Genomic DNA, 142,776 nt, shown 5'->3' with positions numbered 1-142,776 from the left:
TACTTAGATGAAGGAATTGAGGGGGTGATCATCAGGTTTGCAGACGACACCAAATTGGGAGGGATAGCTAATGCCAAAGAGGACAGAATTGGGATTCAAAATGACCTTAACAGATTGGAAAACTGGGCCCAAGCTAAGAAAATGAAATTCAATAGGGACAATTGCAAGATTCTAAACTTGGGCATGAATAACCAGCAGCACAAATGTAAGACCCCTGGCTTACCAGCAGTACATGTGAAAAAGATCTAGGGGTCTTAGTAGACCACAAGCTTAACATGAGTCAACAGTGTGATGTAGCAGCAAAAAAAGCTAATGCTATTCTAGGCTGCATCAACAGAAATAATAGTACCACTCTATTGTGCCTGGAATACTGTGTCCAATTCTAGGCGCCACGACAAGAAGGATATTGACAAGCAGGAATGTGTGCAGAGGAGAGCGACCAAGATGATTAAGGATCTAGAAACCAAACCTTATGAGGAACGGTTGAAGGAGCTAGGTATGTTTAGCCTGGGGAAAAGGAGGCCGAGACATGGAAGATGAAGCAAGCTTGTTTTCTTCTGCTCTGGAGGGTAGGACTTGAACCAATGGCTTCATGTTACAAGAAAGGAGATTTGACAGTAAGAGCAGTTCAATAGTGGAACAGAATCCCTCAGGCAGTTGTGGACTCTCTCCTTCCTTGGAAGTTTTTAAGCAGAGTTTGGATGGCCATCTGTCATGGATGCCTTAGCTGAGTTTCCTGCATTGCAGGGGGTTGGATTAGATCAGTGTTTCCCAACCTTGGGCCTCCAGCTGTTTTTGAACTACAACTCCCATCATCCCTGACTAGCAAGACCAGTGGCAAGGGATGATGGGAATTGTAGTCCAAAACAGCTGGAGGCCCAAGGTTGGTAAACACTGGATTAGATGACCCTTGGGAACCCCTTCCATCTCTACGATTCTGTGATCACCAGACGTCCCCAACTCCTGATATCCACCATGCAACAAGGCAGGAATTTATGCAGCTCTCCAGATTAAAATGCAAGTGCTGAGATTGCTTATCCACACAGAGAGAGCAAGATGCAAAAGCAGTAAGTAAAAATTCAGGCATGCTCACAGACCATACATGACTAACACAGAGAATTGTACTTTTGGGTGGAACTAACCGAGGAAATCTGGAAGAAGAAACAAGGAGAAAAGCATGGAACATATTTACTCAAATTGAATAGCCTTTTTCATAGTTTCACAATTCCTCCCCTGATAAGAATTTTACAAGAAATCTGGCACCTTTCATGAAGAAATTATTTGTTAACTCATGTTACTATGTGGATACATATTTTCCCTTGTTTTTTTGAACCCTTGCACTTGTGATGGTGATTAGATGTGACTAGATGCAAATAAACAAAATTTGAAACTGGGACAGAGGTTTGGCAAACTGTCCTGAAACCCTAAACATCTTAAATTCAATATTTACAACATGGTTCTAGACCTCTGGAGGAAGACACAGTGAGACATGCAATTACTGATTTCAGATCACACTTGTTAATGCTGATCATTTACATCAGGGATTGAGAAACCTGTGGCCCTCTGGACATTGTTGGACTACAGCTCCCATTATCCTGGCTGAGGAGAGCTGTAGTCCAACAGCATATGGAGGCCTGCATGTTCCTTGATTTACATAGTAGTTGCTTTTGGCTTTCTTGTTTCTCAGTTGCTTAAAACCTGCAGCTCATGGGTTGGCAAACTAAGGCCTGAGGGCCGGATCTGGCCCAATCACCTTCTCAATCCGGCCCACGGATGGTCCAGGAATCAGCGTGTTTTTACATGAATAGAATGTGTCCTTTTATTTAAAATGCATCTCTGGTTATTTGTGGGGCATAGGAATTCTTTTTTTTAAAGAATATTTTTTGGGGGGCATAGGAATTCGTTCTCCCCCTCCCCAAAAAATATAGTCCGGCCCCCCACAAGGTCTGAGGGACAGTGGACTGGCCCCCTGCTGAAAAAGTTTGCTGACCCCTGCTGTAGCTCCTCCCCCTGCCTCACGCTCACATAGTTGCAACTGGTTAAATGTCAGAAAATGGTATAGAGATTATCTGATCTAAAGAAATAACCCAAATAGAAGAGTTATAGAGCTTCCTACAGGTGTGTGAAGCGGATGGTTTTGTTTTGGAAAATCCTGAGAGTGGGTAGATTATCCCATACTGTACATAATAAAAAGCAGCATGTTTTTCTCCTGTAGTTTCTATACTAATGGATCTACTGAGCTTGTGAACAGAGTACCTAGGGTAAGAATATAAAGATGTTGGAGAGGAAACCAGCAGCTTATTCTCTCTCAAGCTAAACCATTAGTGGGAAGGACTTTTATGCAGACAGCTTGGCTGCTAATGAGGTTACATGGATGGCCTGCCAAGCCTTGTAATGGAAAAGAGGGTAAAATAAACAACAATTACAGAGCACCTGGCTGTATTCAATTCAGATTTTCTACTGGGTCTAGTTTTCTTCAAGGCTGGGCTCTGGAAATGAGGCTTGTTGGGGAAGAGAAAGGGCAATTGCTAGTAGCAAAGGTCACCATCTTATGATGAGTGAGACTGTTCATCTCTCTAGCGCAGTACAGTGGTGCCTCGCAAGACGAAATTAATTCGTTTCCGCAAGTCTTTACGTCTTGCGAGTTTTTCGTCTTGCGAAGCACGGGTTCCCATAGGAATGCATTGAAAATCAATCAATGCGTTCCTAGGGAAACCGCCTTCAGACCAGGTCCGGGGACAGTCTGTCCCCCGACCTCTTCTGAAGGCCGGCGGGGGGCAAAAGTCTTTGCTCCCCCCGGCTGCCTTCAAAAGCCGTCCGGGATAGCAGGAAGCGCTTCCCTGCTATCCCGGACTGCTTTTAAAATGCTGGCGGTGGGGAGCAAAGCCTTTCGGCCCCCGCCGGCCTTCCTGGACCTCTTCTGAAGGCCGGAGGGGAGCGAAAGGCTTTGCTCCCCACCACCAGCATTTAAAAGAGGTCCCCGGAGATTTCCCTATGGGCTTTCTTCTTGCGAAGCAAGCCCATAGAGAAATTCGTCTTGCGGAACGACTCAAAAACGAAAAACTCTTTCGTCTTGCGAGTTTTTCGTTTTACGAGGCGTTCGTCTTGCGGGGCACCACTGTACTGTCTATACTGACTGGCAGCAGCTCTCCAGGGTTTTAGGTAGGGGTCTCTCCTAACCCTATATGGAAATGCCAGGGGTTGAACTTGGAACCTTCTGCATCAAAAGCAGGTGCTGTATTACTGAGCTACAGCTATCTATCTAGCTAGTGATCATCTCGCTATCTACATTGCCTCAAGGCAATGTACACAGTGCAATAAACACAGCGAAAAACAGTTTTAAGGACCACATAAAATAACAACAGATAAATTTAAAAATAATATGAAGTAGACACCCGGTGGCGCTGTGGTCTAAACCACAGAGTCTAGGCCTTGCCGATCAGAAGGTTGGCGGTTCGAATCCCCGCGACAGGGTGAGCTCCCGTTGCGCAGTCCCTGCTCCTGCCAACCTAGCAGTTTGAAAGCACATCAAGTGCAAGTAGATAAATAGCAATCCCTCCAGCGGGAAGGTAAACGGCATTTCCGTGCCCTTTCTGGTTTGCCAGAAGCGACTTAGTCATGCTGGCCACATGACCCGGAAGCTGTACACCAGCTCCCTCGGCCTATAAAGCGAGATGAGCGCCGCAAGCCCAGAGTCGTCCGTGACTGGACCTAACGGTCAGGGGTGCCTTTACCTTTAGACACACATTACAGAACCTATCCATTAAGCTGGAAAAGCCTATCAGAACAACAAGAAGTTTCCATTGTTTCCAGAAAAGTGCAGATAGTGGGCACCTGTTGTTGTCTTGATGGGAATGCTGTTCCACACATCCATACTGAAAGATCTGCTGCGAATTACTATGAAGTAGGCTTCTGAGGTCTTTGGAACTTGACTTTGCTCTCCTGTACACTGCAGGGACCTACTGTGTATATATGGGATAATGTGGTCTCTCAAGTTTTGGTGGCAACCACAAAAGGCTAGCAACCACAGCCAGCATAAATTAGAGAATCCCATATCACAATCCTACCGGTGCAATTGTAGCAACATGTTTCCCCTTCAGGGTGTTTTAGTTTATCACAACCATGCTGGCATCACACAAATTAGAGCAGAACTGCCAGCCAATCCAAAAATGATAGCTTGTAGAGTTGAATTTTCCATTCCTCCCCTTCCTTATCTAAAGAATCTTCAATTAAATCCCAGATTAGATGTTTTCAGGAGTTGCTTGTTACACAAACGCCAACTGTGCAAATATCTCTCCCCACATACAGACATATAACCTGCGGTACATTGCTGCACTCCCCCAAAGTTGAATGGTTTTGCTTTGTAGTTGCATAGGTGGTAATTGGCCCGTCTGCTGGGGTAAGGGACATGAAGAGGAAATTATCTGGAGAAGTTGGCAGAGAAATCAATTTAGCTGCAAAAACCTCAACAGCTGCTTTGCAATTAAATTGCAAAGTACTGTACTTGCAAAACACTTGAGGCTGCCTTTTGCAACTATGGCAGAAGTCCATCAGTTGCTCCTAGAGGTTATGGTTTGCGTATATTTAAAAAATGAATATCCACCTTGCAATTTCAAGAGGATCCAAACACGCCCTCACACACACCAGATAATTTTGCCAGTTTTGCACTCATTGGCTAGATCAACTGAAGGCAGGAACAGATTTGCATTTTACTAAACAATTCAAAAAATACTGCCTCCGTGCTTTAAAAAAAATCCTCAAAATGAAGAACATTAAAAGCATCTTTTTCTTTTGAAATGAAAGCCAACAATTTAGGAAAGGAGTCTGGAGTTAGGAAAAAGAGACCCATGGGGGGGGCGAACCCCTTGTGGTTATGGGCCCATGTGGCAATGAGAATTCCACTGGCAGAAATGCGAACTCTGTTCCCTGTGTCAGTCCTAGGTGTGGGGAACTTTTGGTCCTCCCAATATGGCTGAACTACAACTCCCATCATTCCCGCCCAGGCTAGTTGGGGCTCATGGGAGTGGTAGTCCAGCAACATCTGGAGAGCTAAGGTTTCCACCTACCTGGTCTGTCTTCTCACCCAAAAGCAGCCCTGCCATACCTCAATTTGTCCCCACAAGATGGGAAGAGCAGACTGTTGAAGACCAAGTAAGAAGCCTCATTCGTATTTGAACTAAGACAGACACATCCTTATTTCAGAGCTCTGCCAACTCACCATTTGAAAATTAGACCAACAGAGTACGTGGCTAAGAAGATGTGCGAGTATTTAAAAAACAAAAAAATCAGTGCGAATAAAAGTTATTTTTAGTGGAAGTCATTTTGGGAAGGGCAAGAAAGATCTTCTCCTGGACAACTGGGCTTTCAGAATGTGTGTTTAAGAAACCTCATTTCGCAACTAGTGTAAACAAACTCATAGAAATAAACATGCAAATATACATATAAATGCACAGCTTCCTCTTTTTAATGGAGAGAAGCATCTGAGAATGCAGTCCTGTAAAACTGGGCAGAAGATGCAGATCCAAAACATCTGTTGTCGCCCTGCATATTTTTGGATAACAAAAATCTTGACTTTTTCTATCAGCTGATGGGCCTGCCAGTAGCATAAAAGAGACACAACTCAGGTAGAGCATCTGCTTTCCAAGCAGAAGGTCCAAGGTTCAGTCCCAGGCACCCCCAGGTAAGGCTGGGAGAGTTGGCTACTTGCAGATTAGTCACACTGCAGAAAGCATGCTGGGAAGACCACACATTCAAGAAATGCAAAATAACTTTTGCTAGGTTTTAATAACAAAAACTCCTTTTACACTAAATTACAATATATCAATACACCCCATCCACCAGGGTACTGAGAGAGCTACGTGCTGCTCTTTACCCAACAACTTAATTACCACAACTTAACAGCACCTGCTATACTGTTCACAGCTGTAAAACAAGGTCATGTTATTTGCTCTGGCTTTTAAAGAAATACACATCTTGTGGAACAATAATGAACCTTCAAATTTAAAGAGACCATTCAACAGGGAGAGCTCTGTCTGAAACCCTGAAAATCCTTTGCTAGTCAGTGTAGATAATACTAAGCTAGGTGGACCAAAGATCTGCCCTGCCATAAAGGCAGCTTCCTATGGTCCTAGATAATGCTTTAAAAAATATTGTTTCACCTAGGCACCTCTGTTCAAAGGACAAAAGTTGGGGTTTTTATTGGCAAGGGGCATGGCTAGAAGGTAAAGCATCTGCTTTGCAAGCACAATGCAAGCACAATGGTTCACTTCCCTGCATCCCCAGACAGGGCTAGGAATGTCTCCTGCCTGAAACCCTGGAGAGCTGCTGCCAGCCAGTGAAGGAAATTCTGAGCTAGATAGAACAATGGTTTCTAGGCAAGAATGCTGACTGTTTTTTAAAATATGTATCATTACTAACGTGAACAGCACTTTGCAGAGTAGCAGTATACAAAAAGATTATTGGCACCTGGAGCATAAACAAGGTGAAGAGGCAAGGAGTTGAGATAAAGAATAAATGTGAGCAGATGGGGAGCTGTCAGGGGTGAGGACGGGTGCAGAATTGTTGAGCAAAGCTAGGAGGATGCAACTCATGTGCAGGGAATTTATCATGAATCAAAGCTTAGGGATAGAACAAAACTGGGCTGTTGAAGGTTTAAAAAGGGATGTAGCCATTGTGGTGCCCCCTAGAGTCCAGATGTTGTTGGATTCCAAATCCCAACAGCCCCAGCCAGTTCAGTCAGAAGTCAGAGATGATGGGAGTTGTAGTCTAGCAGCATCTGAAAGACCCTGCAATTGTCTGGGCTAGCTAAAGGAGAATGAAGCTGTGTGGGAATTGGGGGGGCTGAGAAAAATGGGATCATTATTACTGCTAACTCAGCATTTTTATATGCTTGCCTAAAGACATAAAATCATGGGTAGGCAAACTAAGGCCCAGGGGCCGGATCCGGCCCAATCACCTTCTAAATCTGGCCCACGGACGGTCCGGGAATCAGCGTGTTTTTACACGAGTAGAATGTGTCCTTTCATTTAAAATGCATCTCTGGGTCATTTGTGGGGCATAGGAATTTGTTCATATATTTTTTCCAAATATAGTCCGGCCTCCCACATGGTCTGAGGGACAGTAGACCGGCCCCCTGCTGAAAAAGTTTGCTGAACCCTGCATAAGATCATAAGAAAAGCTTGCTGAATCAGGTCAATGGCCTACCTCACCCAGCATCGTGTTCTCACAGCAGCTAACTATGGCCTGATGGAAATCGGAAAGGAGGCTTCGAGCACAAGAGCACTCTTCCTTCCAGAGGTTTACAGCAACTTGTATTTAGAAGCATTACCGCCTCAAACCACAGAGGCAGGGCACAGCCATCCTGGCCAGTAGCCATTGATAGTGTTCATTTACGTCCAATCCTCTTTTAAAACCATCCAAGTTTGTGGCCCTCACTGCCTCCTATGGGAACGAGTTCTATAGTTCAACTACGCGCTGCATGAAGTAGTACTTTCTATTATCTGACACTTCGTAACTTCAAGGTGAGCCAGGGCCTTCCTGAATCAAGGTTCATAGATCAGTGGCAGAACATACCTGCAGTGCACGGGGTTGGACTAGAAGACCCTCAGGGTCCCTCCCAACTCCATAATTCTATTATTCTGACATCTGCTTTGCACCCAGAAGGTCACAGACACAATCCCAGGTATCTCCAGGTAGGGTTGGGAGATTCCCTGCCTGAAACCCTGGAGAGCTGCTGCCAGTCAGTATAGACCAGCCTTTCTCAACCTGTAGGTCCCCAGATGTTACTGAACTACAACTCCCATCACCCCTAGCTAGCAAGGCCAGAGCTTAGGGATGATGGGAGTTGTACTCCAACATCATCTGGGGACCCACAGGTTGAGAACCGCTGGTATAGACTATTCTGAGCTAGATGAGGGTCTGACTCAGTATAAAGCAGCTTTCTGCGTTCCTATGCTCCATCTCAGCCACTATGCTACGTCTAGTTATTTGTCCCACTTTTTCTCCCAAGGCGCTCACGGTTGTGTACACTGTTCTCCCCCTCTCCATTTTATCCTCACAACAACCCTGTGAGGTAGGTTAGCTTGAGAGTAAGTGACTGGCCCAAGGTCACCCAGTGCACTTTGTAGCTGAGTGAGGATCGGACCCCTTGACTCCTGGATCCTAGTATGGCAGTCTAACTGTTGCACCACAACAGAATCCCATACTTTGTCTGCTGGGGTAGTGTAGAAGTTCAGTCAAGCTGCTAAGCTCCAGGGCCCTCGATCATCAAATTATAAAAACTCTTACTGCAGAAGTGACAGAAGTCACTGTTACCATGCGCGCCGTCTCAGATGGCTTTTTCTTTTTTTTACCCAGGGTAAATTAAGGTCATGCAGTTAAATGTATTTGTTACCAAGGGATATTTTTACTAAGGGATATTATCCTTTCTCCAAACCAAAGAAAGCAGATAATAACGTAGGATGTAAACTGCTTTGAGATTTATTTATTTTCTTAAATATAAAGCAGTATAGAAATGAAAAGAATAATTGTTATTATTTGTTTCATTTCTATAGTGCTTTATATTTAAGAAGAGGGAAATACCCTGGAGTACCACAGGATGTATGTACCTTTTTTGTAAAGGCAACACACCCACCCCAACATCACTTGCTGGTTCACTTAAGAGGCACCAGACACATCAAACAGCTTAAGCTTTTGCCTGTCTCACACATGTTTTCCATCACAGTGCCAGACTGTGGTTAGATAAACCTGTACCAGGACAGGAACAGTTGACACTGGCTTATGAGATAATACCGGATTGTCTTTTCCTTTGTCCAAAAGGTAGGAAGCAGAGAAGTGTCTTTTACCTTCCACACACCTGAACAACAGAATGTGTCACCATCTGCCTTTGGTAATTGTTCTTCTCCTAACACCAAAAGAATTAAAACAACTTTCAACACCTCCTGGTCATTTTCTTCTTAAAAAGGAAACCAGGGGAATAGTTTGGGGCAGTTTTCTACCTTCTCATAAGCTAAATATAAATATACACAAGGGCAGTAAGGAACCAGATGTCACATGATCTGAGGAAAGGAAAGGAAGCTTGAATTCCATTCATTCATGAACACAGGGGATAGGGAGGAAAGTTTTTAGCCTCTCTGCTTTTGATCCAGAGAAAGGTGAAGATTTCGCTCTTCTGACTAATAAACAACACCAGGATAAGATTGGTTTCTGTTAGCACTCTATTTAATCTGGAGTACCAAACAGAGGTACTGATGCCTCCAGTACAGAAATCAGTAAAAATAAATAAATAAAAGTAAGAAAAGACTTGGGGTTTTTGTAAACTTGAATACTACTCAAATATAATAGGTAAATGTAAATATAAAACACAAATGATCAGCATATTACCAATACACCGACCAATTTCCTCATGCTTTGTCCAGCATTTTGATAGGATCATGGTCTCTGAGAAAACCCCCTTTTCTGACTTTACATTACTTTGGAAATCTCCATATCTCCAAATGTGGAAAGTGTTTTAAATTAAATTAAATTAAAGTAAATTAAAATAAAGTATGAGGGGTAGTTTTTTGTGCCCCCACTCCAAAGGTATGGTACATTAAATGACTCACACATTCGACAGAGGGAAAGAGAGATTATACTGGTGGTGGTTAGACACCATAGCACTCCCAGATTCCAGAAGCTCATGGGTAGAGAAACTTCCATTATTTTCACATTTTCTTTCCCTTTCTCTCCCCCCCCCCATTTATAGACCACGTTAAATAAACACTCTATTCCAGTGTTTCCCAACCGGTGTTCCGCGGCACACTACTGTGCCGTCAGACATTGGCTGGTGTGCCGTGGGAGGGAGGCGGGCGAGTCGGGCGGTGAGAGGCGGCGGCGGCGAGGATCCGCGTCGAGCCGGGGGCGGCTCCGCGGTGGTGGTGCCGAGCGGCGGGGCAGCGCGTGCAAAAGGGAGGAGCGCGAGACAGCGGAGGAGGAGGAGGCCGGCATGTCCGGGCAGCAGCAGCAACAACAGCAGCAGCAACTCCCGGCGACGGCTCCTCAAGCCCCGCCGCCGCCCCCTCCTCCGCCCGCTATCGCCGCCACCACCACAACAGCCGCCGCCGCCTCAGTTGCCGCCGTCCCTCAGTCCCTCGCTCTGCTGCCTCCTCCCACCCCCAAAGCTTGGAGGTTCCCCGGCAAGGGGGAGGGAAAAAACTTTCACTTTCGTGCGTCCCTCCCGGCGTGACGCTGCGCGCTGACGTCACGGGGCGGGGCTTTAATGGTGGTGTGCCGTGAGATTTTTTTTCAGTAAACAGGTGTGCCGTTGCCCAAAAAAGTTTGGGAAACACTGCTCTATTCCAACATCTACTTCACCATTTTCTGGAAATTGCCAAATCTCTTACCTCCCTCAAGGATAGGATAGATATAGCAAAGAAACGCACAAGACACGCCTTCATTTCGCTAACGTGCAACCCCATAACGTTAAAGCGAATCCCTCTAATCTCAGAGGCAAATTATTGCCAGTGGGGAGGAAAATCTATGATGTCTGAAAGTGGTCTTCTGTCCCATAATAATCCAGAGTTCTCTTTAAGGGGAATGGTGAATTTCACACTAGTCATCTGCTTGATTAGCTACTCGATAGGGCTGGCTATTCACAGGTGACCTGAGCCCCAATTATCGCAAGACGCAAACGTTTAGGAGGTTGAGGAGGCGAGTGATAAAACCCTGGCCCTATTGACATTGCTTTGGTTTCTCATTCTGTCTGTGATGGGGAAGTAAGACTTATCCCAACCAATCAAGCGAACACTCTATTAAGCAATCTTCCCCCGTCATTTTAGATTAGATCACTGAAAGATGGGGCCGCGCCCCTCAAATTTGTGCGGGTTCAAAGCACTCGGGAGAGGGGAAGGCTGATATCCCGATTCCCTCTGAGGTGGATCCTATGATGTTAGGAACGAGATTGCATCCTCAACGACCAATTCTCCCCACCCCCAGCGCGCGCACACACAGCAGGCACAAAATACCAACACCCCCACTCCGCAAATCCTCTTCTCTCCTATATAATACAAAGAAGACGCGTGAAGGAAAGGGACTGGACGCTAAGAAATATCTGCAAAACCCCATGTGTGCAGTAAGGCCTCCTCTGCTTCAAGAGAAAGTGGGGCGAGGAAAGAGGAATGAATCCACACCCACCTGGTCTGCAAAATCCTCTGCGGTGCTCATCAGATCGTTCTGCCCCATGGCTAAATGAGTGCTGCGGGAGTGGCGAAGGGAGCAGTGGGTTTCGCTCCAGGATGTGTTGGGTGCTGCGCCTGGGAGACCGGACTAGCCGCTCACTCAAACACACCCCCGACAACCCCTCCTGTGGTGGCTGCTGGCAGCTTGCTGCTGCTGCTCTTATTGCAACGAGGCTGCACAGGAAGTGGCTGCACTCGCTGCGAGAAGCACTGCCACGTAGGCCAACTCTTAAAGGAACCGCACGGGGCGGCGAAGCCTCTGAGGAATCTCCCTTTGGCTTGGGGAGGAGAAGCACCACAGGCTGACCCGGGAGGCCTCGCTCGTGGAAGTGGAGCCGGTGCACGTGGAGTCGTCCCACAGAAGGCCTCGCCACCCTTCCCGAGGCCAAGGGCGCAATCCCGTACGCAATGCAGAGGACTGGAAATAAAACCCCAGTGAACCCTTAGCCTCTGAGCAAAACCTGCATTTGGTGTATTAGGGTTGCAGTTCGTTTCTAAGGCATCTCGCAAGTAGGGGGGTCTCCAGACCAATGTGTTCTGCAACTTTATTATTATTAATTTATTTGTTCACTTGTTATTGCCAAGGTCTCTAAGCACTCTCCATTTAAAAACATAAACATAAGAAGCTAACTTATACTGAGTCTAACTAGCTCAGTATTTGTCTTTATTATCTTGCAGCAGCAAATCGGGGTTTCCAGGCAAGAATTCTTTCCCAGCCATACCTGTAGATGCCACTGGGGGCTGAACCTGGGACCTCCTGCATGCAAAGCAGATGCTGTACCACTGAACTACACCCCTTCCTCTAAAGATAAAGTAAGATTCTAGTCCTTACAGTTCTGAATTAAAGGCTGAATTAAATAAGAAGCTGTCGTCTGCTGAGTCTTGTTCAGTATTGTCTACACTGACTAGCAGCAACTTCTTGGGGTTTGGTACAGAGAATCTTTCCCAGACCTATCTGGAGATTCTCAGGATTGAACTGTGGACCTATGATCTACCATTAAGCTATGGCCCTTTCCCAGTACAGTATATAAACATTATACCATTACAAATTCAAATGAAGCATTATCATTTACATTATCATACAATCACAATTCATGGACATATATACACACTATAACAATAACAGGAAGCACTGGCAGAATGCTAACAGCAGAATAAAATCAGTTTGGTCCATCAAAAGCCTGAAGGGAAAGATCAGTCCAGCACCAAAAAAGATGGCAGTGAAGGCAGAAGGTGAACTTCACCTGGGAGAGCAATCCACAGGTGAGAAGTCACCACTGAAAAGGCCATTTCCCTTGTCACCATCTTTTGAGCCTCCCTTGCAGGGAACCTGGAGAAGGGTCAGTCACTCTTAACCTAACATTCTTCACAGGGTTGTGAGGATAAAATGGGAAAAAGCAAAACTGTGTACATCACTTTGAGTTCCTTCGAGGAAATATGGGATATAAATGTAAAACTAAAAGCAACAATGGCAGTATTAACTATGCTGATTGCCGATTTGCCACTGGGCCAAATTCAAAGCACTTATGTAGAGACCCAAATAACTACAAGAGGCACCTCCTGTATCAATTATGCCTAACACTAGATCACTTCCCAACTTTTTTGGCAAAGCTGACCCATGTATTGCCCCAAGGCAGCCTATACACATAGAAATCTTACAGGGAAACCCATAACAGTATATACGTATTTGTATGGTAGCGGTACTGCTATTGCATCCCACCTGAGGTCAGGTGCTGCAGCCAGGTAGTGGGACTCCCAGCCTATCTGTTGAAGTCCAGTGCAGCTCAGAGACTAAAAATCACGAACTCTGGTTTGAATCTCACCTCTCCTGTGATTAACTCACCTGGTGGCATTTAACAAAGCCATTCTTACTTAACCTCCCTGCCTCCCATCTGCAATGTGAGAATGGCAAACAACAGTGTCTACATTACAGGGCTGCTGTAGGGAACATAGTATATGTCAGTCATGCTGGCATCCTCTTGGACTTGATAGTACTTTACCTGGTTACACAAATTCTTCAAAGAGATTTGACTCTCTTATCTTTCAATTCCAATTTCCTTTTTTACCAATACTCTTTTTTTAGTAATTTCCTCTTTTGAAGTGATTGTGCTGTACTTTCCTTCACACCAGTTCCCTTTGCTTACAACACTGAATCTGACAGCAATATGGCACTGCTTCCAAAAGATTCAGCAATGCTTCCATCACATACCAGGTCCTCAGTGTCACTGCTGAATAAGCCACTTTGAGGTCCTGGGAGGGAAAGGTAGGATATTAAATGGAAAAATACATAATAACGTCCCAGGTTTTGCTTCCCATATGGTCAGCATCATAATCAACTGTTCTAGGACACAGTCTTACTATACTATACATTTAAAGCATAATTAAAGCATGACTTCCTCCAAAGGATAATGGGAATTATAGTTTTTTTAAAAGGGTGCTGAGAATTGTAGCTCTGTGAATGAGTAAACTAAACTTCTTATGATTCTTTGGGCAAAGCCATGTACTTTAAATGTATGGTGTGCATGTGATCTTAGTGTATCTAAAAATTTGACCCGGCTTAAGACTTTATTCACATTGGATTTTTAGGATGCTTCATTCAGCTGCTAGGTTTATGTTGCTTTTTAAACATGCTTTTCAGTTATGATCTTAATGAATATGACTAAGGTCCATAACTTTCATTGTATTTACTCTGAGTAAACTTAGTTGAAAAGCACCTTTTTTAAAAGATCTCTGCCTTGACTATTTATCTGTACAGTGGTACCTCGGGTTAAGAACTTAATTCGTTCCGTAGGTCTGTTCTTATCCTGAAACTGTTCTTAACCTGAAGCATCACTTTAGCTAATGGGGCCTCCTGCTGCTGCTGCGTGGTCGCTGCACGATTTCTATTCTTATCCTGAAGCAGTTCTTAACCCGAGGTACTATTTCTGGGTTAGTGGAGTCAGTAACCTGAAGCGTATGTAACCTGAAGCATATGTAACCCGAGGTACCACTGTTTTGCTTTTAAATCTAACTTCATTTGCTGTTTTTGGTATTATTTTAAAATCTGCTTTAGTTCCTTATATGATTGTGAATTGCCTTGAGACTTAAAATCAACAATGATCCATAAATTAATAACAACATCATCATAATTATCGTCGTTGTCATCCAGTTTTCATAACAATGAAATGTGGCCACCTGTCCTTTCCCCTGTAAATAAGGTCATGATAATTGTTTAATAATAGACATTCACTGATTTTCAGTTAGCACAAAAGTGCTACCCAGCAACCTAAACTTAGACCTATGATTAGCAAGTATTTGCTAAAGCCTAAAAGTAACTTTGCAGACTTTTGGTTGTTGGGTTTATTTTTAAAACCAGCTGTATTGGCAAAGGAAAGGCACCCTTCACTGTTCTCAAATCATTTTTACCTTTAAAAAAAAAACACTTTGCACATGCTTTGGAGCCTTTTTCTCTAAAACACATCACGCCCTCTAGAGGAATTGGTGTGTAGCAACCCTAATAAAATATTTGTGTGTGAGAGAAAGACAGTGGGAAGAAGTAGATTCCGTTTTGGGGTAAGGTAATAAGCTAAATTCTAAAAAGTTGGCGGGGGCGGCGGAACTGAAAAGGTAATACAGGTCTGAGGACGAGGCAGACTTTTTTTCCCGCCACAGAACTGGCAGGTGAAGAACGAGTGGGGGGAGGGGAAAGGAGGAGGAAGGCGGGAGCCGTTTGTGTCTGTTGCCCCTCCCACTTCCCCGCCAGCCATGGAGAACTACGAGGTGGGGCGGGGGGGGCAGAGGGTTGGCCTGAGGAGAGGCGGGGGGGGGAACGATTTTAGGCGAGGAGGATTGAAAGCAACGGAAGTTTGACTCCTCCCCTTCCCCACACATGCATTTGAAGTGACGGAGGGGGCAGGATTGGAAAAAAATCTATACTGTATCTCCCCCCAGACTACAATTCCCGTCATTCCCTGAGGGTTTGTCCATTCTGGCTCACGAGGCTGCTGGGAGTTGTGGTTCAACAACATCTGGAGGGTGAAAGGAGCATTTCTGTAGATAGACTCTCCTCATGCTGTTAAGGCTACAATTCTCTTTATCCCCCAATTACTGGACTATGCTGACATCTGGGAGTTGTAGTACAATCACATCTGGAAGACCAAAATGACTGCCCATTCTCTATGTATATTTATTTCTTTGCAGGGGAGTGGTAGGAATTGGGGGTGGGGGGTTAACATATGGGCAATTTGTGTGAGAAGGCATCTCAAACCTAGGGGGGGTGTCTGGGGGCAAGCTAGGTTTTCAAGGAGGGGATGGATGAAACAATGCTGCTATCATCATTGTCATTCGTAGACTTTTTATTTTACTATTCCCACTAGAATGGTTGTAAAGTTGTGGGGGAGTGTTGCCTCCATGTGGGTCTTGAGTCATGGAGGAAAGAGAATCAGCGAGAGATGCAAACAGGGAATGTTTCAACTGTTTTTAATTCTGAATTTTAAATGTTCTCCAAAGGATAATTGGAACTGTAGTTTGTTAAAGGTGCTGGGAATTGTAGTTCTGTGAAGGAGTAAACTGCATATATTTAAAGCACATTTAATGCACATCTGAAGTTCATAACTTCCCCCCAAAGAATCCCAGGAGCTGTTGTTTCCCCCTCATAGAGCTATAAGTTCTTTAACTAAGTTCCCATGTATTTTTTAAAGGAGACTGTCAGCTTTAAATATGTGCTCAATGGGCTCTAGATGTACAGTGTGGATCTGCTTGAAAATTCCTTCTCTTTGTTCCCACTATATTGTGATGGATCAATTTGGAACTCCCTGCCAGTGCCTATTCACATCAGATAGGTACTTTTACTGTCCCCTTTGTGACAACTGCTAAAAACATTTTGTGTGTGCAGTGTGGATCTGATTAAAATACTATTTCTTCACAGTATATTGTGATCTGAATAACAAGCATTCTGTGCATAGCTGAAATGTATCTGGCTTGTCTTGAGGAAGTATAGTGCCTTTAAGGTGGTCCCACTGTCCTTCAACCACTTGCCTTATATACATCTACTATTCCTTACAGATTCTGGATATTCTGCCTCATGGGGCCCTTGGGACAATGCTGATAGTGGAATCAAAAGTGGAGAAAGAAAAAGATGGCGGCAGAAAGAAGTATATTATGAAAAAGGTAAGGGGGGGGGCAAGGGCCTTTATGACAAGATGTTTCTCCAGTGATTTTATTTTATTTTATCGGATTTGATAGATTGCAAGGATGGGGGACACATGGCTTGATAGGAGTACATGTGGATCTGAAGGTCTTAGTTGACCACAAACTCAACGTGAGTCAATTGTGTGACACAGCAGCAAAAATTGCTAATGCAATCCTCGGTTGTATCAACTGAAGTACAGTAGAGAGTCCAGATCAAGGGACATTATAGCATCACTCTATTATGCCTTGGTCAGCCCCCACCTGGAGTACAGTGTCCAGTTCTGGGCAACACAGTTTAAGGAAGATATTGACAACTTGGAAGGTGTGGAGAGAAGGGCCACCAAGATGATTGAGTGTCTGGAAACCAGGCCATGGGAGGAAAAGTGAAGGGAGTCGGGCATGTTTAGCCTGGATAAAAGAAGACTGGAAGTGGGAAGGATAGCCATCATCAAATATCTAAGGGGCTGTCACACAGAGGTTGGACCAAACTTGTTTTCTGCTGCTCTGGAGGATAGAACCCAAATCAGTGTCTTCACAGACAAGAAAGAAGCTCGCAACTAAATCCTAGGAAGAATTTTCTGACAGTAAGAGCTGTTTGACAGTGGAATGGGCTACCTTGGAAGGTGGTGGGCTGTCCTTCATTGGAGGTTTTTAAAGAGATGGTAATCTGTCAGGGATTCTTTAGCTGTGAACCCTACATTGCAGAGAGTTGGACTAGATGAGCCTAGAGGGGTCTCTTCCAACTCTATGATTCTATTACAGTGGTATCTCAGGTTAAGTACTTAATTCGTTCCGGAGGTCCATTCTTAACCTGAATGTTCTTAACCTGAAGCACCACTTTAGCTAATGGGACCTCCTGCTGCCGCCGTGCCACCGGAGCATGATTTCTGTTCTCATCCTGAAGCAAAGTTCTTAACCTGAAGGACTATTTCTGGGTTAGCGGAGTCTGTAACCTGAAGCATATGTAACCTGAAGTGTATGTAACCCAAGGTACCACTGTATTTATATCCCACCTATTTCTCCCAGGACTTCATGGTGGCATATATGGTTCTATCTCCCTCCTTATTTAACACAACAACCCTGTGAGGTAGGTTAGGCTGAGAGGCAGGGCTGGCTCAAAGTCATACCCAGTGAGCTTCATGGTCAAGTAGGAGAACTCTGGTTTCCTAAGTCCGAGTCTGACACTCTAACCGTTACACCATATTGGCTGTATGAAAAATCGCATATTCATCAACAGCCACTTGGCTTCTGTTACAAAATGTATTATTTTATTAACAATCAGAACATTACTAGAATAAAAGGACTTACATATTCTCACCAGCCCATTTTATCTGTTGTGCAATCGCCAGGACATAATACAAACAAGCATTCAGCAGGGTTTAGCCTGGGAACCTGCTTATATGTGGGTGTGTACTGTATAATATTTATTTTTGATATTTATTCAGAAATGTATGACCTGTTTACTTCTCAGTCTATATGGTTTGCAGTAAAAAAAAAAAATACTTCATATAACCACACAGAGAGGTATTTACCACACTCAATAATGTCAAAATGAAATGCCAGGGCTCAATGCTGCTGGGACATGTAAAGAGTCTCTTTTCTTCACTGAATAGCCATAATCAGGGCTGGATTTAGGGGACGTGGGTGGCACTGTGGTCTAAACCACAGAGCCTAGGGCTTGCCGATCAGAAAGTCGGCGATTCCAGCTGTCCTTTGTCAACAACAAATTGTCGCTGATTTTTGTATTGAATATATGCTATATGGTAATTTATGGACCTAATAGGTATCCAAAGCCATTTGCACATAACAAAATATGTATTTTATCAAAGTAATTGATATAGAAATGAGCAAATCAGTGATATTTTAGGCAGCAGGCTAGCAGGCGGGGCACATTACTTACATCATAGGAGCCTATGCAACACAAAACACTGTTGCTGTATGTAGGCTTTATTTATTTTTTTATCTTATATTTTGGAAATGTACATCCAGTTTTTTCCCCTTTAAATTTTGGGGGGGCCCCCAAGAGAGTGGGGCCCTAAGCTATAGCTAGTTTAGCTTATACGTAAATCTGGCACTGACCACAATCATTCTCTAGAGACATTCAGAGTTACAGAGAAGGACTTCTGAGTTGTAATTCCAAAGACAAGGTAAAGGTAAAGGACCCCTGGGCGGTTAAGTCCAGTCAAAGGCGACTATAGGTGCTCAGCTTACTTCAGGCAGAGGGAGCCTGCATTTGCTCACAGACAGCTTTCTGGGTCATGTGGCCAGCATGACTAAACTGCTTCTGGCACAACAGAACACCGTGAAGGAAGCCAGAGCGCACAGAAACACTGTTTACCTTCCCGCCTCAGTGATACCTATTTATCTATTTGCACTGCTATGCTTTCAAATTGCTAGGTTGGCAGAAGCTGGGACAGAGCAATGGGAGCCACTGGCAGAGGAAGAGGAGTGCAGGAGGAGCGCACCGCCCCCGGCAGCGTGATCCCAGTGGGGTACCATCGTGGCTGCTCCCCCGCCCGCGCTGGGCACCATGCCCCCAGGATGCATGCCAGGCCCCTGCCTGCTCTCTGCCCCCTGGTGCTGGAGCATGAAGCTCTGCCACTGACGGGAGCTCACCCCTTTGCGTGGATTTGAACTGCCAACCTTCCAATCAGCAAGCCCATGAGGCTCAGTGGTTTAGACCCTAGCACCACCCACGTCCAAAGATAGGAATGCAAGATAGAAAACTGCTTTATATTGTAGTTTGTTAAGACTGCTGGGTATAACGGCTCTGTGAGAGTGAAACTACATTCCACAGAATTCCTTAGGGGAAACCATGTGCTTTAAATGTGTGTTAAAAGTGTATTGAATGTGCCTTAAGTGTTTGGAGTGGATAATAAGTTGTTCTACTTTTAACAACTTCTTTGTTGTTTGTTGTTTTGTGCAGGTTGAATGCATTGATGAAAAGCAAGCAAATGATGCTCTCCAAGAGGTAGCTTTCTCTTAATCATCCTTTTTTATTTCACACATTGGGTGAAGTAGACAGCGGAGTAGCTAGCCGCTTGGGTGCCCTGGGTGGCGCGCGTGCCCTGCAACCAGGGGTGGAGCGAGCTGCCCGTGGGGACGGGGCAAGCTGCCCATGGGGGGCGGGGTGAGCCAAGACAGGGCGCACTGCATGAAGCCTCTCCACAGCCTCCTCCTCAGCCGTAGGGCGGCTGAGGTGGTGGGCAGATGCAAGCCCCGCGCTGCTCGAAAAAGCACGGAGCTTGCAGGCAGTTCACCCACCACCTCCCCCTCAGGAGAGACGCTTGGCTCAGGCACACTGCAGGCCCCACAGTGTGATGCCCAGTGCCCCCCCGCATTACCTAGCTACTCCTCCAGATTAGACAGATTCATGGAGGAGAGGGCTGTTGAAGGCTACTAGCCATAAATGCTGTGCTCTGCCTGCAAAGTTGGAGGCAGCAATGCTTCTGGTTTCTGGAAATCACTCAAGGGGAGAGTGTTTATGCAGTGGCGTAGGAAGGGGCATGCGGTGGGAGTTGTTTTTTCAAAAACATATATTTTTGCCATTTTGTCACCCCCCCTCAATGATGACACCCAGGGTGACCTGCACCCACCGCACTCCTGTTCCTACGCCCCTGGAAATAGGATCTTGCCTATCTGTGGTATAGTGTCAGACCAACCAACCATCTAGCTCAACATTGTCTATGCTGAATGGCAGTGATTCTCCAAGGTTTCAGGCAGCGTACATTGCCAGCTTGACCTGGGGATTGAACCTGGGAATCTTCTGCATGCAAAACTGATGCTCTACCACTGATCTATGGCCCATTCCTAAACTATGAAAGCATATGGCACAATACATTTATTTGTCTTTAGAACAGCATATTACTATTGGTTCCACTACAACACACTAAGCCAATGTTTTTCAACCTTTTTTGGGCAAAGGCACACTTGTTTCATGAAAAAAATCATGAGGCACACCACCATTAGAAAATGTTAAAAAATTTAACTCTGTGCCTATATTGACTATATATAAAGTAATTCTCTTGAATAGGAATCAAATAAGCACAAAGAAAGTATTTTATAATTACTTTATTATGAAATAGTAAGTAAACAGAAATATGAAAAATTATAAAATACTTTATTTTAAAATCTTTCAAATTTTTCATTTTTTCCCACGGCACAGCAGGCAACATCTCACGGCACACTAGTGTGCCGCGGAACAGTGGTTGAAAATCACTGCACTAAGCTACCCTTCTGGACTTCATGCAGGAAACCACAAGGGATTTATCAATGGTTAGTCCTACTCAGAGCAGACCCATTGAAAGTGATAGACATGACTAAATTGCTGCAGTTTGTGTGTTGTCTGTGGTCAAGAATGGAAACCAGTTATGCAAATTAATGACTGGTACTTGCACACATCATAGTGGTTGGGTTTTTTTAAAGTTTACTAACAATATACAATTAATAAAGGTTGTCTTACCATTCTTCTGATATGTCCTTTACATTGGAATGAATGTAAATTATGTAAGTTGCATTAAGTAGGGGACAGTGTGATGAATAATGTCATATTTTGTGGAAGTGAAATGGAAGCAGTGCTGATTGTGAGAAATATAGGTTGGAATGGAAACAGCTTTTCTTTTTACACCTCTACTTTCAAAGAAGCTGGGCTATTACCTGTGAATCAGGAACAGGGGTTGATTTCAAAACAAGCCAACTTCAGACCATAGAGCTATGGAACTGGCTTTTTTAACACTCATGGACTCAGGCTTCTCAAAGCTGCTTCTGATATTATTAGTTTTTATTATTAAGTGCCTAAAGCATCTAGCCACTTGACAAAAATTAGAAACACCAAGCCCCTGCACCAGCCCCATCTGCAGGCTTAAACTTATAATTACATCCCTGATTAGTCAGTGGCGACACACACAAACAAAATTTTGGGGATGGCACAGAATAGACTAAGGATATTTCTAGGCTGGCAAGAAAGAAAAATTGCAGCATATGTTAACAATAGATTAGAAATGGGGGGCAAGTTGAGGAGCAAGTTCCTTGTTAGAGGGTGCTTTCCTCCCCGCCCGGTGCTGCCTATATGATTAGTTACTCTTCTGTAATTTTAGGATTGCATTTTGCAGATATGGAAAGGGTGGAGTCCCATGGCAAAGTAACTGGAAATCTGTTGCAGAGCTAGGATCCCTCTCTAAATCTAGGTGAGGATTGTTACAAACCTTAGATCTATCTTAACTTGGAAGATGGTTGGACTCCTAATCCCTTCCTCCCCTAAAAAAGAAGTTAAGGTGTGATACTAAGCACAGTTTCATGGGAGCATGGTCTGCTGAAATCAGTTGTATAGCATCCAGCAGAATGACTGAATCAAGAGGAGAAATTTGGCAAACTAGGGACCGCACCAGTTTATCTTAAATTGTAAGAGTTTACTATAGAACCTTTCTCATCATTTTTCTGGAAGGCCATGGAACTGCTGAAGCTGAATCATCAGAACATCTGCAGCTACAAAGAATTTTTCATCATCTGGGACAACCAGGTGACAATTTCCTAAGGCTACTATGGTATATATGCTTACTGGAAAGTTTCCTGAATTCAATGAGACTTGCTCCCAGGTAAATTGCAGCAGCTCTAAACTAGTGATCCAGGGATGTGTTGCTTCTGAATCTCTTATCAGTGTAGTCCAGTGGATGACTTTAAATAACAATGATCCATACCATAGAGACCCAGGTTCATATTCCCCATAGTGGGTAGATCTGTGATTTCCCTGTTACTGGATTGTACCACCTTAGGTTGGGAAGGGGAGGATGGGGGGGGAATATTTGAATGCATCCCCATTTATTTATTTTGTCAAATTACTTGAACTTACAAAAAAAGTGTCACATTAGGGAGAAGCTCTGCCAAATTATCACATGAAGAGGCCAGACCACACACACCTAGGTAGAGTGCAAATCCTGGGATTTCTTGCCTGACCCTATATGCAAGATTGGGTTATTAGTTTCACATGGTAAAGCCTGTACAGTGGTACCTCGGGTTAAGTACTTAATTCGTTCCAGAGGTCTGTTCTTAAGCTGAAACTATTCTTAACCTGAAGCACCACTTTAGCTAATGGGGCCTCCTGCTTCTGCCACGCTGCCAGAGCCCGATTTCTGTTCTCATCCTGAAGCAAAGTTCTTAACCCGAGGTACTATTTCTGGGTTAGCGGAGTCTGTTACATGAAGCGTATGTACTCTGAAGCGTATGTAACCTGAAGCGTATGTAACCCGAGACACCACTAGAATGTGTTGTTAGCATCCCCCTTCCCCACACTGGGCTGAAAGTGGTGTAGGAAGCCTTACTGTGATAAACTTTGAAACCCCTTGACTAAAGGGGCACAGTGATTTTCATCTTCATCCTGTTGCATACAGATTTCCTCCCTCTTTCTTTGTCTGGTGATGCGTTATTCAGATCAAGGGGATCTTTCATCTCTGATCAAGGCCAAGAGGCAAAAACCTGAGAAAATTAAAAAGAAGGTAGAAAATAATGTTTTTATTTAATAAATATGTATAATACAAATAGAAATAATTGGGGGAGGTTATCAGCCAAACCTAACAAGTCATATTCTTGCTGGTTAGCATTAGAAGGGGCTAGGTCCACAGAGCTTTGTAGCTAGTAGGCAGATACTCAGGCCATAGAAAAGCAATTGGTAGAGAAGGCTCCGTGTGGTGTCATTTTCTCCTCCTGAAGAGGAAGGAGCATATAGTACTTCTGTTCCTATCTCTCTTCCATGGACCAGCCATGAGGGCAGGCATTTCCTTTGTTTGCTCCAGTCCTAGGCACATGCCTAAGACTGGTTATACTGAATATATAGTTTGCCTGCATAGTTTTTACAGCTACTGATTATTTCTGCCTGGGTAGTTAAGTACACAAACTCCTTGTGGGCATTAACCACAGGAACTGTTGAGAGAATGTCCACTTCTGGGACCTGGTTCTGAGTGTTGTCACTCGCAGGCTCAGCCTACTCTTGGCATGTCTCATGGCAAAAATTTATGTTGAAGTAAGGCATGATAGCGGGACGCAGGTGGTACTGTGGGTTAAATCACAGAGCCTAGGGCTTGCTGATCAGAAGGTCGGTGGTTTGAATCCCTGTGACGGAATGAACTCCCGTTGCTTGGTCCCTGCTCCTGCCAACCTAGCAGTTCGAAAGCACATCAAAGTGCAAGTAGATAAGTAGGTACCGCTCCGGCGGGAAGGTAAACGGCATTTCTGTGCACTGCTCTGGTTCGCCAGAAGCGGCTTAGTCATGCTGGCCACATGACCCAGAAGCTGTACGCTGGCTCCCTCAGCCAATAAATGAGTGCCACAACCCCAGAGTCGGCCGCGACTGGACCTAATGGTCAGGGGTCCCTTTACCTAAGGCATGATAGCACAATCAGAAAACAGGAAGTGGGCAAATGTTGCTACGGTAGGAACAGCATTATTCCCATTGTCCACCCTTTCTTTGTCAAGGGCCAACAAGAGGGAGAGAATTTCTCAAGACTTTAACATGGCATAACAGCAAACTTTTCTTCTGTATATTATGTCCTCATCATTTCATATATTTCTTTCCATAGGTGATTAAAATGTTTCTGGGACAGATGGTGGATGCTTTAGTTTACATCCACAAACAAACGATTTTTCACAGGTGAGGTGTCAGTTTTTCAAAATATTGTTTTGTTATTTATCTGCAGTAGTTTGTAGTGCAAAACCTAAGGTCTTTTAACAAACAAACTCTTAACATTGCTGCAACTCTGTTTCAACATGCTGTAAAAACAACTCTGATGTGTTTCAGAAACCTCAAACCATCCAACATCCTTTTAGATGACAAGTCATCTTTCGTGCTTGGTGATTTCAGCACGGAAACCCTCATGAATGATGAGATGAAATGGAAGATTAGGGTGGAAGAAGGTAGCATTGTGTTGTTATCTTTTCAGCAGCCTTGTTCTTCAGAAAAATTGTGGGGTTTTTGAAAATACAGTGGTGCCTCGCAAGACGAAAAGAATCCGTTCCGCGATTCTCTTCGTCTAACGGTTTTTTCGTCTTGCGAAGCAAGCCCATTGACAGCTTAGCGGATTAGCGCTTCAGCAGTCTAGCGGCTTCTAGCGATCAGCTGTTAAGCGGCTTATCAGCGGATCAGCTGTTAAGCAGCTTAGCGGCTTAGGAAAAGGGGGGGGAGCGAAAAAACCCCGCGGGGACTCGCAAGATTTTTTCGTCTTGCGAAGCAACCCCATAGGGAAATTCGTTTTGCGAAGCGCCTCCAAAACGGAAAACCCTTTCATCTAGCGGGTTTTCCGTCTTGCGAGGCGTTCGTCTTGCGAGGCACCACTGTATAAGGTCAAGGGGAAAATATTTCCTTATGACATGACATGGTTAGCATCTAGAAGAACGTTAAAGTATATGTAGTTTAGTAATGGTAGTTTGACATGTACGTGGAGTGGGCCACACCATACATTTAAAGTGCAATACTTCCCCCAATGAACCTTGGGAATTCCAGTTCACAGAACTGCAATTCCCAGCACCTAAATTAGAATTTCCCCAAATTCTTTGGGGGAAGCCATATGCTTTAAATGTACATTAAATGTATGATGTAGATGGTTAGTGAGTCTCAGTGCAATAGACATGTGCTCATATTGGCAGAACATATTCACATCCAGTACATTACAATAGGTTGTATCCAGTTTTAATCCTGTTCAGAGGAGTCATTGAAATTAACTGAAATGACCAACTTATTAATTTAAATGGGTCTACTCTGAGACTTGATGGAAGTTTCAACAACATATACAGAGGGCCACACTCCCTATCCCTGTTGTAAGCTGTTCTGTCACCTCATGTGAAGCAGCACACATTGGGTTGCCATATGTCCTCTTTTTCCAGGACACGTTCTCCTTATATGGGTATGTAAAATGAGAGTTGTCATAGGGATCCATAGTTAAAAATCAGCAGATATGTCCTCTTTTTTGCCCTTCAAAATATGGCAACCCTAAGTTATAGCAACATTATTATTATTACCTGTCCCTTCACAAGCAAGGTTTTAACGATTTAAAGTTCAGCATTAAAGACCATTAAAACATATTGCAGCCACAGGAATAGGGTGGGCCCTGAAAATACACATGTTAGGTGTCAAAAGGTTAGAGTACAGAGGCTCGTGTTCACCATTCCCTGAAAGCTTTATAATGAGCATGGCAAATAAATCTCTGTGGGGAAGGAGTTATACAACCTAGGGGACTGCTCTCCTAGGCCAACGCCTCCCCACATTTATGAGGACTACCAAGAGGGCCCCCACTTATCTTAGTACCCAGGAGCAGTACTTTTTTCTGGGGGGATGCAGGGGGACGCATACCCCAAAACATTTTGTGAATCTACGTTTGGGCTCATTGAGGGGCAGTATTTCAATATGAGTAGGAAAATGAGAGTACCCCTAAACATTTTTTTAGGGAGGAAAGCACTGCCCAGGAGGGACTATAGGGAAGGAGGTAGTCTTCCAAATATTTGGGGCCTAAGTCATTCAGGGCTTTAACCACTACCACGGGCACCTTAAATAAGGCCCGGAAACAAACTGACAGACCTTCGCAGTGCCCCCTGCAAACTGAACGGTATCCTTAGAATGTTTTGCGGGTTCTTTTACAGTTAAGGTGTAGAAATGGTTCTCTGAATGTGGAAAGCTTGAAAACCACTATCTTTATTTATTTCATTGCATTTATAGGCCATCTTTTTGTCTAAGGAACTCAGCATGGGGTACATGGTTCTCCCCCTCCTCATTTAATCCCCACAACAACCCTGGAAGGTAGATTAGGCTGAGAGGCAGTGACTGGCCCAGGGTCAGCTGGGAAGCTTTATGCCCGAGTGGGGATTTATCTATCAGCTTCTAGTCTGGCACTCTAACCACCATGCCACACTGGCTCTTCAGTTTATTAAATGTATGAATTGCCTTTTATAAACGTCTCAAGGTGATTTACAAACATATCACAAAAGTGGTACAAAGCAGCGATTGACGATAGGTTTAAAAATTGAACAAAATTAACATTAGCACATAAAGCACAGACCTCGCCGCCCCCCCATCTAGCTAGAAAACATTTACAAAACAAAAATATGTATTCAGTTGTTGCCTTCTGATGGAATATTGTTCCACCTCCAAAGAGATGTTACTCTTGGTTACAAAGGAAAAGTTACAAGGGATAAAAATAAACAAATAAATCACACCCCTGGCTTTTCTTCCCACAGATCCTCCTTTCAAATCCTGGATGGCTCCAGAGGCACTCAAATTTTCTTTCAGTGACAAATCTGACATCTGGTCTCTTGGCTGTATTCTTCTCGACATGATCTCCTGTGTGAAAGTACGGTACATTTCCCCTTTAACAGTACTGTGACGGTGTTCAGAGTTGGCTCTTGAGAGAGATGGTTACATTAAATACACACAGCATGCGGTTTTCAGTGACTGATATTCAGAAACCTACCAACAGTATATATATAAAGGTATCTCCAATTAGTATCCAGAAGCATGCTGCCTCCAACATTGGAGATGCCTACGATAGATATAGATATCGGTTGTACCCCCCTCTGTTATGTATATGATAATAGATCTATTCTGCTAAATAATTAGATTTTGTAAATATTAGGATTTAATTATAATTTGTATGTTATAACTGGGATGTGTTATAAGACGATCTCAGTGTTTATTAGAAGTGGTTAATGTAACAGGTTTGAGGTGCTTAATTAGCATTTATGTATAAACACATAAATATAAGGCCTTGAGAATGCAATCAAGATCCATGTGTATTGGAATATGTGTGTGTACCTACATATGAGCATAATCAATTATCATGTGAAAATTCAATTAACCTAGGTAAGCATTGTAAGTGTTTACTAGCCATTAATCCTAGTATAGGGACTCAGGTGGTGCTGTAGTCTAAACCACTGAGCCTCTTGGGCTTGCTGATCCAGAAGGTCAGCAGTTTGAATCCCTATGACTGGGTGAGCTCCCGTTGCTCTGTCCCAGATCCTGCCAACCTAGCAGTTCAAAAGCACACCAGTGCAAGTAGATAAATAGGTATCGGTGCAGAGGGAAGATAAATGGCAATTCCGTGTGCTCTGGTTTCCATCAAGGTGTCTCGTTGTGCCAGAAGCAATTTAGTCATGTTAGCCACATGACCCGGAAAGCTGTCTGTGGACAAACGCCTCGGCCTGAAAGCAAGATAAGCGTCACAACCCCATAGTTGCCTTTGACTGAACTTAAACCATCCAGGGGTCCTTTACCTTTACCTTTTACCTTAATACTAGTCAATCAACAAGTGTTGATGAGGTCAAAGCATCAAAAGAACTGAATATTAGAATACAAATGAATAAAGGGGGATTACTTTTGGAAACAGCAGAATTAGGGGAGATAGTACCAGGAGGCAGAGAAGAAAGTATGCTTGTACGTGCCCTGGAGACCAAGATAAGCTGCAGAACAAAAAATATGTTGATGCTGCTGCCATAAGGATAAGCCGGCACTGCATCTTGGGGTGCTGTTGCTGTGCACCCCTCCACTGAAAGCTAAAGGTTACATATATGCATAAAACACTCATATATCATAAAACTCTACTGCCTCTGCCATGTCTGAACTTCCAACAGACACATGGCCCTGGATGAGTTTCTGGAACCCTTGGAATTTTGCTATCGCTCAGCAGATATTGGGGGGGGGGTGTAACAATATGCATGTATGTATGGCATACATGTCAGGCAGTATGCTTCTGAATGGGGGAGTGGCACTTACTGCAGGGCCTGCATCGCTCCTGAGCCACACGTCTCTCCTGGGAGTGACACAGTGACTTGGGTGCCTTGCAGGCTCTGCTCTGCCTTAAAATGGCAGTGTGGGGCTTGCATCTGCCCACCATCTCCCCCCCCCCCAGGCTGCCGCCCTACAGCTGAGGGGGAGGCAGTGGCGAGGCTCCGCGCAGTGCGCCCTGCCCTGGCTCACCTTGCCGTCATCGGTGGCTTGCCTCACCCCCGGATGCAAGACGCATGTGCTGCCCTGGGCACCTGAATGGCTAGCTATTCCGCTGCTTCTGAATACCAGTTGCTGGAAACCACAGGAAGGAAGAGTGTTGCATTCATGCCTGGCTTGTAGGCCTCCCATGGGAGCATCTGGTTGGCCACTGAGAGAAGAGGATGTTGGGCTAGATGGGCCACTAGCCTGACAGAGCCGATTCCTCTTATCACTCAAGCCTTCACAACATTGTATTGAGCACCTCAGCATGGTGGTTACTCATCTTGGGTGTGGGAAAGGGGAAGCCATCGGACATTTTACTACAAACTTCAGTTCTGATAAGCAAAAGTTAACTACTTTTGATTATCATGGGAGAAACTAAGGCCTTTGTTTCCTTCTCACCTTGAAGCAAATTTTACTTAAAAGTGCTTAGCATGGGTTGGATCATGCCTTTCTGGTGCCAGTGGCATAGCTTCCTGCTAAGTAGCTCTGGCAGCTGTAGTCCTGCAAGCAAATTAAGGTGCTTTTAGGGCAGGCATGTCCAAAGTCCGTTTTGGGGGCCTAATCTGGCCCGCCATTCAGTTTAATCAGGCCCCTGTGGCAGTTTATTTTCTGGGGTAAAATCCTAAAGAAAGCTCAACAACTTTGGGATAAAATCATAAAAAAGCTCAACAGATCTGGTCCTCTTTGAAAAAAGTTTGGACACCTCTTAGGGTATGTCTTTACAGGAAATGTAACCCTCCTGTGGACCTACCGGTATTTCCTTCTGTACTTTAGTGATAAACCAGAAGTGAAAGAAAGCAGAACCTTTAGAAACAATAAAACTGTTCAAAGGCTTTGCCAGTTGGCAAGGTCACTTCCATCATTTGAATTATGAATAACCCATGCTTACTTTATATATTCCTCCTCTGGTGTATGAAGAGTTAGGGGGTCTGCGGATGAAGGCTGGTCTATTAAGGCAAGTGGAGCACTGCCCTGCCTCCTCACTGCCTTCAGCCAACCCCCTTCTACCTGCCTTCCTACTTACAACCAATCCAAAGGACAGCTCTGGCTGCCAGCAGCCTCCTCAAGTCTCAGTTCTGCCATTCTAGAACTCGTGGATCCACTAATAATATAAGTGTGAGTGCCTTCTGCCCCACCAGTCCCAATGGGCACCAACCAGCACTCACACTTATATTATTATTGGTTACATTTTTGTCCCACTGTTCCTCCCAAAGATGCTCAGAACAGCAGCTATACTGTAAGCAGCTCTGCTACAATGAGTCTGTAAAGAGAAAACATACGCAGATTTTATTAGGTGCTCCTTTTGTGTATTTGCATGAGTTTCTTTTTAGGTGAAAGATCCAGTTTCATTGCTGCGTAACATTAAGGAGAATAGCAGTCACCTGGAAGAAGCCCTGATAACTATGAAGCAGATGGATACACCTTTGTCTTCTCTTTTGCTAACGATGCTGACGATTGAGCCAACAATGAGGCCCACATCAGGGTCAGTCCTGGGTTTGTTTTCTCCCTTGCTCCACCCAATAACCCACACAATGCATTTAAAGGACATTTATGCCATTTTAGTAGTCACAGCTCCCCCCCCCCCCGAAGAATCCTTGGAATTGTAGTTTACCCCTCCCACTGCAATGCCCTTTACTATTAACAAACTACGGTTCTCAGAATTCTTTGGGAAAACCATGGGCTTTAAATGGACTTTAAATGTGTGGTGTGGATGTAACTATGGAAGTTACTGTCATTGTTCACTGAAAGAGAGGGTAGTTGGCTAAACTTAATGGTTTATGCCCCCAATCTCAAACAGAAATCAGGATCCCTCAAAATGAATGCCCAGCTTTAACAATTAAATAACCCCTCCCCTTTATTTTGCTTATTTTACATTTCTAACTCACCTTTCCGCCCAAATTGGACCCTCAACACAATGTACATATTTTAAACTAATTTATTCCCCACTCCACTCCACTTCTCTTGCTACTTTAGGGAGCTGACTGACAATGCATTTATCAGAGAATGCCTGATTCTTGCTGGGTCACCCTTAGTAAAGGTGAAGAAGACTCTGCCTCCAGGATTACTGGACTTAATACTCAACAGTGGGATCCCAACTGTTCTAGGTAATGCTGGAAAAGCAGCTCTGAAACAGATGCTTGTAGCTAGCTTGGGAATATGAAAGAATGCAGTGGCGTAGCGTGGGGGGTGCAGGGGGGGCCGGCCGCACCGGGCGCAACATCTGGGGTTAGGGTTAGGGGGCGCAAATCCACGGGTTAGGGGGTGCAAATTACTTGCCTTGCCCCGGGTGCTGACAACCCACGCTACGCCACTGAAAGAATGTAATATATGAGGGGTTGTTTGTGGGCTGCATTTGACTCTCAGATATATCCCCACTTCCAAACACAGTCCCTGTCTTATTGATGCCTTGAACCCGTTCCCCTTTACACCCAATGACAGAAACATGCAGATAATCTGATCTGAAACCATTAAAACCCCATATAATCCTTTTGTTTTAGGCAGATGGTTTAGTGACAGAAAATGTTCTGCATTCGAGTTACTCACAAGCTGTCACATAAGGGTGTGGCTAAACTAAGGCTTAATCCAGGGATTTGCAGTTGATGTTTCATGCCCTTAAATGCAGTGGGTTTGTATCCAGTGTTAGTCATACTCAGAGAGTAGACACACTGAAACTGGGGGCATGTATTCCCAGTAAAGTGTGTGGGAAGGCTGTGGACATATAGTTGCATCCAACTCAGAGTTGGACCCATGAAATGAATAACCCTAAATTCATTGCAGCATTAATTTTAATGGATCTACTTTGAGTAGGATTAATATTGGACAAGCCATGGGTATTATATGCTGCTATTATCAGAAAACATTAACCTATGCACATTTATAGGCATTTACTAGGGCATTTGAAGAACTTTGAGCTGTATCCAATTCTAGTGCTACCAGTCATACAGCTAACTTAGGTCCATTAATTTCAGTGATTCTCCTCTGAGTAGGATTAGCACAGAATACAATTTTTCTCCCCCGTGTGTGTGTGTGTGTGTGTGAAGGATTTCACAGAAAGGTGCTACTATTTTGTCTCCTGCAGAATTCATGCTGTCTTACCAGGATATAGAGGAAGCTCAAGAAAAGTGCATTGAGCGTCTAACTGTCCTCTTGAAAGAAGGAAAGGGTATGCTTTGACTGTGCTGCTGTCTCTCATTGGATACTTATAAACTGATGCATGGGGTTCCATGAGGATAGGGAGCATGAGTCAGAGTGAGAAATTCCCCCCCCCCAAGAGAGTGCAAATGTGGAGGTTTCTCCTGCCTGCCCCTGCTATACTTGTAATATAGGCATAAACAGTGCTATTTTTGTAGAAAAAGGTGCTGGAACTCACCATGAACACCTCCCTCATTCTCGTTCCGGTGAGTTCCAGCTGAAAAAAAGCCCTGGGCATGTTACTTCTGTTTGGAGGGAGGTGTTCAGAGCCAAACTGGATGGGAAAGGCTTATCTTGGTCATAAGAGTGGGGCATCGTGCTAGTTGCATGTTCCATAGCTCCTACCAGTGGGGTTGAGATTTACTGCATTTCCAGCAACATTTCAAGGATTGGGAGAAACCATGAGTGATTAAGGAGATCAGCTATATTAGAGGTGGGGAACTTTTGACTTTTGGCCACTTCCCTCCCAAACCACACCCACTTGCCCCATACCTGATGCCATATGTGACATGGGGGGCAGGAAAAGATGTGGCTGGATTGGCTGTGTGATCAAGAACTTCCTTGTACAGCCAATCTATGCAGAAAACAGATTTGAAGTCACCATTCTGGTTATACTTGGCTGGATTGGCTGTGCATCTATGTTTCCCACGGGGTAACTCAATCGTACGGTCAGTTCCTGCAGAAAGCAGCTTTGCCAGCCTTATGCAGCTGCTATGCTATACCTTGTAAGTTCTGCAGCCACGCTGATAGTCACTGCTCCCAGATCACACGGCAAAGTGGCAACCCCTAAAGAAGAAGTGCTGTAGGCCACCATCCTCTGTCCACATCCATATATCTGCATTTCCCAGCATCCATGCAAAGAAAATTTAAAAAATTCAAACTATAAGGGAAGAGCAGTAACAGATTAAAATAATAATAATGATAGCTTCTGTTTCTTCCCCACAGCCAGTCTAAAAGTCTTCTTTGGATTAACAGAGCTTGTTACCTCTGCAATGAAGAATCACATTGATTCTCCTGAGGTACAGTTAGCTGGATATTCTTTGCTGATTGAAATCACTAGCAGAGGTAAGGGTGATGAGCAATGTTTGAGTTCCATACCAATTTTATGAAATTTATTTATTTATTGAATTTATATACCACCCTATACTCAGAGGTCTCAAATTATTTGCAGAGTGTCTTGCTGTTCTTATCGTCTTCTTTTACCTACGTTGAACTTGCTTTAATCTACTTCTTACCATGTTCTTTGACCTCTTTTTTTAGCTGTTAGATGTTGACTTGCCCCAAAGCTACAAAGTGGCTCTTCTGATTTGTGTCTCTTTAAAAGTGGGAGGGGCACAGACAATGTAATAAACCAAGTTTAAGTGCTCATCTGCCAGACACCTCAGCTTTCACTATGGTTAACATTGGCTATGGTTTAGTATTATGTGTGAACCAGGCCAGAGACTGTTCCTGAATCCAGTCTTGTATCTATGTAGCAATGTTCTCTTTGCAGTGGAGGCTGGCCCACTGTGACAAATGGAGCACTGCATCACCAACTTCAATCTGCCTTCAGCTAGCCCCCACCTGCCTTTCTTCCTTCTTCTGATATGTCCCAGGGGGTGGCCCTGTCTGCCAGCAACTTCCTTCAAAGTCTGAGTGTTGCCCTTTTCTTTATTTAACAAAACATATAGACTGCTTGATTATAGTAAAACCTCTAAGTGGTTTATAAGAAATTACCAAATTCAGCATGGAGGCAGATGGAATGAGTTGACTCTGCTTATCATTGGCCGTGGCTCCCCCTATTGTTGGCCTCCCTGCCTTACACTCTGTCCTAATAGGCACCAGTCACCATCACTTTTTTATTGGCACCTTTGTGATGAGATGTTGGAATGAGCATCTAAAGCATCTGATGCCTCCTTGTTTATGTTCTGCTTTTGGCAGCCATGAGGCAGAACCTGAATATTGAATTCCTAGCCTCCGAAAACATACTCGATTGCCTGTTAGCCTCCATGAGAATTCATTTCAACAACAAAGAGTTGATCTGGATGATTTGCACATTGTTCATGATGATGTCGACTAATGGTGGGTACAATAGACCAGATGCTGCCCTAGTTCAAAGCGGTATCCTGTTTAGCACTGTAACTCTGCCTTTACTCCAGAAAGCAGTGGTGAGCTTGGTCCTGGAGCCTGGTAAGTAATGGAATAAAGGTTGCACTCACACTATATATTTAAAGCACATTTACAGGACTTTAACAGTCATGGCTCCCCCCCCCCCCCCCGAATCCTGGGAATTTTAGTTTGCCCCTCGCGGAGCTATAATTTCTAGTACCCATGTTGGGCAAAATATTCCTGCAATGCAGGGGTTTGAACTAAATGATCCTTGTGGTCCCTTCCAACTCTACAATTCTGTGATTTTGTAAAGAGTTATACTTCCCAGGATCCTTTTTGGGAAGTCCTGTGCTTTAAATATATGGTGTGTACATGATCAGTGTTTGCTGACAAACCCCAGGATAGTAATGTGTTATTTCACTCATTACAAAATGTAGACACAGCCAGATGGATGAGAGGTTGCCTGCTCTTGATCAGGTTACATTGGCTCTGAATGAACTGGTACACAGCTTGGGAGTACTTCTGAATCTGTTGGTTGAGGCTCAGGTGGTCTCGATGGTGCAGAATTCCCTCCATTAGCAATGGCAGGTGACCCAGCTGTGCCCCAGTCTAGACAGGGATAGCTTAACTTCTGTCGCCTATGTCTGGTAACCTTTAGGTTAGATTACTGCAATGTGTTGTATGTAGGGCTGCCTCTGAAGACAGTTCAGAAAGTTTAGCTGGTGCAGAATTCAGCAGCCAGCTTGCTCACCAGGGCAAGACAGTTTGAGCCAATCCTGACCTACCTGCACTGTCTGCTATTCAGTTTCCAGATCCAATTTAAAGCATTGGCTTCACCTATAAAGCCTCAAATGACTTAGAATTGCAATTATCTCAAGGACCACCTCTCCCCAGAACCTTTTGATTATCATCTATGGTGCTTCTTCATGTGCCCCTTTGTGTGCCCCTATAAGAGGTATGGAGGGAGGCAACATGAAAACAGGCTTTTTCTGTGATAGCTCATCATTTGTGGAATGCTCTCCACTGGGAGGCTCATCTGGTGCCTTTGTTATATAACTTTAGATGCCAGGCAAAAGCATTCCTGCCCCCCCCCCAGGCCTTTTAAAATGTGCCCATCTAAGCCGGGGAAGGTTATTGGTTTTGTCTGTTAATATATTATGTATTTTTATGTTTTATATTGTAAACTGCCCTATGATCCTCAGATGAACGGCGGTATAGAAATTTAAATTAAAAGAAATAAATATAAATTAACTGGCATTTTCGCTTCCATGGAACTGAGTCAATGGATAGAGATATTACTTGGCCTTGAACCTTCCTCTATTCAAATTCCAGTCTCAGAAAAAAGGTGTGTGTATAAAGTTATTGGGTGTTAGCAATTTAAAAATATAACTAGGTCAGGCACTCTGAAGCTGTGGCCAATGTTCAGATAGTCCTCCATATGCTTGTGGATTTGTGGTTGAAGGCAGAAGAGGGCACATCCATCACATTCACTACTCATGTTGATTTTTAATTGCATTTTAATTGCTGTTTTTATTTCTTAGCACTGTGTTTTATTGTATTGCAATTTGAATTTTATGGTATACAATTAAAGGCAATAGATAATAAATTAAAGGAAGTAATAAACACCATACAGCATCTAGCATGTACAGCAGCATTATAGTGGCCACTATAGACAGAAATTCATTAAGTAATCCACTAAGCCTCTGCACAATTTTCAAGTGTTCTATGGGGATAAAGAAAGGTTTGGGAACTGCTGAAGTACCAGTAGATAGAACAGGAAAAGGCGGAAAGCCTTATGTTATTGTCAAATAACATTGGGATCCCTATCTTTCGTTATGTTTTTAAAACTCTTACATTTCATGCTGTCATCAATTTGCTGAGTGCAAAAAAGAACTAGTGCAGTTATCCAAGTGCCTCCGTGCAGTTACAGCCACTGTCCATTAAAATGCTTTCCCCTTTGCTTCTCAGAAGTTGCGGCTCAGACCCTGAGGAAAGTTGGTGTCTTCACAGACATCCTGACCATTCTGGGTAACTTTGCCCAGGACAAAGAGATCTGCCTTGCTTGCTGTGGGGTTATTTGGAGTCTGGTAGTACATGGTAGGTATGTGTATGTGCAACACATGTTGGCTTCTGCAGTTGGGAAAAATGCTTCCTAAATTTGTTGACTTGCTCAGATCTCTCTGGCAGAAAATGTTGGTGGTCATAACTTGTGTGCCCTGAGTAAAAGCAGAAGCAAGGGAGCAGATCTGCTTAAAGGGCTTTTCTTGGGCCTTTGTTACACCTGACTCTTTCATTTTCAAGGCTCCCCCCCCCCCTTGTAATAAAAAAAAAAACCTGCTCTGTTTTTCATCTGCTCATTGTAATCCATTGGGCTAAATTGCATTGGGTTTTCAAGTCAATATGGAAAGATAGCGTGCAAGTGTTTAAACATATTTTGCTTATTATTTATTTATTGGGTTTATATATTTTTATTTATACAAATATTTGTATGCCACCGTGTCATAAAAAAGTGCATTACAGCAATAAAATTATAAAAGTATACAATAAGAAACATAAAAAGAACAGACATCAGTTAACCATTGTAGAAGGATATATTCTTAATTGCCTGCCTAGGCCTGGTGTACTACAAACATTGTCAGCGGGTATTTAAGAATTGAAACAGAAGGCGCCTGCTGAATCTTTATCGTCAGAGACTATTCTACAGGATACTTTGGCCACCTCATGAGAAGAGAAGACTCCCTGAAAAGACCCTGATGTTGGGAAAGATGGAGGGCACAAGGAGAAGGGGACAACAGAGGATGAGATGGTTGGACAGTGTTCTCGAAGCTACAAACATGAGCCTGACCAAACTGCGGGAGGCGATGGAAGACAGGAGTGCCTGGCGTGCTCTGGTCCATGGGGTCACGAAGAGTCGGACACGACTAAACGACTAAACAGCATTCTACAGGATTGGCCCAATGACACTATAGGCTTGGTTTCTTGTTGTCCCCCTAGTTGTTGAGGCTCATTTGGCAATCATTGATGCCCCTGCAGATCATTTCATTGATCAAGCTGAGATGGAAGGGTTCAGGTGACCCCTGAGGTACCATAGGCCTAATTTGTTCAGGTCTTTGTAAATTAATACAAGAACATTGAACCTGGCTCAGTATTAAGTGGTGAGTTTAAACACTAAACATTATAGATAACGAAGACCGATAGTATCCATTCACGCCAGCTGAGAGCTGATGGCATGTGTGCTCCCTTGGCCTGGGTTCCCTTGGTTCTGCCTTCCCTCAGTGCACACAGATCTTTAGCAGCCCCAAGCTTACGTATTCGCTTCATTTTACCGTTGCCCACCCAAGAGCTTTAGGGAAGGAGCAGGCTGTAAAAGCCAGTCATCTATTTGCTACCTCATACAGTATTGCCTTCTTCTGTTGATGCAGCAACCAATGTGGCTGAAAGCCCCCTGAAGTATGCTATTGAGGTTGTCTCTATAATCCTTCACATGCACCTTGAGGATGTGGAAGTGGCTGAGGCGGCATGCTGCGCTTTCTGGGCTCTTTCTCTCCACGGTGAGCTTTCAAGATCTGCTTCATCCATAGTAGTGGGACAGAGGAGCTTAACTTCCCCCATCTGGGGACGGTGGGTATTATTTCAAAGTACAGTACAGCTTACAAGCACGCTTCTCAACCAAGATTGGCAATGGTGGGCAACTTGCTCCGCATGATTGATCTTCCCCCAGTGCCCATCTCCAAGGCAGTGCTAATTAGCTAGACCCAAAAAAGGCCTCCCTAGACACACACACACCCATGCAAAACTGAGCTGTGCGTTCTAAAGCACACTCCAGAAGAGTCTCCAATGTGGAGTAATTCCACAATGATTGCTTAAATATTCATCAGCACATGATCAGTCGAGAAAGAATTGTCTCCTGCTGCTAGAAGCTTTAAAATTTAAAGAGAAAAGCCATATTGCACATTCCCATTCTCTGATTATTTCATGTAAACCAGGAACAACAAACCCTAACAGTTCTTCACCCATCTTTGGAGCAAAGTTAGGGGTGGGAAGTCATCAAAATGGCATTTGCTTAACCGGATTCCGCCCCCCTTTCCTCGCCAGGTTGCATAGATGAAGTTAATTACGAACCCTATTCCTTGCTTATCCTGGAGGCTCTCCGGAAACATCCTGAAAGGCCAGTGCTGGCAAAGAACGCCTGTCTGGCATTGGCAAGCCTCTTGAGGACATCTGGTAATAGCCTATATAATGGGTTGGGCAACATTTGTGGCCAGCACTACTTGGCACATTAACTGTGGAATCCTACGAGCTGCTGTGCAAGTCGCTGCACCAGTGCCATGATTCAGAATAATGCAATTGAACCATACAGGACTTTCTGAGTGAGATGTGGATAGGGCTGACAGACTAGTTGTTCTTGCCAGTAGATGTTTTGGAAAGATTTGGAGATGGCTTAAAGGGGGTTGGCATTCTGTCCTGAGATGTTGACAAAGAACATACAACTATGTAAAAGACAGAGGTGCAAAGGCTCATTTACAGATGACTGGTTAGTTTTATTGATTACATGAAGATAAACAATCCCAAACTTTTGAAGGCATCCAAACTTTTTGGGTTGGTCTAGGTTAAATTATATTTTACACATCAGATTGCTGGCTGTGTTTATGCTGTATTTTTAATATATACCTAGATATTTATTTATTGCTATGGAGGGGTGTAATTTTAAAACAACCAATTAATGAAAATAATGTGGTCCCACACAATCATTGCCAAGCCATGAGATGCTACCAGTAACTATTTCTTAAGGCACCCAGAGGAACACAAGCCAGTGCTAATAGACGCAGAGCATGGCAAGGTTGTGCCTGAGCACTCACAAGTCAGAGTGGTTCAGCTTTCACCACATTGCAGGTGGGCAACAGATTGTTTGCAGAGGAAGACTGGTGGTCAGGAACCTTCTGATTAACAAACTGTCTCCCTTTTTCCAGAGTTGTGTGGTTTCCGGTTCATAGTAACCGATGAGAAGGGCAACGGGATTGTCCTGCTCAAAGACTGCTTTGAGCTCCACCGTGAGGATCCTGAAGTTGTGGAAAACATTTGCATCTTGATTAATGAGATGTTTAAATATGGCAAGTCTGTCTTCTTTGGAATCCCAGCCTGTGTGCTCTGCAAACCAATAGGGGGTGGGGAGAAGGATCTGGGCCTTGGGTTCCAATCCATGTTTAAACAAGGACTTTCAAGGTAGCCTTGACCAAGTGAAAATGGTTAATGAATTACCAACCTCCCTCACAAGTAAACCCAATCAGAAGGAATTTTCCTCCAAGCCTTGAGGGATGGAGTGCACTAGAAATCTAAAACACTAAGGGTTGTATCAAATGTAGCAACCAGTTAAAAGTCTCTCGGTTCTATTCAACTAAGTTTTACTTAGTGAGTAGACCCTCTGAAATCAATGGACCCAAGTCATTCATGTTTATTACTTTCCATGGGCCTACTCTGAGCAGGACTAGCATTGACTACAACCCAGTTAGTGGTATATGTGTTCCACAGGCAAAATGTTTTGTGCCAGTGGAAGATTGTTGGGCAATAGATTGCACAAGGCTACAGCAACCTGCTTACACAATTTGCTGCATAACAAGATTCTGCTAGCGCAATTGTTGCAGCTTCCAGTCAGGCTACTGGGGTCTATATAGTTCTGTATTGTCCACACTGACTGTCAGAAGCACTCTACGACCTCAGACAGCAGTTTCTCCCAGTCCTACCGGGAGATGCCAGTAAGGACTCAACTTGGGATGTTCTGCATGCAAAGCAGATTCTCTATCACTTAGCTATGGCCCTTTACCCACTACACATCTGATATCATAGGATGCCACCATTGTTGAGGAAGGTCAGACAGAAGGCAGGGAAATGAATTAGTAATGCTCACTCCATAACAAGGGTTGATTCTTCCCTTTCTTTGAAATGCAGAGGAAATAGTTTTGGAGATGGTTTCCCAGCACATTACTGAGATGCTGACTGAAATGAAGAACCGGTTTACATCTAGTCTGGTAAGCAAGGATGCTAGAGATTAGTGGACAACCTTGACACTTCAGTAAGAAGTCCTGTCTTTTCTATAACTACCTAGAAGGGATAATACAAATGATAGCATCTGGCCTACAATAAAGCCACTGGGCTAAAAATAGTAAACTAAAAAGATTGGAAGTTGCCTTCTGTTCCTCAGCTGTTTAAAGTCAGCATCTTATAGGACTGGCTCCAGGGCTTGGTCTTGTTGTGCACCTAAGGCTCACATCCCTTCAGGAGGGCCTACCTTTTTAGCTGCAAAGCCTACTGAATGGTGTATTTTGCTTATTTTTGAAAACTGCCCCGGGGGACTTAGGAAACACAGGAAGCTACAGTTAATACCATTGATATTCATCTAAACTCTGTATTGTCCACACTGATTTGGCAGTGGCTCTTCAGGTTTCAGGCAGGGGGGTATCTCTCAGTCCCACCTGGAAATGCCAGGATTGAACCTGGGGCCCTCTGCATTCAAAGCAAGGTGGTCTACTTATATGGCTTTGGCCCAGTACCTGACAGATATTAACTCCCCTTATGAACCTGCCTAGGTGCTAAGATCCTCAGGTTAGCACCTTCTCTTGGTCTCATCAACATCAAGAGCATGACTAGTGGTGACATGAGATTTACACATTGTGGAATTCCCTCCCAAGAGGTTAGAGTGGCTCCCTTTTTTTATCCCTCTACTAGCAAGTTAAAGAATTTCTATTCAAACAGACCTTTGGAAACACAGGCACAGACGATGCTGATTGCTGGGCTGCTGTCTGGGCAAAACTAATTTAATTGCTGCTTCTACACATGTTTTGATGTATTTTACCTACGGTTTTTAAGTAGCTTGTTTTTATTAACTTTGCATTTTATAATGGTGATTTAAAGGTTGGAAGCTACCTTAAATCCCAACTTGGGAGAAAGTCAGGAGATAAAAACATTAAATCAATAAACACCACTGAACCATGGCCCCATCCCTAAATGGTCAAAGAGCTGTGTAGAAATGTAACAAAACAGTGGTAAGCCCAGGGAGTTCTTCACTTGCCCTCTCTAAGCCATGTCAAGCAACAAGAGAAGAGAAAGGAGACACAATAGCATCTTGCCTTATGCTACATCACTGAATGGCTGCATGGATTGGGTCCAGGAGAAAACAAGTGAAGGAATTAGTGTGTCAGGAAGAAACAAACAGGGTACCACTGAGAGCATCTTGCAGGGCTGTCTTAAGCATATCTGGCACCATGGTGCAAAGCTCCCTCTGCCCCCCCCCTGGAGGTTTTTAGGGAGGACGGTGCTGCTGGCGGGCTGGAGGAGGCAGGCAGTGGCTGGAGGACGGCTCCTCCAGTGGGGAAGAGGTGGAGGCTGGACACAGCACCTCCCAGCTCAGCTGGCCGCTTTGTGCCACGGTGGCCACAGCAGACGGAGGCTCCGGGCACAGCGCTGCTTCGGCGCAGCATGGCAGAGTCAGGTGAGGGCAGCGAGCTGATGCCAGGAGGTGCCGCGTCCAGCCTCCACCTCTTCCCTGGCGCCCTCCAGAACTTGGCTCCCTGCACCACTCGCCTCTATGGGTAAGACGCCCCTGGCATCTTGTTTAAAAAACAAGATGCATTTAAAGACACCCTGTATTTAAAGCATTACAATGCCACTTCAAACAGCCATGGTTTCTCCCAAAGAATCCTGGCGACTGTAGCTGGTTAAGGGTGCTGAGAATTGTTAGGATATTCCTATTGTTCTTTCAGAGGGACTGACTGTTGAACCACACTGAGAGAGGAAAAGGGGACTCCTAACAACTTGCAGCACCCCTAACTAACTGCATTTGCCAGGATGCTTTGGGGAAGCCATGACTATTTAAAGTGGCACCGTTGTGCTTTAAATGCAGGGTACAAATGTGGCCTTTGACTCAGTACTTTAATCTTGCATTCATTAGTTTTAATTGTCAAGCTTTAAAGGGACACATCATACATCTGAAAAAGTCATAGGAGGATTGGCATAAAAAAGGAGCTACCTTAATGAAAAGAAGTTTTGAAAACAAAACAAAAACTGGCATCTGACACTTGCGTATTTCCCCAACCAGGAAATAGTTGCTCTAGCAGAAAAGGCACTCTCTAAACTGCAGAAAAAGGTAAATGATATCAAAACACAAACATCAGCTCTTTATTTTGAAAGCTCTGAATCTTCAGAAGTATTCTTTAAAGCATGTATCTTTTACCCCTACCTGCAGGGCTCCTTGCCTGAAATGAGACAAGTCTCACTCTAGAAGATTGCTCCTTTGCACTATTTGTAAGTCAGCAACAGCATTCAAGCAACCTGCCATATTTCAGGGAAATCTTAAACATTCTATACACTTTTGTTTTACAAAACAGTCAATAAATATGAATACCAGATGAGAATATGTGGTCCTTCAGTTTGGTAGTCAATGCTATTTTAAAAATTAGGAAATCCAATCAAGGCATCTACTTTGTCCCTTGTCTGTGGTGTTGCCGAGGTATTCAGCTTCAGATGCAGATATTTAACTAATCCAATGAATTTTGGGGATTTTTGCTGCTCCATATACTTTATTTTTACTTGCTCTTGAAACTTCCCCCTTTCAAAAGCAGCTTGCCATACACAGTGCTATTTGAAGAGCGAGAAATCTTGCCTAAAGCTCCCCTTTCTGCCTGCAGAACTAGTTCTCTGGATGCTAGTGAGAGAAAGCAGCTGGTGACCTGAAAGGAATTGTAAGCCAACTGATTATCAGTGTTTACAAGCAGTTGTCACAAGAATCATGAAGTGCCTCTATTTTCATGGCTTATTATGCTTCCAGGTTACAAATATACAAGTTTGCATAGATTTTGAAGTTTATGTGGATTTCCTCTGGCACTCAGGCCAATGGCTCCGAGCTCCTCTCTCGACTTCTGACAGCTCTGTATGTTCACCAAACTGATGCCAGAGGTGTACTTGCTACAGCTGTTCACCTTTCAAACGATTCATTCATTGTCCAGCAACAATGCCCTGGGCCCTCCTGGTTCCCATCTGCTGGTACATAAGCCATATCAACATTTTGGCTGGCTCATGTTTCACTTTAGGGGGGAACAAGTTGTCTAATTTCAACAGCCTATTTGAAAGCAGGAACCTGATTTATTTCAACAGAAGCTCAATGGTATGCAGAGTTGGTGAAATTTTCATATATTTTCAATATGATAGTACAGTCAGCTCTATGTGCAAACAAACACACTATCTTCAAAAGTGAGGTTATGGGTAGAGGCAGCTGTTTCTTTCTTTTCAGAGCATTTATGGAGAGAAATCACACTAGTTTGGTTATTGGGCTTGTGCTATCCTTGAATGGTATATCAAATAGCAAATTTGAAGGCAACCAGAGCCACTGTGGTGTAATGGTTAAGAGAGGTGGACTTGTAATCCGGTGAACCGGGTTTACTTCCCTGCTCCTCCACAAGCAGCTGCTGGGTGACCTTGGGCTAGTCACACTTCTCTGAAGTTTCTCAGCCTCACTCACCTCACATAGTGTTTGTTGTGGGGGAGGAAGGGAAAGGAGATTGTTAGCCGCTTTGAGACTCCTTAAAGGGAACGAAAGGCGGGATATCAAGTCCAAACTCTTCTTCTTCTTCTACAGTTAAGAAAATAATTGTGTTTCACTGTGAGGCTTATGAGAAAGAGGCTCTAGGAAGCTGTCAGTTGCAGAAGCAAATAGAAGGGTTTCATAACTGAATAACTTGGGAGTAATTTTTGTATGGTAGCTGACCAAAGGCAAACAAAAGGGTCCAAGGGGAAAGGCCAGTAGGACAACTGATATTTTTACTCGGTCAGTGCTGGGCAGTACAGCAAGCAAGACATATCCAGAGATACTCAGATTTATTATTTCTTGGTCTTTGATTTTTCTTTGAGCGAGGCTTCCCACTGCTTCCTCGCCATCATGTACAGCCTCATGGCTGCTTGGGCATCCTGAATCTGAGAGAGAGAGAGAGAGAAATGAGCAACAAGTTTAGGATACAATGAATTACCGTTTTTTTTTCGCCCTATAGGACGCACTTTTTCCCCTCCGAAAATGAAGGGGAAATGTGTGTGTGTCCTATGGGGTGAATGCAGGCTTTCACTGAAGCCAGGAGAGTGAGAGGGGTTGGTGCGCACCGACCCCTCTCGCTCTCCAGGCTTCAGGAGAGCCCCACCGCCAGTCCCACAAGCTCGGGGGACAGCGGGGAGGCGGAACGCCGCCATCCTGCTGTCCCCCAACCTGGTTTGGAGGCTGGCGGAAGGGATAAGCTTGCTCCTCCCCACCGCCAGCCCCGCCAGCTCGGGGGATAGCGGGAGAGGCGCAGCACGCCTTTCCCGCTGTCCCCCAACCTGGTTTGAAGGCTGCCAGCCCCACAAGCTCGGGGGACAGCTTCCCGCCCCAGCCCCGCGCATGGGGGGGGGGGGAAATAAAAATGTTTTTCTTTATTTCTCTCCCAAAAAAACTAGGTGCGTCCTATGGGCCTGTGCCCCTTATGGGGCGAAAAATACGGTAGTTGACTTTGTGTCAAGTGATGGAATCAACAGGATGAAATCTTGCCAAGTGACCTGACTGCAGGAATGATGTAACTCCTGGTTGTTCCCCAATTACTCTCACATTTCTACAAACAACAATGGGCAGCTTAAATGACAAAATTATAATCCTTCCCCTCATTTGGAAGGCTGGTACATTGCACATTCTACCAGCAAACAGCCACATCACATGAGGAGGACAAAAAGCATTTCATAAGGCTTGCATTAACTACTTTGGTTTTCATTTGAAAAAGAAAGGTGGGACAGAAATATAAAAACTTAATAGGAACATAAGAAGCCGCCTTATACTGAGTTAGACCATTGGCCCATCTAGCTCAGTATTGTCTCAGCTAACAGGCAGTGGCTCTCCAGGGTTTCAGACAAAGAACATTTTCTTAGTCCTGCATGGGATTATACCTGGGCCCTTCTACATTCAAATGAGATGCTCTACCACTGAGCTATGGTCCTCCCCATTAAAAAGCATAGTCTTTGAGATCATATAAAAGCTCTCTCTGAGACATTTGTTTTTTGATGGCTGTGTTATATATGCAAATTATCAGTCGATACATGAAAAGGACATGTGTGAACTCATCTTTACTTTAAGATTCAAGCACATCATTTATGGAAATGGCATAGAAAACTGTTGGGACACTTAAGTTGCAATCCTATATGCAATTTCCTGGGTGTAAGATATATTGAACCCAATCAGCCTTACATCTGAGTGGACATGGGCGTTTACTGCTGAGTATACATGCCTGGAACTGTACCGTAATGTCTCTTTGACATTACTAAGGAAGAAAAAACGTAACATGATCAGTTTTCGCATTTTAGCAAAAAAATAAGCTAGAAACATAAGATGTTCATTTCGGTAAAGCTTATGTAAAGTGGGTTAGATATAGGGCGGGGGCGAGTTAGCAGTGTTAAGAAGTGATGGCCAGTGTACCAGTAAGAATTTATTAAAAGTTGTAATTTCTTAGAAAAGGAAATATAACCAATTAGGAGATAGCCCAGGGTTAAACAAGAGCCAGCTCCCCAGTAAAATAGAATACATTTCCCTATTATTTCCTTTCTGAGCCCGGAATAATATGTCACTTGCAACCAGAACCTAATGAAAGAATACCTACTGAACTGTGTTCCAAAGCTTGCACCTTCACATTCAGCAGTTTCTCACAGAGCAGCTTCAAAGATGGCCTCCCACTCTATATGAAAGGAGAAATCATGGTTTGAAGAGGAGGTACTGTGCTTGATTTCTTTGTGTTGCTGTGAGGCCACCAACAATTTGGCCGACACTAACAAATCCTGACAGGTTTAACTCAAGGGATCCAAGATTGCCACAAAAGTCAATCTGCTTTGGTCTTGACCATTTGCATTAATGGACGATGCACAAATCTCAGCTGGACAATGCCTTTTTACTTGCTACCCTGAAATGCAGGAATCCACTTCTGGCATTTGTAAATGAAACAAAGCTCCACCCTTCTCCCACAAAGTATATTTGTGCTTTTTTTCCTCTTGCCTATCTTTAATTCTGTCCATTTGTCAATTACCATACTTTTCCATGTATAAGTCAAGGTTTTTTTTACTCTAAATTTTGTTTAAAAACGTGCCTCGTCTTATACATAGATAGTGAATGGGGTGGATGGGTGATTGGCTGCAGCTGTGAGCAGGAGCTTGTCAGAGAGAATTGTTGGCTGCTAGAAGGGCTGCTTTGGATTGGCTGCTGCTTCTCTAATTGGGTTGGTGATTGGTTTCTGCAGCAAACACTGCTGTGGCTTGGCAGTCGCTGCCGCGATTGGCGGCTACTGTTCTGGGACGTGTACAATTGCCAGTGGACAGCTTTTCTCAGTCGGGTAAGAGATTTTTTGCTGAGGAAGGGTCTGTTTATGATTGGCTGTCGCTGTGGCAAGTGGGCGATTGACAGCTGCCGGCAATGGTCAGCATGGATGCTGCGTATGAGCAATTCTTGGCAATCCCTCCCCCCCAGCTGTAAAACCTTGGGCAATCATCCGCAAAAAAGCAGAGCCATCTTTCCCCCTTTTTCTGAAATTTGAGTCCCCCAAAATAGGGGGCGTCTTATCCATGGGGGCATCTTATAGACGGAAAGGTACGGTAGTAAGTCAATTTTCCCCATAAGTCCAATATGCTATAATCTTTTGTACCAAGCATTCTAATTTGCACCTTTCAAGTCCTTCCTGAATGTGGCTATAACCACATGCTGCCCCTAAGAAAAATCCAATTAGTGGTTTATCTTCCAAGTCCTGATTCTCTCTCTCGTAAATAATTTTTATTCATTTCCAATAGAATCCTCCAATTAATGACAAATCCAATCAAATCATTCAAAATTGCAATAATAATAATACCACCAATTATATATTCCAATATAAAAGTGACGTAACAGCCGACACTTGGACCAGAAGATTTGCATAAGTAGAGCTGCCAGACCAATGAAACTTGTCCAGAAGGAAAATGGCAGTGGAATGATCAACGGCCCCAAGTTCTAGTAGCCTCCATACTTTTCAATTTAAAGGAGAGGGGAACCTTTTTTGGCCCAGTGGGCCAGATCTTTATCTCACCCCCCACACTGAAAGCCTGCTTTTGACAGGAAGCAGCACTCAGCAAGATTGAGCCCTCCCTCCTCCCCCACTCATCAGGATTTACAGGTGAAACCCCCTATTGGGCCAAGACCAGCCCATAGGGCGGAGGTTCCCAACCCCAATGTAGAGTCCGTTGATTTGAGATGGGAGAGGGGGATGTCTCTCAGTTCCTACCTGGACCTCTTGTTTGAAAGGCTTGTATCTTTGTGTATCCCGGATTCTCTTCTTGGGGTGGTCAAGGAACAAGATCTGAAAACAGTCAAAAGGTTTCCACTGTGAACATTGCTCACGGTGTAATCGAGACATCAGAGTAGCACACACAGTTGAAATGTGAACAGGTAACCTGAGTGAGAAGCAACTGGGCTTGCAAACTGCAATTCAAATTTCAGCTGACAAGAGAACAGTCACAGCCCAGCATAGGACATCTCAGAGTGGGAGACCTCAAGAGGAGAGGAAGCGTGGCCTCTCTGGTTGAGTTCGGGGTGGGAGAGGCAGATGAAAAACCAGACTGGTTGCAAGTCTCTGAATACCAACAATGAAAGGCAAGGGTTGAAAGACAATGAGCCACTGTGGTGCAGTGGTAGCATGTCAGACTATTACCTGGGATACCAGGGTTCAAATCCCCAGGCGGCCATGAAGCTTATGGCTGTGATCTTAGGCTAGTTGCTGCCTCTCTCAGCCTAACCTACTTCACAGGGTTGTTGTAGGGATTAAATGAGGAAAACCACGTAACACCACCTTGAGCTTTTGGGAGAAAAAGGTGGGATATAAAATATTGTGGAGGAGGGATTATTTTTGTTTTTTACTATGCTATATATTTTTTGTAATTTTTTTATTGTAAACTGCCCTGTGACCTTCTGATGAAGGGCAGGATAGAAATAGATATATAAAAAATTCAACACAGAAAAATAATAAAGTTAAGGGCTCTGTACCTTTAAGTCGTTGTGAAGAGCATGACCAACAAGGATCCTTCCTTTTAGGATGCTGGCCACTTCCTCCTGAACGATTTTAAAATCCTCACCTGAACAACCAAAGAAACACAGAGAAAAATGTTCTCAGCAAAAGGACAACAGGAGTCCACAGAAACACACCACACAAGGGCCTTTTTTTCTTTTAATATATGTGTATTGATTTTTGAGAACATAGCTGTTAAAGTCAGCATGATGTACAAATCAATCAGAAGAAAAACCCATAACTAACCATAACTATGAGTGAGTGAAGTATAAAGATTGTTTACATCATGGGTAGACAAACTAAGGCCCAGGGGCCGGATCCGGCCTAATCGCCTTCTAAATCTGGCCCGTGGATGGTCCGGTAATCAGCGTGTTTTTTACATGAGGATGTGTCCTTTTACTTAAAATGCATCTCTGGGTTATTTGTGGGGCATAGGAATTCGTTCATTTTTTCCTCCAAAATATAGTCCAGTACCACCACAAGGTCTGAGGGACAGTGAACCAACCCCTGCTGAAAAAGTTTGCTGACCCCTGGTTTACATCATCATCATCTTCAATATTAATAAATATGGAGAAATGGGTCAGAGTTTACACCAGAATGAAATCTGATCAGAACCCATCACCAACAGTAACAACAATTGCTAGCGAGGGGGACAATCTGGGCCTTTTTGAAAATAACAGGCATTTCATGGTCCCTTCCAACTCTACAATTCTCTTATTCTGATTCCCTCGCAGAATTACAATTCCCAAAGTGGTTTAAACAATCCCTCTTCCCAGGGAACTCTGGGAATTGCTATTCTGGGAGGGGAACAGGGACTCTCCTAACAATTGTCAGCAGCTTGCACAAACTGCATTTCCCAAGATATTTATTTTGGGCGGGGGGAGCCATGACTGTCATAGAATGGTTCTTTAAATGTATAGTACAGATATGGCCTGACTCAATAAAATACAGCTCCTTACAGTCATAATATGAAATCAGTACACCCACAGAGCACCAACCTGTCTTTAGGTTTTCAGGCCGAATTCCACTGACGGCCGTCCTGTAGTCTGTCACTTTTTCCATTGCCTTGACATACTTGTCGTAAACACACTTGCCAAAGAGGTTCACAATGGACACACGGGCCACAATGCTGTCTTTGCCTGTGGGTCCCACGCCCACCATTTCACAGTCCATGGCCACAGCTTTGGTTAGGCTGCCGAAAAGGAGAGAGCCTTATTATTATATTAACCAGCTGCTCACCAGCTGCCTCCACAGGACGTCAACGTTTCTGGGGAAAGGATTTAAAGAGCTCTTTCCCCAGGACTTGGCCCTAACTGGAGAGAGCTTATTCCCAACATAAAACAGGCTGCAGAGTTAAGCAGCTGCAGTGTTAAATCTGTCTGACTGGAAAATTGTTTAACGAAACTTTAATTGGGGGGAGTCAATTAATTTAGTGGGTGCATCTTCAAAAAGTTAGGTTACAATATATAACAACATCGTACACACATTAAATATCCCACGCTACACAGAAGACATTACATCTAAAATAATATCCAGATAATGTAGTAAATTCCTGTACCAGACAACCATTTGTATAGAAGGCAATACACGGTTTATGTTTTACCAAAATGTTTTATGGGGGTGGGTGTTCCCTCTGTTTTCATTTTAAGCCGTATGCATGATAAAGCTGAAGAGAGAGTTGCAGGAGTCTTTATGCTTCAAACCTTGTGGAAATCTTATTTTGTTAGTCAATTTTCCTATGTGTTATTTACCATATTTGCTTTGCCAATCTTTTCATGGGAATCAATACTAACTTAAACCTCTTAATAAATCCTCTTTTACTAGTGGCCAGGCTTGTAATAATGGGATACTGAAAGAATTTGTAAGGTGCTTCTTCAACAAATTGACAAGGACAAATTTTCAAATGGTGGGTGCTGTGTGTTTCTGTGCATGTGCATTTTCACTCCCAGGCTATTTTAGTTCCAGCATATTAACTGTTAACAGGCACAAAGCAGAAAATATTGAAGATGTTGGTTTTTTTCTTTTAACAGTGAGAATCAGAATTTCCCCCATTAAACTATAAGCTCTTAATGTCTCATACTGCTCCTCTGTTGAATTTTCTTTTAATAAAATGAAGATGTAGTTAATGAATTTATTTATGCATCAATTCAAAGGCAGTTTAATGTTCAATTAATATTGCTGCAACAGTTCAAAGCCATGTGCTATTAAGTATTAGCTTTACTGAGAAACATTTACCCTTCAAAAGCCTTTTCTTTAACCAGTGTTTCTTCTGCTAACTGCTGGGGTCTGACTTCTGGGATGCCCAGATTTTTCCGGGCAATTTTTGCTGCTTCTGGACCCATGGCTGCCTCAATATCATCAGGATCAACATCATCAAACCAGATACTAGAAGGGAAAGCAAAAGACAGGTGACCAAAAAATGCACAAAGTATTAACCAGGCAGAAGAGTCAAACAGCTGCAATGGAGATGGGTGATTTCATGTCTCCATGTAGCCGAGGAGCTCATTTGGGTCACTCTTTATCACTTAGCCTTGCCCACCTTATAAGGTAGTTGTGAGAATAAGAATGGCATAATCCTTTGTATACCTCCCTAAGTGTAAGCTATAAACGTGATGCATCTTCTTCAAGTAACTCAGATTTAATAAGGCAACTTCCTTATAGGGATAGGTTACAACATTTGGGGCTTTTTAAGTTTAGAGATGAGGCAAGTAAGAAGCAACATGAAAGAAGTGTATAAAATTATTTGTGGTATGGAAAACGAGGGCAGGGAATGGATCGTATCATATCCATAGTGCCTGTAAAAAGTGTGACTGGTAATAGAATCGGTCCGTGCAGCACAGATTCTATGTAAACATGTTTGATGAACATGCCCATAAAATTTTCAACGCTGCAAATCAGATGTTGATCTCGGTGGGACTGCTCTGTCTTAAAGAGTTGCTACCCAACTGATCTGCAAATTTAAACACACACCCAACCTCCACCTGAAATACGCAGCAGGTAGTTTCACAAGTGGCTACAAGTGAAATTATTTTGGTTCTGCCTGTTGCTAAGCTCCTACAGAGGAAGATAAGAAGACCAATGGCTCATCTAGCTCAGGATCCTGTTCCCACAGTGGCTAACCAGAAGCCTGTGGGACTCCTGCAAACAGGAACTGAGCACAAGGGCATCTCTCCCCTTCTGTGATTTCCAGCAACCTGTATTTGGAAGCATTACTGCCTCCAAATGTGGAGACAAGAGCACAGCCATCCTGACTAGCAGCCATTGATAGACAAATTCATGGAGAAGGAGAAGGCTAATCCTCTCTTAATGTCATTAAGTTGGTGGCCATCACTGCCTCCTGTGGAAGGGAGTTCCACAATTTAACTGTGTGCTGCATGAAGGAACTAGGGGCCTATACATCTGCAGCTGAGAAACCTGAGCTCTTTTGCCAGCTCTGCCTAAGAATCATTAAGCACAAGGCTGAAAAAGACTTACTCTGCTGGCTTTGGTTCCACTTCTTCTTCTGCTTTCCTTTTTTTCTCTTTAATGTCCCCATAGTTCCTCTCAACATTGCCCCTTCTAGGGCCTCCCTTGGGCCCTTTTCCATCCTCCTGGGCCTGGTGCGAGTTCTTTCCATGTACAGGCTTTTCAGAGCTTGCAGAAACTGGATGAGCAAAATGTTCAGCCTGATTCTTCTTGGTTTTTTCTGGAGGCTTGGATGCCAGCATCCTCTCACTTCCGTTTACCTTTGGCATTTTGAGGGCAGCTCCTCCCTCTATGGCCTTGTTTTTGCCCTTGGAATGTGTGCTGGGGGCAGTAAGAGCGGAATCCAGAATGGCAGCCTTTGGTTTCAGAAGCTGAAAAACAAACCAAGAAACGCAAATCAGTGCAATTCCAATTTGGTGTCGGCAAACAGAGACTCCAGCCCAAGCAGATTCCTATCTGGTCCCCATAACACTCTCGCCCCTCAACAACCACATTGTAATCTCCACCAGGAAGGCTAACAATAACTACAGAAGACCAAGTGAGGGTTTGACATAGGACTTTCACAACCAAGACACGCAACTCTTGTCATAGCCTCTGGAACAGGGTGGTGCAACGTCTAACACCAAATGGGCCGCAAGCATACTTCAACACAGAATCTGGGGGCTGCCCAATGAATTAAATTTCCATAATGTAAATTAATGTGTTTGCGATATAGTCAATATTATCTAATATATTTAATTAAATATGCAATTAGCGGATTTAAGATATTTATTTATTAAACAAATCTAATGCACAAAGGCGCTGTGGTCTAAACCACGGAGCCTAGGGCTTGCCAACTGGAAGGTCGGCGGTTCGAATCCCTGCAATGGTGTGAGCTCCCGTTGTTCGATCCCAGCTCCTGCCCATCTAGCAGTTCGAAAGCACGTCAACATGCAAGTAGATAAATAGGTACCACTCCGGTGGGAAGGTAAAAGGAATTTCCGTGCGCTGCTCTGGTTCACCAGAAGTGGCTTAGTCATGCTGGCCACATGACCCAGAAGCTGTACACTGGCTCCCTTGGACTATAGAGCGAGATGAGCACGCAACCCCTGAGTCATCCGCGACTGGACCTAACGGTCAAGGGTACCTTTACCTAATGCACAAACATGCATGCACGTTTGTTAACAATGCAAACATCAAATGGATGTCTGGGGTATAGAATTCATCACAATTTGGATTGATGTCTGCCTTGAGGTTGGTTGTTGGCATCCGCAGGCAACCCTGCTAAGTTGTTTCAAGTTTTGGAGTTTATGACGTTCATGTCCAAAAATGCTTGTTCACAGACACACACACACCCCACACTTCTCTGCACCAAAATTCTTTTCCTTCCCCCACCAACTGGTGCATTCGAAAGCTTGAACTTCTCTGTATTGCAAAAAAAGAATGCAAAGTATTCTATACTGAAACACAGTATTCCACACACTGAAATACAGAGACAAGATACACAAACACACACCCCATCCCCCACTTCTCTGGGGACGCAGCCACGCTCCAGGTGGGGGCTGTGTTCACCACACAGAGCACCTGCAGCAGCAGGAGGAGGAGGAGGAAGAGAAACAGCCCACACATTTGCCACCATGTCTGCGCTGCTCCAGCTGAGGTAGAGGATGGGGAGCTGAAAGACCACCAAAAACAGCCTCTGGGGCCACATGTGGCTGCATATTGGACCATCCTGCTCTAGAAGATAAAGGCTCACAGATAGAAAACAGAGAACCATTGTCCAGTCATACCTCCTGCAAGGCCTTCCAGTTGCACGAAACTTCCTGAGGATTTTTCGGAGGCATATCTGCCATGGCTTTGGAATCCTTTCGTGCTTTCTTCCTTGCCCCTTTGATTTTCTTTTTCCAAAACAATGTTTTCTTCTTCTCCTTCCTGTGTTGTTTTTTTAAATTTTCTGATATACTTGTGGAATTGCCTGCTGGGGCTTTTGATACTTTGGTTCTAATTTTTGCCATCGTGACATGAGTCACTGACCTCTCACCACAATCATTTCTGAAACAAAAAGTCAAACTTTATAACCCATGTAGTACAAATTTAGGCACTCCACAATAATAACAACATAATCTTATGTATTTAGTTAATTCATTCCCCCCCCATGGTCCAAAAGGCACTCTACGTGGTCATATAATCACTAAAAAACCAAAAAACCTGATACCCCTTTGCTCATCAATTACACATTTCAAAACAACGTAAGATCTGTCTTTAAAAAGGACTGCCAGAGCAATACGACAGTGATGTACAGTGGTACCTCATGTTGCGTAACCTGCAGGTTACGGAATCTCCAGCTTACAGCCGCGGCAAACCTGGAAGTACCAGAACGCCTCAGCGGCATGCGCAGAAGCAGTCTACCGCCGCGCACGCCTCTACTTGCATAAATTTCGGGTTGAGAATGGACCCCCAAAACGTATTACTTCCATAACCCGAGGTACCACTGTATGTCAACTGTGAGTGAAACATTGCTAAAATATTTCTTAGGCTATACGTACCTAAGAAGTCTAAGAATTTTTAAAAGAATTTTTAAATTACATTTTTCTCTGAAAAGCCTGTGGGGGGAAAGGCTAAGATTTGTCTTCATAGGCTAGAAATTCCAGTACTCTGAGGCCATAACCCTAACCATCCTGCTTGGATTCCCTCAAACCAATTTTTGGAAGCAAAAGGAGACAAAGCAGACCCAACCCTCTACAAATGTCAAATGATATGCTCATATGACACATCACACATTTGGGTTCTGAAAAAAACTTTTGAAAACAGAAGCATTTACTTGCAGGTTTTTTGGCATTTGAGAACAGCAGAGGCGTTCGGGAACCAAGGTTCCACTGTATATGAAACTTGGCATCTGGAATATGAACATAAGAGTCCTGCTAGATCAAGCCGAATGCCCACCTATATTATTTATTTGTTTGTTTGTTTGTTTATACCCTGTCCTTTTCTCTGATGGGACTCAAGGTGTCTTACAGATAAAAACATGAACCACTAAAAACATAGGGAAGGGGATCTAGTCTCACAGTGACCAGCCATATGCCCTAATGGAAAGCCAATAATAATAATAATAATAATAATAATAATAATTATTATTATTATTATTATTATTATTATTATTATTTATACCCCGCCCATCTGGCTGGGCCTCCCCAGCCACTCCATAGAAACCAAAAATACAGTAAAATATCACACGTTAAAAACTTCCCTGAACAGGGCTGCCTTAAGATGTCTTCTGAATGTCAGGTAGTTGTTTATCGCTTTGACATCTGCTGGAAGGGCGTTCCACAGGGTGGGTGCCACTACCGAGAAGGCCCTCTGCCTGGTTCCCTGTAGCTTTGCTTCTTACAATGAGGGAACCGCCAGAAGGCCCTCGGCGCTGGACCTCAGCGTCCGGGCAGAATGATGGGGGTGGAGATGCTGCTTCAGGTATACTGGACCGAGGCCGTTTAGGGCTTTAAAGGTCAGCACTTTAGGGCTTTAAAGGTCAGCACTTTGAATTGTGCTCGGAAACATACTGGGAGCCAATGTAGGTCTTTCAAGACCGGTGTTATATGGTCTCGGTGGCCGCCCCCAGTCGCCAGTCTAGCTGCCGCGTTCTGGATTAGTTGGAGCACCCTCTCATCCTGTGGTTCCAGCAATTGCTATTCAGAAGCATTACTGCCTCCAAGCTGTACTCCCTGTAATCTGCAAAACTGTACACCTAGTTCACTTGGCGGCAGGGGCAGGGGGAAGAGAGCATTTCTCAATAGTTCTGCTAGATTCTGGTTGATTGTAAGTTTCTTTTGGCTGCCCTGGGCCAGATAAAGGTAAGTCACGGATGACTCTGGGGTTCCGGCGCCCATCTCACTTTACTGGCCAAGGGAGCTGGCGTACAGCTTCCGGGTCATGTGGCCAGCATGACTAAGCCGCTTCTGGCGAACCAGAGCAGCGCACGGAAACACCGTTTACCTTCCCGCTGCAGCGGTACCTATTTATCTACTTGCACTCTGATGTGCTTTCGAACTGCTAGGTGGGCAGGAGCAGGGACCGAGCAAGAGGAGCTCACCCCATCCCAAATAAAGTGACTAACAAATTCAATTAATAATAGATTCTGTGGCACAGCACTGAAAAGATTGCACATGAAATGCATGCATTAGAAGAGGTATCCCACCTTGGATCAGGTTGAAAGCCACCTAGTGGGTCCGAACCCAACAGCTGAAGACCAGAGAATTTAGGATACTGAGGAGGCAACCAGCATCACTTAGGGGGCGTCCTACATATATATATATACTGTATACACTATAAATACAGTAGTGCGTATATATAGTACGTACTAGTTTTTAAAGGAATAGCCCCTCCCTGCCCAAATCGTCCTGTCTCTTACAACTTCAGTTCTCCCAGATGACTCAAAATAATGATAATTATGATGATGATCTTTCAGGTAAGGCAGCGTGCACAAAGATCACTTAACTCCACGGTGCTTCCACCCTCCACTTACCCAGCGCTCGGGCTCCGGCTCTGAAGCTCGCGGGGCTCAGCACGTGGCAACGACGCGCTCCGGCTCCTACAACACGCCTCCTGCCGAGGAACCAACGAGCTTCCAAGCCTGACGCCAACCGGAAGTGGATCCGCTCCCAGGAAAGCGCCGGTGGGAAACGCAAGCTCTGTCGAGTTGGTTCCTGCGGAAAGGGACGGAACAGAAAGGAAGGGATGCGGGACAGTACCCTCTAGTGGGAGCGGCGTGGAATAACAGGGGTTGCTGAGCGGGATATTAATGCGGGATGCTTGGGTAACGGTAAACAGAGGCTGTAATCGAGGAAGGGACGGGGGAACCTTCAGCCTTCTGGCAGCTGATTGAACTACAGCGGCCAGCAAGCAGGGACAGGTGATCATGGGAGTTGTAGTTCATCAGCATCTGGAGGACCAAAAGGTCCCCACGCTTGCAATAGCTGGACCATAAAGAAGGCTGATCGCCGAAGAATTGATGCTTTTGAATTATGGTGCTGGAGGAGACTCTTGAGAGTCCCATGGACTGCAGGAAGATCAAACCTATCCATTCTTAAGGAAATCAGGCCTGAGTGCTCATTGGAAGGACAGATCGTGAAGCTGAGGCTCCAATACTTTGGCCACCTCATGAGAAGAGAAGACTCCCTGGAAAAGACCCTGATGTTGGGAAAGATTGAGGGCACAAGGAGAAGGGGATGACAGAGGACGAGATGGTTGGACAGTGTTCTCGAAGCTACCAGCATGAGTTTGACTAAACTGCGGGAGGCAGTGGAAGACAGGAGTGCCTGGCGTGCTCTGGTCCAGGGGGTCACGATGAGTCGGACATGACTAAACAACTAAACAACAACAACAACAAAAAGGGACCCCTGACCATTAGGTTCAGTCGTGGCCGACTCTGGGGGTTGTGGCGCTCATCTTGCTTTATTGGCCGAGGGAGCCAGCGTACGGCTTCCAGGTCATGTCACCAGCATGACTAAGCCACTTCTGGCGAACCAGAGCAGCGCACGGAAACGCCGTTTACCTTCCCGCTGGAGTGGTTCCTATTTATCTACTTGCACTTTGACGCGCTTTCGAACTGGTAGGTTGGCAGGAGCAGGGACCGAACAACGGGAGCTCACCCCGTTGCGGGGATTCGAACAGCCGACCTTCTGATCGGCAAGTCCTAGGCTCTGTGGTTTAACCCACAACGCCACCCGCGTCCCTCTCCTGCAATATATTTACCACCAAACTCAGACGGGGTCTACTTCAGAATTCGTTTGCTTTATTTATTAATTGGTCGCTTTTTCTTTTTTATCAAGAAAACGGACAGTAAGAGCTGTTTCTGTTGTTATAGAAAAATAGGTGGGTTGGTTTTTGCTGCCCAACTCCCCAAGGTCCATGATTGGTCAGAGATGAGTGGATGGAGGCAGGACGCACTGAAAGCAAGGCAGATCCTTATTTATTTATTCGTTGCAGCAGAGTTCCCTCTCCTTGCAAGGAGGCAAGAGAGACCTACAACAAAGGTGTGCAAACCCCTATAAAGACTTTGAAAATTGCCCACCCTGTAGTCCACGACCACCCCAAAAAGCATACATACATCACAGGAGGAGGCAGTCTTCCACAGAAATTTGAGAGTGTTGCTTCTCTCCTGTCTGCCAGGATACCTGATAATGCCTGACTGATTGCATTTTTTGGGTAGCTTGGCCATTCCTTTGAGATGGCGTTACCAGGAAATTGGAAGGGGGCTGAAAGATGCCCCCCCACACACACCATGAGAAGAGCCTCTGCTGCACATTACCAAACTATTCACTCACAGACATGTCCCAGCCTTTCACCTGTCAAACGAAATCCTCTGGTGTCAAGAGAAAATAACAGCACCATATCTGTGAAGACATTGCAATGGCAAGGGAAGCTCAGCTCAGGAGTCTCTGACTCTCCGCTGAGTCCCAGGTCTCCAACAAAGGAATACAAGGCAAAGTGTCAATACCAAATGTAGTGATTCACAGATAAATGTATTTATGCGCTGGCTCAATGGGAAAACTTTAGAAAATCATAATAAATCACTCATTGTATCAATCTTCTCAGTTCCAGTGGCATTTAGGACCCAGGGAAGTGGGGTATAAGGGGAGGGGTGAGTGAGCCCACCATAATCCCAGAGGTGTACAGTCACATCTGCAGGGCCTTCCCAAGGAGTCATGGCCAGTGATATCCTGCCCCAAGAGTGTCAGATAGATAACCATCTCAATCACAATGCCTACCCGCCCCACAGTGGGATGAAGCTGTTATAAGAATTTTAAGGTCATATAGATATGAAAAAATGTTCAGAACTGTATATATAAACCACATGTCTGAAAACCCGCAGATTAGGTCCTGAACAAATTGACCTCAAATAATTCTCTGCAAGGTCAAAGTGGGAAACCTCCCCATTTTCTCTTTCCTCACAAATCCTGTCCTCACCAATCCCATTTTAAGGGCACATTCAAGATATGAACAGGGTGTGAGCCTGTGACCTAGATTCAGGAATTAAGTAGTTATAATAACAAAAGAGTGGCCAAAATTCAGATAATGCAATTAGGTAACTTGCCAGACAGGAGATAAACAACGCACTCAGATTTCTGTTGTAGTTCACCTGCCCCTTCTCTGATGTACGTATGATGTTTTGGGGGTGGTCTTGGGATACACCCCTTCTGTGGTGTATGTATGATGTTTCTGGGGGTGGTCTTGGACTCCAAGGCAGGCAACTTAAAATGTCTATATAAGGACTTGCACACATGGCTCGGGGTTCTCCTCCTCGCTCCTGCATGTGAGGAGAGCACCCTGTTGCAACGGTTAATAAAAGATCAGGCTTACTAGCTGCTTTGCTTCTCAATATTCTCTGGTTGGTCTCTGTTATTTTCTCCTACCGATAGAGAACGTACAAAAGGACTTTATATGGGCTCTTGGGTACCCCATAAGGGAAAAGGAGCAGGTTTTTTTTTCTTATGTCAAAGCCCAGTCAAGACAAAGGGGTGTATTTGACTTGACTCAGGGGCTTGGAAACTATAAATACTTTCCTTTGTACTGTGAGTACAAAGTACTGTATGTATGGAAGTATGAAAGACTATATTTGAGTGATGGGCATGCCTGGGTCTCAGGTTCTACCTGATACCACACATTTTCTGTGACATATCTATGATGTCTTGATGATGCATCCTGAGATGTATGGCGGGAAACTTTGAAATATGGATGTAACCCATTGATTCTCTCTGCTTCTCCTGTGTTGTCGTTTGGAGTCTTGTTGCAACAAAAAAGATTGGGCCTCCTGGCCACTGGTTTGCTTCAGTTTTTTGACTGTAGTCTTGTTTGACCTTCCAACCTAAGCCTGCGGAACTCACTACTGCAATAGTAAATACTTTAGTTCCTGAATCTCCTTTTTACAAATTTACACCTTATTGCTAGTCTGCTCAGCTTAGCAGAAACTTGCCAGGCTGAATCTGCAGGGAGGATTTGCAAGTGAAAAGACAATTGGAAAGTTTCTCCCATCCTCCTGCTGCAGAGAAATATTTGAGGGCCTTTGGGGAGAATCAAAATGGTTTCAGGATTGCTCTCCTGTACTATTTTAGACATGTGGTTTATGTATGTGTGTTTGCTCAGAATTCCTATAACACTCTGCTTATGAATCAGTTACTTTGAGGTGCATTTTTAACCAACTCTTCAACCCGGCTTACATACAATGGATTGAAACCAGTCCCTACGCAAAGGGTTGCAATGTAAAATACACAGCACACAAGGCAAGATGGATGGGGAGGAAAGAGGAAACATTCCTCCCAAAGGAACCAATTTTCAGAGAGCCGTTCTTATAAGTTAGGGAAACATTTTGGCCATAGGAGGTGCTTGAGGGAAGGGCCCTACTTCCCATCATTCCTGCTGAGGCAGCCTGATAGAATGGCTGTTTCTGGGTGGCATTTGAAGACCTGGTTGTTATAAGAATCTTAAGGTCATATATATAATAGATGTCCATAAATGTACCAGGCAAACACATATATAAATATATGAACCACATGTCTGAAATCCACACAAAAAACTCCTAAAGCCATTTTGACTCTTTCAGTCACCTCAAATATTTCTCTACAAGGTGGAAGGAAATGCAGAAGCCTCCCTATTTGTTCACAAATCCTATCTTAAGGGTGTGTTTGTGTATGAATAGGAACCTGTGACCTGGATTCAGGATTAAGTAGTTATCATTACAAAAAGAATAGTCAGGCTCTCCAGGTAAACCCATCAACAGGTTTCCTGCCCGCCCCTTCTCTGATGTATGGATGATGCATTGGAGGGTGGTCTTAGGCTACACTCCTTCTGTGATGTATGTATGATATACTGGGGGGTGGGAATTTCAAAGGTCTATACAGTGGTACCTCGGGTTACAGATGCTTCAGGTTACAGACACTTCAGGTTACAGACTCTGCTAACCCAGAAATATTACCTCAGGTTAAGAACTTTGGTTCAGGGTGAGAACCGAAATCGCGCGGCAGCAGTGGCAGGCCCCATTAGCTAAAGTGGTACCTCAGGTTAAGAACGGTTTCAGGTTAAGAATGGACCTCCAGAATGAATTACCGTATTTTTCGCTCTATAAGACACACTTTTTCCCTCCTAAAAAGTAAGGGGAAATATGTGTGCTTCTTATGGAGTGAATGCAGGCTGCGCAGCTATCCCAGAAGCCAGAACAGCAAGAGGGATCACTGTGCAGCGCTCCCTCCTGCTGTTCTAGCTTCTGGCTCAGCCGCGCTCTGTCCCTTCCCCCACCTCCCGGAAAAGCCAGCAAGAGCCATGCTCCCTTTAAAGAGCCACGCGAAGCGTGTGTGTGGCTCTTGGCGGCTTTTCCCCGAGGAGGGAGAAGGGCAACCCGTCAGTGACGGGCTGCCCTTCTCCCTCCTCGGAGAAAAGCCTGCAAGCGCCGCACACACGCTCCACACAGCTCATGAAAGGGAGCGCTGAGCAGGGCCTGGGATACAGGCTCTGCTCAGCGCTCCCTTTAAAGAATTTTTTTTTCTTGCATTCCCCCTCTAAAAACTAGGTGCGTCTTATGGTCAGGTGCGTCTTATGGAACGAAAACTATGGTACGTTCTTAACCCAAGGTACAACTGTATAGGAGTTTGCACACTATTGATCTCGGTCCTCTTCCTCTCTCCTGCATGTGGGGGGAGCACCCTGTTGCAACAGTTAAATAAAGATCAGGCTTACTAGCTGCTTTGCTTCTCAATATTCTCTGGTTTGCCTCTGTTATTTTCTCCTACCGATAGAGAACCTAAAAGAGGACTCTATATGGGCTCTTGGGTACCCCATAATGGAAAAGCAGCAGTATATCATGGTCCAATAGGGGTTTGCACTAAATGGGCAGATGAAGGCACTGGCTTATTTATTCCTTAGGTATGTACTTGCAAAATATACACACCCACCAGTGTTCAAGATTCAGGTAGGTAGCCATGTTGGTGTGATAGTTGAAAAAAATTGTCCAGTAGCATGCACTTCAGAGACCAGCTAAGTTTGTTCTAGGTGTAAGCTTTCATGTGCATGGACACTTCAGATATCTGAAGAACTGTGCATTTACACGAAAGCTTATACCCACGACAAACTTAGTTGGTCTCTAAGGTGCTACTCCACCAATGTTCAAATTATGTTTTATTGTGTTGTGCTTCATTTTATGGTGGATTGTATGTGAAATTTTGAAAAACAAAACACCATTATGCATGTCCAGCCAAACATCCCCACGCTCAACAAATAACCCTTGCAGCTGCAACAAAGATTAAACTGCAGATGGGGGAATGATGAGTGCAAATTTGAGGCTGTTTGGGCTAATGGGACTAGTTTCTTCTGGCTACTGGCTGTGTAGCCAGGCACACCAAAAAACACACACCCTAATCTCTTCTATTTCTCTACTCCTCTTGAGACTGGAAACATGAGAGAGGTTAGTGGTTACTGCCTCTTGCCATTTTTAAAACCCAGGTAGGTGAGAGAGCATCTAGGTGCATTCTCCCTTCCTTGGCCTAGCAAAGTGGGTTTTTTTAATATTCCAGGGCCATCTCAGGCTCTAGGCCAGGGGTGTCCAACTCCCAAAAGACAGCGATCTACTCACAGTGTTATAAACTGGCAGTGATCTATCCCCCTTTTTTGGGGTTCAGGTCCAAGTTGAGCTTTTTTTTTTTAGGAAGGAGGAAAGCCCTGTTTTTTTGGGGGGGTGCAGGGCAAAAATGTTGAGCTTATTTTTAGGGAAGCCAGAGTTGTTGAGCTTCTTTGGGGGGAGCCAGTGATCTACCACAGACGTCCACTGATCACGATCTACCTGTTGGACATGCCTGCTCTAGGCGATTGAGGAAAATATCCTGATTACTGAAATGAGGCAGCGAGGGCATCACTGCACTTTCCTCATGTTTGTTTTGTCAGAACCATAGCAAGTTCTGTGGATCAGCTGCATAGCATCTGCCTTGCGTGCTAAAAGCCCCAGCACCTCCAGGTAGGGCTGAGAGAGACCCATTGCCTGAAACCCTGGTGAGCTGCTGCCTGCCAGAGTAGACAGTACTGAGCTAGATGGACCAAGGCCTGACTCAGTATAAGGCAGACACCTATGTTCCAGAATCACTAATACAAATGTAGGTTATTGCTGGATATTAGTGAATCTGATGGTAGTGATGAACCAGATACTGCACAGTGCTTCTGCAGAATCTTCCACGGATGACACAAGCGCTTCCCCACCCTGTCGTTTTCCTCAGAGATTCCTCAGAGGCTTGCCTTGTCCGGGATTCTGCCAAATCTGGAGAGGATGTTGTGCTCAGGTGGGGCCTCCTCCTAAGCCCCATAGCGACATTTTGCCTTGGAACGTGGCAGGTAAATGCAAACGCTGAATCTGAGGCTTGCTCTGTGAAGCCTCTACCCCTACCTCATTGCTTAAAGTTTTATCTTAGATGTAAATTATACAACATTTAAAATAACTTGCCACTTCCTATACTTTCAGTCAGTCATTTCCTACAATATTAAGAATAAGTCCTCTTCAAGACATTGTGTGAATTGTAGGTGGGAACAAACTTTGCTGACTATTAATGAATTCTATAAATGAATGACATAACAAAAGAAATATTTTTTTTGCAGTGCATCTCATGAGTTCGGTATGGTGATTTAGTTTTTCAGATAGGACTACCTGCTGTACTCTTATCTAGCCATTTATTATGTGACAGTCCATTTATGTTCTTCCAGTGGGTCTCTAGTACTGATCTGGCTGCTCTACAATTCTACGTAGAAGGACATAAACTCCACAATTTTATGATTCTCAAAAAAAAAGTTCTCCCCCTTTCCTCCTCCTCTCTCTTCCCACGTCCTCTTTTCCCTCAATCCCAAATTGCCAATAACAGTAATGTCTCACTCTGGATACAACTGATTTGTTTGAATGGTTTCATGACTTGAAAACAAGAGACTCAATATATTGTATTGGTATCAAAGAAAATAGTTTATTAAAAATATATTAAACAAAAAAAATACATTATCTTACAGGGAACAGGGAACCAATCAGAAAGCTGATCACACAGGAAAAGGCTGTACATGGTGCAGCCACAATAAGAGTTCTTGCTTATACAAGTGGGGCTACTCTGTTGTCTTCTGTCGCTTGGGATCTGTGGGGCTAAGGCTCTCAGTGGGGCTCCTTCTGACTCCTTCCTCTGCCCTCTTGGCCAGCCGCGGATCTCTTGGCCTATTCTGAGATGTAGCCTGTGGGTTTGAGGAACTGGAGTGCCCAGATGCTGTCATCGGAGGTGCCCCATTGTTCCTTGGAGCAGGAGCACCAGAAGATGATGGCTGGGGATGTTGTACAGGGACTTCATTCATCAGGGCCGCCATGGTCACCTGCCCAAATCTGGGTACCACCGGACTCGGCTGGGCTTGCACAGGAGATTCTGTACTGCTCCCTGGAGCAGGAGCAGGAGCAGGAGCACCAGAAGATGATGGCTGGGGATGTTGTGCAGGAGCTTCACCCGATGTGGCCACCTTGGTCACCTGCCCAATTGTGGCTCTCGCCAGTCTCTGCTGGACTGACATGGGCTTCAGGATCATCTTAGCACCAGTTGCATAGCAAGGAATACTGTTGTACATGGTTTTGGAGGTGGTCTTGATGATGGAGCCTCTTTTCTGAGCATCCTGAATCAATGCGTTCCAATCTTTATTTTCCTACAAAAGGAAATTTTCTTTTTTACAAAACAAATTCTTATGATTTGGGGGTAGTGGTGGTCTATAAGCTGGGGGAAATTAATCTGATGCCTCAAACTAGAAACTGTTGTAACTTGATCCCAGTTCTCTTTCCTTCTCAGGCAGGGAGGGGAACCTGGCGGTGGTGGAATTAATCTGCCCCCCTAGTGTTCCCAGCTGGCCTGCCAACCTTCAACTTCTTCTCAACCCCACTGCCTGCTGCTTAGGAGACCATTCTAGCTTCTTGGCTGCGGTGCAGGAAAGTGGGAGTCTGACTGTGTCGGTCTTGGGCTTCCCTTGCTTTTGGACTGCACCTCTCAACAGCTTTCAGCTTGGGGAAAATGGGGGCCTTGGCCTGGAAAGTGTTCTTCACCCTTTCTCTAAGGCTGGCTGAATTAATCTAAAACACTAGAGACCACTAATAATGGGTGTCAGGAGAAAGGAGGGCAAACGTCCTCTGGATTGCACCCACTGGTAAACAGTGGTTTGTGAACACACAACAGAGGATCCCTCCAATATGCCCGTACTCGGGCTATAAGGATCCTTCCCTCCTCACTGCAGTTACAAAACAAGCAGCAGCAGCAGGGAAATGAGTGCTTAACAGGAATCCGTTCACAACTCTGAGCTTTACAGGAGCAAACCATCATTGCCAGGCTTTCCAATGGACAAACCTGGATTGGAGGCCCTCTAGTGGCAAAGTCGTTATGGTACAAGGCTGGGGAAAAGGACCATATGAAGACTGCGCCCAATATGGGAGTAATTGGGACCTCATGCAGGAAAGTGCCAGGATGGAAAGAGGAGAGTCCCCCATGCCGGCTGCTTTATCCCCCAACTGGGCGCCTCCCTGGGAGAAAACTGGCAGGACAGGAGTCTGATGGGACAGAGGCAACCAGCATGGCAGAGGACGGCATCCCTTTCTTTGCTTGGAACCAACGCTCCCCTGCACACAGCTGGCACTCTAGCACAGAGGAAGGAGTGGGAACTTTAGTGGCCCACAGAAGTTGCTGAACTCCATCTCTCACCGCCCCTCATCAATGGCCAGGCCGGTGGGGCTGCTGGGCATCGCACATCTGCAGGGCTGCAGGATCCCCGGCCCTTACAGCATCTCACAAACACCTCCCAGAAATGCCATGCTTGGCCTTGCATGAAAAACCACAGTGTTCAATGGTCAGGAGTGATGGGAGTTGTAGTCCAGCAGCCCACAGCTTCCTTAGCTCTGGAATACCATACTGCCAGTCTAAGATCAACTGGTGAAAGAGCTAAAGTAACATATGGGAGTTTTACCATCTATGAAACCCGAGTTTCAGGTTCCTCTGGGCGCCCACAAGCAGGGGCAACATTGAGATGGCACTGGCCGCCCCCCCAACAGGGCCTTCTCAGTGGTAGCTCCCTCTTTGTGGTGGCCCCCTCCCTGGGGAGCTGCGCCTGTCTCCCTCATTGTTGCCTTTCAGGAGGAGTTTGAAAACCTGTTTGTTTGCACAGGTGCCTTTGGTGGCTGAAGGACACTGGATACAGGATGAGAGAATGCCTTTTCCAAAGAGGTTTAGAGCTGTAGCTCTTCTTGGAAGGCTCTTTAAACCATTCTTTAGTGTCTGATATGTTTACTGCCCTGGGCTCTTGAGGGCTGGACCTAAATTCAATAAAGGAATGAATAAATGTGGCCCAACATTTTCCCCAACCACGCAGATCCAAAAGATTGAATTGTCTACAACACCTCTGGCCAGCCTGGATCCCTCCTGAAGTTTTGAACTGCAGTTCTCACCTGTCACAGCCAGAGCAGCAAATCTGTGCCCCCTTTTCAAGGGCAGGTGGAGGGCACCACCTACAGAGACGGCGTACAGGGCCTGTTGGCACCCTGCTCCTCCAAAGAACCCTATGAAGTAGGCTTGGCTTTATGGCTTTGGGAGGTGATGGGAGAGTGGGGGGACCCTTGGAGGAGAGGGGGTGGGCCTTGGGGCAAGCCACACACACTGCCAGGGCACCACCACTGGCCCTCCAAGTCCCGCTTTTCTCTACAAGGAGGGCTGACATATATATCCAGAGAGAGGCTTCATGCCTTCTTCCACGTACCATGAGCGTCTTCAGGTGTCCCAGGATGAAGAGGCTGTACTTGGCTCGGGTGAGGGTGACATTCAGACGCTGCAGACTCTTCAGGAACCTGGAGAGGGCAAAACAAGCCACAGGTGAAGCTGGGCAGTGCCCCCCCCCGTGTCCTCCTAGCTGAGCACCGTGGGGTTCACTAAATCCCTGTTGAAGTTTCAAGGGCATTAGAAATGCATTTGTAAGTGCCCTACTAAAAGGTTGCAGGCATTCCTACCAAGGTTTCCATGTCTATGTATAATTTCAATGGGCCTCCTCTGAGTAGGGACAACCCCTTCTGCCATGTTTCTGCTTTACATTTTTTATTGGAGGCCCTGATTTTCATCAATTTCGTTAGTGGTGAATATTTATTAGTGATGTTCATTTATACTTGGTTTTTTCCCTTGTTTTGCAATATTTTAGCTTCTCTCTGCCTCCCTCATAGGTTCTTTATGAAATACCTTTTAAGATTATAATTTAAAACACTCAAAATGGTTGTTTATCGATAGCTTTAATTATCATTTAATTTAATTGTTCCTTGGGTGCCTCCTTTATTGGACATCATTTGAGAGCAAAGTGAGAAGCTTGGGGCATAAATCTTAGACGTCAGTCCATGATCTGCTTTTGCAATTTCAGCTACACCCCCCCCCCACCATGTGGCTTCCAAGCACAGAGTGCCCTTCCACCCCCCACCCCCCCGGGTGGAAAGGAAGTGGGCTGGTGGTGGGAACCAGCTTTAGACCTTAGCCACACACACACATCCCTGCAGCACAAACCATTGGCGGATTAATATTATTTGTTGTGATTCATGTGAAAACTCTCGTTAATATTTCAAAACTGTGCCTGAATATTTTATTCATTCCAAAGGTGACTTGCAAAACAGAAAGGCACCATTAGCGCAGCTGTGACCTTTTTCTCCTTCTCAAAAAAACAGGAAAAACCCAAACCTATAAAGGAAAACCAAAAGAAATGCAGCCCTGTTTGCCTGATTTCACCCCATCAGCCCAACGTGGGGCCAACAATTCTGCTGGGTCACATTTGAGAGCACCAAACCCCTTGCCTGCCAGGGAGGAGAGGGGTTTGGGGCTCCATTTCTCCTCTCCCCCAGTGAGACACAGCAGAAGCTCCCTCAGAGAGGCCATTTGGCCAGCGTCAGGAATGGGAAGTTCATTGGAGTAAGAGAGCTGCAGTGATGAAGCTCACATGGCCTAGGCCTGCCCTCACCCCCTGCAAAGACTATTGTGAGACCGCAAACCTCTCCTCTCCTGAATTCCCTTATGGGCATCGCAGGTGGCTGCAAGAATGCGGCCAGAGACCAAAAGGGGGCTCTAACAGACAACTGTGGCTTGTAGACAATGGCCCACACACTTGACCACCCCAAGGATTGCACCCGAGCCCTAGAATTGCCAGCAGAGGCACTCCAGTTGACACATCACAAAACAACAGCAAAGCCTTACCCTATTGACCCTTGCGTGCTTTGCGCTCTGACACAGCTGACAATGATGCAGTCCTTCTCACGGCCCTGGAACCCATCCACAGTGTCAACTTCTGCAACACTGAAAAAGGAAGAAATGTACAGAGCCATTAAACACATTTCATTTTACAAGTACTGCCTCCCAAAAGCAGAGGTGAAACTAAGAAGGAAACAAGCCACACTCTTATGACATTAGAAGAAAACTCTGCACTTATTGTCTGTGTGTGTGGAAAAAGAGGGAGGGGCGGAGGGAAGATTACCAGTCACTGAATGGGCAGCGGCACATCACTTGTTCCACTACTAAAATGAGAACATATCCTATATTTCACACACAGCTGCTGCATAAAGAAATGAGTTTTTTTTGGGGAGGGGAAAATATTTTTGTTTACATATGCTTTCTAGGGTTGCTGTATTTCAAAAAGATCTGGGACAAAAGGCCACCTTCCAGAAATCCCCCCCCCCAATGTCAATTTCATCTTTGAAATCCTGGTAACGTCTGGTAAAATCCAGACATATGGCAGCCCTAGCTTTACTATCATCTAAGTAGAGAGATCCCTGCCCCAGGGAGCCTACAACGTACATTTTAACAACAGGGAAAACAGAGGGAGGGAAGTTTTTATTTTATGAAATAAGTGCAGGCAAGTCCAGCAAGGGATGGCTGCCCAAGTGTTCTTCAGCAGCAGGGAAGGCCTCAAATGAAAGGCCTTACCAGCCTTTTGAAGGAAGATAGGGTGGGTCATGGCGCACTGCAAGTGTTCTTGGAGAGGGAGTTCCAGACACAAAGGGTCAGCAAGGAAGTATCAGGGGAGTTGTTCAAAGGAACAGGAGGCCTTCTGGCCACTGAGGGTGGTAGAGATGAAGGAGTGAAGGTCACTGGTCAGGTGTTCCAGAGAGCAGGGGAGATGGTGAGTGGAGGAGAGGCTTGTCTGCGGCTGCAAGGAGTGCGCAATCTCCACATGCAGAGGCAGTCCACCTCTGAAGATGAGGTGCCCAGCTTGTGGGTTTCCTAGAAGCATCTGGAGGCAGTGAGGTGTAGTGGCTGGAGTGCTGGACTAGGAGCTGGGAGACCAGGCTTCAGATCCCTGCTCAGCCATGAAAGTGGGCGGCCGTGGGCCAGTCACTGCCTCTCAGCCCAGCCTACCTCACAGGGCGGCTGTGGGAATTAAATGAGGAGAGGGACAACCATGTACAGCACCTTGAGCTCCTTGGAGGAAAAGGTGGGATATAAACACGATGAATAAATAAACTGGACCCTTGGGCTTCATCCAGCAGGGAGATTATGGACAGACTACTGCACTTTTGTACACCACAGGGATGGGGAAACCCTGGCCCTCCAGGTGGTGCTAGACAGTATCCACACACACCCCACAACAGGCCATCCTGACTGGGGCTGTTGGGAGTCCACCAGCATCGAGAGGGACACAGCAGGTTTCCCAGCTCTGATCTGAGAAGCATCCTCCCTTTCCCCTGAGGGAATGCCTTTTCTCCATAGAGGAATTCTTCCATCTCCTGCTTGAGGGACTCAGATTCCCATAATTCCCTGACCACTCAAGGCTTGCAAAGCTTTTACCCCTTTTCTTCTCTTCCAAATTCTTTCTCCAACTCGAGCAAGATCCTTCTTTTCTGAGCACTGTATGGGGTGATGATTCCAATGCTACGATAGTTGATGCTTTTCTTCATTTTTGTAATTAACGTAATTAATTCTACGACCAGTTTCACTTCCTGGAGATTGACGAAGGAACTGAACAAGAAAGTAGTAAAAAGAAGGGGAGGGGAGAAGAAAAGGATGAGCGGAAGGGCCTTGTAGATGGATGAGGGCCTCAGGTTAAAAGTCTGTTTGTTTCTCTTGAAGGGGGGTTTGGGGGACATACCCTGCCCCCACATGGTTCTGGCTAGGTGACCTAAAAGTTGACTTCAAACTTATTGGTTCTCCCCAACTCTGAAAAAAAGGTAGCTCTCAAAACTCTTTGTCAGCAGTGAAGGAGGACATGGCTGCCCAAACTGCCACCTGCTCTTGCTGTAGCGGACAGTGGGAAAGATCAGATTAAGACTGCTGCAGACTTTCCAGTGGGGCATCTGTTTGGCCCCTTTGAGGACAGGATGCTGAACTAAGGGGTCCTTGAGCCAGGCTCAGCAAAGGGCAACCTAAACAATTAAGGGGATGCAACAACTCTCCCTATGAGGAAAGGTTGCAGCCTTTGGGGCTTCTTACTTTAGAGAAATGGCAATGCAGTACAAGTTTATAAAATTATGCATTTTGTTTTTTTGAAGGTTTTTAGTCTTCTTTGTTTTTTAACCTGTTAAGTTTGTTTGAGACTTGTTTGTGTAAAAAGCAGCTAACAAATATAATAAATTAAAACAAATCAATAATGTTTAATTTGTATTGGTTTTTGCTTGAATTTGTTTGTTTAGTATTTTGCTTTTTTATTTCACTGCTGCTAGCTACCGTGAAAAAAGCAGACTACACATTTAACAAGCAAATAAATGAGTATCTTACTCGCTCTCCCGTATCTCATGGGCATCCATAACATCAAAGAGGAGGTACGGTAGGAAGGGCCAATCCTTAGAGAATCGGTTCTCTTCTGTCCTCCTGTAACGCCATGAAAATAGTTACCATGTAATAGCTTTTAAAAAACAGTGTTGAAAGTCAATTGGCTAAATTCTTTACTCCTGGAGGAGACACTGTCCATTCACATGATATTCCCCACCTGGAGAAAACTAGAATGTCAGCAGAGTCGTAGCCAAGTGATCTTGTGCCCCTGGCAGAACTAGTCACAGACAAATTAGCTCTTCTTTCTGCCTCTCCTCCAACCGCCCCCCCCCATTCAATTCACCTATTTAAAACCATTTCTTATGAGGCAATAATTGATATTGATATTTATTTATAGGCATATTTTAAAGCCGATTTTGCATCCCTCCCCCATCGCCTACGCCCCTGGCGGGGGCCCACCTTAACACCCCCTAGCTACGGCCCTGCATGTCAGGGAGGCAGGGAAACATTCCAAAAGTATGACAAGCACAGGCAGAGATTAGCCATGGAAGGGTGAAAAAATACAGAGGCTTATACAGATTTTCCCTGGTGAAGGTTCAGAAAGTCTATGGGACTCTGAGAAGTTCTTTCAGCAGTTAGGGTTTGAGAACTTAGCATCCTGGTTCTTCCCCAAGACTCTCATTCCCTGTTTCTACAGTATCCTGTCTCCCTGCCCTTTGAAAAGCATCACCCTCTTTGCCACATAGTCTGGATTGCTTGAAAACAAAAGTTTAAGCAACTGTGCCTCATATGATTGTCTTTGGGGTACACTTAATTCTAAATGTGGTGTCACAGATTCCAACGAATCATCCAGTTCTGCAGAGACAACAGGGCATGAAAGCTGTTTTCAGTGCTGTTGGCATGCTGAGATTCTGCAGAACATGATACTGGGTGTGAAATCCAACTTTCTGATAATTTTAACTTCTATTAAATAAAAATAAGTTGTTTCAAGCCTTAATGCCTGAAAGCACAAAGGCAATGCCTGCCAAAGCCCCCAGGAGCAAGAATGAAGTCAGAACAAGGTATTGCAAGTGCTTTTGACTTTCCCAGGAGCAACAGAAAACCAGCTAAGAAATTGTGCAAAGTAAGATAAATTACAAAAACAATGAGTGAGTCATAGGCACAATTCATGCATGTCACTTAAACCAGCATTTCCTGACACAGAATTTGAAGTGGTAGGGGACAGAATTTTATTTTATTTATTTTAAAAAAGCTCAGCAGCAGCAGCTTGGCATAAATATAGCTACTTGCCACTATACAAATCCAGTCAAGTATCAAAGAGCACATAATTCAACAGTATCATTTCAGAAATGGTTAGAAAGAAAGATTATTATTTTTTAAGTATCAAATCAGGTTGCCAGAAGGAGTCAGGATGGATGTCTATGATCATGTGCAGAATTTTCACTCACCTGAGTACTCACCTATAGTGCCTGAGCAAGTGTATCCCCCCCCCTCTAAAACACACACACCCCAGATATGATGTCCAGGTGTTGCCAGACTACAAGCCCCCCATCCCTGACCAGTGGACCTCCTGGCTGGGGCTGCTGGACTCCAGCAACATCTGGAGAGCATAGCCGACCCACCACTGGACTTGGGAGTTCTGAAAAATCCAGGATAAAGTATAACCTTTGTCCACATTCAGGTTCATTCATCCACATTCATTTGCCTACTTCTTTGTCCACATTCAGGTTCATTCATCCACATTCATTTGCCTACTTCTTTGTCCACATTCAGGTTCATTCATCCACATTCATTCGTCTACTTCTTCTCCTTCAATGTCTGTTGACTTGAGGTGAGATAATCAATAACAAAAAGATGACTACGCACATGTCAGTTTTCAAGGCACGATTGTAGACGTAGGTAGAAGGGAAGAGGCAGATCTCAGGGTGCATCCTGTACTGAGTGGTCAAGCGCAGGACTGGAAGCCTGTCAATGACTTTATTCTGGAGCTGCGCATCCAGCCGTCTGCACAGCCGCTCCATCAGAGACTGCCCATAGCCGTATTCCTCAGCTGTCTGCGAATGTGGGAAAGAAGCAAGAGAAAGGAGGAGGAATGAGACTTTCAGTGGGTGGGTCAGGAGCAGACAGCAACTAAAGAACAAGAGGTTGCCATGTGAAATTGCTCAGGGTATACAGCTAACTCCACACCCTCTGGGTTTTTTGTCTTTTCCCTCTCCAAGAGTAAGCCAGTATTTCATGGGCACACTCAGTTCTCACTGGGATGTTTTTGGAAGAAACAACATTAGGTCCCCCCCAACCATATTTTTGTACTTCTGCAAACTGAGAGGCCAAAGCAAGTCTGCTGATAGCTCCATCTTGTGCATGGCTGTTGCATTTTCTGCATGGCTGCTGCAAGCTGCATTTTTTGTGCATACCTGCCACATTTTGGCTACATAAACATGAGGGCTTGGAGATCAGTATTAGTTTACAGTTTAACATTTACAGTGATTTAGAACAGTGTTTCCCAACCGGTGTTCCGCGGCACACTAGTGTGCCGCGAGACGTTGCCTGGTGTGCCGTGGGAGGGGGGAGGGCGAGTCGGGCGGCGAGAGGCCTTAGGCGCCCTGCAGAAAGGCTCCTCTTTGTGGGTGGGTTCTCCCCCCTCCCTTAGCGCATCGTATTTAGTTGGGGATTCTGGAGAGGGGGGCGGGGGCGCGCTGGCCCCGAGCGGAACAGAAGCGCCGTCGTCCCCACCTCCCTCTCCTCAGTAGCTCCGAGCCGACTGACTGAGGGTGGGACGCGGCCAGCGGCGTCCTCTCTCTCTCTCTCTCCGCCTCCCAGCACCTCCGCTTTTCCCGAGGCGGGCGCGCGCCTAAGGCTGAATGGGAGCAGCCTGGAGGCTTGGCGGCCTCTCAGCGGCTCATGACGGGCGTCCCCGAGGCGGGAGGTGCTGAGCAGGGGCTCTGCGAGACGGCGCGAGGGATGCGTGGTGGTGCCTGCGCGCGCGTGACTTAAGAGGGCGACCTGCTCCCTCTCCTCTCTCTCCCCTCCCTCCCCTCATGGGCACGGAGTCCCCGGCACAGCTTGGCGCTACTACAGCTACAGCTGCTGCTGCTCCTGCTTGGATGAAGGCAGCTGCTTCTTCCTAACGCCCAGCCTCTGAGGGACCGCAGTCTCCCGCCCTTTTTTTTTTTTTTTGGCGGGATGCTGAGGTAAAGGATCCCCTTGCGCGCGGGCGGGCATCTCTTTGGGCAGGGCGCGTGTGGAGGCTTAAGGTGGGGAGTGTGGAGGGGTTGCCGCTTGCGAGGGGAGGGTTCATATTGTATTGGGCTGCGGTGTGGGCGACACGGCTCTCCAATGGCCAGCCCGCGGAGGAACATTGAGTTGGAGCATTTCGAGGAGAGGGACAAAAGGCGCACTGAATAAAGTATTTTATAATTTTTCATATTTCTGTTTACTTACTATTTCATAATAAAGTAATTATAAAATACTTTCTTTGTGTTTATTTGATTCCTATTAAAGAGAGTTACTTTATATATAGTCAATATAGGCACAGAGTTAATTTTTTAAACATTTTCTAATGGTGGTGTGCCTCGAGATTTTTTTCATGAAACAAGTGTGCCTTTGCCCAAAAAAGGTTGGGAAACACTGATTTAGAAGGCTCCAAGTGTCCCATGTACATTACCTTGTGATAACCCTTACCACCATCCTATAAAGGGAAATCAGTAATATTATGCTCATTTCACAAATTGGGAGAGGGAATGAGGCAGGGGTGGGTTCACGGCAGGGAATAGATGTTTGAAGTAGAGATTACGAATGAATGAGCCCTCTTGAGCTACATAAAAGACTTGGGAAATTAACAGTCCCATGAAATAACCCTACTTTTTATATACTGGAATGTGGGGAAGACGGCAGGAGAAAAAGAGTGCAGGACCATCTCCCCTCTTCTGACGTTCTCCCCAGTGCATCAGAACTAAGAGAATTAGTGGTGCTTGAGCAGCAAAAGTCTCTCAAAGGCTACTGCTATGGGAATATTTCTTAATATACATTTTTAAAATGCATTTTAAAACACTGGCCCTACCCACTTTTGCCTCTGCCTCACCTGCCACTGGAATGTATCCCAGCGTGCTTGGGTAGATAAATCTTTCAACAAAAGCTCTGTTGTCTACCAAAATGGGAGCCACATTTCAGAAAAGCCTGCAAAACTGTGTGATTCACTTGATCAGGCAAAGTAATTCAGTCATCATCACTGGAAACAGCTCATATGCCATTAAGGAGCTGATAGGTGGTCTACTTTATTCATGCCAATAACAGGGTCATGAGATAAACAGAATGCCAGCTCTCGGCTGCACAACTTCATCTTTCCTGGGATAGAGAAAACAGCTTAATTTGTGCCGTACTCACCATCGATTTAACTGTGGGAGGAAGCTGCTTTGGGTCTCCAACCAGGACCAGTTTTTTGCAGCCATGAGTGAGTGGGATGAGACTTTCCATCTCACAAGACTGTGCAGCCTTTTAAGAAGAAAAACACACCAGTGTGAACGGGGTGACAGGAAGAGAGGTATATTCCAGGCAATGACAGAAAAGCCACAGGAATGGATCCTAGGATCTTGCTGCAGGAGCCATCTTGTATCAAATCCTGCTCCCCCTTCCCACCCCCAGCCCCACATCTGCAACTCATCCACCTGCGACCCCCAGGAGCCAGTTTTCAGGAGGAGAGGGAAAGCCAGGGTCTTCAGATAGAAGGGAGGTTCCTGAGGATCTTACATTAAAAATAATAATCATCCCAAATTCCTAGCCTTCCAACATTTATTTATTTGTCTGCCTCCCATTTAAATGTATTTCTGCTTTCCTTGTATGGTTATTTTGATCTAGTTCAGCTTTCCCTCCCAACCCAGCGAGTGCCCATCAAAGGTTTCGGAACTGCAACTCCTGCCAGCCCCAAATGGGAGCCCTTTCACACAATGCTCAACTGCACAGCTAAATGCTAACATATAAACAAGACTATTTTGTTATTGGATTACAGCAACTGAATTTTAAAGTGTAGAGTTTTTTTTAAAAAAAACGGTGGTGATGGCTTTTTCAACTTGAGATTGGTGGATAGCCAGTTGGGGGGGGGATTTATCTTGGCATCAAAGTCAAAATGCCCACCCCTCAAAAATGTGCAAAGCACTCAAGCCAAGAGGAAAACTCATTTTCAAATCTCAGCACACACAGAAAATTAAGATTCTGCATGTTGTTCTTGCCATGACAGGGCCTGGGGACAGTGTCAGATTTTGCTAAATGAAGTGACAGAGGAGAGCCTTTTCATGGCCCAAGATGGACTGCCTTCAACAAAGCTGTAAGACGGGGCAGGGTGGCTTGCTTGAAAGCTTACGTCTATTAATATAATTCTTTCCCCTTACAAAGATATTAATCGGGGTTCTGGGACCAAGAACAAGCTTTGCAACTCTCAGGTCCCCTGCTCTAGGCATCTTTGAGAAAGACTTCACTGGCAGAAGGTTCAAGGGGGGGGGGTGCTGCTGCTCTCTGGGATGGAGGAACCACTGGTCTGAGCTGCAAAAGGAAAAACTCCTTGCTGCCAGAAGGAAGGCTGTGAAATGTGGTGATCAGGCCCAGGGTCAGAGAAAGAGGAAACAAGCGGCAGTCCTTATAGGCAAAGTATACTTACTGCTGTTGTTACGAGTCAGAGAAAAGTGTAAGGTTGTAAGAGAGGATTGTCTAAGGGTAGACAACAAGATGCCCTCCAAAAGGCACATGATTTGCAGAAGGTCCCAGGTTCAATCCCCAGTGGCATCTCCAGGTAGGGCTGGGAGAGTCTCTTGCCTGAAACCCTGGAGAGCTGCAGCCAGTCAGGACAGGCAAGATGGGTCAATGGTCTCATTCAATATAAGGCAGCATCCTTCGTTTGCTAACAGGGCTACCCAACCTTTTGGAGCTCAGGGGCCTATCTGGAAATCTAAGAAACTGTTATGGGCTTCACAAAAGACCCATTTCATGGAAGAAAAACTGGCAAGGCTCAGACTCACCGGTACCTCAAACAAAAAACCCAAGGCAAGCCACTCATACACATCTCAAAATAGGAAGAAGAAAAAACAGGCTATATCTCCAGAATCAATCAATCAATCACAATGAACAAAAAAAGCTACCTTGAGAGCTTTTAGTGTCAAAAGGTGGTGCCAATGGTGGAAATAAACAATCAAATAAATACAAAGCCAGCCAAAGTGAACAGGGTTGTTTCTGCGATGCCTAAAAGGTACCAATGACATCCTCCCCTCTGAATACCCCCATGCTGCCATAGTGCCCACTAACCTCATCCACAATGACACAGCTCAGAGGGTCACAGCCCTGCCGCCGGAATGCTGATGCCAGCATGCTATTCCCACTGGTGCTCAGTGTGCAGCAGATGATGTGCGACTTCAGGATGATGTTCGCTTTCAAATCGCCTTGCGATCGTCCGCAATCCTGGAAAAAAAGAGCCAGGAATTTCATTTTGAAGAAGACCTAGTTTTCAGACAGAGCCCAGTTTTCTTTCAGCAGCCTGATTTGTTTTTACATCAACAAGTCCATGCTCAGTGTGTGGTTAAAGATGAATTCAGCTCCTTTTAGAGGAAGAAGTGGCTTAGATGCTAAAATGAAGGGCCATAGCTCTGTGGAGGGGTGCCCATTTTGAATGCAGAAGGTGGCAGCTTCATTAGCCAGTATCTTCAGTTAGGGCTTTGGATGTCCCCTGCCTGAAATCCTGAACAGCCACTGCCAATCAGTGCAGACAGTATTGACCTAGACAGACCAATGGTCTCAGTATAACACAGCTTCCCTGTGCTCCTATGACTCATGATGAACACAGCCAATACCTGCTTAGAGTTAAATGAAGGCATATGCGTTCACCAGTGTGGCACTCAGGAGTACAACAGTGCCACTTCTCCCGATGCCCACCAAGCCCCTGAGCTCCACCTTCTGTGCCGCAAGGTGATGAGAGCTAACCCCTGCCTTGGAAAGTGCAAAAGGTTGTATCCAACACAATTAATAACATAATGAGCCCATTAAAATTTAGTTGCATACAACTTGTAGAGCTGAAAGAGGAAGTGGGAGGGAGCGCTACACTTCTAACTTCTTTTTGTTTGATGTGCTTTTCAGGGCTCAGGCTGGCACCTTAATAGCTGAACAGAAAGCAAGACACTGGACTCGATGATCTCTGAGCCCCCACAAATGCTTATAAGTCTATGACTGGACTGAGTTTATGGCACATGACTGATGTGCAACAGAGCAGCAGCACCATCAGTGATCTGCGGTAATGATAGATATATCCTAGCTGGAGCTAACTTGAGATATAAACACTTTTCTGCATGACGAAACAAAGCAGTTCACTGAGTGAGCCTGTTTTTAAGAGCACCTTAAAGAGTTACCTTCTTCAGTTGAACAGTGAGCTTCTTTCTTTCCTCTCCAAGTCTGCAAATCTCCTTGTCTAATAATTGCAGCTGAAAGAAAGGGGGAAAGTTGCACTCTTATTTTTAGCAAGATAAACTTTATTCACATTAGCCAATGGCCATAGCAACATATATTTTTGAAAAGCATAAACAACCAAGCATGGGGAAGAGCATAGTTCAGCAGCAGAGCATCTGCTTTGGATGCAGAGGGTCCCAGATTCAGTCTACAATGGCATCTCCAGGTAGGGCTAGGCAGGTAACTGGCTGAAACCCCAGAGAGCTGTTGCCTGTCAGTATTGAGAAAATGAGCTGGATGGATGAAAGATAAGGCAGCTTCCTGAGCTCAGCAGTAGTATCTGCTAAGCATGCAGAAGCTCTCCAGTTCAGTCCTCAATAGCATTTCCAGGGAGGAATATCCATTGTCTGAAACCCTGGAAAGCTGCTGCCTGTCAGTGTAGATCAGGGTGATGAACCTTTTTCCACCTCAGGTCTGCATCCCTTTCTGAGCAAGTTTGCAGGGGTCATGTGTCAGTAATGGGTATTCCCTTTGTACAGCTGACTCAATTCTACACCCCTCTCCCAATCTGCTATCCAGGAAAGCAAAACTCCAAGGACACATTCTAGCGAAGCAAAAAACCTCAAACCACCCTGATGTAAACAATGCTAGAGAGAACAATGGTCTGATTCAGTGAAGAGCAGCTATTAAGTCAGCTTTAATTCAGAACCACGAGGACTGGAACCTTATTTCATTTTAGGGGACAGGCTGCTGTGCAGAGGTAGAGCATCTGCTTTGCACACAGAGGGACCCAGTTCAATCCCCAATGGCATCTCTAGGTAAGTTTGGGAGAGACCCTTGCCGGAAACCCTGGACAGTGACTGCCAGTTAGAGCAGACAATGCTGAGCTAGATGGACCAACGCTCTAACTCAACAAATCTTACTAAAAACATTTTGTTCTGCACAGCCCCCTTGCTACCTGAGCCCCCCATTTCTGGAGGCTGTGTCCTTGAACAAGTGAAGCACGACACCACCATGTTTTGGCCCCTCCCTCATGCCTTGACACGTTTAACTGCAAAACAGGTCTTAACAAGTTTCGGAATGCCAGCCTACTCAACAGCCTGATTTGGACGTGCTAATCCTAGTACAATTACCCATGCTAACAAACAAGTACCTGGCTAGCGCTTTGGGTTTTTGCTATAGCACGCTGGCGACAAATAATGTCCAGCTGTCGATCCAGGTCTTCTTTTCGTTTGCAGATATCTTGATGTCTGACAAGGGCTGCTTTGCCTAAGGAATTCAACCAAGTGCTTTTAGTTTAGTCATTTATATTCCACTTTTGAAACAGAACGTTGGTCATTTACCAAGATGCTTTCTCTCACACACTGAAATTCAATGCTTGCTTTACTGGCCGAGGGAGCCAGCATACAGCTTCCGGGTCATGTGGCCAGCATGACTAAGCTGCTTCTGGTGAACCAGAGCAGCGCATGCAAATGCCGTTTACCTTCCTGCCGGAGCGGTACCTATTTATCTACTTGCACTTTGATGTGCTTTCGAAACAAGTAGTTCCTAACAAACCATTTCCAAGAAACACATTGTGTTTGCTAAGCAGAACCTGCACGTATAAATTTATTTAATTAAACAACCTCCGGCTACAGACCTGGATACGATGGGAGGGGTAGGATGATGTTACAGGATTTCATCCCCCCAGCTAATCCCTGCTCTGGGCTTATGATCTGGGAAGACTATTTCAGATAGAACAGAGGCCAACTTTTGGACCTCACTATTAAAACAACTAATCAAGAGACAATTGACCATGGGGAAAAACCAACTGATAGATGAGGAAGAAAAATTTTACATGTATGATGCTCTAAGAGAAAAATACCATATGTCAGAGGTGGCCCAATGGCAATACTTGCAGCAACAACATCTTTGGTCCAGCAGCCTTCACAACATATGACACACCAGAGATTTTGGAGCAATTGGATAATTCATTTGAAACTAAAAAGGCAGGATTACTTTTTATAGTTATATACTATCAACAAATAAGTTTGATAAAGTTTAATTTCTTAAACTCTAAGAAATTATTGGTATAAAGATTTGGAATGCTCACTATTTCCTAGACAGAAGGAAACTGTCATAGCTTTAGTATCAGATGCATCAATGGATCTTATACAAACATAAGGGAGTCCAGTAGATTCTAAGTATTATTTTCTACTTGACTCCCTTATGTTTGTATAAGAAAGGACTATCTAATGTAGCTCTTTGTTGGAGCTGTAATAATAGACAGTGCTTCCTTGAAACATATGTTTTTACTGTGTCACAACTTACTAAGTTTTGGGGAGGCAGTGCTGAACTATATAAACAAAGATCCTACGGAAAAAATTAAGATTTTCAGAGGTGAATGTGCTCTTGAGCTATATACCCATTGTATGGAAATTGACAAAAGGACAGCAAAAATGGAATCTACATGCCCTAATGGTGGCCAAGAGACTGATACTGATGAATTGGAAGAAGAGAGACACGATTCCCCTTAATCAATGGCTTAACATATGATTGGACAGCTTATGGATGCAGACTTTCTTCGGATATATACAATAATATTTGGAATGAGTTTACACAGAATAAACTACTACTGACAATTATATGTGTATTAGAATAATAAGAATATACACATCTGGATATTTATGTATGGTAATGTAAAAGAATTTTCTATTTTTCATTCTCACTCATTTTCTTTCTCTTTCCTCACTCTTTTATAAATGAAATGCTTCTAAAAAAATATTGGGGGGGGGGCGTGAAAAAAACCCTTTATAAGATACTCACTTATTTCATGGTCGACCTGGGCATCTAGACTAAACTTCCAGACGTCCCTGCTGATGGAGCTTTCTTGTCCCAGTCTCACCAAGTTGATGTCACCACAGTTTCCTGGATGTAAAACAGATACTCAGTGCCTTGCTACATTACAGTTAGTTTTTTGAAAAAGAAAGAAAAGCATTTCACAAACAATTTTGATCTGCTTAGCAAATCCTGAAATCTGCATCTTGCACATTAAGAGTTAAGAGTTGGAAAATGTTCAGGAAAGGGCAACTAAATGATCAAGGGGAAAGAGCAACTCTCCTACAAGGAAAGGTTGCAGCATTTAGGTTTTTGGGTGGTCACTATGAGAACTGGAAGAGGGCTATGTGGACCACTGGCCTGATCCTGCAGGCTCTTCTTAGGTACTTAACGTTCTTTTGCTGAAAACACCCATAGGATGGTTTACAAAATAAAATAAAATACAAATAACAATTTTTTAAAACCACGAAAACTAGCAAAAAGAAATGAAGCAAACCTTTCAGTAGACAAGTGCAGCATTAAAAATATCTCAAAGAACCCTAAACATCCTTTTTAAAAAGATTAAGGATGTACAGGAAAGACCATGCTTGGAGTCTAAAAGATAAACAGAGATGGCACCAGGCCCCATTTGGAATGACTTTTCTGCAAGAACATATGCTACAGTAAGCGTAATTACTGCTAACTACACTGAAAGGGTGGGAGCACAGTCCTAAGTGACTTAAATCCTGAATAAGTCTTAGCATTTAGCTATAACCAAGCCAATTGCTCCCACCAAACCATGACTTCCACAGATGGGAACTGGGCAAGAACTCAATGTACCCAAAGGACTGCTACTGTCCTGGCATTTTCCCTTGAACATAAGAATTATTTTTTTCATCAGGTCGTCGACAGCAGCGTTGGATGGGGCACACAGCAGCACACGGTTCTTGATTTTGCTTTGCACAGAATTTTCTTTTCCTGGTCTCTGGAGATTAAAAAAAGGGGAGGAGAGAAGTTGTAAGTTACACCCAGAGTAACACAATTGAAACAACTGAATCATATACAGTGGTACCTCGGGTTAAGTACTTAGTTTGTTCCGGAGGTCCGTACTTAACCTGAAACTGTTGTTAACCTGACACTTTAGCTAATGGGGCCTCCTGCTGCCACCATGCCACCAGAGCACGATAGCCCAAGGTACTATTTCTGGGTTAGCGGAGTCTGTAACCTGAAGCGTATGTAACCTGAAGCGTATGTAACCCAAGGTACCACTGTAAGTAGTCATGTCCAGTCTAGGAATGCATAACAATCCACACAGGAAGAACAAGGATACAGTTTGAATGCTTCACCTGTAGATTTACAAATAACTTTATGTGTCAATATCAATGGAAGTAGTTAAAAGTGCAGTTGTTGTTTAAGGGATTGTTATTTTGACTGGAGTGTAACTGAAATTAATAAGATTCTGGAACGCAGAAATAAAGTAAATCATCAAACCATCAATTCTAGCACATGGGGGGGGGACCAAAATTATATAATTTGGCATCTAAATGATTAGTATTAATAATTGTATTATAATTTGGCATTGTTATAATGAGGCTATTATTGGATTATTGTAAAGGAAAACTAATAAAAATGATAAAAAAGAGGAATGCATAACAATCCTTGAAGGGTCTTTCAAACAGCATCTAGTCCAACTCCCTGATGGACAAAGGGTCTACCCTGCAACCTCAACATCCTTGAAAAAAATGCTGTGGGTAAAGGACCTCCTGCAACAGAAAGGCCACCCCCATCCCCGAGATAGTCTCATTTGAAAAGCTCCTACCTCTATGAAGTGCCCTCTAATATTTAGCCAAATAAGTGACTCCCTTGCAGTTCTCTCAGGGCACAAAGGGGATGGAGAAAAATGTAAATGCAATAATGTAGGGCAGTCTTGCACCCTTTCAGATCAAGGTCCCTTTTTAAAGCGCAATGGTTGTATCCAACATAATTTTACTCATAGACCCTTAAATTTATGAGGCCTGTGTTTATCATGCACCGTAACTGCAAAGAGTCTATTCCAAGTACAACTAAGAGCAGCCTGCTGGATCAGGCCAATGATCCATCTAGTCCAGCATCCTGTTCTCACAGAGGCCAGCCAGATGCTTGTGGGAAACTGGCAAGCAGGATCTGAGCACAAGTGCACTCATCCCTCTGGGGGCGTAGCCAGCTGCTCCGGCATTCAGAGTGGTGGGGGCGGGGCGATCCGCCCACAGGGGCAACACAGTGAGCTGCCCACAGAGTCCACCCAGTGGATGCAAGCCCCATGCTGCTGTTTCAGACAGTGCGATTTTGTCACCCCCCTCCAGAATGACACTCGGGGCGGACCGTATCCCCCGCACCTCACTTCCTACGCCCCTGATTCCCTCCTGAGGTTTCCAGCAACTGATATTCAGAAGCATTGATGCCTCTGATTGTGGCTAGAAGCCATTGATAGTCTTATTCTCCATAAATTTATCCAGTCCTCTTTTACGTACTGCCTGCTATCAACTAGCAGTGGATTCAACAAATTGTGTACTCTGGATTTTATTTTTAAAGAAAAATCATATGAAGAATATGAGTCTTTAACCATTCAGAGTTATCTATATACATTTTTTTCTTTACCAGTCCCTCCTCTTACATCTGTGTCTTTAAGAGCAATCCAATACATGGAAATTTTTAAGACCTTCATCTTTCCTGATTTTTTTTAATTAAACAAGATTTATATGCTGCTTAATAAAAAAAATATAAGTGGTTTAATAAAGTTAAAGAAAAAACAGAAAAATAGCAAATAATCAGATATATAAAATGATGAAAATAAGAGATAAAAATAAACTTTTAAAATAATGCAAAACCAAATGTACATAATAAAATTATACGTCTGGATAGGTAAAGGGACCCCTGACCATTAGGTCCAGTCGCAGACGACTCTGGGTTGCGGTGCTCATCTCGCTTTACTGGCTGAGGGAGCTGGCGTACAGCTTCGGGGTCATGTGGCCAGCAAGACTAAGCTGCTTCTGGTGAACCAGAGCAGCACACAGAAACGCCGTTTATCTTTCTGCCGAAGTGGTACCTATTTATCTACTTGCACTCTGATGTGCTTTCGAACTGCTAGGTTGGCAGGAGCAGGGACCGAGCTACAGGAGCTCACCCTGTTGCAGGGATTTGAACCACCGACCTTCTGATCGGCAAGCCCTAGGCTCTGTTGTTTAGACCACAGTCTGGATAGGCTTGCCTAAATGAAAAGGTTTGAGCAGAAACAGTACAAGGAATATGCTTGCCTAATTTCAATGGGCAGGGAGTTCCAGAGAATAAGTGCTGCCTCACTGAAAGCTCAATTCCTTGCACACACATAATGGACGTTATGTAAAGGGACAAGAACAGGTCCAATAAAAAAAAGAGAAGAAAGCAACCCTACTTTTTTTTTAAAGCACCAGGCTAAAACCAGTATATAATAAGAGGGACCACTATTTATTTATTTAACAAGATTTATATGGGAACATAGGAAGCTTCCTTATATTGGCCCACCTCCCTCAATAGGGTGCATGGACTGACATCAGTTGTCTCCAAGGTTTCAGGCAGGGACTATACCTGGAAATGCCAGGGATCAGTTATGGGACCTTTTCTGTATGCTGAGCAAATACACTTCCATTATAGCTATGACATTTCCCATTAATTAACAACAATAACTCAAAATAAAACCCTAAGTGTTTTACATAAAGCAATATAAAATATTGTGTCTTGTAATTTGCCACCAGAATAAGAGAGCTGGGGATGCCATTTGTTGTTAAGCCTATTAGCTACTCTCGTGCATTTCACGAGGACTGGCACATGCAGGGTGTTATCGACCTAACCCACCTCGATGAAAATGCAGTAAAGGAGTCCAAGGATAGTCTTAGATTTCCCAGATCCAGGTGGCCCATGGATCAAGCAAATTTTGGGCAGCGAAGGAGACTGTGTCACGAGGGCATAAGCTGTTTCAATAGCTGTCCTTTGATCTTCATTAAATTCTCTCATGTACGAAGACTGTGGAGTAGGAGAGAGGACAAAGGCATGTCATTCACAAGACCTTTCTATTCCCTGAGATTTCTGTGACTTGGTTTATACTGCTGCTATGCCAAACCATGGCTTAGTGTGAGCATGTGGGTTCCTGGGACAGGAACCTTGCTAATTCTCCTGCTTTGAGCTAGGCCATAGTTCATAAAGGTAAAGGTAAAGGGACCCCTGACCATTAGGTCCAGTCATTGTCGACTCTGGGGTTGCGGCGCTCATCTCGCTTTATTGGCCGAGGGAGCCGGCATACAGCTTCCAGGTCATGTGGCCAGCATGACTAAGCTGCTTCTGGCGAACCAGAGCAGTGCACGGAAACGCCGTTTACCTTCCCGCCGGAGCAGTAACCATTTATCTACTTGCAATGTGTGCTTTCAAACTGCTAGGTTGGAAGGAGCTGGGACCAAACAACAGCTCACCCCGATCGGCAAGTCCTAGGCTCTGTGGTTTAACCCACAGCGCCACCCGCGTCCCTCCATAGTTCATGCATTGCTACTATTTTTTTATGAGTGATTAAATTTGTCAACCGTCCTTCATCCGAAGCTCATAGGGAGGGTCACAACATAAAAATACAAAATGAGAGCACAAAATGCATAATAAAAAGGAGACATAAAGGAGTAGGAAGAATTATACACTTGGGTGTAGATAACATTCCTTCTTGAGCAACCTTCTAAGGCCACATGCCAGGGATGAATATGGGCAGAACAACATAGTACATTTTATCTTTGTACAGTTGCTTCTTCACACTGAAGACACCACTTTATCTCATCCCAAATTCAGGTAAGCAAGAGGCTTGATCAGAACTCAAGTACACATCAAAGCCAGGCAAAAAACAAAACAAAACCATTCAAGGAAGGTGCAAAGCAAGGCTGGTGAGGGACATAGCCTGGGGAGAGTTGCAAGGGCCGGACAGAGGCTCGGAGGGTGGAATTTGGCCCCTGGACCTGAAGTTCATCACCCCTTTAAGACATCTAAAAGACCATTCCCTGTTCCCAAGGTCTACTGATTTGTAGTCATGTTATGAGCACCATGCAGAAAGCGGGACTTTGTGAACCTTAATTCCGAAGGTTTCCTTGGAGATGGCAGAAGGAAAGAGAGCTTCCATTTGTTGCTAATCTTACCATTAAACTGTCACTTCTCCCCTCTCCCCAACCCATTAAGGAAAGTTGGCTGCTGGAGTAGAAATAAACAAATATCATCTCCCATCTCTCTGGCCTTCTCTACCCATCTCTGAGGAAATTTCAGCTTAAAACCTGGCTCATTGGCATACAATTTGGTAATGGGTAGCAAGGATATTATACTTCCCTAAATCAGGACTGCGACATATCTTTAGCCCATTTAAAACCAATTCAAACACTTACAGAATTCTCAGAGTCCACATTTGAGCCCATGAGAGAGAAGTCAGAATATTCTGTGCTGATTATGGCTTTGGCTAGAGGGCTTCGGTTTAGCAGAAGAAGGGCCTTAAACATTCGCTGCATGGTGGCCAATGAACAAATGGTGAGGCACATTACTTGCTTCTCGATACGGGACAAATTCCCTTGTGTCTTGACAGACAGATTAACGACATCCTGCTCTTTGTATTCTGTTTATTTTTAAAAAAGAAAAGACACATACAGAGGAATAAAATTCAGAAATAATACTACATGCATTCATCATCATTTAGAACCCAAACCATAGTTTGAGAGCATTTCCAGTATATATAAAGGTAAAGGGACCCCTGACAGTTAAGTCCAGTCGCGAACGACTCTGGGGTTGCGGCGCTCATTTTGCTTTACAAGCCGAGGGAACTGGCATTTGTCCGCTTCCACCAGCAGTTTTTCCATGTCATGTGACCAGCATGACTAAGCCACTTCTGGCAAAGCCAGAGCAGTGCACAGAAACACTGTTGACCTTCCCACCAGAGCAGTACCTATTTATGGAGGCTAACAGATTGAGGTTGAATCCTGACAAGACAGAAGTACTGTTTTTGGGGGACAGGAGGCGGGCAGGTGTGGAGGATTCCCTGGTCCTGAATGGGGTAACTGTGCCCCTGAAGGACCAGGTGCGCAGCCTGGGAGTCATTTTGGACTCACGGCTGTCCATGGAGGCACAGGTCAAATCTGTGTCCAGGGCAGCTGTTTACCAGCTCCATCTGGTACGTAGGCTGAGACCCTATCTGCCTGCGGACTGTCTCGCCAGAGTGGTGCATGCTCTGGTTATCTCCTGCCTGGACTACTGCAATGCACTCTACGTGGGGCTACCTTTGAAGGTGACTCGGAAACTACAACTAATCCAGAATGCGGCAGCTAGACTGGTGACTGGGACCGGCCGCCGAGACCATATAACACCAGTCTTGAAAGACCTACATTGGCTCCCAGTACGTTTCCGAGCACAATTCAAAGTGTTGGTGCTGACCTTTAAAGCCCTAAACGGCCTCGGTCCAGTATACCTGAAGCAGCGTCTCCACCCCCATCATTCTGCCCGGACGCTGAGGTCCAGCGCCGAGGGCCTTCTGGCGGTTCCCTCATTGCGAGAAGCAAAGCTACAGGGAACCAGGCAGAGGGCTTTCTCGGTAGTGGCGCCCGCCCTGTGGAACGCCCTTCCAGCAGATGTCAAAGCGATAAACAACTACCTGACATTCAGATGACATCAGGGAAGTTTTTAACGTGTGATATTTTACTGTATTTTTGGTTTCTATGGAAGCCGCCCAGAGTGGCTGGGGAGGCCCAGCCAGATGGGCGGGGTATAAATAAATTATTATTATTATTATTATTATTATTATTATTATTATTATTATTCTACTTGCAATGTGTGCTTTCGAACTGCTAGGTTGGAAGGAGCTGGGACCGAACAACAGGAGCTCACACTGTCACAGGGCCTCGAACCACTACATCCCAAATCAAAAGAATTAATGACACAAATGGTTGGCTAAGGTAATTCTTTTCCCCACTGACAAGTTAGTTTTAAAAAACTTACTAAAATAAAACCGAGTGACGCAACCGACGTGGCACACTGGGCGGCTTTCTGCCTCACGAGCGTTGCTATGAAAGGCTTGCTTTTCATACACTGTTAAGACCACAAAGTCATCTTGCTTTGGGTACTGTCTCCCCAAATTGTTCTCCGAGAGGTTAGCTGGAAAAATAATTTGAACACAGAATAAAAATATGCAAGCATCTAGCCACATATGGATATGGCTTTAATGTTACCAAACCCTCAGTAAAAAGATACATGTCAACCACAATTTGCTGAAGCTCAGCTTTGAATTTCAAGTGTTTTCAGTTACACCTGTGACCCAGCCTAATAAATCTTTCGTTAATTTAGTTGTATGAGGGTTTTTTCTCTCTTCATTTGTATGACCTGATAAGAACAGTTTAGGAGACATATAAAGCAATCTAGGTGTTGAGATAAAACAGGCATATCACTCCTCAATCCCTGTTTTGTTTTGGGGTTTTTTTATGAAATAGCATTAGTTTTTTATTTATTTAATCCTTTACAGCACCTGGAGTTCAGTTTGCTTGGGTCATGGGCATGGGATATTGGTTTATTTTATTTCCCAAAATTTATACCCACCCACCTCAAGGTTTAATACTTCTTTTATACACGAGATATAAAACAATAAAATTATTGGTATAAACTTTCTTTTTTAAAAATTCAGATCAGTGCAAAACTGAAAATGGTCTAAAACAGCCATCAACATGTGTGGGCGAAAAAGCAAAAATTATGCAGACAGAAAGAAGTATAATAGCACTTGTCTGCTTACCCCAGCAATCTCGCCTTAACACAAGCATTTGCTATCTACTTCAACTACTACTGAAAACAGAACCGAATTTTTACTGCCTGTTTGTTTATATGCAGTGAAATTCTCACTCACCTGTAAAATCTGCTTCATTTGTGTCCAGACTGAAGTTCAGCAAAGTTAAATGGAAATTCCTTTTGTCTTTCCATTTCTGGTTCTCTATCCAATCTTGTGCCACCTACAAGAAAAAGCAAGCTTTGGCTTAACAGCAGCTATGAAGAGTGCTCTTCCATCCACTACACTTTAAAAAGGGGTGATCCAGACGTCAATGCTTTGTGTAAGTGAAAAATTAATTCTTGGCTCTTCCACCCTGAGGAATTGGGTCCCCACTCAACACCACCATGAAGGCTTTTTGGTCTCAATGGAAGAGTCTAGAGCTCACGGATGACATACTATACAGATAATGGGTAGAAACCACTGGGGCTGGGCAAGGTGGCAGCTAGTTGTGTCACAGAATCATAGAGCTGGAAGGGACCCTGAGGATCATCTAGTCCAAACCCCTGCAAATGTAGGAATATGCAGGTGTCCCATATGGAGATCAAACCTGCAACCTTGGCATTATCAGCACCATACTCTAACAAAGCTAAAGAAGCTGGGGCACTCTGATGTAGCAAAGACCCTTGGGTAGAATAAGGGAGTAATTCTAGTTGGTCAGGGGCGGGCAGGCTGTAGAGAATTGGTTCCAAAGGTGTGGTGCCTGCATCAACCACCAGTGGAGTCAGGCCCTGGGCAAAGTGGCTCCACCACTGTAGCAAACATAACCACCTGGAGTTCAGCAGATCTAGAAGAGAGGGTTTATACTACATGGAAGAACCTGGAGGCACAGGAATGTACCCTGGAGAATAAACCTCTGAATTTGTTGTAAAATGAGATTTATGAGGGATTTATTAAATATGATCGAAAGTCATCACATCAGTGGCTGTTAAAATAAAGGATTAAGATTGGAATTGTGGAACTGGGCTAATTAAGAGAATTGGTGCAGGACCAAAGAATGACATCAACTCCTGATAGCCGGAACATGGGAAGTCATTCCAAAATGTTTAATTTGGAACTGATTAATTGGCTGATTGTATTGTGATTTGGCGTGATTTGGTATCGTATTAATGTGGCCTACATTGGATTGTTATTAAAAATTAATAAAAAATAATTTAATAAAAAAAGTAGTACGATGCTGATTTAAATGTATGGTGAAGATGTAGCCTAAGTGGAATTGCAGTGGAGGTAGGAAGGGAAGAGGAGAGGAAAGAGAAAAATGGGGCATTCTGTTGCCAACTCTGGTCCTGTCCACTGCTGGCATGCAGCAGCTCCCAACCACCTCCAATGCACTTCCTGAAGGGTCCACTAACTAAGGTATGTATTCTCCTTACAAGTGTGTCCTCTTAAAAAGACTTAATTCTTTGTACAGAAAATGCTGAATATAAAGCTATGGAACTCTAGACTGTCCAACCTGTATTTGCACATGCCCAAGAATGCACTTTAAAATAGAACACCAGTGGCACTGTGCACCAGCACAATTATCCCACATTACTTCTACTATAGCATGGAACAGTTGGCAGGACTGTGGGAACAAAGGGACATTTTCCACCTTTGGTGGGAATGCCCGCAAGTCATTCTGGCCTGGGATCAAGAAATACCTGTTTAAATTTTTGCCCAGCTTTCTTTGATAAATATGTGTGCAGAAATGATGAAGACTTTTCACTCAAAGGAACGTTAAACATGGGTGCTGGCAGCAGCCTAGATTTCCGTAGTTCCAACAATGGAAAACATTACAGAGCTTGAATATTTCTCCATGGTGTAAAAAACCTAAATTATGGGTCTGCAAGGGGAAGGAGGACCCTGAACATTTTTACTCCGTTCAAAGATGGACATGTAATGATCGTTCCTTACACCAGAGAAATATGTCATGATTTAAAGTTGGGTGTCATTACTTCTTATGGTGGTTCTTCTATCTGCCTTGACTTGTTTTAGATATGTCAAGTTATTATTATATTATTGTTGCTATTGTTCACTTATTCTGCTTACACAACGGTCTGAAAATCAATTAAAAATGTGTTTCTTTAAGCCAGGTGGGCCTCCCTGAAACTAGCCAAAAGACTCCAGTTAAAAGTGGCCACCAGACTACAAAGAGCTAAGGGAGACTTTACTTACTGTTTCAAAGGTATTTAGCATCATTAAGGGGAAGAAAGTATTGAAGTAGTCATTGTAATTGTTAAAAGTGGCTGGAACAGAAGTCATAACAGACTGGAGGAGGTAAGCTGGTGGCCCAAACTGACTGAACTGTGCAAACATGTCATAGTTCCACTTCAGGATTTCTCTACTAAATATGGCAGGACTTCTCTGCTGGGCATTCACGCTGTTTGCTTGTGTGAAGCGTGGATTCATTTCATGCCAGGAAACAGGTCTGGAGGCAGGCAGCACCCCACCAGTATACACATTAGAGTTATTTTGCACATTCAGCAACTGAGGGACGTTGTTTGAATTCTGTGGTTGGAGAATGCTGTTCGGCATGGGGATTTGGGACTGCAATCCATTCCCCTTTGAGATGGGGGGCATGAAGGAATATGATTTGCTCTTTGGAACTGCTGGGGGCTTTGGGATGCTCTCGAGCTCCTTGGTGAGGTTTGCGTTCCGGGAAGAAACACTGAAGATTTTCATCGTGGAGAGCCTAGGGGGTGCAAAAGTCTTGGCAGACGCATTGTCTTGTGGGCCACCAGCAGAACAGCTTGCGCCGTGAGCCTCTGCTTCAGCTGCTCTTTTAGAACCTGCTTCCTTGCATATCTCATTAGCATCCTGTAGTGGGCTTGCAGATACACTGGCTTCCATGTGTGTGGGGTTACTGCCACTTTCTATTTGTGAACACAGCTCCATGTCCACTGGATCGGACTGTGTAAGAAACAAGTTGTCATCTTCAATGTTCTCATTCAATTGTGGCTCTCCCTCTTTCAAAGCCACATCCTCATCACAAGAGCTAGAGGAGGAATCAGTAGAGGTCAAGGGATTGGTTTTACTAGCTGTAGCTTCAAGGATTGAGGAACTTGGGTTTCCTCTTTGAGTGTGCTGACCCTTCTCTCTCTCTTTAGGCCTTGTCTGCCTATAGAACTGAAGTTCTTGGCAAGAAAGCATTTTTCTATTTTTAGTAGTTAGGTGTGAAGCATTTATTAGTTGTGATGTTCTTTTCTGTGCAACATCTACCCTGCCAGCAATTTCCCCATGACGACGCAACTCAGCAAGACTGTCCTGTGTGCGCTGAGATAGTTCAGCTGCTCTACGGACTTTCTTTGACAGGCCAAGATTCTCTGTCAGTGAGGTTGGGGGTGGAAAATGGTGGACTTTGGCAGGTGGGACCACAGTAGGAGTAGATCTTGCTGGTTCTGCCTGTGGTGGTGCCTTCTTTGGCTGAATAGTAGATTCTTTGACAGCAGATGCTGACTCTGAAGAAGCAGTAGGTGCTGATGGATCTATGTGTCTGGAACACCCTGCATCCATCCCTGTGGAAGTCGAGGAACACATTGCATTTCTGCTGCTAATGTTGACCTTCTGAGCCGGTGTATGTGGCTTTGTTTTAGTTTCACTGTTTTGCACAGGATCCTCTTTTGCTTCTTCAGTGGCATTAAACCAATGAGGGTTCGACTCATAACCCCAGGAATTTATTTCCAAGTCAGTGGCTCTGTGGCCATTGTCTGTCTCCACTAAAAGGTTCTCCTCCTCTGTCGTTTCCTCATTAGTTTGGCTGTCCTGCCATTCTGAGTAAATTTCAGCTTCTGATTCGAACTCAAACAACTGTGATTCATGTTCCGCATTTGCTGGTGAGGAATTCATTGGCTCTTGCCCCTGTGCACTGGATTGCTTCACATGGCGCACACATGTTGTATCTTTTCTGCTCTCTCTACTAGTGTTCCCTTGGTTTTCATCCTCTTCTGAAGAATCAGAAATAATAATTGTAGGGATTGGTCCCTTTGCTGCCTTAGAAGGGTAGTCTTCACTGGAAGACTGAGATTGAACAGAGCCCATAACTTTCTTGCTGCTTTCCTGCCTAGAGTCAACGGGTGTTTCTTTGGTGTAAGCAATGAAGGTGCCTTTATTGAAGGCTATGTTAATTTGGGGATCTGTTGCTGTGCTAGTTGAAGTGTCAGCGACAGCTGCTTCAAATTCATTCCGCTGATTCCTCACCACAATGTCAAGTGGCATCTTCTCCTTCATGTCATCACTGCTGCCTACTTCAGAAACCCACTGTCCTGTTTCAAAATTCACCCAATTGCTCTTGCATTTATTTTTCATACAGCCTGACAGACTAAGGAAAGACTTGCTTGAGCCTGCCCCCGATTTGCAGAACAATGGATCTGATGTATTGCCGGCGCTACCTTCAACAATATCACTCTTCGGCCCTTCCTGGCTTTTCCTTTGGTCTCTAACTGACTGCTCCTTCTTTGTTTTGGACTCCAGCATGGTGCTGCTTCTACACCTATTAAGCACTTTTCTCAACTTTGCCTTGAAGCTGGGGCTCAGAGGTCTCCTTTGGCTTGTAAGGTCATTCTGATCAACACTTTTCTCCAAAGCATCACTGCTGTCATCATTCTTTGTCATCAGAGGACTGGAAGCTCTGGGTCCCTCCACCCCTGACCAGATGTTCTCAACCTTTATGTCTATCCCTAGTATCTGGTGACAGCTCATGGTTTTTTGAACATACATGTATCTCTTTGCTAACATGGAGCCCTCTTGTACTTGGCCTTCTTGGCAGACTTCATCCTTCCTTGCTGCTGACAAGTGAGGTGGGTGCTCATTGCACATATTCACTGGTTGCATGTCTTCCTGCCTTTCATTTACACCAATGGGAAAGCTCTCCACGATGGGGGAAGAAGGTCCTGATTTCATCCACATGGTCCTTATGATATGCTTCAGAGTACTCTGCAATTCTTGAGTCTGCTTGGGACTCAGCTCCAAGTTCATGCGGTTACGGAGATGCAAGTTGAGTTCAAGAAAGAACTGCTTACAAACGGGAGTCTTCACATCATGTAAGCCTTCCTTCAGGATATTACGAATCAGTTTCATGCAGAAAGACTGCACAGACTCTGTTTCCAGAGATGGTGATGTAGCTGTGCTTATTAAGCAGCTCCTGGCCACCCTTCTCTCGATGCCAGCCATGAACACTGCACGTGGAAGCTTGGCCCATGCTACCACTGTCCGCACCCATTTTTCCGCGCTGACCCACAGAGAACTCAGGCACCTTTTCTTAAGGTGGAGTTGAATCACGATCACCAGGACCCAAATAAAGAACTGAGATACTTTGTCATAAGATTCAGCAGAGTTCTCAGAGACATCCGTTTTTACACACAGGTGGCTCATAACCTGTACGCTGTAGCCAATCCCCAGCTCCCTGAGGCCCATAAGGGAGTGGATGAAAGGGATAAGCCATAGAAAAGTGCTGCTGTGTAACTGTATGTCTTGGCCAAAGTCAGCCTGGAATGCATCAATTAATGTTTTCATATCTTCATACAAGTCAGGGAAGTAATTAGGACAAGCAGCAGATTTCTGCCTGGTAACCTGAAACAAGAAGTCACTGTTTTAACAGCATGTTCTCCATTCCGCTGCCGCCGCCGCTGCCCCCCCCCCCGCATATGCAGATGCCATCCTCACATGATTTTACTATGACAGGAAAGCGGGTTTGTTGCGCTTCAGATGCTGCTGGACTCAAAATTCCATCAGCCTCAGCCAGCATGGCCAATGATCAGAGACGATGGGAGTTGTAGCCTAGCATCATCAAGAGTGCAACAGGTCTACATTGTTTTAATGAAAAAAACAAAGTTTTCAGGAGGCTGAATTCTGTTGCCAGTAAGAAACCACCCTTCAAACGAACACCAGGATCCAGCCTTTGAAAATGAAAAGTGTTTGTTCTAGAGGACAGATGTGGTTTGATTCTTCTCTCCAGCTATACTCTGGAGCTGCCCCCATAACCATATTTCAACCATGGAAGGAGACAATAAATTAGATCAACATGCAAGGTACCTTCTGTGGCTTTTCTAGGCGGTAGTCATACACCAGTTGGCTGCAGGTGACCATTTCATCTTCACAAACTGATAGCGGCACAGATCTAGTCCTTTGAAAACATTAAGAAAGCAAAGCATTTAAACCAAAAGCTATTTATTTAAATGTGTAGTTTACATCATTCTTAAAGCTCACGACTGCTGGGGGGGGGGGGTGAGAACAGAACAGAAGAATATGTAATCAAGGTCAATGTTATTTCTTCCTCTGACCCTGAGTCCCAAAGACTATGCAAATAATTATAGTGTTACATTTGTCATAAAGAGTACTTAAATTGCTCTCAGACTTAAACTAACTGCCTTAGTGAAAGCTAATTCACTTAAGCCAGAGCGATCAGGATTTCACTCAAATTGAACTCTAAACCACAGATGGTTGCAAAGAAGAAATCTCCATTTTTCTTCATCTTGTTTGAATTCACTTTGAGCCTTTAGGACTCTATATTATGTATCCCGCACATGTGTATGAAGATTAACTAAGCTCTTCTAGTAAGGAAAAAAAACATTGTATTTAACTAAGAGGTTATGTGCACCTGGTACAATGAGGGAACGAACTCTGAAGGAAAGTAAGCAGATAATCAGTATGGCAATAGTGAAAGGACTGCTAAGCATAGCAGCACTTATATTTAACCTGATAAATGAATCACAGATAATGGAAAACAGATGTTGATAAACAGCTAATAAGAGAAATTAATCAAAAACACCCTTAAAAAAGGTTACCCTTAAAAAAATGTATAATATGATGAGGAGGTTGAGATGGGCTAGACAGAAGAGCAAAAGGATCTCTGGTTGGTCTAGAATGGTGTCAATGAGTTGTAACTGTGATGGGAAAGTCTGCTGTAATCCTATGACTGGTGAAGTAGAAATAACGTTTGAAAGCCCCAAAACGCAGTCTTCTCCAGTATTTTTGAAGAGACTGACCCTATGTACATTTGGACTAATAAATGCCTACTTTTCTACTGAAGCCTGTGTCTTTGGGGAGTTCAGTGGAGGGCGACCTCTGGTCAAGCTCCTCTACTAATTTCTTTCCAGAGTTGGAACCCAGCTCAGCTGACTAACTACAGCTTGCTTTGGTTGATTCCAATCTGGCACTAAAATTTCTTGTAGGTTTATGAAACATGGCTTGTTTTAAGCTCTGTAGGAAGAAACTGGTTTGCTTGCTCATCTGTGAGACAACCTAAGGCACGTTGGAACAAACCATAGTTCACAGACACACCATGGATGCACCATGATTTGTAAATGCAGGAAAGACAACCTCACTGAGTCATAGGCTCCTTAGGTGGCTTTGGAAGAAATACCACAACATCCACAAAATGGACATGAGCAACATAGCTCATCCAATGATGTTAGATGGAAACTGTTCCACTGACATATTTTCTGCAGGAACCACATTTCATAAAATTAGAAAGTGTCACAATACATGAACACAACCCAAATCCAATCAAGAAACTCATGATTAAAATCAATGTAGTAGTTAACTTTTTACAGATAACCATCCCTACAAAACACAATATATTTATAAAAACTAGTATTAGAACTAAAACAAAAAAACAAAAACAAATTACAATTTAAACAGTGAGTGAGTTTTATTGGTAGGTATTTTAACTGGAACACTTGAAAATATTTTAAGCAAAGCCTTTAACTGATTTGCAGATAACATTTAAACTATATCAAATATGTTTAATCTTAATCCAGTGGTAACTAACATAGTTACATGTTGATGCACAATTCCCATCAGCCCCGGCCAGAACAGCCAATTGCTCAGCAAGAATTGAAGGATATCACACTGGCTTCCAAAATGCTGTATTATAAAAACTGTAAGGATAAAGGACTGACCTCTTGCACCTTTGGCGAATATTCTCGATTTCTTTATTATAACTCACGCTGTTGTTAATAGTTTGAAATGCCTCACTTGGATCAATGTGCTGCCCCCACACTTTGGACCCAAGCTTATCCAGGATCACCATGAAGCAGTGGAGTGCAGGCCAGAAGGGACTGTTACTTTCATCTGAAACAGACAAGTCAAAACACGCTGAGATGGGAAATAATATTTAGTCAATAAAAACACGTAAATTAAAAAATGAAAATGTTGAGTACATGAGGGGGGGGGGAATAAAAACCCAGTATCAAGCAATACTGGAATTGCCATAAAATCAGTGAGCAAGTTTGTATTCAAATTATGTTTTACTCAGAGTAAACTTCAAATGAAATGAATGAACCTGGCTAAATTAAGGATCTGGCTTGATGCTGAATCCATGGGCAACCTGTAGTCCCTGCAAGTATTTCATGCTGCCTGCTGCAGCTGATCAACTGTCCTCTGGCAGCAAAATTTTGCTGCCTAGGGAGGTGGAACGCCCACATGTTTGGAGCAGGAGAGTACTACTGTATTAAACTGAACTGAGGAGAGAGTGTTTCAACACCAAACTAGAATGTATTCAATTAGAGAAAATACTAAAAAGCAGTGTATGCGTGCAACCACACAGCCAATTATGCAAACTACCCCAGGGTGCATAGGATCCCATCCACCCCCTGCACAAACTGGACCTTCACTGGTGCTCCAATGTCACATTTCCATGCCCGGGGGGTGGGGATCCTTACCAAAGCTGTTCGAACATCCCTCAGGTTCATTCTCAGGTAAGGAACTCAATCAATCAATACCCCGCCCATCTGGCTGGGCTTCCCCAGCCACTCTGGGCAGCTCCCAACAGAATATTAAAAATAAAACAAAACACCAAACATTTAAAACTTCCCTAAACAGGGCTGCCTTCAGATGTCTTCTAAAGGTTGGAAAGTTGTTTATTCCCTTGACATCTGATGGGAGAGCATTCCACAGGGTGGGTTCCACTACTGAGAAGGCCCTCTCCCTGGTTCCCCGTAACCTCAATTCTCACAGTGAGGGAAGCACCAGAAGGCCCTCAGAGCTGGACCTCAGTGAACGAATTCCAGCAAGACAATACTTTTTATTAAATTTGCTGCAGTAAAGGACAATCCCACAGAATAGTGGGTACTGTGCTAATCACTGGTTTCAAGACAGCTTTTATACTTCTCCATACACCGCTTACATGGCGCTAAGTATATAACCAGTTCCACATGGTCCAGTCTACATCAGCCATGACATGACATGCTGGTCAAGATTTTCCTACAGGTCATTTTACATAATAACCTTTTTTTTTTAACATATCTAACCTTCCATCAGGACAGTAACATCAGGTTAATCTCTAAGCTAATCAAAGAGACATTCTTTCAATATTCCAATTTTGATCTATATAGTTTTCTAATCTAAGCATGTTCAAGCTAACTAATACTTTCCAAATAAGGATATGCACTGACTTATTCTACTAACATCCTTAATAGTGTATCTTTTATCTGTGTTGGAAGCCGCCCAGAGTGGCTGGGGAGACCCAGCCAGATGGGCGGGGTACAAATAATAAATTATTATTATTATATCTTTTATTGCCAATCCTCCCTGATGGATGCACCTAATACATGTTCTTCAGTGATAGATGCGAGGAAGTTCTCCACCCAGTTGAACAATGTGTCACTTGCTGCATCAGTGTCTGAGAGATGTGCCTGTTCACCCTCTTCAAATTCAATATGGCCCTGAAATCTTCCTCCTCCTCCTTTGGGACTATGAAGATTATCGAGTAGCAGGGCATGGGCTCTATGGCATTGATGGATTATCAGCTGAATGGCTGCTAGGACCACATAGCGTTTTCTCCTTTTTGGACATGAGTGAAATGACAAGGTGGTTGTGAGGTAAGTGGGCAAAGTCCTGAATATCCCCTTCCCTCGTGGTTTGTAGAACTCACTGATCGGTTGTCATCTCCTTGCAGCAGGAGAAGAACTGTTACAGATGAACTAAACTGGAAGCTTAGGGAGTCAGGAGTAGAGATGGGAAGGCCGGGGGGGGGGAATTGGGGAGGAAACCCCAGTGTCCATCCCCCCACTTTTTTCTGAAGCTGTTTTTTTTCTAGAAAAATTGGGGGGGGGGAGTTTGATATAGTTTGAATATTCCACACACCTTTTTTGTTTTTTAAAAAAGCACTACTCAAAGGGTAGATCTTCTATGGAGCTTAAATATTGAAGTGGATCTTAACTTTATTTGCTGTTGGTGTTAAGGGGAAAATCTGATTATTTTTTATATTGATGGTTTCTTGATTTTTTAGTTGCTTTTGGGGGAAAGGGGGTGGTTACATGTTTTATTGCAAGCACAATACTTTTACCTACACTGTGTTTCACGCAATTTGTAAAACTACTCCACATTGAACTTTTAATCCCCCCCCAAAAAAAAACTTCAATTTTTTTTTTGTGGGGAAAAAGAGGAAAAAACATTGTTTTTTTCTCATGGCTTCAAAATTTTACATCTCTAGTCAGGACTAAGTTAACTTCTTGCCTCCCTGCTGATTCTGTCTAGTCTCTCTAGAACTGGGTGAGAACTGCTTCTGCTATTTGCCAGGGCTGGAATCTCTGCCCATCTCACTGGTACCGCTAGCTTCTACTGTCTCCGCCGGCCATAGGCACCACCGGAAGGTCAAATGGAGTCTTATTATCATCCGAATTCTAGGAAATTCATCTGTGTCCTTGGCTGTCATTGTACCCACTGTATCGAACATACAGTACAGAGGTACGGTGGGGAACTCAGCATTTAGTCATAGTCTCAAGTTGAAAGGTATAAAACATTTTAGGACCTGGGCCTACCTGGGCCTGAGGAGTGACTATCCCCAGGTACTGAGAACAGATGGAAAAGGTTGCCAAAGGGTTGAAGGACTGGAACAGTCCTTACTTTGGACACTCCCTTTGCCGCCACCGCCACCAGCTCCTGTGTTCTTGGGCACAGTTATCTATCTTTAGGATCTTCAACAGGTGGGCAAAACTCTCAGCAGAAAACAAGTGTGAGGCCCTATTTCCCGCCAAAACCTGAGGTACCTTGGGCACTGGAGGGCCAAGAAATGCCATCTGAGGGACTGGGACTAAACCAGCTCCTGCACCCTGGGCCTGCCGGATTCACTGACAGAACTCAGTGTGGAGTGTTGTGCTGTCAATCACTTAATTACGGGGTGATGCAAGGCCCAGCAGCTGCTACAAAGCCTCAGCTTTCCCTGCTGGCTGTTCCTCTGCAGCCTCTGCTGGCTCCAGAGATGCAGTTCTTGGCAAGCTTGAGGGTACACCAAGGGAAACCACCCCACTGCTGTGGGTAGCCTCTGCTCCTCCGGCCTCCTCATCTGAGAAATTGGCCAAAAATGGAGGCTGCAAGCTCTCAGAGACGACTCAAACCTTTTTGTTGTTGAATTCTGTAATTAAACGTGCCTCAATGAAAGGAAAGCTTCTCCTCAAGCAGCAAAGGGCAGCAGCGTAGAGCTGCGACCTGGGCCTGCACAGCAGCAAGGCAGGAAGGAAAGGAGGCAATGCTGTCCTACTGAGGTAAGATCTGTCTAATCTACATATTCCTGGCTGTGGAGCAAGTGTGGAATGCGGGGGGGGGGGGGACAATCCATGTGAGGATTCCCTCTCTGCTGCAGGAAAATGCTATTCAACACAACAGCGTTTATCAGCAAACAACAGTAAGAATAAAGGTCTGCAAACCTAATGACTTTATCAACTGTGCTGAAAGAAGATATTACACTGCAGGTAAATATGAGCCAAAGCACATGGGGGGGGGCGGGTGTAATGATTTTAAACTGAATTTATCATGTAGCAACCAAAACAGAAGTATTATGGATAAAGGAAGGCAAGTTACAGATATCAGTTTATGCAATTTCAGTTAGATATAAGGTGCATCCAAACAGATTTCTGTTCCTCCTCAGAAGAAATGACACCTAATTATCCAAAAAGAAACCCCCTAAAACCCATTTGGTGATATCAAACTTCAGTTAATAATCTAGACACCAATGAAATCAACTTTCATTAACCAATGTGTCTAAACTATGACTTAGTTAGATCTCACCTAATAACTGCAAAACACATAAGAAAAACAAAACTTCAATGACATTTGAGGTCTGTTTTTTATAAGCATAGAAACTAGTGATCAGCCATCATGCACTATAGCATTTGAACATTAAATAATTTATTAATTAATTACCATCAGAGTCTTTCTTAAGGGTATTTATTATGCATTGCATAAAGTCGTTCTGTTTGTTTGGGCCAAGCAACAATGAATCCATGGCTTGCTCATCCAGCACCAGCAGCACCATACAGATACCTACAACAATGAAAATTAGAAAGTTCAGAAACTGTCACTGGGCATTGCCTTAACTCCCAATCTTAATCCATAACCAGACTAAAACCTACTTAATGTAATTGCGCCTGCTTGCAGTCCTCTCAAACTTTAGACTGTGTCCTCCAGAGTTTGGGAGCACACCATCCCTGGCAATAGGCCATATTGACTGGGGCTTAAGGAGGTGGAGTCCAGCAACATATGAGGAGCACCATGTTAGCTACCCCTGCTTTACATTACACATCCCTTGGGACAGGAACCTTTATTTTAGAAGTTAGCTAGGTTGCACATACATGGATGGGATGGTTTAATTAAAACATAATAATATATACAACTGTTAAGCGCCACAAAGTCAATGATAAGGAAGCAAAGTTTTAATTCTAAATGGAACAGGAGGAAAAGGAGCCTGGCGACACCTTAAAGGGGGGTGGGCAAACCTGTGGCCCTTCACGTGTTATTGGTATACAACTCGCATCAGCCCCAGCTGGCATGTCCAAAAATAAGAGGATGAGAAACATACTCCAGAAACATCTGGAAGGCCAGAGATGAGCTGGGTGTGGGGAGAGAAGGCTAATAGGTTTATTGTGGCACCTGATTTCATGGATGAGGGCTGGAATACACCCCCTGGAGAGAGATGCTGCCCCAGTCAATGTGAACTATTAGCTGGATAGACCAATGGTCAGTCAGCATAAAGTAGCTTCCTATGTTTTTGTGTGTGTGTGTGTGTGTGTGTGTGTGTGTGTGTGTGTGTTAGGGAGGGACACAGGCAGAGGCTGTGTGTATGGTGGTCGCATCCACTTTCACCCCGTACCCGTTTTGGGAGCACTGCTGGCATGAGGTCCTCCGAGGATTTGTTATGAGCCAATGTGGCTCTTACCAAAAGGAGGGGGGGAAAGTTTAGCTATTCCTGCTGTAACACAATGCTACCATGCCCAGTGGAATGGGGCATGCCAAATCCCTTTACCCTTCAGACCATCTCAGCTGCTTCTACTCACCTAGCCAGTAGTTTTTGTAACTGGTAATATCGTACAGGTGGTCAGGCAACAAGATGAGATTACCCTTCTCAACTGTTGTGGGGTTATAAACATAAGCGTTTTCAAAGAGGTTCAGCTCTATAACTCTGAGCAAGCAATTGAGCACTTCCTGTATGTCATAGTAATCGTCCCTGTCCACCTTTCCCAGACTCTTGGCTGTCATAATGGCCCATCGACGGACCTGTGGGTTTGAAGGGACATTATTAATTACTATGGTAAGGAATCAGAGCAGTCATTGTTATGGAAAGTGGAGCAGAAGCCAAGTTGGTGTGAAAGACAACTGTTACCAAGTCTAACCTAAAGGTTCACATTCCAAACCAGACGGTGTAGATATGTTTCAGAGAAAACTTACTTGAAGGCCGTGGACTTCTCCACAGCCTCCTCACTTACCAATCATCCCAGAAAATGAGGGACAGGGATATTTTAACAAACACCTATCAAAAACAAATAAAAAACCTGGGTGGAATCACTAAAAATAGAACTGTGTTAATAACAGTGTAGAACAACTAGGATGTTACTTTAGGTTGAATCCAGTGTCAGTCCTATGCAGAGTAGGCCAATTGAAATTCATGGGCATGACTAACTTAGACTGTTAATATCAATGAATCTCTTCTAAGTAGAAGTTAGATACAAGTCTTTTTTTATACCTCACCCTTTAGCCAAAAGAGAATTCAGAGATACTTACAAAAGTTAAGTTTGTTTATTTCTTCTCACACAGGGTAGCCCCCCAAGGGTCTTAACCAGGCAAAGATTTCTGTTGCCAGGCCCTCAGCCTGATGAAAAGAACAAGCTTCCTATAAAGGTTTGGCTGCCTCAATATTGCATTAATGCAATGTGTGTCGGGCTTTCCTTGTGCTGCTGTTAGTGCAGAATGGTGCATCATGGCTGCTGACAGGTGTGAGACCTTGTCAGCATATAACACACATGCTCACAGACCAACCTGTTGGTTTGTTACCAGGCCAAGTTCAAGGTGTTTCTATTAATATATAAAACACAAAACAGCTTGTTTGTTATTGCCTAGAACTATGAAGGAAAGCATTGTTGGAACTGTTGTTTTCTCAAACTTGTTAATGTAATTTGAAAAATACAGATTTGTGTCAGGCTTTTGACAAAGTCTCCCATTATATACTTGTGAAGAAGCTGATAAAATGTGGGCTGGACAAGGTAACAGTTAGGTGGATTTGCAGCAGGCCGAATAACTGAACTCAAAGAGTGCTCAATAATGGTTCCTCACCATCCTGGAAAGAAGTGACAAATAGGGTGTCACAGGGTTCTGTCATGGGCTTGTTGTTCAATGTCTTTATAAATGAATTGGAAGAAAGAATTGAGGGGCTGCTCATCCAATTTGCAGATGACACCAAACTGGGAGGGGTAGCTAATGCCACTTAAAAAGAATCAAAATTCAAGAGGACCTTAACAGATTGGAGAACTGGGTCCAAACTTCCAAAATGAATTTCAGTAGGGACCAGTGTAAGGTTCTGCACTTTAGGCAGGAAGAACCAGCTGCACAAATATATGATGGAAGGACACCTGGCTTGCCAGTGGTACATATCTAGGGGTCTTAGTAGACCACGAGTTTAACATGAGTCAGTACTGTGATTCAGCAGAACAAAGAGGGAATACTCTTCTAGACTACATCAACAGAAGTGTAGTGTTCAATTCAAGGGAAGTACAGGCACAACTCTATTCTCCCTTAGTTAGACTACAACTGGAATATTGCGTCCAATTCTGGGCACCACAATTTAAAAAGGATATTGACAAGCTGAAATGTATACAGTGGGCAACCAAGATGATCAAGGGTCTGGAAACCAAGCCTTATAAGGAGTGGTTGAAGTAGCTGGGTATGTTTAGCTTGGACAAGAGGAGACAGGAGAGATGATAGTCATCTTCAAATATCTTAGGGGCTGTCATGTGGGAGCTGGAGCAAGCTTGTTTTCTCCTGCTTGGAGAACTTGTACCAATGACTTCAATTTACAAGAAATGAGATTCTGACTAAACATAAGGAAGAACTTTCTAGGAGTGAGAGCTGTTTGACAGTGGAAGAGACTCCCTTGGGAGTTGGTAGACTCTCCTTCCTTGGAGGTTTTTAAACAGATTGGATGTCCACCTGTCTTGGATGCTTTAGCTGAAATTGCTGCATTGCAGGAGGTTGGACTAGGTGATGCTTGGAGTCCCTTCCAACTCTACAGTTCTATGCATAAGGACTTTCTTTCATTTGACCAATGGTTAAGGCAGCTTGATCCTACATTTAAGCCTGGGAAGCAAAACTGAAAATGTAGAAGAAAATTAAAGCAGCTCACCGTTTCATTAGGGTGTACCATGAGCAAATAGACCCCTGGGTGCTTCCCAAGCACCTGGCAGGGGTAGTTGATTGCCTCCATTTTGCAAATAGCATCCACAAACAGCTTGCCTACAATTCAAAAAAAGAGAACACAAAGTGTTAGGGCTGCTGGAATAACCATAATTTGAAGGGAAATGATCTTTGCATAAGATGAAAGCCATTTTCAAAGATTCATAGAACAGGAATGGACTCTGTGGAACCCTCTGCATAGTGTTCAGATCAACACTATGCAGAGGGTTTTATCCTATAAAGCTTCTTAAGGGAGATACCTGTCTGGCATTTTCATGAAACACGCCCCCCCCCCACACACATACAAAGGAGAGATTTGGTAAACCTTCCCTAGGCACCTTGTTACTATATGGCTGGGCCAAAACAAACCCATAGCTTGTCCTTCCAGCAAAGTTAATACACAGGTTTCTGCAACAAAAAGAATTCTACCCTCCTGTTCTTAGTAAACAGCAGGGATGCATGTCTTGAGGAAGTCAAGTGAGCAACACCACCCAGGCCACAATTTCTGATCACTTGTGATGGCAATGGAATATACATAATATAGTAATAAGAATTTTGTGTACAAGATTTTCTGAGGAGCGAAATAGTACAAAAAAGCCCAGTCAACATACCACCTCCTGGCGTATCCTGAGAATGCAACCACTAAGTGATTTGTCACAACCTGTTTCAGTAGCTGCTTTCAAAAACTGTAGCTACTATGCAAGGGAGAACCAGATCAAGTTCAGGTGCCTCAAGATACTCACTGACGTGTTTATGAAGCAACAGGTAGGGGTATTTCAGTATTTCCAACAATGGCACTCTAAGTTTTTTCTCGATGTCAGAATCCAGGCATTTCACCTTTCCCCCCTCATCACAGTCCAGCGAATTGCTGTCATCATCTTCCTTCGGCAATGATTTCTCAAAATGGGCAATAAGACGAGTGGTTTCAAGATTCCACAGGATCTGTAATTAGAAAATAAATTAACTACAGAATTCTAGAACAGAGATTGCAGTAACTAACTCTAAAGATGCTAGCTGAAAATAGAATCTACAGATTATTATTTATTTTAAAACATTCCCACTCTTCATCCCAAAAGGGTCCCAGATCACCAGACATGGATGCAATGAAACACTTAAAAGATGTAAAAACAATTCCAAAGGAGAAACAGACTGGGAAAGATCTCTGTTTAAAAGGCTTAAATGGGCAAGTAGTAGCATCTGGAAAGGATTTTATTTTTTTTAATGTATCACAAACAATGACTGCATTCGAGAATATGGAAGTATAACTCACAATGATATAACATAAATGAAATCAAAACTACATTATGTAAAATTACATATTCTTGAGACAATTCTGCCCCTTGTCTTTCCAAGTAATGGAGAAAAAGAAAAAAATTACAGTTACCTATTCATAACAGGAGTTCAAGACATAGATTTGTACAATCTCAGGTGTAAATTAGCATAAATCAGTCCAGTGTAGGAAACCCAGGAAAAATTAATCGGGTGAAAAACAGAAACTAAAAGTTAAAATATTTTTGTTTGAGCTTCACCAGAGAACAAAGGAAATAAAATGGAGAAGATGGCAATGGGCAAAGCTACTTGTCCTTGAGCTCTGTAGTCTGTTTTAATTTGTTTTTATTTTGAGCAGTTTTGAAGCCAGTTGGCTGTTAATGTTAATTGCAACATACAGGCAAGGAATGTATGTTTTATCTGTTTTAATTTTACGTGAGCTTAAAAACCATATATTTTAATTGGAGGACAGGTGCTGGGAAAATACTGTAGCTGTTTTGACTCTGATTAGTTAATAAGGAATGTTTAGAATCTCATCTCAACTGAAGGAGATTCTGTGGTTTTAACAGTTTCAGTATGGTTAGGTAAAGGTAAGGGATCCCTGGACAGTTAAGTCCAGTCGAATTCGACTATGGGGTGCGGTGCTCATCTTCACTTTCAGGCCGAAGGAGCTGGCGTTTGCATATAGCTTACCCGGGTTGTGCCCAACATGACTAAACTGCTTCTGGTGCAACCAAACATTGTGACATCTACAATTTTATTTTTTTATTTATTTATTTATTTATTTATTTACTCTAAGACCAAGATTTTTGGCAAATACAGTCATAGGATTAGATGGTGCTTGGATGAGCAAGCTATAGAATAAACTTGCTGATTAGATACCTTTAATGTAATCTTTAATGAAGTCCACTCTTGGAAGTGTCATAGGGAGGCCATGAAAGTCAAAGCACAAAACCACAGGAACATGGATGAAATTCTATTACAATAAGGGAGGGCTGCTGAATGAACCTGCCCTATTCAGTAGCAACTGCTTACTCAAATGCCCTATGGCATGGAAACTGGAGGCTCTGATTTGAACTCTATTAAAGTTTCGGAATCACTCATTATCCATTAGCCTGCCCCTTAGAGACCCAAGAGATCGCTTTCTAAAATCTTTATTCATAGAAGCAAGTAGGTAAACCCCAGCAGAAATGGTTTGATTTCTTTTGGGCAATAATTGTTTCATAACACAGAGTAGCCCCACTATGAACAGGCTGCAAAAAAGAAGAAGATAGAATTGCTATAAATTGTTGTGATTTGGACGTTTAATTTGAAATTAAGCTGGAATTTAGTTTGTTGGTGTCTCTGGCAACTTTTATCTGACATGGGTGTTAGCTCATATAAATTCAAAAGGTCAAAAGTTAAGTGAGTTTCAATGCAGGAGCACAACCTCTTTTTTATTCCCCAGCAACCCAAAAACACATTTGTTCTCTATAACCTCAAATTCCTGACTGTCTAAAGACTGTCTCAAGGTTTCCTATGTATTTTGAGGAGACTGGTGATGCTTAACAGGAATCACCTCAGCCATGTATCTTCTTGACACTGGGCTATTATTCCATAGCTGGTTCCATAGCTGGGCCAAAAGCCTAGTCCACCTATCCTGTATTTTCCCACATCTGAAAACTGAGGCTGAGAGAAATCAGGAGGGACAGCCCTGTATGTAAACCAAGTTTCTAAACTCAGTGTTTGCCCACTCCTACCATGTGTCTCCGTGTGCTGCGCTGCTGCTCGCTCGCTAGAGCAGCTTCATCACGCTGGCCACGCGACCCGGAAGTGTCGCCGGACAGTGCTGGCCCCCGGCCTCTTAAGTGAGATGGGCGCACAACCCTAGAGTCGGACACGACTGGCCCGTACGGGCAGGGGTACCTTTTTACCATGTGTCTCCATGATTCCTTATAAACCTTTGCTTCCCTCACCCCCAAATACATGTGGATTCCACCTCAAAGAGGTCCAGACTGAGGGCCTGCAAGTTGAAGGGCTGCAGCTCAGGGCTAGAGCAGCTGCTTTGCATGCAGAAGGTTCCAGGTTCAGTCCCCAGTGGCATCTCCAGGCAGGGCTGGGAGAAACTCCCTGTCTAAAACCCTGGAGAGCAGCTGCTGGTTGGTGTACACAATACTGAGCTACAGAGACCAGTGATCCAACTGGTAGCTGCAGGGGAGATTTTTAAATTAAGAAAATAGATTTAAAAGTTATGGGAGCACAGAAATGTTGCAAATGGAGGGTCAAAGCAGGATGGAGCTCAGGATTAGCAAATAGTGTTGTACATTGATTGTATTCAGGAGCCAGCCAAAACATATCCTTGGCCATTTTTAGTTTTCAGCCACACTTGAATTATCAATGACTGTTTATATTTCTCCATTGTGCTGTGCCAGTTTTCAGAAAAGATTATATGGCCCTGTTTCTGGAAGGTCAGGGCAAAAGATAACAGGTCATTTTATAAGTCGGGGCCACTGACAAGGCTAAGTAATGCTGAAAGGATGTGTAAGTTTTAAGTCACGCAGAAAAGGAAGCAATACAACAGAAATGCTAAATGCTGGCAGATACAAGAAGTACAAAAACTGCATCAATAACCCTCAATGCCTTATGGCACCTAAAGACCAAGAAATTTGTTGTTTAAAAAAGGTAAAGGTACCCCTGCCCGTACGGGCCAGTCGTGTCCGACTCTAGGGTTGCGCGCTCATCTCGCTTAAGGGGCCGGGAGCCGGCGCCATCCAAAGACACTTCCGGGTCACGTGACGAAGCTGCAGCTGGCGAGCCAGCACCAGCACCGCACACGGAAACGCCGTTTACCTTCCCGCTATAAAGTGGTACCTATTTATCTACTTGTACTTAGGGGTGCTTTCGAACTGCTAGGTGGGCAGGAGCTGGGACCGAACGACGGGAGCTCACCCCGCCGCGGTGACCTTACGATCAGCAAGTCCTAGGCACTGAGGTTTTACCCACAGCGCCACCCGCGTCCCTTGAATTTGTTGTTTAGGCTGCAATAAATTAACATGGCAACCTCTCTGGAAATTGTCCATTACATGAGAAAGAAAAATCCAAGCACATAAAAACAAATCTACAGTGCAACCACATTTGGGATACTGTCCACAGTTCTGGTTGTCTCAGCTCAAATTCTCATACTGCGGAGTTGGAAAATGCTCAATGACAACAAAAGTGATCAAGGTGATGGAGCAATTCCCTTATGAAGAAAGGATGCAAAATTTGGGACTTTTTAGTTTAGAGAAAAGATGGCAGAAGTATATAAAATTATGCATGGCATAAAAAAGAGGGGGGGGGAATGCAAGAAGAGAGCTGAAGCCCTAGATAGGAAAAGAGGTGGTAAAAGAACACCTAGCTACTTTAAATGAATTCAGACTCCCAGGGCCCAATGAGCTGCTCCCACGGTGGAAGAGGGCAAATATTGTCACCATCTTCAAAAAGGAAAAAAAATACTGACCAGTCAGTAACTGCCAACCAGACAGCTTGACACTGATTCCAAGAAAGGCCTTTGAACAGATAATTAAGCAGCCAGTCTGTTTTCAGTTAAAAAAGAAATCTGTGATTACCAAGACCAGCGTTAGTTTCTTAAGAACAAGTCATGCCAGACGAATCTCTCTCTTATTTTAATAGAGGTACAAGCTTAGAGGATCAATAGAATGCTCTCGATGTAGTGCATCTTGCTTTCTGTAAGGATTTTGACAAAGTGTCACATAATATTCTTGTGGAGAAGCTAGTAAAATGTGGGGTAGATGGGGTAACTGTTAGGTGGATTTGTAGCTGATTAAGTGACCAAACCCGAGGTTCCTTCTCTTCCTGGAAAAAAGTGACAAGTAGGGTGCCGAAGGGTTCTGTCCTGGGACAGTTGCTCAATATATTTATAAATGGCTTGAATTGAAGGCATGCTTATTCAATTTTCAGGTGACACCAAACTGGGAGGGTAGCTAATGCCTCAAAAGACAGAACCATGCTGCCACCCTCTGGAATCATAGTCAAAACACCTCCTCAGAGTATTTTAACAAGAGAGATGAGAAATAAGCTCACTGGAAATAGTAGTACAATGGTCAACCTCTTATACATGAAACAATACTTTTATGACTATGGAGGGAAGACTAGACTTTCAGCGAACAGACTTAAAAAGAAATAAATTCTGTCAGGAGTACACAGTATTAAAAAAGGCACTAAAACAATCTCTTTTAAAGGCATCTACCCCCTCTTCTTATACTAAATTATATACCTCATAATCCCCCCTCAAAAGATATCCACAATTATTAGAAAACTTACCTATACTCTCACTAACTCATGAGAAAACCTTTTTTAGATAGCCCCATCTTCCTAGAAGAAATTGACAATGTTCTTAAAAAAACTGAAACCACATAAAGTCCCAGGACCTGGTGGCTTCACTTCTAAGCTTTTGAGCTTTATAAACAATTCAAAGAAACATCATCATATATGGTCCTCTTATTTAATGACCTAATGAGAGGAGCACCAATCACCAAAATATGGTACCACACCAAGATTATAGCTATCCCAAAACCATTTAAAGACCACCAAAAAGTAGAATCTTTTTAGCCAATTTGTCTGATTATGAAATTTTTACATGAGTGGAAGTCAACAGGGTTAAGACATTGTTACACAAACTAATAGCCCCAGACTAAGCCTGAGACCAAGCTGGTTTTGTCCTTCATTGAAACATCACCGGACCTATCAAAAAGCTGTCAACATAGTAGACAGACAACCTTCCCACTGGTAGTCATGGCATTAGACATCCTCAAGGCCTTTGAATGTCTGAAATGCGACTACTTGCAGGCAGTCCTTTCTAAAATGCAATTTGGCCCCAAATTCATACAAATTTTGAAACAAATATACTCTGAAGCTTCCACTACAGTAGAAATAAATAATATAAATTCATCCTTAGTGGGGATTCAAAGAACAATGCAAGGCTGTCCAATCTCTCCCTTTTTTGTTCATCCTAGCTTTAGAACCATTAACTATATACTTCAGAACAACACCAGATGTCAAGGAAGTCCTAATTGGAAAACAAAACTATACGACTGGACTATTTGCTGATGATTTAAAGATAATGACACCTGACCTTGAAGACAGGAGCAGCAATATTTTGAAAGCTTCACAGCTTTGCAACACAATCAGGTCTGCATGTTAAATTCTCAAAATCTGAAGATTTATGCTTCAGTGTACCACCCAACCAAAAAGCTTTCACAAAACTCACAGGCAGTAGATAGACTCTATTGACAAAATATCCTCCTGTGGATATCTGTGGACAATTCAGAATTTGACAAAAACACACACAATAGAATAAACCCCATTTTATCCTAGACAAATTAGTAATGGTAAAAATGGTGATTCTACCAAAACTGCCATTTCTATTCCAATCACTAACCCACTTGGATCTCACTCAACAAAAGTGCCAAAAAAAACACCAAACCAGAATAAATGCCAAACTTCCAGTAAGAGGAGGCAGGGGCACCCCAAACTTGATACTATATTTTATTGCTAACCATGTAAAACATGCCATCCCTTTTATTTTAGATGATACCTCAAAACAATGGCATCAATTGTAGGCTTGCCGTATGTCCAGGAAATCCTATATATGTCCTCTTTTGGGGGGCCTACATCCCCATCAAGGGAAATTTTTACAAGTTACAGCAATTGTCCAGGTTTTGGGGGGGGGTTGGTTTTATTTTATTGTATTTACTTTTTTGTGCACGGAGGCTTGGGTTTATGTTTGGGCTCTGGCGTGGTTGGTCTGGACTCTGGTTTGTGCTCAGGCTCTGGTACAGATGGTCTGAGCTCAGTTTCAGGCTCTGGCTGTGGCAGCCTGGGCTCTAGCTTGTGCTCTGGGGTCTGGCACAGACAACCTGGGCTGTTTCTGGTTTGGGCTCTGGAGCGGGCAGCTTAGGCTCTGGTTTGGGCTCTGGCGTGGGCAGTTGGGGCTCTGGCGGCGGCTGATGGCCGGGGTGGGACAGATGGTCAACAAAAAAAACAACTTATTTTGTCTCGATTCTTACCTCTTGATATATGACAACCCTATTCAATTGAAAACAGAAGTAACTGAGGAAATTCTAACCTCAGCGCACCCTTTAACATTTAGAACCATTCCAAAAGTTCATATTTGATCCACACAAACCATTCTTAATGCATGGAAAGTGAAGGCAGGACTCCTAACTCCAGCACTGTCCCCTCTGGCAGCCCTTGCCTCCCACCCATAATTTCACAACACTTCTTGACAATTTTATGTGGCCAGATAGAGAGCAGAAGGTCTATACCAGTTATGTGACTTTTGTAACAGAAATACAGTGGTACCTCTGGTTGCGAACAGGATCCGTTCTGGAAGCCCGTTCACAACATGAATAGAATGCAACCCGCAGTGGCATGTCTGCGCACATGAGGGTTGCGATTCACCGCTTCTGCACATATGCGTGACGTCATTTTGCACGTCTGCGCATGTGCGAGCGGCGAAACCTGGAAGTAACCCTCTCCAGTACTTCTGGGTCACTGCGGGACCCAACCTGACACCTGAAAAACCCCCTGAAAAAACGTATCATGAAGTAAACGTAATATGAGGTATGACTGAATACCACTGTCAGACCAAGAAATACAGACTAAATAAGTACACTTACAATTTAAATTTAAATGTACCATATTTTTTGCCCCATAGGACGCACCTAGTTTTTTTATTTCCCCCCAGGCGCGGGGCTGGCGCGGGGGAAGCCCAAGCTTCCCCCGACCCCAGCCCCCAGAACAAGCTGCTGTCTGCAAGCCTTGCGAGCCCGGCACGCAAGGCTTGCTGACATCTGCCCGAAGCACGGGGCGGGCTCCGCAGCTCGCCCCGTGCTTCGGGATGCAGGCTGCTGCCTGCAAGCCTTGCGTGCCTGGCGGGACCTACCGCCAGGCACGCGAGGCTTGTGGATAGCTTCCTGAAGCCTAGAGAGCGAGAGGGGTCGGTGCGCACCGAAGCCTCTCGCTCTCCAGGCTTCAGCGAAAGCCTGCATTCGCCCCATAGGACGCACACACATTTCCCCTTCATTTTTGGAGGGGAAAAAGTGCGTCTTATAGGGTGAAAAATACGGTAATCATCTTCACTTTGAACTCCCCCTCCCAAATTCGTCAATACAGTCATACCTTGGATTGAATGTGCTTCAGGTTGAGCGCTTTCGGGTTGCGCTCCGCAACAACCCGGAAGTAACGGAGCGCGTTACTTCTGGGTTTCACCACTCATGCATGCGCAGACGCTCAAATGACATCACACGCATGCTCAAAAGAGGCAAAACATGACCCACGTAGACGCGCTATCACGTCTTACGCTCTGTTCAGGATGAGAACGGGGGTCCAGAACGGATCCCGTTCGCATCCCGAGGTACCACTGTACACCAAAACTTTTTATTGTTTCATTGATAATGTAAAAGTAGCATGATACTGTATTTTTCGCTCCATAAGACACACTTTTTCCCTCCTAAAAAGTAAAGGGAAATGTGTGTGCGTCTTATGGAGTGAATGTAGGCAGGAGGCTCTGCTCAGCGCTCCCTTTAAAGAGCCGCATGGAGCGTGTGTACAGCTTTTGGGGGCTTTTCCCCGAGGAGGGAGAAGGGACTGACGGGCTGCCCTCTGTCCCTTCCCACACCTCCTAGAAAAGCCAGCAAGAGCCGCTGCCAGGCTCTGCTCAACGCTCCCTTGTAAGGGCTCCCTTTCGTCCCTCCTCCCGCTTTGCTGGGAAGCCAGCAGAACAAGAGGCGCTGCGCAGCTTTCGCTCTTGCTCTGCTGGCTTCAGCGAGAGCTGCGCAGCTTGCTCTCTGGCTTCTCAGCGAAGAGGGAGGAGGGATGGAAGGGTTTTAAGCAAGAAAAGTGAAAGCCGCTTACATGCTCTGCGCAGAATATTTTTTTCCTTGCTTTTCCCCTCTAAAAACTAGGTGCGTCTTATGGTCAGGAGCGTCTTATGGAGCGAAAAATATGGTGATCTAAGCACAACCGCAAGGGTTCCTGATTGGATGTTTGGCAATACAATGTTAAATATTTTTTAACTCTACTCTGTACTGTTTCCCCTTTGCTTTTGTTTTAACCAATTCACGAACCAAGAAACTATACACTGACCACTAATGATGAATCATATGTTGTAGATATTACTGCACATTATGCTATTTTTGTGATAAACAAGTGACATGTGATGACTTTGTCTATTTATATGCATCATGTATTATTCCAAAGCCTAGTAAAAAGTTATTCAAAAAAGAAGAGCAAAAAAGAGTGACATGTCAGAATGTAATGAACAAAAACTCTTCCTAAGGGTTCAATATGTGGGATGTTAGCATCCAAAATGCATATGTAAAGGGTTAATTGCAAGAACTGTAGAACTCTATGACAGTTAGTAGAACAGTCTTAACTGTTACAGCATCAGGTATGTTAAGTTGTGCTACTGTCTGCCTTGATTAGTTAGTCTGTGGCAGTGTAACCTATGTAAGCCGTATTAGCATCCACCTGCATTGTATATTTTAATCTGCAACGGCAAGTACACTAAAGTAAAAATTATTTGGTATTTAAACTTTAAAAGAAAGCGTCTTGCATAGTTTTTATAGGAGAGAAAAGAGAAATAATTAAAGGGTCAAAAGACCCAGGGCTGTCTTCCGTATATACCATAAATGGGAACTAGAGTTTAATTACAACAGGATAAGCATTCAAAAGTATAAAACAGAAGGACACGACAGAGGTAAGAAAAAATATGGGTGGGGGGTGTACCCTCCAAAGTCTGCAGCTGGTAAAAACACTTGTATAGACTTTGTTATATCATTCTCTGTGCAATTCAGATTTTGATTTACACCAAAGGAAAGAGACAAAACAAGCAGTGAACACCACATGAAAGTCTAAACAGCAACAGTTAATCTGAAATTTGTTTTCAGAACTAGAGGAACAAAGGACTTTATTTTTAAGGACATAGAGACAGAGCAACAAGGCAAAGAAAAGGATTTGCAGACCACTTTTTTATTTTACACAAAGAAAGACTCAGTTCCAAAGTAAATCAACTGCAGATAATTTACTTTCATAGTTGCTGCAGCCACCTTGTGAATTCAACTTCAAAACCCCTACAGTGGATTGTATTCGATCTGAGCTGGTCCCCGTTAAATTAACGGGCATGAGTGACTAACTTAGAACTGAAAGCAGTGTTCAGCATTTGGAAGATAGAGATTTGTTTGGCAGCCCCAACATTTTGTTGTTGGGGCTTTAAAGTGCTGCTCATCACATAGGGCAGGGGAAAATGAGTCACCTGACAACATCACCACCCATCTCTCCCACCAGGTGAATTGTGCTCCCCATCTCTAAACCAATAACTACTGGTCTTCTGCCTACCTAAATCTGCTTTGACTGTCTCTGTCATCTGTTAACCCCAACACAGCCAGGATATGGTGGCCTATAAATGAAAGCAAATTACCTCATGTAAGGATGACAAATCATCCTTCACGTTATGATACTCATCCACACACTCCAAACAGTAACAAAGGTCTTCATTGGCTGCAGCAATTTTTTCTGGAGGCAGTAAAGAATAGGCATAGTTCTTTAAGGTGGTGATAACCGAATCAGTAGGGGTGCACCAACAGCACGTCTCCATTCTGCAGATAAACACAAAAATAAGAGAAATTATTGTTTTAATTATTTAAAAACATGAACACAAAAATGACCTGAGCCAAGTTCAGTAACACAGAAAGTTGCCTATTACCAAGCCTGGCATAAGAACATAAATGAGCTTGCCAAATCAGCTCAACAGGGGGCAATTCCAAGCCCTACTTGGAGATGCTGGGGACTGAACCTTGTACTGTCTGCATGCAAAGTGGGTGCAGCTCCATCACTGAGCTACAGCCCCTCCTCAGTTACCTCAGGGGGAAGCTCCACAATACAGGTTCACATCTGTACATACAATAACTATCAATATTTTGTGACCGAATGACTTATTGTGTCAATGTAACTTTTACACACACCCCACATACATCTATCTCCCAGCTTCCTGCCTGACAAGGCAACACAACATACTGTAGGTTGTGTTAAAGCATAAATATTTGCCAAAAATAGATGGTTCCCTGCATCAGAGTTGTTGCTGGTTTTCAGAAACAGGGAAGAGATAAGCACTCTGGTGACCATCACGGTGGCCCTGAACTAAAGATGCTTAAGACTGGTACATCAGCTGTTTATTTTGCCAAACATTAAGATGTAAATTGATTTGATGGTATTCATTCAGTCATGACCATTATGCGCGCGCGCGCACCCCCCCCAAAAAAAACCCCATCCAGGGCCAAAATGAGCAAGGAATCTGCCAACACTTGAAAATAAAGGCACAACTCTGTGCTGGCAACCTATTGTGCTCCCAGGACAAACCAGGCAGTCTCACATCCTAGTTTGCGCTCAGGAGGAATATTAACACTTTTATTAATATTTGCCTTCGCAATGCAATTTAAGGAAGTTTTACAATGAATATTAACTGCTATTATGCCCAGTAGTTTGGTTAATGTTTTAGCTCCAAAGCTTCCTTTTGGGGAGGAGAAGCAGCTTATAAATTTGGAGTGATAAATCAACTGCACAAGATCACAAGTGAAGGGGTGCCCAAACTTCAGCTTTAGTTATGGAACCTTAATACACAAACTGTTCACTGCTTTTTGATACCCAGCTCTACCTGTCTTTTAAATCGGAAGCAGTGAGGGCAGTGAAGGTCCTGTGTGAGTGTCTGGAGGCGGTTGGAGGATGGATGGCGGCTAACAAATTGAGGTTGAATCCTGACAAGACAGAAGTACTGTTTCTGGGGGACAGGAGGCGGGCAGGTGTGGAGGATTCCCTGGTCCTGAATGGGGTAACTGTGCCCCTGAAGGACCAGGTGCGCAGCCTGGGAGTCATTTTGGACTCACAGCTGTCCATGGAGGCACAGGTCAAATCTGTGTCCAGGGCAGCTGTTTACCAGCTCCATCTGGTACGTAGGCTGAGACCCTATCTGCCTGCGGACTGTCTTGCCAGAGTGGTGCATGCTCTGGTAATCTCCCGCATAGACTACTGCAATGCACTCTACGTGGGGCTACCTTTGAAGGTGACTCGGAAACTACAACTAATCCAGAATGCGGCAGCTAGACTGGTGACTGGGAGCGGCCACCGAGACCATATAACACCGGTCTTGAAAGACCTACATTGGCTCCCAGTATGTTTCCGAGCACAATTCAAAGTGTTGGTGCTGACCTTTAAAGCCCTAAACGGCCTCAGTCCAGTATACCTGAAGGAGCGTCTCCACCCCCATCATTCTGCCCGGACGCTGAGGTCCAGCGCCGAATGCCTTCTGGCGGTTCCCTCATTGCGAGAAGCAAAGCTACAGGGAACCAGGCAGAGGGCCTTCTCGGTAGTGGCGCCCACCCTGTGGAACGCCCTTCCAGCAGATGTCAAAGCGATAAACAACTACCTGACATTCAGAAGACATCTTAAGGCAGCCCTGTTCAGGGAAGTTTTTAACGTGTGATATTTTACTGTATTTTTGGTTTTTATGGAAGCCGCCCAGAGTGGCTGGGGAGGCCCAGCCAGATGGGCGGGGTATAAATAATAAATTATTATTATTATTATTATTGGATAATCTTAAAGGTAAAGGTTCCCCTGCCCGTACGGGCCAGTCGTGTCCGACTCTAGGGTTGCGCACTCATCTTGCTTAAGAGGCTGGGAGCCGGCGCCGTCCAAAGACACTTCTGGTTCACGTGGCCAGCGTGACGAAGCTGCAACTGGCGAGCCAGCACCAGCGCAGCACACGGAAACGCCGTTTACCTTTCCGCTAGAAAGCAGTACCTATTTATCTACTTGCACTTAGGGGTGCTTTCAAGCTGCTAGGTGGGCAGGAGCTGGGACCGAATGACGGGAGCTCACCCCGCCGCGGGGATTCGAATCGCCGACCTTACGATCAGCAACTCCTAAGCACTGAGGTTTTACCCACAGCGCCACCCGTGTCCCTTTGGATAATCTTGCTTTAAGGCAATTAAAATTTCCCCACAATAAAATATAAATGTCTACCCCAAATACACATTAAAGCAGATGAGCCAAATTTGTTACTTTGGTTTTTTCCCATTTGCTTTCACTCTGCCAAATTCATTTTTTTCTTTGCTTACTCACAGATTACTTCCTAATACTACTGTCCCTGACTCACTTCTTTCCTGTTCTTTGTAACCTGCTACCTCCCAATACATTTATTTTACAGGCATACTGCACAAATCAACAAGGTGGCAGTCACATCTGTAGAACAGCATAAAAGCAAGCACCTGTACAGTGATATGCCGTAACAAAGGAACTGAGTGATAAAATTATGAATTTGGCTATGTTCAATGCAGGCATTTAAAACAAAGTGCTGATGGTGCATCCTAAATATTATCAGGGAATTCCACAGCCTAGGTGCAGGGACACTACAACTACACCTTTCATGCATTGCCATTATTTAAACAGCAGAATTATCCCAAGCCATAACTCTGTATCTGCATCTCCTTTTGACGTCCTTACTCTTCCTTATGGGTAGGTATTTTTTAAGACTAAGTGTATGGGCATGGTTCGTTCTTTTTAATCTATGGTTACCAGATTTTTTTCAGTGAATCTGGGGACATTTTTTTGAAGCTGAGTAGCAACAGGGAGTCAGTAGTGGGGATGGTGAGGCAAAAGACACTGTGCCCAAGCACACATGCATATTGTATAAAGGAGCAAAGCCTTTTTTTCGCACCCTGTGAAACATAAATGCACAGGGTTTTTTTTAAAAAAACTGGGCAACGGCGCGCCACCCACCTGTGACACCTGAGCCTTCCTTAATCTCCTGCCCCTTTCCCCCTTTGTTTGGGGGAGGCTCGGGAGTTATGGGCAGGCGGCTGTTGCCCAGGAGGGGCACAAGGCACATGGTTTCCCTGCCAGGCAAGGTGCAAAGCCCTTCTTTCGCACCATGAAACATGAATGCGCAGAGTTTTTTTAAAAAACTGGGCAACGGCCAACCACAACTCCCGACCCCCCCCCCGATCAGTCAGAACAAAGGGGGCAGGGGATCTGTACCACCGGACGTCCCTGGTTCCACTTTGGCAGTGGCGAGGAAAAATGGCAGGCATCACGGCAGCGGGCAGCTCCTGAAGCCAGCCAGAGCCAACTGTGCTACCAGGCTGGCTCCAGGCTGCTGAGGCTGCTGCTGCCACATTTTCCGGGGACAGATTTGCAAATCTGGGGACATTCCAGGGACAGAATTTGTCTGGTGACAGATTTGAAAATCCGGGGACTGTACCCGGAAACAGGGGACATCTGGTAACCCTATTTTAATCATTATCCAATGTTTAGATTTTAGGCACTTTATAAATCGTTATGAAGTTATAATTGATAGTTAAACTCTACTTTTGCAGAACACATCAGCATAGGAGCATAGAAACCTGCCACATACCATGACAAGACCATTGGTCCATCAGCAGCAACTCACCAGGGTTTCAGACAGGGCACTTCCACAGCTTTACCTGGGGATGCTGAGGATTGAACCTGGGACCTTCTGAATGCAAAGCAGTTGCTCTGCCACGGTGCTACTGTACTGGCAAACTGGCCAAGGTTTTCTTGATTCAAGTAGGCAATAAAGGACACCAAGCTTGTTTCTTAAATGGATTTTATTCAGAGAATGAGGAAGGTAAAGAGCAAAGGAAAGCAGATAAACTCTTTCAGTAGCCTGAGACTCCCCTCTGGATGGCAAAATGGTCAGATCCTGACAGCAGAGGTGTAGCACTTGGACACACTACAGCTGTATTTTTCTGTGGATTTTCTGCAAGGACAGAACTCTTGTCTCACCTCATCCCCATTCTTGGAACACATTAATTGCCTGTTCCCTGGGTTAATCCTCCTGTGGCCTTGACAATATTTCTGCTGTCTTACAAAGCAGGCAGTGATAATAATAACCCACCAACAATATATGAATCAATATGGCTAACAACCCAACAATCCCCCCCATGCACCCAGGCAAACAAATCTCACTGCAGCCCGCTAAAGACAACCAGCCATGCCTGCCCTCCACCTCTCTCAGTACCAAGGAAATTAAATGGATAGAAAGGGAAACGACCCAAGCGACGCTGACATAAAAACCACACACAAAGACCAAGCATGACCATGCCCAACCCACCCCCTCTCCCCCCTCTTCTTCCCCAACTTTATTCTGCATACAACATTAATGTCTCACTTCAAATGTAAAAAAGCCTACAACCTGAAAAAGACAATGCATGTACTTTTGCAAACCAAAACAATATTTAACTTTTAAAAAATGTTATTTAAAAAACATTAGACTGTACTAAACTGTACCGTTTGGCATAGAATTGCTACAAATTGCCACAAAGAACAATGCTACAAATGTATAATGTGCATCTCTTCAGGGGCTAAAGTTACTTCACGTATAAGGAAAGAGGGGCTACATACAGCTACACGAGTAACTCCGGGAACCGCCCGCGTCTTCTTCCAAAGCCCGGTAAGCAGCCCTCCACCTTGCCGTCTGCGCAGCAGCAGCGACCCCAAGAATTCCCGTCTTTTAGAGACTTCGCGGACACGCGAGGAACCCCCCGGAACCGACCCTAAGTGTAACATGCGAATTACACGCACATTTCACGGGGACTCTCCCCTGACAGTGGGGGGAAAGGGATGCAGCAAAGGCACTTTCTAACATGCAGAACTGGAGGGACAGAGAGATGCTGCGGGGGGTACCTGAAGCGGGGAATAGCCGTGCCAGCCCCGCAACCATAAGCAACTGTTGAGTTGCTGTATTACTCCTTGCCCTCCTCCCCACACCTTCGCCGCAGCCCCTCATAAGCCTCCCACACACCGCCAGCCCCTCGCCTCACTCACCTCCTGCTCCGGACAGGTGCCCGTGAGGCAACGTGGCTGCCACAGCCGGCCCGTAGGCGCGGACAACCTTGCTGCCTCCGGCTCTCGCTCTCTCGTTCTCTCCGCTCGCTCAAGCTGTTCCGCCAGGCACTGACCCCGCCCACCACGGGACGGAAGCCTCTCGCTCCAGCGAAAGAGACCGAGCCGGCATCTGAGCCTCCTTTTTCTAGACTCTTGGCCCCGCCTCCCTGGCTCCGCCCACAATAGTAGATAAGTAAATGAGAGGCAAGAGCACAAACGCGCGTGCTCAAAAAGCCTTCTCCCCGCTCTCCCGCCACCCTAGAGTTAGGAAAAACTCTAGAGTCGCCTCAGGCTCTGTTTGCCGCTCTTCTCCCCTCCCGCAACCCTAGAGTTAGGAAAAGCAGTAGAGTCGCCTCAGACTCGGCTTGCCGCTCTTCTGCCTTATTACTCATTTTGCATAGACTTATAAAACAGTAGGCGGGTCATTCTCACTGCCGGAGACGATGCGTTGGATATAGATATACACATATATAGTTAGCACACACGCACAAAAACTCTTCGCTCGCCTCCGCACGCACGGCGCCTGCGCGCCCTGCGAAGGTTGCGCCAAATGAAAGGGAGGCGGGAACGCAGGACCTTAGGCCGGTGCTGATTGGACGGCAGAGTTTCTCGCGTCACCAGGAGAAAAGGAAAACAAAACTCCACGTGCTGCCTTGAACTCACAGCGAAATTCTAGTTGCGCCTGTATTTTTTAAATTGTTTCTGATCGCTCATTGATTTGGCTGCACTCTTCGTTTTAGAAGGGCGCAGTTCGTGTGCATGTACTTTATTGTGCTTATTTCTTTCTGCTGTGTAACGCTATTACAGAGACAGACGCAACAACAACCCTGTGAAGTGGGCTTAGGCTTCGAGAAAGAGAAGCTATCCGGCTCAAAAACCACACGCAGTGATCACCGTAGCTTAGCAGATGCTTGAGCCTTGGCCTCTTACCTGGGTCCGCTTTCTAACATCACCCTTTATCTAAGGAGCTCTGAGTATGTCACACACATCGCTCTGCTTAAAATAGCCGCTCAGAACCCAATCCAACCCACCCATGTTTAGCACAAGCTCCTGGCCTCCCGAAAAGACGCGTCCCGCCTCTCCTCTCGGGAGATGTTTATTCCTCTCTCCAACCAACCCGCAGGGGCGGGGATGGAACGTATTTTGAAAGTTCGGCCGAGGCGCTCTAGCCTTTGCAAGTCAACACGCTCCTTCCGCTGAGGGGAGGAAACGGTGTAAAACAACCGGAAGTGGAGCCCGTGGCGCGTGTGCTGGACTGATTTGCCTCGGTCTGTTACCGAAGAAGAAGCAGATGCATCAGGTATATTTTCATGTGTTTATCTCGCATTACAGTAGCCTGGTCAGTTCGTAATGAGGAATTAGGGTTCTCGGGATGCTGTTTTCGAAGCAGGAAGGGATGCTTAATTGCTTTGGAGAGCCAGTGTGGTGTAGTGGTTAAGAGCGGTAGACTCCTAATCTGGTGAACCGGGTTCGTGTCTCTGCTCCTCCACATGCAGCTGCTGGGTGACCTTGGGCCAGTCACACTTCTCTGAAGTCTCTCAGCCCCACTCACCTCACAGAGTGTTTGTTGTGGAGGAGGAAGGGAAAGGAGACTGTTAGCCGCTTTGAGGCTCCTTCGGGTAATGATGAAGCGGGGTATCAAATCCAAACTCCTCCTCTTCTTTACATTACTGTATTTAGTGTTATGGGTGCCTAAAGCGCTTCCACGTGGGTTACTCCTTTGTTTACTGCATTTATTCATATCGCACGCTTGCTCTAACCAGTTTATCGCTGATTGTTGGTCACGCTGGCCAGGGCCAATTTATTTGTTTTTATTTATTAAATTTTCATCTCATCCATCCCAAAGGAGCCCAAGGTGGGAAACCCATCCACAGTTTTAAAAAAGCAAACTCTTAAAACAGTTCTAAAATGGCATTTCATCCACTATTTTCAGGATTGCCAGGATCAGTGGTTTTCAGCCACCAAATATCTGGGTAAGCTTGACAATTTCAAATTCCTCCTGAAAGTTAATAACGTTGGAGACAGACTAGTCTCACTAGAGAAGACATACGACAAACCTGAAACCACCACTGATAAGGCCCTGTCATGAGTCAGGACCAACCAGACAACCCTCAATGGTGGCACCACCAGCAAGGCCTCATTTGTGTGTGAGATGTTTGATATTAGTATTGTAGAAAAAAAGGGGGGGTTGGCTTTTGCTGCCAATTCTGCCAATTCCCCAACAGACTCTGAGTCGCCTAAGTCCATGATCAGTAAGAGAAGAATGGATGGAGGCAAGATCCAGTGAAAGCAAGGCAGATCTTTATTTTTCTGTTGTGTGACAGAGTTCCCCCCTCCTTGCAAAGAGATGAGAGGTTCGGAGCAAAGGTTTGTAAGCCGCTTTAAAGACTTTCAACATTGCTCAACTCCTTAGCCAAAGACCACCCAGAAAAATATCACAGAAAGAGGCAGTCTGCCACAGACATTTGAGAGTGTGGCTATTCTCCTATCTGCCAGAATACCTGATAATGTTTTACTGCAGGGGTCAGCAAACTTTTTCAGCAGGGGGCTGGTCCACTGTCCCTCAGACCTTGTCGGAGGGGGGGGTGGACTATATTTTGAAGAAGAAGAAAAAATGAACCAATTCCTATGACCCACAAATAACCCAGAGGTGCATTTTAAATAAAAGCACACATTCTACCCATGTAAAAACACTCTGATTCCCAGACCATCTGCAGGCCAGATTTAGAAGGTGATTGGGCCGGATTTGCCCCCCCCCCCCGGCCTTAGTTTGCTTACCCATGTTTTACTGGTTGCATTACCTGGGCAGTCTGGCTATTCTTTTGAAGTAAATACTTTAGTTCTTGAATCCAGGTCACAGGTCCACCCTATTCATGCACAAAGTATGCCCTTAAGACAGGATTTGGAAGTGAAAGAACTAATGTATCAAGAAAAAATTCTCTTCTGCAGAGGAAATAAATTCATTAGGAGAGCCAAGATGGTTTTTTTAGGATTGTTCTGTTTTCTCGGGGAATATTTCCTAAATTTTGATGATGGAAGGATTGGTTTTCTGTGGAGTGTATGTTTGCTGTGTGTGTGCATCCTAAAATTTTATAACCATAGGTAGGATATACTACTTGCTGGCTACCAGAGAAGGAGGGAGTGCTGGTGACCTCAATTTCTGCTTGGTGGTTACATGGACCATTAGCCTGATCCAGAAGAACTCTTCTTATGTTCTTATGATTAGGGCTGCAGGTCAGTGGTAGAGCATCTGCCTTGAATGCAGTAGGTCCCAGCTTTTTCAGATAGGGCTGGGAATGACTCATACCTGAAACCCTGAAGACAGTACTGAACTAGATGGACCAATGGTCTAACTTGGTAAAAGGCAGCTGGTTATGAAAGTTTGGAGAGCACTATGCTGACTTCATCTCCTGTAGTACAGAAGCTTTTGTGCACTGGTCCCATTTTGTCAGATGCCTAAAGTGTTACCCTTAGGTGCATGATGTAAAAGCTGCTTTGGATGATCTCATCTTAGTATAGCAAACCAATATATGAACAAACCTTTTACAGTGGTACCCCAGGTTACATACGCTTCAGGTTACAGACTCTGCTAACCCAGAAATAGTGCTTCAGGTTAAGAACTTTGCTTCAGGATGAGAACAGAAATCGTGCTCCTGCGGCGCAGCAGCAGGAGGCCCCATTAGCTAAAGTGGTGCTTCAGGTTAAGAACAGTTTCAGGTTAAGAACGGACCTCCGGAACGAATTAAGTACTTAACCCGAGGTACCACTGTATATATTTACACTTATATCCCTGACAAGTTCTCAAAAGCACGAAAGTTTCTAACATTATTCACAGAACTGCAACCCAAGAAAATGTGTCACGCAACTGATGAAATTAGTCTTTAAACTGCAAAACAAAAAACAAGCAAAAAACTCAAAACCCAGACAGCAGCCTTGCAACCAATGCAGAGATGCTGGGGGAAAATACAGGTTTTACTTTCAAATCTACCCAGTGAGTTTAAAGGCCTTCTTCGGAAACTAAACTGAAAAACAGCCTGCAGAGAGATCTGTGGGCTATATCTTCCAATACCAATATATTGCAGTATAGTGTAACAGTTAAAAGAGCTGGACGTGGGTTAAATTCATATTGAATCATGAAGCTTACTGGGTGACCTTGGTCCAGTCAACCCATCTCTCAGACTAACCTGTCTAGCAAGTTTGTTATGAGGATAGAATGGGGAGATGAGAACTACGTACACCACATTGAGCTCCTTGCATGAAAAGGCAGGATGCGAATATAATAAGTAAATAACTGGAAACTAGCACTGAAGTGCCGCAGTACTGGGCCTGATGGTGCCTAAATACTCTTAAGACTGAGTTTTAAATGCTGTATCGTGTTTTTAATATTAGGTTGGGAGCTGCCCAGAGTGGCTGGGGAAACCCAGCCAGATTGGGCGGGGTATAAATAATTTATTTTATTATTATTATTATTATTATTATTATTATTATTATTATTATTTATTTGCCACTTCTCCTTTGCTTTTTAAAGGAAATTATGCACAGAGCTGATGCATCATCAGCCTCAAATGGCTTTCATTTCCCAGAGTTGGTGAAGAAGAAGAAGAAAAAAAAGAAGAGGAAGGAGGGCCTTAATGGACAGGGGGATGACCAACCTGTGGAGGCTGCTCCTTGCTCGCCTCCATCTTCCGGACATTCCTCAATTTTTCCTTGGCTCGTTGAGGATACCGAAGATACTGGGGCCTGTAGAAAAAAAACAAAGAACATAAAAGATGGGAAAGAGATTCCAGACTCTGAGTCAGATGCTACTTGGATCCCAACAGACAGTGAGCTGAATAGCAAGTCTGGAACAGATACTCGCGTATGTAATAAGAAAAAGAGGAAGTATCAACAAAGTGAACAAGAGGGTGGCAGAGACTTTTGCATTCCTGAGACTCCAGAAAAGGCCAGCAGCCTGCATCCTGTGGTACCCTTAATGCAGCGCTTAGATCTTTCCCTGCAGGAGAAAAAGCAGACACCTCAGTCGGACAAAACTGCAGAATTTTGTAGTCCCATTGCACGGAAGAAGAAGAAAAAGCATAAAAAAGCTGAAACTCCAGAAGAGGCCAGCAGCCAGCTTGAAGCCAGTGACTTGGAAAATGCAGATTATGTCTCTGAATCCACACCTGTTCAGAAGAAGAAGAAGGCAAAAGTGCTCTTGTTAACAGAGCAGGCCGAGGTAAATGGAGCTTCTGACAGGCTCAACGATAGAAGGGCTCACCCTCCGCGTTTGCACAAACACAATAGAACAGACTGCAGTGACAAAGAGGACACACAGAATGACCTCTTTGCACCTTCACCTCCTGCAGTACTCTTAACACAGCACTCAGGCCTTTCCCAGGAGGAGAGAAAAGAGGCAACTGAGTCAGACAAAACTGTGGAGTTTTGTAGTCCCATTGCACGGAAGAGGAAAAAGCGTAAAAAACATGAAACTCAAGAAGAGGCCAGCAGCCAGCTTGAAGCCAGTGACTTGGAAAATGCAGATTATGTCTCTGAATCCACACCTGTTCAGAAGAAGAAGAAGGCAAAAGTGCTCTTGTTAACAGAGCAGGCCGAGGCAAATGGAGCTTCTGACAGGCTCAACGATAGTAGGGCTCACCCTCTGAGTTTGCACAAGCACAATAGAACAGACTGCAGTGACACAGAGGACACACAGAAGGATCTCTTTGCACCTTCACCTCCTGCAGTACTCTTAACACAGCACTCAGACCTTTCCCAGGAGAGAAAAGAGGCAACTGAGTCAGACAAAACTGAGGAGTTTTGTAGTTCCATTGCACGGAAGAAGAAGAAGAAAAAGCGTAAAAAACCTGAAACTCCAGAAGAGGCCAGCAGCCAGCTTGATGCCAGTGACTTGGAAAATGCAGGATTGCACAAGCACAATACAACCAACTGCAGTGACACAGAGGACGTGAAGGAGGACTTTACACCTTTGCCTCCTCCTGTACCTTTAACACAGCCCTCAGATCTTTCCCAAGAGGAGAACAATGAGGTGAATAAGTTGGACAGAACTGTGAACCTCAGCAGCCCTGGCACACAAAAGAAATCACATAAGCGTAAAAATGCTCCCAGCACAAATGCTTCTGATGGTGGGTAAGTACCTTACCCATGGATGGGCTTTCTTGGCAGGTGTGAGGAAAATATGAACTGTTTTATTATTTAAATTGATGTTTAGCAAAAGGGTGAAGGGCTTCATGCACAGGCTCAAGGCTAAAACAAGTTTGTTGGCAACAGATCTCTTGTGTGTCCTGACCCAGATCTGTCCCAGATGTGTAGAAGTGGGAGTCTGGGATTCAGAAGATGCACCAGAAAGAGGGTGGAGCTTAGGAGTGTTGAAGCCTTCCTTCCTTTGCCACTTCAGCTGAAAAAGGCACTCCAGGCAGCTTACAGGTATCAGAAATAGTTGCTTCCCACTGGCTTACAATGTAGAAACACAGCCAGTCAGATTCAGGTAGGTAGCTGTGTTGGTCTGACGCAGTGCACCTTAGAGACCAACTAAGTTTGTTCTGGGTATAAGCTTTTGTGTGCATGCACACGTCTTCATAATAATAATAATAATTGGCTGTATTCATTCCCCCCAAATTGTAAAACGTTTCCATGGTTGGAGTGCCTGATTGTACTAAAAGACTGTGTTTCAGCTGCCAGCCACCACTAGTATTCCTTATCCAAGCTTGTGTGCATAGTAAATTGTTTCAATATACACATCACATTCCAAGAATCTTACACTCAAGCATTAGATATGCTATTCCAACACTGCATAAGCATCAGTGGGCTAGTTGATCAGGTCACCTAGTAAGTAATTTTTCCAAGACAGGTGTCTTGGTGAGGTGTGGCTTTTGTCAATAGCATGTGTCTCACAAGCTAATGCCGGGCTTTCCCCTGGCATCCCAAAGCGATTTTCAGTGCCAACAAGTGCCAGTAATAGTATGCAGGCCTCACGTTTTGCTCTCCTAACAGGCCACAGAAATCTCCAACTCCTGTCCATTCAGACGCTGAGGAATCATCTTCCAGCAAGTTTTCCCTTGTGGACAATGAGTTTGTAGAATTTTCTCAGCTTTCAATGAAAGATCTGGACTCTGCCACCAAGGAGCTGGAAGAGTTCATTCCTCACATCAGGACCCTGAGTGATTCAGCGATCAGACAGCTGGCTGGTCGGGACCTGGTCAGGTTTAGAAATTTTAAGAAAAAAGGTGTGTACAGTCCTGAGTGAGAACACCTTTCACTTGGGTAGGCTCTTCAGTAAATCAAAGGTCATGGCAATTTCTTTGTATAATCTCCAAAGTGTTATGTACAGGTGATTAATACTCAAATAATGAAAATGCAGAGGGGGAGGAAAGTGTACACTACCCTTTCATCCTGGGAGGAAAGGTGGAATACAAATGTTGTTACTGTATATGTATTCATTGAAAGAAAGGGTGTGCATTTGTGTATATATATGTATATTTATTCAGACCACATGTACCCCGTTCTTCAACCAAAAGAGGCTCTGAGTGCCTTACATACAATCCCTTAAAACAAAGCAATCGCTTCTTATGGGCCCACAATTTTAAAAAGACAGCACATAAGGAAAGGAGGACATGGCAGGCAGAGGAAAACACAAACTCAGGCACCAAACAGGGCTTTAATAACCAGCTGACACAGAAACAGTTTAGGGGTAGGAGGTTTCTGTTGCAGCTGGTATTCTGGCAGAACTGGTAGATAACCTGGTGGAATGGTAGGTTTTACACATACACACATGTGTGCTTTGCAAGGGGCATAACAGTGGTGAGTAACCGGTAGTTCTCTAGATGTTGATTATTTTGTGGGGAAAAGGTTGGGACACCACATTTCTTGACTCCCAATTCAGAAAATCAAAGAGCATGGTCTGCCCTCATATATGTCACTTGTGCGTGTGTAGGTGTGTACATGCTCAGCAGGGGTGGGAAACTTGTGGCCCTCCAAATGTTGTTGGACTCTTAACTCCTGTCTGCCCCAGACCACATCGCTAATGGTCAAGGATGGTGGGAGATAAAAGTCTAGCAACCATGTGGAGGGTCACAATGTTTCCCACCTCTGGCTTTGAGATGGCAAACATTTGGTGTTTGTCCTAATAACCAAGACCCAAACCCACATCTACAGCTAGCTTATCATTTTATGGTAGGTGTAGAGAAGCTATGGCCATCTAGAGGTTGCTGAGCTTCCAACTCCCATCATACCTCGCCATTTGCTAAACACGCTTGGGGCCGTTGGGAGCTGGAGTTGAGCAATACAGTGGCACCTCGGGTTAAAGACGCTTCAGGATACAGACTCCGCTAATCCAGAAATAGTACCTTGGGTTAAGAATTTTTCTTCAGAATGAGAACAGAAATCGTGTGGCAACAATGCAGTAGCAGTGGGAGGCCCTATTAGCTAAAGTGGGGTTAAGAATAGTTTCAGGTTAAGAGCAGACCTCCAAAACAAATTAAGTTCTTAACCCAAGGTACCACTATATCTAGAGACCCAAAGGTTACTGCACCTGTTTTATGGGAACACCAAGCACAATTTAGGAGTCCTGGGTCCTGAAAAATGGCCAGTTTCACAAAAGCTGACAGTAGACAAGTTATCCATGAGGCTCATGTTGCAAGGTATACGTGGCCATGTGGCCCTGAAAACTACTCAGCGTTATGAATGAGTGATTAACGCTGAAGGGCAAGGTCTGAAATCTGAAACTTTCCTATTCTCCCTTGGAAATGATGTAGGCGTTGCTGTGCGGTTTGGCAAATTTTCCAGGAAAGAAAACAATCAGCTGCGGCACAATATTGAGGCCTTCTTGAAAGACACTGGGATAGAGTCTGCAGAAAAACTCCTCTTTGCTCACAGGTTCCCCCAAGAGAGAGAATCCATCAACAAACTGAAAACTAAAAACTTGTTTGGTGCAAAGATTGGTGCGTATTTGACTGGGTGGCTTTTGTGGGTAACTTGGTAGTGAGGGGGTAGTCTTGCTAAAAGATTTGCCTCTCTAGTACATTTGTGAAGCTGTCCAAATTCCCTCCTTTGTCCGAATCAAACCATAATCTATTACATATTTGGGAAAGTTGTTTGTTTTACCATGTGTATGGACACTTGTTAAGATACTGTAGCCAAATTTAGCGTGATGGTTCCTGAGATCGCGGAGCAGGTACTTAGGTTTGTTTGGATACCATTGGATGCCATTTTGAATCAAGATGGCGAACTGAAATCTTACAAAACTGCCCTGGGTTTCTTCATTTCTTGGATTCCCAAGCAATTCTGGGCAAAAGCTAGCTAGTTATATACAAGTTAGTCAGGGATGGAAAACCTTTGGTTCTGTAGATATTACTGCACAAAACCATCAGGAAGTAAGAGCAGTTTCTGACAGTAAGAGCAGTTTGACAGTGGAACAGACTCCCTTGGGAGATTGTGAACTCTGCTTTGCTGGAGGTTTTTAAGCAGAGATTGGATGGCCATCTGTTAGGGATGCTTAGTTGAGATTCCTGCATTGCAGGGGGTTGGACTAGATCAGTGTTTTTCAGCCTTTTTTAGGCAAAGGCACACTTGTTTCATGAAAAAAATCATGAGGCACACCACCATTAGAAAATGTTAAAAAAATTTACTCTGTGCCTATATTGACTATATTTAAAGTAATTCTCTTGAATAGGAATCAAATAAGCACAAAGAAAGTATTTTATAATTACTTTATTATGAAATAGTAAGTAAACAGAAATATGAAAAATTATAAAATACTTTATTTTTAAATCTTTCGAATTTTTCAATTTTTCCCATGGCACACCAGGCAACATCTCGCGGCACACTAGTGTGCCGTGGAACAGTGGTTGAAAAACACTGGACTAGATGACCCTTGGGGTACTTTCCAATTCTATGAACTCCCATCACCATTGACTGTGATGATTGGGACCAATGGGTGTCCAGCAACATCAGGGAGGGAAGGGCGGGAATGAAACTGAGGACCCTTTAAACAGCTGTTCTAACAATTACCAACTTGCATACTTCAGGAGTCAAAGGCTCTGATGGAGCTGGTCTTTTGGCCAAGCTGATGGCCTTCGGCTTCCTCTCTCTCCCACACTGAGGCAGCCTGATGGAATGGCTGCTCACAGATGACAGTTTAGGGAGATGGTTCATAACGAATAAATGCTGCCCTGGGCTTATTATATAAATTGAATAAAGGGTGGTAATATTTTGGTGAATAAAAACACAATCATAACGTAACTGTTGCAAAATCAGCAACCCATAATCCAATTAGCTCCTTAATGTAGATTGTCTTTAATCACAAAATGTCGAGTTTAATGCATCTTTATCGATTCTTCTGAAGCTCAGGGAATTCCAAGGCCTTGGAGGCTAGTATATTACCGAGCAAGAAAAATGTACGATCCCAAGAATTATAATGGAAGGTAAGAAAGGCAACTGGGCTTCTCTGGGGTTTTTTGCTGTTGTCATGGAGGCTTCCCAGGATACTTGGCCACCGAGCCTAACAGGACAGGGTTCTGGAGTTCCTACTCAGAAAGTTTTTCTCTCTGCCTGAACTCCAAAAGACTCACGTTTTAGCTCCAGATTTCTGATTTCACTAAAGCTTTAACTTTTGTCCTTTGTCACTTCCAGTTCAATGCATACTTGTGGGGTTGGGGTTATTGGCTCCTGATCTCAAGGAAGCAAGTCATGGAAGCAATAGAGACAGCCACTGTCTGATGTGTAGCATGAGGGAGTTCCAAATCTAGCATGCCACTACACAAAATGGACGATTCCTGCATCATAGCAAATGGACCTCCCAATAATATGCTATCTGCTGAAGGCCAGCTCCTACAGAGTGAAGTCAGAGCATAAGAGCCTGCTGCCAATGGCCCACCTAGTCCAGCATCTTCTTCTCACAGTGGCCATCCACATGTCTGTGGGAAAGCAGCAAGCAGTACCCTGAGCACAAGAGCCCTCTCCCCTCTTGTGGTTTCCAGCAACTGGTCTTTAGGATCATTGCTGCTGCTGGCCATGGAAGCAGAGCATAGTCATCATTGCTAGTAGACACTGATAGCCCTCTCCCCATGAATTTTATCTAATCTTCTTTTAAAACACTCTAGATTGGTGGCCATCATTTCCTTCTGTGGGAGCATCCTCCATATTTTAACTCTGGTGCATAAAGAAGTCCCTTTATCTTCCAAAATTCAGCTTAATAGGATGTCCATGAGTTCAAATGTTATGAGAGAGGGAGAAAACTTCTGTCCCTCCACTTTCTCCAAGCCATGCATAAGCTTAGAAACTTCTATCATGTCACCAAGTAATTGCCTTCTCTCTATGTGGAAAAGTCCACAATGCTTCAACCTTTCTTCATAAAGCAGTCACTCCATCTCCTTGATGATGATGATGATGATGATGATTATTATTATTATTATTATTATATGTTTATTATGTTTATTACATTTATAACCTTCCTTCAAGGAGCTCCTCCTCATCTTATCCTCACAGCAACCCTGTGAGGTAGGTTGGTTTGAGTGACTGCAGCTGACTCATGAACTTCATGGCTGAATGGGAATTTGAACCCTAGTCTACTATGTCTTAGTCATAGGAAGGGTGCATCCAGAATACTATGCAAAGAGTTAATGCTGTAGCATAGAATCTGTAGCAAGTATATTGTGTTGTGCTGCTCTCTGCCTCATAGTCAGTCTGTAAATATTAGTCAGTCTCAGAAACAAGTTCATGTAAATATGTTTCAGTAGTATAAGTATTACCTGCCTTTCTTGTTCATTCAATCTGACAAGAGCAAGCACACCTAGTAAAAGCCATATGTTATTTTTAAACTTTAAAAGCAAGTGTTGCATAGTTGTTGTTGTTTTTCTGGGAGAAAAAGAAAACTATTAAAAAGGGCCTAACAACTTGGGGCAACCTCCGCACAACTCTGTAAAGTATAATTACCACAAGTCTGACACACTAACCCACTACCAGTGCAACTAGCTCATTGAGAACAGCAACCCCTTTTCTCCCTAGGTATTCTGAGCTGGAGAAAAAGAAGCTCAAGAAGTATCAAGCCATGTATGGCAACAACTGGAAAAAGATCTCGGACCTGATGTCTCGCAGCAGCCATTCAGTTGAAACAAAATTTTCTGAGATCAAATGTGGTATATTAACACTCCTGCTCTTCCCCCCCCCCACCCCAACCCTGGCCTAATCCTTCATCAAACCAGGGCTCAGGGCTTTTAAAATAATTATTTAAAAATTTCACCACAAAAAGCAGAATTATGGAAATTGGGCATGCTGGTGTATCTTTTTTGGATCATTTATTCTATGGTACTTTCTTACCTCTGTCATTCAAATTCGGCAACTTGAGGGTGAGGGAGCCAAGGGGACAGAGGCCCAAAAATGTTTGGGAACTACTGAACTAGGTTGAATGGAGAACTGTTGCTATCTGTTTAAACCAGCAATCCAGTTTGTCATTCTTGTTACTGATGCTAGCCAGCCAAGACCTTCCACTGCATAAGCCCTTGCAAGATGTCTAGAGCTGATAATGAATTAAATCAGTATTTCCCCCTTTTAAATGAATTCAGCGTATAACTCCGGTCCTTGGGGTTCTGAAGAGACAAGGAAGCTAGTTCAAGCCATCAAGGAGACGCTGCTGTCCAAAATGAGAGACTCAGACTCTGCTTCAGAGAAAGAGGATGAGGATGGAGCACTCATGGTCACGTATGAGAATCTCTGGAAGGGCATCTCGTGGTCCAAAGTGGAAGCCAAAGTGGGCACCAGGCACTGGAGGCAGTGTAAACAGAAGTGGTAAGAGTGGTCAGGGAACCTTTGTCTCCCTCTAGACATTGAGCACAACTCTCATCAGCCACTGGCAACATGCATGCAAAAAGGTCCCATCCATGACACCTCTAGTAGGGTCTGCAGAATGATCCTTTCAAGAAACCCCTGCCAGCTGTCCTCAGGCAAATTGTTCCTCCCTTTTCCTCCTGACCTGGCCACAGTGATCCATGCGACATCATGAGATAAGGGCCCTGCAGGATCTGATTTCTGCAGGATCTGATTTCTTTCCGCAGGGCCTGTAAGACAGAGTTATTCCACCTGGCCTTTGGCTTGGAGCCAATTTAATTCCCTTCTCCTCTTTCTTTCTTCTTTTTTCTTTTCCCTTTCTCCTCCTGTGATGAGGCTGCATTTTAATATTTTAATGTTTCAATATTTTAATGTTGTATTTTAATCTTGTTTTTAAGTTGTATTCATTCAACTCGTTTTTATTATTGCTTGTTAGCCGCCCTGAGCCCGGCCTTGGCTGGGGAGGGCGGGGTATAAATAAAAATTATTATTATTATTATTATTATTATTATTATTATTATTACTAGGTGGGGCTATTCAAATTTGTTGCTCATTCCCCCCTTTTAATTATTGCTTTTTTATTTTATTTTCTTTCATTATACAATTACAAATTCACACCCATATTTTCACTTATATTTAAGGTATAACAATCCATATTGTGATTACCTTCCCCCCCCCCCCGTGATTTCCCACCACCACATTGCAGCTTCTTCTATTTACATTTCATTTTCTATTTTGTATATCTTGTTATCATTTTTGCACAAAATAAATGACTTATCTATCTGGATTTTTACTTATCCCAAACTTCAATATCTAAAATGTCCGTATTTCCCAAAATCATCTCCTCTCTTAACCAGCATAAACATGTGGCTTTATAATAGAGTTTTAAATCTGGCAGAGCGAAGCCTCTTTTCTTTTTTATCCATTAGTAATTTGTACTTGGACTGATGCGGTTGGCGCTGTGGTCTAAACCACAGAACCTAGGGCTTGCCAATCAGAAGGTCGGCAGTTCGAATCCCTGTGATGGGTGAGCTCCCGTTGCTTGGTCCCTGCTTCTGCCAACCTAGCAGTTCGAAAGCACGTATAAATTTATACGTGCAGGTTCTGCTTAGCAAACACAATGTGTTTCTTGGAAATGGTTTGTTAGGAACTACTTGTTTTTGAAGGCACATCAAAGTGCAAGTACATAAATGGGTATCGCTCCAGCAGAAAGGTAAATGGCGTTTCCGTGCACTGCTCTGGTTTGCCAGAAGTGGCTTAGTCATGCTGGCCACATGACCTGGAAGCTGTCTGCGGACAAATGCCGGCTCCCTCGGCCTATAGAGCGAGATGAGCGTGCAACGCCAGAGTCATCTGTGACTGGACCTAATGGTCAGGGGTACCTTTGCCTGTAATTTATACTTGATACGTGGTTTCTTGCCCTGCCAAATAAACTTGGATATGTCCCTCTCCAGATTTTAAAACACTCCATTTCCCTATAATTGGGATCATTTGAAAAAGAAATAATATTTTATCATTTGAAATATCAAATATCATTTGAAAAAGAAATAATATTCATTTTGATAGTCGAAATTCTTCCCCATAGTGTCAAATTTAATCTATTCGAGATTTCCATATCTTTTTTTATTTCTTTCCATACTTTATTATACATGGTTACCCCAATTCCCAAATATTTGACTTCCTTTGCTATTGACAGACCAGATTTTTTTGTAACTCATTTTTCTCTTGTTCACCCATATTTTTAACCATTAATTTCATTTTAAATTTATTCAATTTAAATTCTGAAACTTTACCGAATATACTCATTTTCCCCAGCGTTTTCAAGATACTTTCCTGTGCATTTCCCACCATTATTGCTAACTCACCTGCAAATGCCTTCAATTTACTGAATAAACAATTGTAATCAGCTTTCTTTTTCTTCTTAAGGATTAATATTGTAACCAAGAAGTTTATGGGTAAGCGGACAAAAAGTAGCAGACTTGAACACCTGCGGATAAACATTGCCCTCATTGAAAGGTATTAGCAAAATTTATTGTTTGTTTAATAAAAATTATATACAATGGACGACAGAAACAAACTCGTGGTTTTCAAAAGGAATAAGACAATAAAACTCTGCTATTTATATGCATGAAATTTTCCCCAGGTTGTTTGACCCTTTTAAAAATATATTTCTCTTTTTCTTTCCTATAAAAGACTGTACAATCTTCTCTGTTTAAACTTAACACATTACTTTACTTGGTATACTAAAACATATTTACACATGTGTGTGTATGTGTGCTCTCTCACTCTACAGTTGATAACAGATCTAACTGAAAAAACTGTCAGTTTGCATTTTTTGGTGCAGAGGGTATTTGATGTGCAGAGATCTTTCCTTTTGATGTGCAGAGATCTTTCCTATTCTAATTGATTCAAGTAGGGTTGTGGAAGCTTTTTCTGTGTGATACAAGCTGGTGCCAGGCGCAAGTTTCTAGCTAAAAAACAAGTCTCTCTTCTTCTTAGAAATAAGTAGAAGGCTCTTTATGTTTAGGTTATAATTTCAAAGAAGCTGAATAGCTTGTTCAAACTCATTCTGTTATCTCTTTCTTATCAAGGTCATGCTGACTGTAATAATAGGCCAGAAGGAGCCTGTTTCACTTTCTCTTTTGTTCTGGTGTGGTGTTCTGTACAGAGTACAGTCATACCTCGGTTTGAAGTAGCTTCAGGATGAGTATTTTCAGGTTGCGCTCCGCGGTGACCCGGAAGTAACGGAGCACATTACTTCTGGGTTTTGCCACTCATGTGCACTCATGTGGCATGTGCAGACGCTCAAAATGACTTCACGTGCATGCACGGGAGCGGCGAATCGCCAGACTCACGGACGCAGGTTGCGTTCGCTTCAGGATGCGAACGGGGCTCCGGAATGGATCCTGTTCGCATCCAGAGGTACCACTGTATGCTTAGTCTTTAGGTTTCAGTATATTGTAAGTTTAAGTTAAGTTTACTGCAACTGGATTGCTTGTGGATTGTGCCAATCTTGAAGATATTGGATTCATAACTCTTAAGCTCATTTGTCTTCAGTAGTAAGAGCTCTGCTGGATGAAGCTAATTGCCTCTGGTCTATTTTGGGGGGATCCTGCAGAGTATTTAAGCTTTTACTCAGCTAACTATATGTTGGGATCTACTTTGGATCAATATTGAGGCAGAATTCATGACAAAAACTGCCTACTATGGTGATGTTATAGGATTCTATATTACATTAACTCTTTCCATAGCATTTTGGATGCAGCACTCCCACAAAAACTACCAATAAAAAAAGTTTAAAACTATTTTAAAGCATTCAGTAATAACTACAATCAACAATAAACTAAAAACCAGATCAAAACACATGTCTGGGTAGGCTTGCCTAAACAGAAATGTTTTTAGCAGGTGCTGAGAAGCATATAGGCAGGGGGCTTCAGAGCATAGGTGTTGCTATGCTAAAATATTGATTCCTTATAATGCAGAATGAGAATTATGTGGCATCTGTAACAGTGCCAGTTCCGCAGATCAAAGCGGTTGAGTGAGTGTATAAGCTCTGTCCAGGTTCCTTACAAGTACCTGGAATCAGTCTCTGATCCTGTGATGCTGTCATTATACAGCAGAACATAAGAAGATAAGCAACAACAACCAAAAGACAGGTCTCCTTTCTAAAGAGCACATTTAATTTTACCAGTAACATAGGGCTGTAGCTAACTAAATTACAGTCAGAATAAGCCAACTGAAATTTTAAGTTTTCTGCCCACTGTTTTTAGTTGATCTGCAAACCTGCCCGAGCTCTGAGATCATCAGGGAAGGCCCTTCTTTCAGTCCTACCACCCTCACAATCATATCTGGTGAGGATGCGAGAGAGGGCCTTCTTAGTGGCTGCTCCTAGACTTTGAAATTAGGGAAGCTAGACTGGCTCCTTCCTTGTTGTCCTTCCGCAAGCTGGTGAAGACTGTTTTATTCCAACAAACCTTTGCAACTGGCTGCTTTTAAGGAAAGGGCTTTTAACGGTGTGCTGTTTTCACCTGCTGCATTTTAATAAATTGTATTATACATCAATCATTCTAATTCTATTATACTTTTAAACTTTTATATGTTTTTAGCGTTCCATGTTTTACCCATGTTTAATTTTTGTGTGTGAGCTGCCTTTAGTTCAGTTTCTGGGGAAAAGGTGGGACAACACTAAAAAGATAATAATAAAGATAATAATAGATAATGAGCAAATCACCCAGATTTCTTCTGTATTTCAGGTTGTATGAAGTGGACGCTGATGACGTGGAAGACGTTGATTGGGAAGAGATAGCCAGTGCTATAGGGTACATTAAAAAATATTTGTCAGTAACATGGGGAAAATGCCTACAATTCTGTGTCCTTTTTGTCAAGTTCTTAATGTACTGCTGGTCTGTATAATGCAGGGATTCGGAACCTGTGGCCCTCCAGATGTTGCTGGACTCTCATCAGCTCCCAGACAGCATGGCAAATACTCAGGGATGATAGGCGTTGGAGTCTCAACAACCTCTGGAAGGCCACAGATTTTCCCACCTCTGATCCAAGAAGAAAGATTCCCTACTGAATGTAAGAGAAGGAAGAATGCCTCTAGAAGAGGTGATCCTCTCATGAAAGAGAAGGATTCTGCTTCTTAGATCAGGGCTGGAGAACCTGTGCCCCTCTACATAGTTGCAAGATCAATGGTCAGGAGATGATGGGAGTTGTGGAGGGTCATAAACCTCCTATCCCAGGTGTATGGAAAGGAGCATGTAATGATTCTGAACATGTCTATTTGAAGCGTTTTGGCAAGTATCCATAGCAAAGGAAAAGACAGTTAAGAACTGTCTCCTGGATCAGGACAACGGCGACCTCCATGGACCATAGATGTTGACTGGTTTGTTTACAGCAGAACCATTCATAGGAGCAATCTTTCAATTTTCATTAAACACATGCATACATTATTTTATATGTATGCCACCTTTCCACTTTTCAAACCATGCTCAAAGCAACTTACAGATAAAAAAATGCATAACTACAACATAACAAAAGTAGTCAATAAATTCAATAAATAAAACAAAAAAATAAACAACCAAACTGAACAATTTCCACATAAATCACAAGATTTAAAATAAAGATACAAAAAACCAACAGCAATAAACCTCCCCTCCCCCATGTGAGCAACTAAATGTGGGTTGCTCGCTTTTTCATTCTCTCATGCAAGCACTATTGCAGAATAATTTCTCTTTTTATATACCCCCTTCTCTGCCGCACAGGAATGTCCTTCCATATTATATTCGGAGCAGATTTTACAGAACCAAGACTTACCGTGTCCCTCATTGGAATAACAGAAGCTTCATGGGTGAGTTTGCTGGTCTTTCCTCTTGCTTGGGGACAGGAAACCTGTGGCCCCACTCAGAAATTGTTGAGAATACAACTCCCATGATCCCCTGACCAATAGCCATGTTGGCTGAGGCTAATGGGAATTGGAAACCAACAACATCTGGAGGGCCATCGGATCCCATTTCCTCATCCAGCTTGTGTCTGTTTTTTTAATCCCATGTATTGAACATATGAACCTTTTTCTAATGTACTCGGGGCGGGGGGGACCTCAGCTCTGGGGGCCGAATGTGGCCCTTTAAGACTATCTCTGGCACTCAGCACTCCCATGCCCCTTACTTGCCCTGCTCCAACCCCTTACTTGAATGCTTTTGCTTGGCTGGAATGTGTCATTGAACGCTGATGGTGCCTCTTGCTTGCTTGAATGGAGGATAGAGAAGGGTTTGTGTGACTGGAAACCAGACTTCTGTAGGAAAGCATCCATTTTTCTGCACGCTTTTGCCCTCACCCCACCCACCACTGGCATGTGGCTCCTGTAAAGTTGCCTGGGAAGGAATGTGACTCTTGGGCTAAGAAAGGTTCCCTCTCCCTGAACTGTGCATTGTGTGAAGAAGTGCTATCCTTTGTGTGGAGGGCACCACGTTGGCTAATGCAGCTTTAGCTTAAAGCCCCCCCATGTTTCCAGTTACCTTTTCGCACTTGTCACATGCCTCTGAGCTGCATTCATGCTCTTTCTATGTGTGTTAGTGTGGATGTTGTGGTAAGAATTTACTTCTACGTGCGTATCTGTATTGTGATAAGGTTAGAATACACAGGGGGTTCTTAAAGCACATAATTTGAAGAAGTCTATATGGGGTTTGGAATAGGTCTAAAGACCTCTTAGAAAGGAAAATGCCAAACTAGATAGCACCCATAGAAGCAGTGTCAGTGAAAAAGACAAACGCGAAAGAAAATTGGGGTACTTATAAAGATATAATTCAAAGAAGGCCAACCAATATTAAAAAAGAGAAAAGATATACAGTGGTACCTCGGGTTAAGAACTTAATTTGTTCTGGAGGTCCATTCTTAACCTGAAACTGTTCTTAACCTGAGGTACGACTTTAGCTAATGGGGCCTCCCACTGCTGCTGTGCGATTTCTGTTCTCATCCTGAAGCAAAGTTCTTAACCCGAGGTACTATTTCTGGGTTAGCGGAGTCTGTAACCTGAAGCGTCTGTAACCTGAAGCATCCGTAACCCGAGGTACCACTGTACAAGACCGTATCAATGACTGGTTTCAGTACCATCAAGTAAATGAGATATTTTAAAAAGATAAAGGAAAAAGGATTTAATAAGAAAAGCTTGGAGTGTGAAAAGGTTATAATGGTTAACAGAGAAAAACTAACTTCCACAATTTATAAATTTTTGTTAGAATGGGAGACTAAGGAAGAAACAACAAAGGCAGCAATGATCCCATGGGCAATTGATTTGGGACATAACATAGACATGACATCCTGGGAGAGGCTGTGGAAAAAGCATTAAGCTTTTCAGTATGTCACACCCTAAAGGAAAACCTACAAAAGATGGTACCTCACCCTGACTAAATTGGTCAAAATGTATAAAAGGGGATCTAAGATGTGTTGGAAATGAGAAGAAATAGAGAGGACGTGTTGGGGATGTAAGAAAGTTAAGGAATATTAGATGATATAGATAGAAATAAAAAAAGATGTTAAGGCTGACATTTCCCCCCAAAATGGAGGTGTTCCTTTTGGGTATAGCAGAGGGTGAGATACCTAAGAATGTTTTAAATCTTTTTCTTTATGCAACTGGTACGGCCAGAGTAGCATATGCACAAATGTTGAAGGACAAAAGCAGCCCAACAAAAGAGGGTTGGCAGAATAAGTTAAAAGAATACGTTAGCGATCCTGGCTATAAAGATAAGAAACCAGGATGTACATACCTTGAGAGAGGAGTGGGAGAATATTTAAAGAATAACGTAAATCTCCAAGTAGGACTAGATATGAACAGCAGCTGAATTAATTAGAAGGTATAGGAAGATTTGTAGCACAACTAAGATTAAAAAGGAACCCATGGAGGGAGGTGTGGGGAAGAAAGAACAAGGCAGATGGATAATGAAATGGATGTGCCAATTTACTGTAAAAGCATAAAGAATTATTTTTTTTAATTACTTCTACACCACCTTGTTCATTACCCTTAAAAAAAACCCCACAAACCAAGGAAATAAAACAAATCCATCATCCAGGAGGGACCCAGTTATTAAAACTCTTGCAGTGGGATAGCCTTGCCAACCAGCTGCTCAGATGCTAGTTAGGAGGACTGCCAACTGATGAGAGGCAAATCAGAACAAAGCTTATACAGTAGTTCAGACACATCAAACAAAGAGTACTAAGCATCTAAACATTCTTAAACATACATCAGAAAAGCTTATAGGTCATGAGAAGTAAAACACGCATGGCTCCATATTGGTATCCCCACAATCACCTTAGAGCACCCCAAATATACCCATGCCATTTGACCATTTTATGTATTGGGTGTCATATGTTGCCCTGGTAGCCAAGCCTGTGAACAGAGCTTATGGACATTCCTCTCTCTTATCTCACTCCCTTACCTCTTCCATTCCATTCCATTCCCACCCCGACCTGGCCACAGTGATCCATGCGACGGTCACCTCCAGGCTTGACTACTGTAATTCGCTCTATGCGGGGCTGCCCTTGAAGCTGTCCCAGAAACTCCAGCGGGTGCAGAATGCTGCAGTGAGGCTCCTCACAGGGTCCCTGCCATGGGAGCATATTCACCCAGTGCTTTTCCAGCTGCACTGGCTCCCAGTGGAGTACAGGGTCCGATTTGAGGTGCTGCTTTTGACCTTTAAAGCCCTTCACGGCCTAGGACCTTGTATCTAAGGGACCGCCTCACCCAGTATGCCCCACAGAGAGCCTCAAGGTCCATAAATAGCAACACCCTAGTGGTCCCAGGCCCTAAGGAAGTTAGATTAGCCTCAACCAGAACTAGGGCCTTCTCAACACTGGCTCTGGCCTGGTGGAGCGCTCTGCCTCATGAGACCAGGGCCCCGCAGGACTTGATTTCTTTCTGCAGGGCCTGTAAGACAGAGTTGTTCCACCTGGCCTTTGGCTTGGAGCCAGTTTGATTCCCTCCCCCTCGTTCTTTTTTCTTTTTCCTTTCTGCTCCTGTGATGAGGCTGCATTTTAATATTTCAATGTTTCAGTATTTTAATCTTGTTTTTAAGTTGTATTCATTCAACTTGTTTTTATTATTGCTTGTTAGCTGCCCTGAGACCGGCCTTGGCTGGGGAGAGCAGGGTATAAATAAAAATTATTATTATTATTAGTCCCTGAGCCTCTCAGGAAGCCTCAAGGATTTCTGATTAGCTCTCTGGTGCTGACTCATGATAGACATCCTGGAGGGCCATTTGTGCCATTTTCAGGTTTTTTTGTTTACAGCCTAGAGAACATACAGTTGTAAAATGCAGGCCCTCAAGATCCTTGCACAGAAAGCAAGCCTTTCCCTTCATGCAATTAAAAGCAAAACATTGAAGAATTATTAAAATAAAAAATAAACACCTTGGTTTTCTTAATTTTTATATCAGTGTCACTCAGGACAAGGCAGCTTCCAAAGTTGTGGAAGGTGAACCAGGAACTCTTTCATGCTATCTCTCTTTGATTCCTTGGATGTTCCACCTGAATTGAAAATGGCAAGGCAGTTGGAGCAGTGTGGGGCCCCTTTACAACTGCGCAACCTTGCCACCATCTGCAACCAACTGTGCTCCATAAGAGATGCTAGTTTTACTTCTTGATAAGGTTCTTGACCCTTACCCATCTATCAGTTAGTATTACCTTGTTCTGTGGGTTCAAGGAGGCAGGGCAAACCAACTATTGAAAATCCAGCAAGATCAGAGCATAATAAGAGCCCTGCAGAATCAGGCCAAAGGTCCATCTGCCCAGCTTCCTAATCTCACATTGGCCAACCAGATGCCCATTAATTATGGGAACCATGCAAGCAGCGCTCCCCGCCCCCCACTTGTGATTCCCAGCAACTGGCATTCAGAGGCATGTTGCTTCCAGCAGTGGAAGGAGAACATAGCCATTGTGGCTCATTGAGATTTTGTATTTGTTTGTGTCTTTTTAAGAAATCATGACTCATCTGTATGAAGTGACACTTCCAATGTTAAAGAAACAACAGGCAGAGCTAATGGCAAGAAAGAATATAACTGTGGAGCCCCAGCAAGCTGAAGACCACAGTTGGAAAAGAGTTTTCAAGTTCAGCGACATCTTTCATGACAGCGACTATATCTCTGATGATGACTCGGACGATGATCAGGAGAATTAGGACCTGGAGCTTCCAATGCTAAGAGCCAGCAGAACTCTCTGAGTTCATAACAGACAGACAGTAATTCCACTGATAAAAAGAAAGAATATAAAAAAAATTCTTCACTTTATAAAAAGATAAATAAAGCTTTATTTAATTTTGGAGGATTGTGCTTAATATTTTATTACTACTTTGTATTGGAAGGAGCAACAGACACGTTGTCTATCAAAAGAATTATGGGAGAGGCTTTGAATCCACTGGGGTCCGGGAAGCTACCCCCAGAAATTCCAATCCAAGATAGGTTCATGCTCGTATCTCTGCTAGGTTATTTTGGGGAAGGTGTATATTAATTTGGTGACCAGTGACATTTATTGTTTGGTCTGATATAAAGGTGCAACATTCAGTTCCCACTAAAGTACAGACTCCTCCTTGCTTATCTAAGAGGTAAAATAGGCAAAGTATTCTCAAAATTTTTTTCCTTGGTTATATGTATTTTCT

General features: G+C 44.1%; 5 protein-coding genes and 1 long non-coding RNA gene across 16 annotated transcripts in view; 3 read left to right on the top strand and 3 right to left on the bottom strand.

Annotated features, from left to right (window-relative positions):
• The window catches only part of SURF4 (surfeit 4), a 20,656-nt gene extending 9,130 nt beyond the window's left edge, over positions 1-11,526 (bottom strand). Inside the window, exon 1 of the mRNA XM_081896821.1 lies at positions 11,170-11,526. Coding sequence (XP_081752947.1) covers positions 11,170-11,217 — 48 coding nt within the window. The 5' untranslated portion in view covers positions 11,218-11,526. The remainder of the gene's footprint in view (positions 1-11,169) is intronic.
• LOC309361728 lies at positions 1,929-5,625 on the top strand. Its single transcript, XR_014164608.1, has 3 exons — positions 1,929-2,118; positions 5,203-5,259; positions 5,585-5,625. It is a non-coding gene; the product is annotated as an uncharacterized lncRNA (long non-coding RNA).
• A 396-nt stretch (positions 11,527-11,922) lies between the features above and the next one.
• Positions 11,923-42,035, top strand: STKLD1 (serine/threonine kinase like domain containing 1). 8 transcript variants are annotated; one of them, XM_081896804.1, is made up of 20 exons: positions 11,923-12,026; positions 16,257-16,361; positions 19,309-19,353; positions 21,826-21,900; positions 22,769-22,873; positions 23,954-24,024; positions 24,172-24,287; positions 26,601-26,713; positions 29,679-29,830; positions 30,322-30,452; positions 31,427-31,510; positions 32,485-32,604; positions 33,460-33,600; positions 35,596-35,724; positions 37,050-37,178; positions 37,723-37,851; positions 38,598-38,738; positions 39,574-39,653; positions 41,720-41,766; positions 41,865-42,035. In XM_081896804.1, the coding sequence occupies exons 2-20, from the start codon at positions 16,293-16,295 to the stop codon at positions 41,878-41,880; spliced, it is 1,893 nt and encodes a 630-aa protein (XP_081752930.1). In that variant the 5' UTR covers positions 11,923-12,026; positions 16,257-16,292; the 3' UTR covers positions 41,881-42,035. The 8 variants fall into 8 exon arrangements, with proteins under 8 accessions (XP_081752930.1, XP_081752931.1, XP_081752927.1 ...); XM_081896805.1 differs by lacking the exon at positions 11,923-12,026 and adding an exon at positions 14,746-14,765; XM_081896801.1 differs by lacking the exon at positions 11,923-12,026 and adding an exon at positions 14,881-14,972.
• Positions 42,036-43,420: 1,385 nt separating this feature from the next.
• Positions 43,421-55,800, bottom strand: REXO4 (REX4 homolog, 3'-5' exonuclease). The gene is made up of 9 exons (XM_081896819.1): positions 55,672-55,800; positions 52,943-53,204; positions 51,183-51,544; positions 49,944-50,093; positions 48,707-48,900; positions 47,687-47,775; positions 46,929-47,003; positions 45,288-45,362; positions 43,421-43,590 (listed from the first exon to the last, which is right to left on the bottom strand). The coding sequence occupies exons 2-9, from the start codon at positions 53,165-53,167 to the stop codon at positions 43,498-43,500; spliced, it is 1,263 nt and encodes a 420-aa protein (XP_081752945.1). The 5' UTR covers positions 53,168-53,204; positions 55,672-55,800; the 3' UTR covers positions 43,421-43,497.
• A 7,311-nt stretch (positions 55,801-63,111) lies between these two features.
• On the bottom strand, positions 63,112-119,940 carry LOC309361874 (putative helicase senataxin). 3 transcript variants are annotated; one of them, XM_081897121.1, is made up of 25 exons: positions 119,751-119,913; positions 114,331-114,508; positions 104,345-104,543; positions 103,552-103,661; positions 101,213-101,432; positions 100,083-100,202; positions 95,840-96,011; positions 93,972-94,062; positions 90,117-93,509; positions 88,044-88,146; positions 87,149-87,304; positions 85,552-85,775; positions 83,999-84,166; positions 80,969-81,113; positions 80,138-80,239; positions 78,486-78,601; positions 77,296-77,367; positions 76,202-76,354; positions 74,294-74,401; positions 71,777-71,964; positions 69,917-70,009; positions 68,990-69,160; positions 67,403-67,501; positions 65,937-66,024; positions 63,112-63,848 (listed from the first exon to the last, which is right to left on the bottom strand). In XM_081897121.1, the coding sequence occupies exons 2-25, from the start codon at positions 114,505-114,507 to the stop codon at positions 63,270-63,272; spliced, it is 7,047 nt and encodes a 2,348-aa protein (XP_081753247.1). In that variant the 5' UTR covers position 114,508; positions 119,751-119,913; the 3' UTR covers positions 63,112-63,269. The 3 variants fall into 3 exon arrangements, with proteins under 3 accessions (XP_081753247.1, XP_081753248.1, XP_081753249.1); XM_081897122.1 differs by lacking the exons at positions 67,403-67,501; positions 68,990-69,160; positions 69,917-70,009 and having other exon boundaries at positions 119,751-119,940; XM_081897123.1 differs by lacking the exons at positions 100,083-100,202; positions 101,213-101,432; positions 103,552-103,661; ... (1 more) ...; positions 114,331-114,508; positions 119,751-119,913 and adding an exon at positions 98,930-99,221.
• On the top strand, positions 113,341-142,440 carry TTF1 (transcription termination factor 1). 2 transcript variants are annotated; one of them, XM_081897153.1, is made up of 14 exons: positions 113,394-113,408; positions 114,198-114,335; positions 120,934-121,110; positions 121,744-121,783; positions 124,339-125,936; positions 126,801-127,033; positions 128,561-128,746; positions 130,150-130,228; positions 131,811-131,941; positions 132,368-132,590; positions 134,556-134,645; positions 136,883-136,948; positions 137,894-137,979; positions 142,100-142,440. In XM_081897153.1, the coding sequence occupies exons 5-14, from the start codon at positions 124,345-124,347 to the stop codon at positions 142,297-142,299; spliced, it is 2,886 nt and encodes a 961-aa protein (XP_081753279.1). In that variant the 5' UTR covers positions 113,394-113,408; positions 114,198-114,335; positions 120,934-121,110; positions 121,744-121,783; positions 124,339-124,344; the 3' UTR covers positions 142,300-142,440. The 2 variants fall into 2 exon arrangements, with proteins under 2 accessions (XP_081753278.1, XP_081753279.1); XM_081897152.1 differs by lacking the exon at positions 121,744-121,783 and having other exon boundaries at positions 113,341-113,408.
• Positions 142,441-142,776: the final 336 nt, after the last annotated feature.

This window comes from Podarcis melisellensis, assembly GCF_964234715.1.
Source record: "Podarcis melisellensis genome assembly, chromosome: Z".
In the NCBI taxonomy this organism is placed as follows: Eukaryota; Metazoa; Chordata; class Lepidosauria; order Squamata; family Lacertidae; genus Podarcis; species Podarcis melisellensis.
This window is presented reverse-complemented; position numbering and strand designations above follow the sequence as displayed.

Excerpts from the sequence above, each read along its gene's own strand:
- TTF1 (XM_081897152.1), top strand. Across the intron at positions 128,747-130,149 it reads CTTGTTTGGTGCAAAGATTG|CTCAGGGAATTCCAAGGCCT; the intron begins GTGCGTATTTGA and ends ATTCTTCTGAAG. Across the intron at positions 130,229-131,810 it reads CCCAAGAATTATAATGGAAG|GTATTCTGAGCTGGAGAAAA; the intron begins GTAAGAAAGGCA and ends TTTTCTCCCTAG.
- REXO4 (XM_081896819.1), bottom strand. The coding sequence starts at position 53,167 with ATGGCAAAAATTAGAACCAAAGTATCAAAAGCCCCAGCAGGCAATTCC. Across the intron at positions 50,094-51,182 it reads GTGGAACCAAAGCCAGCAGA|TATCTGGTTTGATGATGTTG; the intron begins GTAAGTCTTTTT and ends TTTCCCTTCTAG. Across the intron at positions 47,004-47,686 it reads CTCTTCACAACGACTTAAAG|ATCTTGTTCCTTGACCACCC; the intron begins GTACAGAGCCCT and ends GACTGTTTTCAG.
- LOC309361874 (XM_081897121.1), bottom strand. The coding sequence starts at position 114,507 with ATGGAGACGTGCTGTTGGTGCACCCCTACTGATTCGGTTATCACCACC. Across the intron at positions 88,147-90,116 it reads TGCTAAATACCTTTGAAACA|GTGGCACAAGATTGGATAGA; the intron begins GTAAGTAAAGTC and ends TTTTTCTTGTAG. Across the intron at positions 85,776-87,148 it reads CGTCACTCGGTTTTATTTTA|AATACAAAGAGCAGGATGTC; the intron begins GTAAGTTTTTTA and ends AAAAATAAACAG.
- STKLD1 (XM_081896801.1), top strand. Across the intron at positions 24,025-24,171 it reads AAACAAACGATTTTTCACAG|AAACCTCAAACCATCCAACA; the intron begins GTGAGGTGTCAG and ends GATGTGTTTCAG. Across the intron at positions 38,739-39,573 it reads TAATGAGATGTTTAAATATG|AGGAAATAGTTTTGGAGATG; the intron begins GCAAGTCTGTCT and ends TTTGAAATGCAG.